Source organism: Citrus sinensis, chromosome 5, assembly GCF_022201045.2.
Source record: "Citrus sinensis cultivar Valencia sweet orange chromosome 5, DVS_A1.0, whole genome shotgun sequence".
Taxonomy (NCBI): Eukaryota; Viridiplantae; Streptophyta; class Magnoliopsida; order Sapindales; family Rutaceae; genus Citrus; species Citrus sinensis.
Genome location: NC_068560.1, coordinates 29,548,227 through 29,663,662, shown reverse-complemented (window position 1 = coordinate 29,663,662; position 115,436 = coordinate 29,548,227). Strand labels below are relative to the sequence as shown.

Below are 115,436 nucleotides of genomic sequence, written 5' to 3'. Positions count from 1 at the left end.
TAACTTTATCTATCCCTAAACAAATCTATAAAATAAAGAGTATGCTTCAAGGTCTGGATTGTTTTGGACACAAAATTAAAAGGGGATGGCATGGCATATATCATTTTACAGAGAATTTTATCCCTGTATCTGTATATCCTTATATTCTTCCTGATTGCAGTGAATCTATTGAATGAAGTGTGCTTGAATTAATTTATTGCTTTGATGTTAATTTTGTTTATCTTCTTCTTCTTTTCTTTTCTTGTTATGAATGATGATGGAATACAAGAGATGGTCAAAAGGATTATTATTACTTGGTGACATTACACGATGGGTCTCCCAACACCATGTATCGGAATTGCCCTCCAGACATATCACGATGTCTGCAGCAGCACCTGAACATGATCAGGTAGGCACGCACAGTTTTAATTTTATGAGAAAGGAAAGCGCCCCAACAATCATTCATTTTATTCCCCCACCAGATTCTTCTTTTTTAAGGCTCCATTTGGTATTGGAGAGCAGTTGTGTTTTTCGAATCGTAACTGCACACGTGGTTAAAACTTTATTTTACCTAAAGGATTAGCCAAAAAAAAAATATAAAAAAAAAAAAAATCCTGCGGGTATGGGTCCGCAAGGATCCGTATTGGATATTGAGTTTAATTTTACCTTGATTAGTAAAAAAGATTGGGTACGGATATAATTTTTTATATTCGTTGGTTGGTGGTTGATTGAGCCAGTCAGGTACGGATGTAAAACATTAATACTCGTACCTGCTCACTATATATGTTTGGCTATTGACTTTTTTTTTTAATATTAATATTTTTAAAGTTAAAATTAATAGCTAAATCAAATAAATATTAAAGTAAAAAAAATTAAAACTCTAAAAAGAAAATATTAGCACCTAGCAGCTTAGCAATTTAGAACGACCGTCTAATATAATATTGTCTTAGATATTTACTTGGAGATTTTTTAGTTGTTTAATAGACTTGGCATCAATTAAATCATAGAAAATTTTGTCCTAATTAGAAATAAATGACGATAGAATAATGTTCAAATCGGGGTTAGTTAAAAGGAGTAAAGGATGGACAAGGAAATGCCAAAATAGAGACTTTTATTTTCGATCCAAATACTCAGTAATGCATAGATTAACATTGAACTTAACAATCATCAAATTATAATTAATATTTACCTAAAATTGAAAAAGATTTTTTAAAAATATTTTAGAATAAAGTGCTCTATGTTCGTCTAGAGCTGAATAGTTAAGGTATCTTATATGTGTGTGTGTGCGCGCGCGTTATAAAGTAAAAGAGGATATAAGAGATAAAGAAAGGGGACGTTTATCTGTAATTTTATCAGAGAATTCTCAACTCAAACTTGTTAAAACCCACAACAGATACAGGAGACCGATAAATCATCTACCAAATGGATACAAGTATGAATACTGTAATCTTTGCACAATACACAACTCGTTGCTATCCCTAATTTTACCTAGGACTACTTGACAAGAAATTATGATAACTTATTGGAAGTCAACACCTCCTTATCTCATTGTTGAGGTCAAAGGTTCAAGTTTTTTGATATGATTGTATAAGTATAATTTCTTTTAACTTAGGAGTAAGCATCTCCATTTTTGAAGTTAGGCTGACTTTCAAATGTATTATATTAAGACAAGTCTCGACATACTTCAAATTAAATTAACAAAATTTTATCGTATTTTTCTTTTATATATATAAAAAAAAGAATATATATTAACTTTACTAATGACCCTTAACTTCACCTTAAAAATTATAATTATCGTTACCATTCAATTTCACTAACACAAAAACTTCTATTTGATAGTCTGTGTGAATTTGGAGCCACTCATCGGCACCAAAATCCCAAACATAGCCTCAAATCTTTTTGAGATTCAATAATACACATCAAGCTCTTCAAGTTTTATAATGCTAATTCAGATTTTATACTGTGTTAAACATTTCTAATTAGTTTTGAGTTGTGTCTGAGATGTTTCAAATTTTATGTTAATAGCTTGATGAAAGAAACCAAACGATAGAAAATGTCTATAAAAGGTGAATCATGGGTACATGTGATATCAATCAAAACTTTCAGAAAGCATAATATTTCTCATCATATTTGAAACTAATTGGAGGTTTCTGGTGACAAGGAGTCATTAATGGTGGGGCAGTCGAAGCATGCAAAAGCCAAGCAACCCCACAACCACATAATTTGGGCGCATCGTATGGTCTGATCAGCCCATCGAGTTGTGTATGTTCGTTAAATTTATTTGTTCCAAGACATGATGAATTGTCTCGAAGCCTAATCCAGCTTGCTTCTAATTGTCTTTACTCTTTTTGGTATGGTGCCATGTGAGCTGCGGCCACATGCTAATTAAATTCCCCTTTCAACTTGTGGTGGGGCTATATATCGGTCGAGACCTGAATTTTCTATAATAGCAAAATTCAGATAACTGTACACATTTTAATTTAAGAAAACGATACTCAGGCTCGAATCTCAAATTTCAGGGGAGCAAATATAGATCTGTCATTCAATTTTGTGATATACATAAAATCTTTCTACTTTTGCATTTTACATTTTGGTTAGCTAAACACTGAGTGTCAAAATAGAAATTAATAGAATAATAATACTACATATTTTAAAATTTCATCTTAAATGATGTCGTTTATAATGTGTCATTCTAATTAATAATTTTTCATAAAATTTAAATAAATTAATTATATTATCTCATTAACTAATGAATGAATGTCATATTATTAAAAATATTTATTATTAATAATATGATTGTTTTAGGACATATCTTTTTAAGCTTTTCACTTGGGTAAATTTTTTTTTTTTAATATACACTTGGGTAAAACTTGATCATATTGCTATAAATATAATGGGATATTAATTGCTACGACTTCCAAGAAAAACTATAATAGCGCTCAAGCTGCCAACTGGTCAAAATGCAATTTGGAATATGATTTTTGTGAACTTTGTGTAAAAATATGGAAGCCGGGTGGGGTCCTGATGGTAAATTAAAATATTTGTTATAAGATATGTCTATTTATTTTTTAACAAAAGTAATGTGTATTTTACACTAAGGCTCCATTTAATATAGTTTTTTAAGTAAAATTTTTTATGGTAGTACTTTTACTTAAAAAATTTTAATTGTTTGGTTGTCAACAAAATCTTTTATTAAAAATCTATGAAATTACTTTAATAGATAATTTTTTTTAAGTTATGTTATGAAAATAATAAAATAAAATTATCAAATAAGTAGAAGATATTTTAACATTTAAAAAAAAAATTCAAACTCTATTCCCAAAAGCCCAAAATTTAAGTTTTTACTAGTAGATGCAAAATAGCTTATTTAAACTCTAAAAGCTCTACTAAAAAAAAAAACAAACAAACAACAATAAAAATTATGATAAGAGCTTATGAGATTAAATAAGCACTTATAGCCACTAAATAAGTCATGCCAGACATACACTAATAATTTTAAAAAGAGCATTATAAAAGTAGTTATATTGTTTGTGATGTATGTGTGTATCATTTCCTTTGAAATATTGTGAGTTGTGCATCATATTAATTACTTTCACATGATATAAAGCACACAACACCTTAAAAAAAAATGTGTTGTTAATTATGCGACCAATTATGAACATAAAATTCTCTTTTAAATAGATAGGGTTCTCTCTCTTCTTCCCACTAAACATCCAAAAGCATTTCAACTCTTCTTTCGCTGGAAAATCAGCTCTATAAGTTGGTTTTCCTGCGAAACCTTATTTTTTTTCATTTCCTTTTATTTTCTTTACTTATTTTCTTCACTCATATCCTCAGATTTGTGGTGGTTTTGTTATTCCACTCAGATTTTCAATTTTGTGGTGGTATGTTCTTCCACTCAGATCTAAAGATCTGTGGTTGTTTGCTATTGTTTCTCTATCCAAATTTACGGTTGTTAATTTTAGTTTGCTTGGTTTTGTGTTTTATGATGTGGATTTTTTATAAGAAAAGTTTCTACTCTGTAGAAAGTGTTTCAAAAGCAAAACTAGTGATGGATGCCTTTAAGAGACTTAAGAAATGTGGACAAAGTTTTGCAGAAAAGAAGCTGTCTAAAATGCATCACAAGTGGAGTCCCCTCCCTGCTCATGTTGTCAAGGTTCATTTAGATGCAGTCATTAGATGTGACGAGAATATAGCATGCTTGGGAGTTGTAATTAGGGACTCAGATAACAAAATCATAGCTGCAACAATTCAACAAACTCAATTTGGTGAAGATGTTAATTATGCAGCAAGTGAAACTGTAAAATGGGGTTTTCAGGCGACTAGAAATACAGAGTTCCAATCTAAAGCCGTAGAAACGTATTGCCAAAATGTTGCAAGCTTAGTAAACAACAAGCAGGATAGCAAATCAAAAATCTTGTGGATAATTTCATAAATCCAAAGTAACAACAAGGATTTTCAACATGTAAAATGTGTACATCTTTAGATTATGTAATGCTTATGACCACTCCTTAATTAAATTAGATTTAGAACACAATAGTCTTGTTGAATGGCTGGACTCTCTTCCAACAAAATCAAATATTTTCACTGTTGTGAAGTAATGAAAAGCTTACTTTCTTTATCAAAAAGAAAATAAATTATACGACTAATTGATATTCAGCATTGGGTATAAATAACTATCGCTATTTGTGATAAAAAAATATTGAGAGATTTACAAATAAAATAAAAAGCACGTGAAGAAGTTCCGATAATTATCCTTTCGTTATCTTGCTTGGTATCATATCACTCTTTTTGGTTTCATATCATTTATATTATTTGCATGCATATAAAATATAAAATGTGGATACTTCTGATTTTCCCAATCAGTTGCACAAAAATATACAAAAATTATAATAGAAATAGAAATTAAGTGGGCATGAGAACTTTCTCAATTTGGCAGTAGTCGCCATTTAGACCTAGACCAAAAAGAAACAGCAAAGAGACCAAATCATATTAATTTTAAGTATAATCGGATGATCAAGACAAATATATGCAAAATAACTCCATGTGGATTTGACAATTATGTTATTCACAAAAGCACTTTTGAACACTAGGCAGCACAAAATTACTTTTATCTTGAATTGGTATATATCTTAACCCTGAAGATTTTTTTTCCCCTCTGTTTAATTCTCTCATTATGTTCTCCATGAAAGGCTCATAATTACATCCCAAAAGATGGGGATTCTCTTTTGTGTTTTACTGGTGCTTTTGGCCATCTGAATCAAAATCATTTAATTTTAAAATCGATTTCCTCTTAAACAATAATTGGATTATTCCTTTTGCTGGTTTTTATTCAACAAAAACAACAATATTATAATTAAAAGCTAAGATTATGTCGATTAAAATCTAAGGCACCTGGTTATACAACACAGAGCCACTTGACAGTTGTCCGAGTCAAAGATTTGCCCTAATTACATTTCTTACTTTACAGATACCATTAATAATATTTTCTCCCTGCCCGTCTGTCGTGGTAATCTACATTACTTATTGAAACATCCATCATCCCATATTGCTTTCTTTTGCCCTTTTCGCCCTTTTCTTTAAGCAGATATTACTGTTTTCATGAAAATTTTTGATTTGTTTTCTTATTGGGAATTCTATTCTGTTAGAATTGGTCAATTTTCCAGAGCATAATTTTGAACATTTTTAAGAAATTCATCAAAGTTTTTATATTGAAAATCATTAGCTTTATAAGAAATTCACTAATATTTATGCCGGAGAACCATTTAATGAAAAATGTTTCAGGTAGAAAGGAAAAATAAAATTACAATACTTTATAAAATTTCATTGGATGATCCGACTGAAACTATCTAACAATCTTATGTAGTTCTTTCTTTGAGTCTTTTTAATTAAATGATCCCCTTTCTTTTGCTTTCATTTAAAAACCCTTCACCATTGCTTTCAGATATTCATACAACACCATAATAATAATGTTATTTAAGGTTGGATCACAACATAATTACTTAATATTAAACCTATCTATAATTCCCCCCCCCCCAAAAAAAAAACAAAAAGGAAAAAGCTATCTATGATATGGTACATATGGGAAATTTTAAGATGATCAATGAATGGAGGTATAATATTCTTTTTAGAATATTAAAAAAGAAAATTGAATCGTGTATGTACCTAATTCTTTGTACAAGGAATAAACAGTTATTGCCACTTGTCCCTCTCAAATAATTTAGGAGGGATCATTTGGGATAAAAATGACATTCAAAATAGATCTCATAAGGAAATTATAAAGAGAAATGAGAACATAAAGTGAAATTAAGTTCAAAATAATTTTGGATCTATCATCTATTAAAATCATGATTAGGAACACAAAGAAAAGGATGAAGAATGACGTGTATAGAATGAATGTATAAACCCTACATAAATCTACATATGTGTGCTGATATGAAATTGTGTCTTATGTCCTTAGAGTTAGGATTTAAGATAAAACCCTAATTTTACGTCACCTTAATTTTCAAGAAATATAGGTCCCTTATCAAAAGAAAGATCTTTGGATGTTCTTAAATTACTGCTCACTTAAAAAAAGAAATCTATTTTCTTTAAATCTTAGACTACATATTTATTTCGACATAGAAATATCTTTTTCAAGTATCCACCTAGCACCGGTCAACTCTATACTCAATCAAGAATGAAAAGCTCTCCTAAACAAATAAGTAAGTGTGATTATTGACTAGTTATAGAAAATGTGGAACCTATTATATAGTTGGGCAGTGTGCCAACTCAATTCTAGTATTTGTTTAATGATTTATCTTAATAAAAGGTTTACTTTTTTATTTAAAAAAAAAAAAGAAATTGTGATGGTAAAACTCTAGATCTCTTATTTCACAATCCTAAAATCCATGTAGCATATGCGGAAAGAAAATAAAAAATGAAGAGAACTATATATAAAAGAGATTAAAAATAAAAATGAAATTGAATTATCACATTGGGGATGGAAGTGGGATATGAACAGAAAAAATGGTAGGATGTGTACATATACTGCAAAAAAGTGTGAAATAGTGGACATGGGGCCCACAACGATCAGTGTATTGGCCAATCACACATCGAAAAGTGTTAGAATATTGTCATGTGTTACTTTTTTTTCTCGGTTTCAGATGATGAAGGATTGATAGTTACAGAATTAAGACCTCTATAAATACGGGCTATTTCTAAAAGCAGCCACAGAAACACAACCAAAAGCAACTACAAAAGCAAAACCAAAAATGAATAATTCAGAAACTGTACGTGATGATAGAATCAATGAGCTAAAGAGAAGAGGCCTAGAATGAATGAATGAATGAATGAATGAAACTTTACTGGTTGCTACTATTGCAGAGCGTGCGAGAACGTGCGGTTGCGTTGTGTTGTGTTGAGTCCTTCAAAGCAAAAGCAATTCATATTCTCTCTCTTTCTTCTTGATGGCATAGCACAGGCCACGGGAGGTCTCTTATTGCCTTGGAAAAGAAAGAAAGACTGTGAGGTCTAGTCCCTTTTCATTCAAGTTCATCAAACTTACTCAACTACTGTTTCTGTTTAATATTGTTAAAATCACTTCCAGCCTCAGTTGCTTTTTCTCAAGCTACCTTGTAACTTGTTATTCCAGGTCTCTCTCTCTCTCTCTCTCTCTCTCTTAGGGTTTCTAATATCACCTTCAGCTTCTGATCATCATCATCTCCAGATTCTTTGATCCTCAACTACGTATAAACATATTGCTGAATTTTTTTTCTCACTAAACGAGTCACTGAGATCTTTTCGAAGAAGGGTTTTGTTGATCATCAAGCCAGTTGAAGAAACCCTATCTTGCAGAAGAGTTTTGGCTTTTGATCGGTCATATTGGTTCATATCATCCTAGATAAAAGGTATCGTTTTTTATATTACAGTGGACGGTGCTTATAATGGAAGATTTGTACAACAGACTTGATGATCCCGCAGCAGCTACCGTCTCATATTCATCAGATGATTTCTTGAGAGTTGAAAATTTTTCTCTTGGGAACTTCACTGCTAATACTACTACTGCCGGTGAATTGTACAACCCACCATGTGTTGATTCCATGCTTCAATTCAATAGCGAAATCACTGCGGCAGCTGGTTCAGATAATATTTCTGATGATCTTATTAAGGCACGGATCGCAAATCATCCTCGTTTTCCAAATCTACTATCTGCTTACATTGACTGCCAAAAGGTGACTGATTCTTCAGGTTTCTAATGCACAATTTTCTAAAGTTTTTTTTTTTTCAAAATTTTCCCCTTGATTGTCTTATTTTGTGCTTAATTATGTACAAAAGATTGGAGTCCCCTCCGAAGTGGCATTTCTTCTTGAAGAAATTTGTCGAGAAAATAACACAACAAGATGCAGTAGTGAAATAGGAGCTGATCCGGAGCTTGATGAATTCATGGTACTGTACGAGAAGAATCAAAATAATTATTTAATTAAAATTCATCATTAATTTCAACCAAAAATGCTTTATATTTTTACTATTACTCAAACTATTAATTTGCATAAGGTTCCAAGCATTTAATCTATTTTCCCTTGTTTTCTTGGTTTTAATCATCATGAAAACAGTAACTTCTTTATGATTTGATTGCAACATCCTGTGCATAAAAGATTCTTGTTTCTCTTTTTCTTTGTCTAGGAATCATACAGTGAGGTACTGCGCAGATACAAAGAAGAGCTGGCAAAGCCGTTTGATGAAGCAACTACTTTCTTGAGCAACATAGAATTACAACTGAGTAATCTTTGTAATGGAGAATTTACAAGAACCTTGGATTATCCCTCGGGTAATAATAAACTTTCACTGTTTAGTTTACCATTTTCTACATTATTATTTTATACTGTGCATGTTAAAAGAATAGTTCTTTACGATTTAGTTGAAATTAATGTTTCAAAGCCGTTAAATTATTAATAATGTACCATATAAATGGTTTATTAGTGCTTTCTTGTGTCAAAATCTATAGTATTATTTTTTACCATGTTTAGTGAAAATGACATTCTGCAATCACATTGAAGTAACATGGTAAATGTACTCTATAAATGGCACCAATGAGGAATTTGCGGGTTGTGTCTATAATAAATTATCTATTTTGATGTGCTGTATGCCTGTATGCACTGGGTGAATAATTGCAGAATAATGCTATTCAACATTGTAGTTGATAATTTCTTTATATGTGGGTGAAAGCTGTGAAAGCTCACGGGCAATGTTATTTATTTATTGAAGGCTTGTGACTATTAATGAGCTTGTTCCTTCAAGTCCTGTGATTTGGTTTTTTATTTTATTTTTTATTTTTTATTTTTTATCTGGTTACAATTCTCTATATACGGTACAATATGAAATTTGCTAAGATTTTTTAACTAGAATTTTGTATTAACTCTGATATATTTCTTCTATTATATTTTTTAACTTAAATGCTCACTTTACTGTAACTGTTAATCCTAAGAAAAGAATTGGATTTTTAGACTATCTTATATTTTCACTATCATTTTCTAAGAAAAAAAATATGGTGATTGGTTATCAAGAACTCAGTTGAATATTTTCAATTAGGTTGCATGCTTCAAAGCCAGTGGAAAGCATTTATAAAACTTTACAATTTTAGTAAGCCTGAACTCCTTACTAAAAAACATGAAATTTCTGGCTAGGCACATAAGGTCATAATGAGATGTTAATTGTCGACACTGATCATTGCTTATTAGATTAAGTTCTTGGGTGAAATAATTTAACTAACATAGTATCAGATTCAAGTCGTTGTGCTAGCAGCATGTGCAAATTAACTCTGTTGATCTCAAATATTTGTATTACGATCATTTCTTGGTCTGTTTGTCTCTTCCTGAATATAAATATCTTAACTTTTCAGTTAAACTTTTGGGTCAAGAGTTAAGTGGTTTAACTTAATGTCTATTATTTTTGTTTTTTATTAACTCCTATGTTTTTATTTCAAAATCCAATTGGTGTAATATTAGGAAATCTCCCTGCAATTAAACCAATCTGTGATTCAATGTCTTTGTAGATGAAGCAGCTGGGACCTCAGAGGAAGAATTAAGCTACGAGGAAGCTGAACCACTGGACTGTCAGGATTTTTTAAATGCCAGCAGCGGTCCAGCTGATGATCAAGATATTAAAGGAATGCTTATGCGCAAGTATAGTGGCTATCTTAGCAATTTGAAGAAAGAATTCTTGAAGAAAAAAAAGAAGGGTAAGCTACCAAAAGATGCGAAAACAACACTAATGGATTGGTGGAACGAGCATTATCGATGGCCATATCCCACGGTAATTAATTGCTGGCTATATATATACTTCCATTTTGCTCAATTTTTTTTTTTTAAGGTAACCCATTTTGGCATATGTTAGCATTTGTGCATAATATTGTTGTCCAAAGTTGAAGGAATATATAGTCAATTGTCTTTATGTTTGTATGCAGATTTATACATTGCTTATTTCTAGCAAATTTAATGTCAAATTATAGGAGCTTAGTGCCAAATTACTAATGGTCATATATGTAAGTCTGCATTTTGAAAAACGGGGAAGTCAATATTACAGCAAATTTAATATATATTTAGTGAACGACATTTAATAGCTTTTATATGACTTCAGTTTATGATCGAAGCTAGTAATTTAACTATCATTTCACACAAGTTTGCATCTTATAAAATACAGACGTCCGTATTCAGAAAATTGACTTGAGTAAGTAGATGGAGATTATGTATTTAATGAATGATTGATATGATTGTACAGGAAGATGACAAATTGAAACTCTCAAAGGAGACAGGACTGGACCAAAAGCAAATCAGCAACTGGTTTATCAATCAGAGGAAGAGGCACTGGAAGCCATCCGAAGATATGAGGTTTGCCCTCTTGGAGGGAGCAACACTCGGCGGCAATTACAGCAGTAATGATCGGGGACCCATGTTCTTAAATACTTCAGATTTTAACTAGATCAAATTAATATCAGAATTGACTTTTTAAACTACTTTGTTTATATCGTAGATTCATGTGTCTGTTCAACTCCCGCGTGCATACTTTACCTGTATGTACATAACATGCCTATAGGGGTTTTTTCATCATTAATGTTGAATTATAGAGGAGGAGCAGCTTTTGCTTTGAATTTGAGTCTTTTCTTATAAAGGAATATTTATAGATTCCACGAGCTCAAATATGCTTTTAAGAAACTTTTTCCCTGTGGTCCAATTTGGCGCTACTGTTTTTTTCACCCTCACAATACAGCTTTTAAATCGGTAGGTCAAGATAGAACATTTTCAATTTTGAAAATAGACGACAATTCGTTTCTGTTCACCTCTCGGCGACGACGAGTCGTGTATGTCCTTTAAAAGAAATGATTTCTTGTTTGAGTTGAGCTTCTAACACCCTTTACGCATCTTATAAAAATAAAACCCTTTGTTTCTACTTTTTACGATTTTGACATTATAAATTATTTTATATAAAACAAGAAGCTATCTTTTTAAGGGTCCAGCCACCGTGCACTTAAGACATGGTACCCCTATTTTATCCATATATGAGTTGTCTATTAGATCAAACAAGAATTTACTTCAATGACATTGATATATTTTTCTAAGTTTATCCATAAAACATTTTTTTATAAAACAACGTAGTATCGATTTAATCTATAATAAATAATTTAAATATATAATAAAAGTATATTAATTTATCAATAATATTAATCTATATTTTGGAAACAACATAAAATATATTTAATCAATTATAAATAATTTAAATATATAATAAAAATTAATTTATTAATAATAATATGACCAATAACAATGTAAAAAATTTCATAATAATCAACTATGGTTTAGTATTTAAATATAAATAATAAGAATATACTCTAAGTGTAAATAATAGAAATATATTAGACTTATCCGTAAAATTTTAAAGTTTCTAATTTTTTCACTTTTCAGCAAATAAGGGGGACCGCAAAGTAATTTACCAAAAATTGGGGGTACCATCCCATGCACCCGCTTCATTCTTAAACGCTGTAGAAATACAGATTTTGTTTATGAATGCCATTCCTCAACATCATAAAAATACAGGAAATTCATTTTATGTTTTAATTAACTGTAGAAAAAAGTGCTTAAATAATTTTAAATCATATGAAAAATAAGCCATTACAGTTAACATAAGGAAATGTATTGAATTTAAAAAAAAAAAAAGTTTTCCTTTGAAGAGTGAATATTAAATTCTTTTCAGAGAGAGAAAGTCCAGATCCTAAGGGGTTTTGTTGAGAAATAGGAATAAGATTTGAATTAAGATTATTAGTAATATGAAAAGTGTTCATCATTGTTATATTTATGAGAGGAAATTGAAACTAAAATAAAAATATTATAGGACATAAAAGAAAATTACTTTATAACGTTTATACAATATATATATATATAGAGAAAGTTATTATTATTATTTGGAGAGAGAAAATTAAGATTTAGTGCACTCTAGAGCTGGAGAAATTATAAAATACCTCAAATGTATTATAACGCCTAATCAGAGGGCAAAATGAATGGCTCAGGAATCCAATTTTTTTTCTTTCTTTCTTTAAATAGATATGCAGGAATATTTTTGTAATTAAAGTAGAAAATGGGTTTGATCAGAGTTCTTGAGCGGTGCAAATAGCATGACTCTTCTTGTTTACCTATTTGTGTGAACCAGTAAAGCGGCCACATATTTTTTTATCACTTGGGCGTCAAGTTTTGTAGGCATGCAATTTTGTTTCGTGGGCGTCGGGCTTGTGCTATGTGCAGCATTCAAAGTTCAAACATTTAGGAGAGTCTATGATGACATTACGCCATATCATATTATAAATTTATTGATATTACAATAAAATTTTATCAGTCTACCAAAAATTTTTTTTTGTCATGGTGGACTTCTTGATAACAGTTCAGATAGAATTTGATGGTGCATTTATCAATTGTTAATTGGAATGGATTCACATCAAAATAGGTAGGAATTGGAATGAGTTGAAATAGAAATGAAGAATGAGAATTATAATAAGTTGTTTACCTAAGCTATAAGAATTGAAATCTGAATAAGCTGTATTTCCATTGACGTATTTACCTTGTATAAAAATTGAAAAGGATAATTTAAATTACTATTATTATTTTATTAATAACAACAACAATGGCAAGAATAAGAATAATAACAATAACAATAATATAATAATACTTTAATTGATGATGGGAGTGAAATTGTGAAATTTAAGGGGAATAAATGAGATCATGATTTCCAACCACCCATGAAAATCAAATTTTTATTCTTTAATTTTAAAAATATGTAAACTCCACGTACATTATTCTCATTACCCTTTTATTTTAATAAATAAATATCATCAATCATTTTCATTTCGTATTCTAATTCTTCATTCTAAAAAAAAAAAAAAAGGAGTTGTAATAAGAATAAGTGATCGTAATACAAGAAAATGGCACAAAGCAGTTGGGGCTAAAACAGTTGGCTTTAGAAGTTACCCTAGAGTGTTGTGTGTGGTTTTTTTATGGGGTCATTTTGTTTTGCTATCCAACTGATAAGCCTAATTGCTTCCAAGTTTCATTTGGGTATAAACTTCACCATGTCTTTTGTGGGAAGCAGATGTTTTTCAGTCAAAAGACTAAAAAAATTGTATCAACAACAAATCCCATGACCATTTTATTTATTTATTTTCTATGTTTTACTATAATACAATTGACAATGTGGTAAATAAATGATAAATATTATTTTTAATGTTCTCAAAATTAGATTTTACATAAGTTTCTTATTTTATAGCTCATCAGACAGCTCCGTTAATAATGACTTTATAAGTAATTTATGTTCACATATTGACTCTTCGATTAACTTAAAATTAACATTATGTGTTATTTTAAAGACAATAAGATATTATTGATTACACTTATCAAGATGTTCAAGTCTTGTAGTATTGAGAATGCTATTTCAACTCCTATTATTATTTTATTTTCGGATAAGAAAAATCTTGACTAAAACAGTACATAAAAATAAAACTACTCTTGCGTTGAACAAAGCAGAGTGATCGTTAGAAAAGAGGGCAAAAAATATGCAATTACGCACTTCAGAGCTAGCATGCAATGGTGTGGCAAAAGTGCTCATGGCTACCAATCCTCCAAATAATTCTTCAAACCCTGGTAAACGTACCACAAAACTCTTTCCACTATCTCTGGAGTACTGTATAGGATTCGAATTCCAAATCTCTTATATCATATGAATAGAGTCTGTCGGTTGAACCAACTAATACTGGCATATGAAATTATTTCACTAAAGCTTAAAATCAATCTTAAGAGCCAGTAGCTAGCTTTGATATTAATGATAAGCAGCACGGGCTGTCACAAACAAATTAAGTAAAATGACAACTACCATTCATTGATCTTGTAGAACTAACCGCTACTAGCTTGACATGACAGAGCGATTATTCCTTCTTGAAATCAAATACAGATTTTCCAGAGAACGCACCATCACTGTAACTGATAAAGATATCAAAGCATGCCAACATTATGGCATATTTCTACAATTTGCACTGATTGACAAATGAAGCATGATATATTATCGCAACACAACAAAATTGAAGGGCAATTCTCAATTGGACTTTTGATTTGTACATCTCTTCCGCTTCATCTCTAATTTGCTTCAGTCACTGCTTTCCTATCCTAACAAGATAAGCATTCATGTGCACAAAACGAAACAACAATTTAATGCGCCCACATGTCGTCAGCTTATATCTAGAACAGTTAAAACAGTTGACTGTCCTTTTCTTGACTAATTTGTGTTAGATTCATTACGGAAGCCAACTAGCGGACTGCGTATGGCGTCACTCTATCCGCAATTTGTTCTTACACTTATGCCAAAGGGTAAGCAAAATTGGTACAAGCATTTTGCTTTCACGAAAAGAAATTGAGGAAGAAAATTAATGAAAGAAACATGCATTACATACTCACATGTATACTCACGTACGACGGATTAAGATCCTCTTATGATTTAAAGAATCACAAAAGAATTAAAACAGAGAAGAAAAAAAAATCTTAGTTATATATATATAAATTATCAAAGATGAGCTTCTATAATGAAATCTTTCAAGATTAACAAAAGTAAAGCTCACATAGAAGGAAATCAGATAGATTAATTTTAATTTCTCGGGACATAGGGATTGGTCTACAAGGCATTGTATAGTTTATTGAAACATAAGACGCAAAGACACAAAATGATGACATTAACCTGCTACCAGTAGATGTATAATAAGATGTTAGACATACGTGATCAACACGCCAGAAGAGCAATTATAGGATCCAATTCATGATCGGAACGCGAAGAAATTCATGAGAGCTGCTCCTCAATGGCCAATTCATCAATCATGCTTCCATGGTGAAGGGGATTGAAGGCTTCAATCTTGGAACATTTCTTAGGCAGAATTTTAGGGCTAAGCTGATCTTGTTGCTCGAGTGATGGCATTACGTACTTACGCGCAAGTACCACTGAATTGATCACTTCATCAGTAGGATGAAAGACAGATAAAACCTCGAACCCGAGAAGATCACAAGGATCAACAACCGGATAAAGGAAGGCACGAGCTCCATGAGCACTCCTCAGCATTAGAAGAGCACCGGGAGCCATGTACTTAGCCAAATGATCGATGACTCGAATCTTTTCATCCTTGTCCATCCCTACCAGCGCTGCCAAGAAAACGACTTCATAGTCTTTAAGCGCTGATGAAACATTCATTATATCAGTAGTGTGAAAGAACATTCGTGTTGACAAATCAGGGTCAGATGAAACCAAGCTAAGAGCCTTGGAATTGGCCGAAGGGTCAATATCATAGTTGTCGAAACAAGTAGTAGTGAGATGATTAATGGCTAAAACAATTGAAGTCAAAGGAAGAGGGCCGGACCCAATAAATGCAATTTTGGTAGGGAAGCGAGAGCAATGTTGGGTAAGGATGTTGAACTCAAGTTGGCTAAGCTTGATGTAGTTTGAATAGTAAGGGAAAATATTGAGATTGGCAATAGGGTTTTCAAATGAAGCTAGGATAGAAGAGAAATGGGATTCCAAAAGGCCCTCAGCTTCACCACAAAGTCTAATGAGCTTAGACCTAATGTCTTGAACGCTTTGGCAAAGCTTGGTAACATCAATAGGGTAATTTGGTGGCATGCATGTGACAACAAGGTTTGTGAAGAGCATGTTGACATCTTTGCAGGGTTTGAGACTCTCAAGGCCTGAGATTTGCTCATACAACTCACAGACTTTTTTTACCAAAGCATCATTTTGGCAAACCATGTCGACACTATGAGGATATTGATATTGGAGACTCTTTCAAACTTACAGAGCAGAAAAATATTGGTATTGAAAACAACACAGGACCAATTGTGTCAAGGCTTAGGACAAGTTCAAACCTCCAATCGGGTTATTATTTATGGGCAACTGTGGGGTCCACTTTGCAGAGAGCATTGGCTTCCATTGCATTATTAATAGTAACTAGCACCTTTGGTTTTTTTTTTTTTTTTATATTAAAGTGATTTAACTCTACCTTATAGTTGCTGTAAAAAAAATATATTATAAAATAAAAATATATAATATGTAATAAATATAATTTTAATAAAATTAGTAAAAACATAATAAATTTTTCATCATAAAATTATAAAAATCAAATCAAATCAACTTAGTTTTTAATTTACAATAGATAATATTTATCAAATAATTTAGTGCTACACTTTTACGGCTGCTGAACCTCAATTCCAAACAGATTACTTTATCGTGAGTCAATTACTTAGCTTGTTTTTATTACACCGTTTCAATAATAAATCACGTAATTACTTCTTCCAATATGTAATTTTTTTTCTTCAATTCATCCCTCGCCGGCTTCCTGATTTTTTTTGTCCAAAAGTAAGAAGCATTATGAAGACAAAGTAAATGCATAGGTGGTTAAGTTTTAAGAGAAGCATAGGTGATTATGTTTTGAGAGAAGTTTGCATAGTGTTGTCTCTTGTGCATAAAACTTTGAGGGATTGAACTTTTGTGGACCACAAAATAAAGGATACATGCACATAATTTTATTGGGAATTGGAATCAAATTACCTGATCCTAATGCCGAGGCATTTTGATTTCATAGCCGTGGCCTGCAAAACTCACTATCAGTTAGGCATGAGTCCTTCTCCCATCTGCTTTTGATGTTAATTGTGTTACAAACTTGTGATCGAGATTTTTTTTTTTAAATTCTGACCATTGTGATGGAAATTAGAGAAACTTTCTGAATGAAAGCCATTTATATTATTACAAGATACACATATGGTGCGAATCACGACCGTTAAATGTAATTTGTATATGAAAAATAAGAATCTCATGCCTTTTATTTTCACCATAAGAAATTTTATTGTCTTATTAAATGATTCCCACGTATTATTTCTTTTATAGTATTCTTTATCGTGATAGATTACATTTTAGCTCATTCTGAAAGAATTGCTGTTACTTTCAGCTCATGAACTGCTAGAGGAGTGATGATGAAGCTTTTTGTATTATGATTTTGGACCATTTTCTCATTTTTATCATTCTTTAGGGTTTGTGAAAAAGGATCCCCTAAGTTACATACATGTAACTTACAATCCTCTTACATGAATAGTAAATGAGCTCACACTACTCACTATTTATGTGAAAGGATTGTAAGTTACATGCATGTAACTTAGCATTAGCCAGTGAAAAATCATCAAAAATTTGAAATTTATGAAGATTCCCCCGTCCTTATGGTTTCATATTGCCGCTCTTTAAAGTTTCACATTATATCTTTTCTAAAATCGTTAACCAAATATTTTTTTGGTTACTTGTGACAGCAAAACAAGTTATGTAATAATCAATTAACCGATTACCAAGTAAGCCAATTTTCTTGAGTGACATCAAGTGATCGGCATCATTCGGTTCACACTGGATTTTATCAACTTAGCATACATGGAACCCATTTGTCTTATCATATTATATGCATAAAACAGACGAGGAGTTGGGTCCGCTGAGGGCAATGTAAATGATCATCGGTCACATTGAAATGATCAAACCGATTGATAGAGCCATTTTACTTTTGCCTGAATGTTGACATTTTTGTTTATATCCATTTTTTTTTTCAATGATTTAATACATATCAGTGTGTATATCTGAATACAACAGACAACAGTGCTTATTCTAACTTGTAATCTTTCTCGTTCAGAAATGGAAGAAAACAAGTAATGTATTTGTCAAAATTGTGTATAGCCAAGTAATATATTTTGTCAATTGTGAATAGCCAAGTAATATATTTGTCAATTGTGTATAGCCAAGTAATATATTTGTCAAAATTGTGTATAGCCAAGTAATATATTTGTCAATTGTGCATAGTCTTGTAAGTTAATTAATTCAAACTTCCTAGTGTCGTTCTTTGTGAAAGATGCCTTGATTTACTAGGCATTTTTTTGGTTGGTTGAGGCACTTATCTGATTTGATGATTTAGACGACATAAACTATAATATCCAGGAGTCATTTCGAATTTCTCATTAGTTATTATAAATATACACATATTATTATCACAAATTCAAAGACAAACCCATGTAAGCATATTATTATTATTTGATCATCCCATTCTAATTGATGTCACCTATGAGAACATTCAAGATTTCCCATCAATACTCGTGTATAATCGCATTTATGTCCCTTGTAAAAAGTACTCAAGCTCTTCATGCTTATTTTCCTAACAAAATTTAAACATATTTCTATTCTCAAAAATCGTTATTAAAGATTTATTTCAATTTTAAAAGATTTGGAAGATTAAAATACTCTCAAATATACCCTAAATAAGTGGTTTCTTTCAGAAAATCACGATAAAAAATTAACTATTGTTTAATTTTACTTTATCCGAAGCGAATATTTCGTATGCCTTTTATCATTTCAAGCAGGGTTGTGCTTAATTAGTGTTATATCTTTAACTATGTAAATAACCATATAAATAATCTTTATAATCATTAATGGAATTAATGGCAAGTGACATGAAAATGTCTCAATTTTAAGGGGCCCTAGGGTCACACTTTTGGGACCCAAATTTACAGTGACACCTTGACTTCTTTCAGAGATTCTCCACAGTCCACACAGGAAAATTGGATTGGGGAGAAAAAAAAATGAAAAAAAAGAAAGAAAGCATCATCATACAAGCTGTTTGGGGCACCACCACCATCAATTTCTTCTTTACACAAACGTACTTAAATTTTTTTATTCATCTTGATGTTGCCATAATGTAATAATAGACAAGTGCCCTTTACACAATTTGGATGGCCAGTTTTGAAGCCTGTTTTGTTGACATTTCATGTCATCGAAATCAAATAGTTTGAACAAGAAAAAAAAAAATTCTACTTCTCGAGAAGAGATAGAGATGCTTTAATTCTTACCTTTTTTAACCTTTTAGATTCAATGGTGCAAATGAGAGATAATAAATTCTTTTCCACTAGTGCTGCCCTGCCATTGGGTGCTTTTTGCAAGCTATTCTCTTGACCTTTCTTTTATTTATTTGTTTGTTTGTTTTTATAATAAGGATTCAGTGTCTCGAGCATGCGTGGACAAATGCTTTCGCATACTCGAAAAAGCACTCAAAATATGTCTTAGCTTAAATCTGCCGAGTAAAGGTTTAAATATGTATGCAATTAACTAATGACACGTGTGAGATGCAGATGAATAGTTTGGGACAGTGGCAAACAATTCATTAAGCATTTAAGGGAACATTATGTTAAACTTTATTTCTTAGGGATATTATGATTTTACCGCTTATATATTTTTTGATATATTATTTTATTATTAAATTTTTCTTACAAGTATTTTTTTACTTAATATCTTATTTTTTATTATTCTATCACTAAACTGTTAAATTCGACTTAATCTTTAATGGAAGTTATAATAAAAAGTCTATTTTACCCCTAAGCTATATAAGAGCAATTTAACTCTCTAAATTAAAAAAATATAAATTAAATACATACAAAGAAATAATATTTTATCAATTGATTATTTTATATATCTAAAATAATTAATTGATAAAATTAAAAATATTATATCTTATGAAATTCTTAAAATATTGAATTTAATGAAATTCTTAAAATACACACGTGGCATCAACAATTTATTAACAATTTGGTGGTAAAATGATAAACATTGAGACATTATGAGAAAAAAATAATTGTTAAAAGTAATCAAATAATATGTCAAAATATATTAAGTATTCCTTACGCTTGCATTCGTTGACAAAAGCAGCTTGGAATTATACACAATTACAATAAATTCAACACTTTTAGGTTAAAAGTCCAAAGCAATAAGAGAAAGTCAGCCTAGGCCATAAGCATAGACATTAAAGAATGTGCAGATTACACACACACACACACACTCACAGACACACACATATATGTCGTCATTGAAATTCATCTTTTTATTAATTAATCCAATTGGGCCACTTTCACTACTACAAAGAGGACTAAATGCGACTACTCGACACTGAAATTGGGGTACCTTTTTTTGGATAAAGCACTTTCAAGGGCAGAGTAGGATTTTTAGGAAAATGCAATCTAGTGAAATTGATGCCATTATGAAGTCATTGCCTTTGCATGTCATCAGTGGCCTTGGAGAAAAAAAAAAAAGAAATAATTTTGGCCATGATATGTTGGAGTTGTTTTAACATATAACACAAATCATTAAAGTGATAAATAATAAATAATATAATATAACATTTATCATATAGTTATGAAAGATTGTTACACTATAAAACGATTTTAATATAACTGAACTCAATAATTTTTTACTATTCTACTCTGTATAGAAATTTTATAGCTTCTTCAATGCTTAACCCCAATCCCCGGATGGCATGGTAAATTGATTTGTGGAATATATTCTTCCTTTTTTGATCACTAATATAATTTTACAACTAATTGAAAAATTAATAAAAAGAGCATGTTAACAACTTATAGTTGTTTCTATGGCACCACTATCATTTTTCATTTCTAAAGGATCTGCTAGAATTTCATTAGGTGTTATCTATTAATATCTAAACCGAAAAATGAATCGAATCTTCTCTCAAATGTTGGGAGCTAATTTAATTCTTTTGCACACCCAGCAGTAAGGTGGTCCTCAAACTATGATTTCCTTTACACTGAGTTAAAATTATCTAATTATGCTTGAACCACCAATCCCAATCCTTTTGCTACTAACACATCATAGTTTAATGTTCTTATACCATTATACTTCATTTTATATTGTCTAGGAGATGCTCTTAGGCGTACCTTGAGTGATAGTAAATACACTTTGTCCCGCTATCGTCCGAATTCAACTACTAATGGGAAACTATGATTGGCATTTAGTGAAGCTTCTTATCTCCGTCCAAATCTTTAAAAATGTATATCGTCTTGGTAGAGCCCCGCGTCGTGCCCACAGAATGAAATGCTTCAACAATCAATACATGGAAAGGAGAAATTAAAGTGGGTCACTACTATTTGCATGTTGGTTGGTTACGAGTGAAGTCAAAGAAACTGCAGCCACTTGGGGCGGGGCTGTGTGGCAGCCACACGACCACCATGTGCCCGCACACGATGCTTCTGATTCTGATCGCGACGGATCGTGGATAGGGGTCTTTAAGTTTTTTTTATTAGGCCTACAACACCGTCCACAAGCTAACGTCAATGGGCTCTCCTAGCTGTTGTTTTCAAAACAGTTTAGTTCAGTCAATCTTTTGTCCCTTTTGATGATAGCCTTCACAAGCTTTTGCTACGATCTTATTCTCTTTCCATTTTTTCTGATATCATCTTCAATATTGATTAAGCTAGCTGTACTAGCCGTGGGAGTTCTTCAAAGTCATCCACTTAATGGTGCATATGTAGAAGGTATTTTGTTATATATATAACGACCGAAAAAAGTTTGGACTTTTGAGTACTCGTCGTGCAAACACCCTTTTCCGTTGGCTTTGATTATGTGTATCTTTACTATTTCACAATTGATAGCGAGGTACTAATGGCAAGAACATAATACAGATAAGTGTATACATCGAGAGTTCCTAAGATTTTTCCATAACAACCTCATTTATCACAGAGCGTAATTTTGTTATACATACATTGTTGATATTTAAGACTGATAAAAAAAAGTAGCATAATAACCAATGGAGAGAATTTAAGTTTGTGGTTGGTACTTGGTAGGGAAAGAGGAAAAAAGAAGAAAGTGAAAAGGGTTCTACTTTGTCAAAGGAAAGGCTACTTATGTTTGGCTAAGAAGCCCATCACCACCAAGACCCTTGGCAGCGTTATTAGTTCTTTCAAAAACTCTGATTGGCATGGACCATCCTGTTAGAGAGCATGCACACATACGCTAACTAATTCATGAATAATGCAAAATAAAAATAAATGCTTCAGTTGGCCAAGACAAATTCGGATGACTTATAAAACCTTTATCAGTACATGTATACCCAAATTTGAACGAGTCACTAAAATGCAGCTTACGTAGCATCTACAATCAGCATAGTTTTGAGAAATGAAAATTCATGAAACAGAATCTTTCCCTTCATTACAGCTCAGAATTTTCATATGTTTCGGATTCTGAATTCTCATAGAGAGAAGAATCAGATGCCTTGGAATCTTCAGAAGCTTCAGAGTTCCAAAAAGAAGGAGCTTCATTAGCATAGTCTTGAAACTTCTCCTCAACTGGAGCATCATGAGCTTCACTTTCTTCACTTTGAACAAATTGAAGCAAAAAATGCACTCCGTTAACCACATCATAAATCATTAAGCCTATCCTACCGCCAGCCCAACTGCCCAAATGACTACCAACTAGGTAACCAAACCTCCCAAGTCTTTCCTCCCCAAGAAATCCTCCAGCATAGGCGCCAAACAAAGTGCCAGTGCCCCTGATGAACCCTTCTGTGATGGTACCACCATAGTATATTGCTTCAAAAAAGTCCCATCCAGCAGCAATAATGGGGCCTATAATACGCTTGGCTTGCCGTTTTGCGAGCTTTGCTGCCTTTGCTCCTTCTTTCTGAGCTTGTTTGGCAGCATCATTGGAAGACAGTCCCTGTGATAATGCATCAACTACTGCTTTCTCAATTGCTACATTTCTTGCTCTCTCGACATGAGCAGCTCTTATGTTGTAGAAATAGAGCTTTACACCCTCCTTCACTCCACATGCTACAGTTCCGGAACCCATGTCAAAGCAGTTCAAGATTGTAAACTTCCCACTCTGGGATGAAGCATCTTCCCCCACCAATTGCCTGCATTTTTCAGCTATAAATAACAAATGGTAAGAGTCTATTTGCAAAGAGTAGCATATGCTCAAGTGGCATACGTATTAGACATGTACAATCGGGCAAACAACAGTGCACAAATATGAAGACAAGCATGTGCAAGTTTAAAGGGGAGCATTCAACAAACTTACGAATCAAAATCTCGCAAAGGTTCCAAAGGAGAAACTATATATAAATATCTTAAAACTATCATAGTAGTTTGGAAAATCTGAATTCTTAGAACAAGTATAAGATGCAACTAAACTTTGTTAGAAAATTTAATATCATATCAATTACACAGATATAAAATCATAAAAGGCAAAGATCGATCTACAAAGTGAAAAGAATGCAAAGAGGGACTTTTGAAAATTGCCAGCCCTTGTTCCAAATTCACATTGAAAGGTAATTAAAACAACTATGACATTTTTTTTTTAATAATCCAATAAATTATCAAAGTGCTAGAGGTCCCTGCCTTAAGTAAAAAATAAACCCCCTCACCCAAACCCCCTCAACGAAAAAATCATCGAGATCTTCAAAAAGGTTGACGCTAGAGCTTAGGGTTCAAAACAGTCCTCCTTCAGGGAATCACATACACCATTAAATCGTTCCAACATGTTCAGCACAACCAAATGCACCGAGCACAGCATAACAATCACACATTAACGGGTGTTACTCACTTAACTTCTCCTACATAAAATTGAAAGGCATGTAGCAATTTGGTCGATAACTATGGTAATTAAAAGCTAAAACATGCACATCTGTGCTGCTTCAAATCTAGTAAGATAATCATTATCTTCTTTAATTTGCTTTTGCAGTTGTAATCACTCACTGATTGTACCACGTTACAACTACTAGATTTGCATTATCAGAATTGAATAAAACTTACAGCTGCAGCCAAAAAGGGGGAGGAAAAAAAAAAACTCTGCTTTAGAGATTGCGATCAAATAAACTCAAGCCTAAACAGAATTAAAACAAAAAGAGAATTTGATAACAGAAATAAGTACCCGTGATACTGAGAGCGATGATGCCAATGACGAAGAGAAGAAATTGGACTCTCTTTTTTCCAAAATCCATGAATAAGAAAACTAAATAAACCCTAACTGATATTTTTGCTATTAATTTGAGATCAGACTCAAATACAGATTCCAAATCCTAAAAGTTGAGGTTACTTCGAGTTAGTTCCAAAGTTTAGATTCTCGCTTTCAGGCTGTAATAATGACGTCCCATTAGAGACGCAGAAGATGAAATCGTAGCGTTTTGAGTTTTCTTCGAACATGATGCAATTGACCGTTGACGCTTTAGAATCTTCGACTCCTTTGTCAGAATGGTCATCCCAGTTCTGTCTTGTTTCCCGAAAACGCACCGTTTCATTTATGATAAAAAAAATAGGGCCGTTTATTTCGTCGAGATTTTTTAATTTCGTAACTCAAGGTTTTTTTTTTTTTAAATTTGAAATTAATTTAATTTTTTTCCTTACATATTGAACAAAAAAATTACGAATATTATACAATTCTTTCATAGTGGTACAAAGCTCAAATCTCAAAATACTGCTACAATGAGGGTGTGAAAGAGTTTAGTTTTAGATTATAGTAATTTAAATTATATATATACATCATTTGTGCTTTAGTTCTGATTAATGATTACAACTCAGTGGTTCTCCAAAGAGAAGAAAATTGGAATGCAGAATATAACAAATGATTTTAATAATAACCTTCAGCAACAAAAGAGTATTAAACAAAGATCAATATAGAAAATCTTTCAATTCATTCCTATACACAAGTCTAAAAGTTTCTGCAATCTGTAACCTTTGATTCAACTCCTCATCTCCAGCTCTCAACTTCTTATTTTCCACAGTAACATTACTGCACATCTGCTCAATTTCACTAATCTTCTCCCTGATTTCGCCTTTTGAACTTCCAGCATACTGATTCATCGATCAAGAGTTTTTTTTGTCTTTCTTTGCTCTTGATGGACTGGCACCATCACCGTTTCTCCTCCTTTGAATTTCAGTGTCATCCTTGAAGCCGAGGTCAGACATATTTTTAGGGATGAATACAGACTTCATGGATGTTAAGAGAACGGCAATGCTGAAAGATATATTAACTGTTTCAAGTATGGTCTAATAGGGAAAATAGCCTTTCTATAAACAATAACCTCAACATTACATTTGAGTTTCAGAGCAAAATTTTACTAAATAATGAGCAAGTGCACCTAGGTTTATCTGCAGTACGATATAAACAACAAAGGAATCAGTATTAGAGAATCAAAAAAATTACAAAGATTTACAAAATTTAAAGTTTCCTGAATAATCTGGGGAAAGAAATGTTCTAATTGGGAAATTACAATTAGAGAATTGTATAGTAAACAGCATTGATGTCTCACCTGCATAATTACTATGCTTATGATCAGTTGAAAGGTTCAGTTAACTTGCAATACAAGATGGCAGTGGCCTATACGAACTACTTCACAGGCAAAAAAATGCTTATTGTGTAGAATTGGAAGTCTTGCATGATCAGTAATTCGATGAGCTTATCCTCTTTGTGTGCCAGAATGCTGAACAGTGAGGTCAACAGTCAAATAGTGGCTACGTGTAGAGCAGGAAATGTGACCAATCACACATGCCATGTACTGAATAAACATCAAATGCCTGCAGACTCACAGTCATTCTTCCAAGAATGCCAATGGCACAAAAAAAAAAAAAACAATGGGCATGGTGCTGTTAATTCTTCTTCCCTTTTAGAGGAGTTATGAGGTGCCTGAAATATTATACATATGCCCTTCTATGTCTGGAATAAAGCCTTTCTCCATCATTTCCTCTCTAACAATTTGGTAAGTTGTTTGATTTGGGATTAAACCCTTCTCCAACAACTCATTAAGAAGGCCGTTTGCATCTTCTAGCTTACCCTTCTGACAAAAACCTTTTATAAGCACATTATATGTCACGATATTCGGCCACTTCTTCTCTTTCTCCATCTGCTTCCTCAAATTCATTGCTGCCACAAGGTTTCCTTCCCTACAATAGCCGTCCATTAAAGTATTATATGTCACATGACTAGGACTTACACCTACTTTGAACATCTCGTCCAAGAGACTCACTGCCTTTTTTGACTTCCCATCTTTGCACAATGCACCCACCAATATGTTATATGTTACAAGACCAGCTCTCATTCCATTGTTTACCAGTTCATTCATGATGTTCCTAACTCCTTCAACATTGCCCTCTCTAGATAAACCAGCGATTAAGCAATTATATGTTGAAACATCAGGCAACACCCCTCGATCTAACATAGAATTACGCATTGCAAATGCATCTTCCATTCTGCCTTCCTTGCAATAAGCATCAATCAATGTGTTATATGTTATAACAGAGGGAGACAATCCCTGTTCTGAAATATCATCAAACAACACCCTAGCTTTCTCCACCAGTTTCTTCTTGCAAAACCCATTTATAAGTGCATTAGAAGTAACAACATTCGGCTTCAAACCTGATGCCATCATTTCATCCCGTAACGCAACAGCTTCATCAAGCTTCCCATCAACACATAAACCATTAATCAAAGAATTATAAGTAACCACACCAGCTGCAATACCATGACTTCCCATTTCCTCAAACACCTTCATGGCAGCCAATATATTCTCATCCTTACAAAACCCATCAATCAAGGTATTGAAAGTCACCTCATTAGGTAAAATCCCATTCTCCACCATATCCTTAAAAACTGCATTTGCTTTATACATCTTCCCAATTCCACCTTTCTTGCAATATCCATCAATAAGTATATTATACGTAACCACCTTTGGTGAAACCCCCAGTGATTTCATATCCTCCATAATATCACTAGCTTTATTCAATTTCCCAGCTTTACACAATCCATTAAGCACAAAATTAAAACTATCCAAATTAAGCTCAATTCTTCTCCTCTTCATCTCTTTATACACATACTCCACGTCCTCAAATTTACCCTCTTTCACCAGAGCACGCAACAACTGATTACAAGAAAGAACTGATGATTTCAACCCATAATCACCAGCTCTCTTAAAAGCCTCAAAACCCAAATGGGGTTTCATATTTTTCACATAAGCCAACATCAACATATCAATAATAATCGAATTACGACATAAACTATCACTACATGTGGAAAGCGCATGAAAAATCGTAGAAACAGAAGTAAACTTTCCATTTTTAACAAACATGTGCAAAAAAGATCTAATTTTTGGGTACTTTTTGGCAACTACTAGTGAATGTAATAATCTACCAGTAAGTAGTAAAGAGTGTGAGGCTCTAAGCTCCTTTGTTGACCAACAAAAGTACCTGAGAATGAGCACTGGGTCAGCATCTGAATTGAAGAGCTGTAAAATAACTGTGTTAGGATCTGTGTTTTTGAGTTTTGACCAGTGGTGATTTCTTATCAGCTCTGTAATGTCTTCTATGGTTGAATTTGCAGAGCAGAATGGCCTGAAAACCCGTTTGTTTGTCGAGAAAAATTTTCCATTTAGAAAATTTCCCGCTAAAGTAAAGGATTTTAGGGACATGACTCATGAGAGTTGTTTTCCTCTTGAGGACGGAGGGCAGAGATACAAGGAGCGAGTACAAGTAGAACATCAAGCTCTTCTTTCGTAATGCCAATTTTGTTTATTATTTTTATATTATTAAGGGTTATTTTTTGCCATCCCCATAACAATCGACAAATGTTACCATGCACCCTAATCTTTCAATAACTATCGTCGCGCATCCATTCCGTTGGAAATTACCATTAACCTTAACGATTTTGTGAGACATCTGTTGAAATCACCATAATGCCCTCATATAAATTGAAGACTGTAAGTACTGGAATTATAAGAATATATTAATTGGCAGTTGGCACTTTATTTTCTTAAAAAAAAAAAGACAATTATAGAAGGTGTAAAAATAATGTTAAATGTAAATTGAAAATAATTACAATTAAATTAAATTTTTTTAAAAAAGAAATTAAATTAAAATTAATTGGACATTATTAGTCCTTGAACCATAAGACATCTCCAATCCAAGCTCCAACATTATGGCATTTCCCAGTACTTATAGTAATAACTAAATACCTTCTTTGAAAGCACACAGACAACAACATAAACTCCTGATTTCACAGCACAATCAAAATAATTTATATATAAGACAAATTGTCAACTACCCAAACCTAAAAATCATTAAACAATAACATGGAAACCCTAAAATTTTGGGGTTGGGACTTTATAGTTGCTAGTCACCATTGTTGGCGCCGCATCAGTCAGTAGCAACCCATAATTCTTTGAATTGCCAGAAGCCTCTTAATCTCGCGTCAAGCTCCTGCCACTTGTTTCCACCCAGAAATGGTCATTCGTTGCGGTAGTGCAATTGGTTATGTGACCCTTGTGACATCGATGGAAGGGGAAAAGCGTAAAACCTTGTTGGGGAGCGTGAATGGAGAAGGGAAGAAAATGAGCACTTGCTGCATAGTGTAAATGGAAGAGAGAAGATGGAGCATGAATGGAGTCATGGAGAAGGAAGAAAAAAAATAGTTTTTTTTTTCTTTTATATCTTTATTCATCACTGTAACTTTACTATTCTACCCTTATAACAGTTAAGTTGATGGTGATTTTTAACGGAATGGGTGCTTTGTGGTAGTTGTTGAAAGATTAGGGTGCACGGTAACATTTGTCGATTTTTACAGGGGATGGTGAAAAATAATTATAATTTTATTAAAAAAGAAACTACTATATTAATTAGGGTAATTTTTAGTCTTTTCCCTGAAGTTTGGGGTTGTTTCAGTTTGATCCAAAGTATTCGTGCATTTCTAATGTCCTCCCTTGGCGTTTCATATACCGTGAGTATTTGAGGGCAATCCAATAATCTTACATTTAATTCATTTTCAAATTCAAACAAACTTAACCATTTTCACTTCAGAGCACCAGATATGTCTGCAATAGTCTAATATTCAATGTGTAATAAAGAAAGTAATCTACTATTCATTAGTTCTTCAACGACTAGTCTTCTTATTAACCAAAGTGAATAAAAAAATGAAAATTGAAGAACCCATCTTTAATCCTTATAAATGTAGTGTACAAGTTTCTTGCTGACAGTGAGACAACGATAATGAGCTAGACTAAACTCACTTCGAGGATGCATGATACAAGATCGCGAGTTGAAAGAGGGTCCTACCAGTGAGTATTATTGGCGATCGGCGAACAACCCATTTAGAAAGGAGCTGCGAGTACAGTAGTCACCAATACACATCATTGCACATTATTTTTTGTTTTATTTAAGATTGAAATCAAAGATGAGTTTTTTACGAGCTTGGTGATGGCTACTGTTGATGTTGATGGTTTTTTTTTTTTCACTTTTATACATATATTTTTATAGCCAACAATGATACTTTGTAGACTCTTGTACGACAAAAGATATTGTATTTGTTTGATTATACTTAATTAGTCGGTTTGAATTTTCAATATATTGCAAAGATTTTTTTTTTTAAAAATGGGGTTGAATTTAAAGACAAATTATGGTGTTGAGATATTTGTGTTTTTCGGATAATAGAAGAGTTAGCATACTTTTTAATGTGTTTAGTATTTAGAAAAACATGGTGTGAGTTAAAAATCCTAGTAAAATGCAAAAAAGAGAAAATTTTGTTGAGAGAAATAAGAGAGATTTCTACTTTATTATGTAGTTGGAAAATCTCAATTGCCAAATGTGAAAATGCTATTAATTTGACATTATTGAAGAAGCATGAATGAGTTTAAAGGGTAAAGAAGCATGAATGAGTATAAAGGGTAATGTCTTCTATTTTATTTGATTGAAAGACTAACTTAGTGCTAACTCATTTATAGCATAGCATTCAATTAGTTGTTCATGCTTTATGTGTTGCTGTGTATTTGTTAGCTTAATTAATTATTAATTAGAGCTTAGGACTTCATGTTGTATCTTTATCCTTTATTTATTGTCTAGCTATTTCGACGGGGAATCAAATGCATATTCACTAGTATTGTTGAGTGTAATTTTGAGAACTATATGTAGTTCTGATTAGTAATGGTTTTGATTGTTCAAATTATTAGTAGACAATTTATTGCATACATTAATTATTTATTAATTTGTATTTTTTCAGCTTGAGATACATGGATATAGAGGTTGTGGTTGATGGAGAAGTGATTAAAATGGGATTAATTGTTCTAGAGCAATAATATAGTTTGAAGAAATTAAGGGAGGATATCAAAGATATTTGCTTGATGGCCTATTAGACATGAAGATGTGAAAGTGATTCCATGGATATGTTAGTGTTGAGCTTTTTGTATGAATTGTAAAATGGTGTTAAAAGAGTGAGTTGGAAATAAAAGGGGTGTGTTTTAATGGTTTTTGAATGTGAACGAATGTTGTTGTAGCTTGTGTTGAATTGAAAATGAAGAGGGTTTTTAAATATGAAGATAAATTGGTGAAGAATGCTTGAATGCTTGGCAATGGCTGATTTCCCTCTCTCTCTTATTTATTTATTTTTATGATTTAGTATTGTCCAAAACTCCAAATGTTTTGTTTTAAGGGTATTTTTTTTATTTTAGGCTAATTATACAATTTGCCCCAACAAAATAGAGCAACTAATCACCATTTATCCAAAAACTAGAAATCGAGTATTATTTTAATTAATCAAATGGTATATTGGTCTTTTAGTTGGTCAACAAATGGTCCACTAAAATTTGTACTAGCAGTAGGGGAGGAAAATGAAAATTCATAAATACTTTGCATCAAATTGAAATGATCTCAAACCTCAGGGGAGTAAATTGAAAATAATCCCTATAAATTACGTTAAAATCTAAGAACTAAACTTAAATATTAAAACAAATTCTAAAATATTAAATCTAAAGATCTAGATTTTTTTAAGTAAGGTTGAATTTGAATAACAGTCACATCTTTTAATATTTTCACACGTTAATATTCAAAATTAAACCTTTATTCAATTAGAGTCGAAGTCACTTCATTACTGAATTTTTCTTGAAAGCTCTCTCTTTTGCTCTTTGGGAGATTTTTTTTTTATTAATGAAATTAGTATTTTCCAAAAATTAATTTGGCACTTAAATTGTTTTAAAAGAACGACTATTATTAAATATTATCACGCAGTTTTTTCAAAAAACAACGTGGAAAATATTTGACTTGTGGATCAAGAAAAAAGGAAAGGAAAACAGATGGTTCTATCGAATATCGATCGCGAACTGGCGAGGGAGTTCCAAGCCTCTAGGTTATTTTTTTTTTTCTATCATTCATATTAAGGACGAAAGAATCACAATTACGGAAGTAACCTTGTAGATTCTGAGACTCTCATGCCTCCGCAAGTCCGCAACGCCCCGACCCATTTGTATTTTAAATCCAGACTGGAGGACAAATTCGTCCAATAAATTAAGATTCAAGGGTTTATGCAGGGCTTTAACTCTAGCGCTCATTTCCCAAAAACCTCTCCATTATACTTTAATGGTACTTCTCCAAATCCCAAACTAGCCCTTAAATTCCCCCAAAATTACCGCCTTTGCCGTTCGAGCAACCGCAACTTACCAATGCTGAAACTCCTGTCGTCCACCGCCGCCACGTCATGTCGCACCCATGCCTTAACCGCTACTACTTTCAGAACCGGCGCTGAACCGGCGCCGTTTTTTAAAGCGCTGATTCAGCTCACTGGATTAACGACTCGGAGGGGCCGTACGGTGGGGTACCGGAGGTTTTTCTGCTCGGATTCTGCTGGAAAGGGCGATGAAGAGGGGACGGTAGTTGAGGCCGAAGCGAAGTCCGAATCCGACGGATCCGATACGAAGAGTTCGTCCGCTATTGTGTCGACAAACCCTAGGCTGGAGGATTATTTATCGGTTAGATTGAAAAATTTTTGGTTTAATGATTGAATTGTTTGTTTGGTTGGTGATAAAGTGCAAGGAAAGTTCGAGAAGTGAAGGATAATGTAGAATGTCATAAATGCTACTTGCAAAGCCTTGAGGAAAAGCTCATATGAAAAAAAGTTCAAAATTAAAAAAAAAAAGAACATTTTTGTTTATAGCAACTGGATCTTTGAAAAAAGGGGCTTTTGGCACTGTAAGTATTATTAATATAGACCGGGATTTTAGTGGAGTATCTTAGTATTTTGATGATTGCAATGACTAATTTGGGTAATCTTCTGTGATTGGGTTGACAACTATAGAATTAGTAAATGTCATTTTTTATTATTTTGCTGGTTGCTTGAGTACTTAATATTGTTTTTCTAAGCATTTTCTTATTAACTGATTTTGTATATTGCAGGTTTTGGCATTACCATTGCCACATAGACCTCTTTTTCCGGGTTTCTATATGCCGATTTATGTGAAGGTATAGGAGTACTTGTCTTGTTATATTGACTATTGAGGGCAAAATCCATATTTTTATATTGTTTGTTATGGTATTCTTGTAAGCCAGCATTTGTTCTACATGTCATGCTTCGGATTTTGTAGGGATTAGAAGGTATGGTTTCTCTGAACAAAGTATAATTTCTTTTTGCAGGATCCAAAATTGTTGGCAGCTTTACAAGAAAGCCGGAAACGGCAAGCCCCTTACGCTGGGGCCTTCCTTCTTAAAGATGACCTGCTGACTGATGCAAGTACTGATACTGAGAAAAGTGTATCAGACCTTAAAGGAAAAGAGTTGTTCAACCGCCTTCATGAAGTTGGTACACTTGCCCAGGTATCTAATTCTGGTGCTTCAGTTTGACCAGTTAATGTCCTTGAATACTTGTGTTAGTATATATGAAGTGCAATCATAAGTAACTGTGGGTCTATAGTTAATTCTATTTCGATCTTTTATGTAATATTACAGATTTCAAGTATCCAAGGAGACCAGGTTATCCTTATTGGCCATAGGCGACTTCGAATAACAGAGATGGTGAGTAGAATTTCTTATCTGACTGTTCCCTAGAATTGTATGATTAAAGCTTTTGAAATTTAGACTTTTATGAATTATCTTTTTTGTGAAATTTCTGCCATACAGGTTAGTGAGGATCCCCTTACGGTCAAAGTGGATCATCTTAAGGTACACTCTCTATGTTTTTTATTTTCCCACTTCCAGAATCATTAGTTCCATGTATGCAATAGGCACTTTATACGTTTTTTTTTTTTAATTAAACGTGATAGGACAAACCATATGACAAGGATGATGATGTTATAAAGGCAACATCATTTGAGGTTATATCTACCCTAAGAGATGTTCTGAAGACTAGTTCCCTTTGGAGAGACCATGTTCAAACATATACTCAGGTGTGTATGTTATATATTTTCTTGGAAACTATTGTACTTCAAATTTTCCATTCTCACGGTTTTCATTACTAATTTGGTCTACAGTTCATGGAGATCTTCTCATCTGTTTGTCGGCTTCTATATTCCATAATTTGTATCGAAAAATATCAGTGTAGAGAGACTTTTTTTAATTGTCCAGTTTCCTTTTTTTTTTTTAATCTTTACTTGTGATGGCACTTTATCTTTTATTCTTTAAAACTTAATTTTTCTTCATCTCATGCTTGTAGTGTTATTGCCACCAAACAAAAATGACCAGCTTTTGAGTTAATCAATTTGAATTAGTTAATAACTTTTGCATTTGACTTCATGTGAGAAAGCAGAAAATATTTCACATACATGCTTCTGCCTGTTGGATGTATTTGAATTTCTGCATGTTGATTAATTAATTGGATTTTTTGTAATTTGATCCTCATACTAATTCTATTTGGTGTCATTTCTGCAGCATATCGGAGACTTTAGCTTTCCCAGGTTGGCAGATTTTGGAGCTGCAATATCTGGTGCAAACAAATTGCAGTGCCAGCAAGTGCTTGAAGAGCTTGATGTATGTTGCATATTTTTAATAGTGACAGACCTTGAATGCCTCATCTTTATTCTGAATCATTTTCAATTCAGAACATTTATTTGAATTGAGATATGAAAACCTTTTGCTATGTAGCATTGATGGAATCTTCACTTCTAAGCCTTGGTATCTGATGTCTTTGCATCCTTTATTTTCCTTACTGCCTTTCATTTTTAATGCCTGTCTACTTTCTGCTAATTCAGGTGTACAAACGTTTGAAACTTACACTAGAGTTGGTAAAGAAAGAAATGGAAATCAGCAAAATTCAGGTACTTAGTGATGTTGTTTCCAAGACACAGCCGTTTATGTTTCTTTATTGTTATTTGATTCTCATGCATTAGGTACTTGTACCTGTTTGTGGTCATATTTAGGAATCAATTGCAAAAGCAATTGAAGAAAAGATAAGTGGTGAGCAGCGACGGTATTTGTTGAACGAACAACTTAAGGCGATTAAGAAGGTATTTGGCTTCAATTGTATTTGAATGCATTTGTGTACAGTATCTCTAAAAAGTTTGGTGGGCTGTTATCAAATGCCGTGTTTTGATTGAGCTGGGTTTATACATTTCTTTTTCTTGATTTTGGACTGAATGAAACATATTATAATTGCCCTCTGCAGGAACTGGGTTTAGAGACAGATGACAAGACAGCCCTTTCTGGTTAGTTCCGCTTGAATAGTTTTTTTAATTTTTTTAAATAGTAGTAGGTTTGTTTCTATCTCCTCTCTAAGACCCTGTAAAAAAGAAAAAAAAAAAAGATAGTTCGATGTGCCTGTAAACTAGTATTTGAATACCTGCTCTAAAGATCATTGTGTATCATAATGGAATGATTCAAAGTTTAAAAATTTGGTAAAACTTGTGAAATATGGACCGGATGGTGTGGCTGTACAAAGTTATATTAGTCTCAAGGCCTGTGACCCAGACTAAGTTCATTGCCTGCTGGCTGTAGACATAGTGGTTTTTTGATGTAGGATTTTATTCGGGCATCACATCATCCTTTAGAAGGAGACAGCACTTAGTCTAGATTCTAATTTTATACTAAAATCACTGTAATTGCTATTACACTTTCTGATTCATTGCTGCAGCAAAGTTTAGGGAAAGGATTGAACAGTACAAGGACAAATGCCCACGTCATGTTCTGCAAGTTATTGAAGAAGAACTTACAAAGCTGCAGCTCTTAGAGGCCAGTTCTAGTGAATTTAATGTAACTCGTAATTATTTGGATTGGCTGACTGCCTTGCCTTGGGGAAATTACAGGTTTCACACTCTTTTACTGCTTCATCCAGTTGTTATGACAATTATTTATTCTTTATGTTGTTGTTATGACAATTATTTATTGTTTATGTTGTCAACATGCTTGTTGTTTGCTCTAAAAGTGATGGAAGATATGATCTTGACCTTATATACCAAGTATGGAGATAGATAGGCATCTTGCAATTATATCTAGATTTCGTTTTTTGGGTCAATTTATGAGAGGATTGGCATTGGATTTTTGAAATACTTTCCTAATTCCAAATGCAGTGATGAGAACTTTGATGTCATTCGAGCACAAAAAATTCTTGATGAAGACCATTATGGATTGAATGACGTTAAGGAAAGGATATTGGAATTTATTGCTGTTGGAAAACTCAGGGGGATCTCTCAAGGTTGGTAATGTGTTTTCTCTACTTACTGTATATGGAAAATGCAATCAAATAATAATGTATTTATTAGTTTCTTTGCATTTTCAATACTCTATTACAGTTAATCTGTGATGCCTTATCTTTTTAGCAGTAAGCTTTTCTACAATTGAGAATGATCTCATATGGCATGAAGAAAGGAACAGATTCCATGCAAAAGCCTAGTTTCAGAAAACCTTCCAATATGCGCTTAATTTTTCTGAACAGAAATAATTTTTTTTTTTTGGGCATCAAAAAGAGTTTGAATATTGTAGATATGTATTAATGGAATTTAAGTGGATTAGATATCCTTGGCTAAACCAAAATTTGAGTAATCTGGGATTTCTATTAACATTGCAGGAAAAATCATTTGTCTTTCTGGCCCTCCTGGAGTGGGCAAAACAAGCATAGGTCGTTCAATTGCACGTGCTTTAAACCGTAAGTTCTTTAGGTTTTCTGTTGGAGGATTAGCTGATGTGGCCGAAATCAAGGTAGTTAAAGTCTTCTTGTATGTGAAATGAAATCAATATAGAGCTATATGCCAATATAATTTATGAAATGTTAATCATTGACTCCCAAATTACATCCAGGGGCATCGCAGAACTTACATTGGAGCTATGCCGGGAAAGATGGTGCAGTGTCTAAAAAATGTGGGAACAGCTAATCCTCTTGTGCTGATAGATGAAATAGACAAGGTACTATGGCTGAAAAGTTTGATTAATTTTAGAACTATGTAGTTCAAATTTCATTCTTTAAACTAGGTAACTTTCTTCTCTTTAGAAATATCCTGAATAATAAGTTTTTGACTATGTTAGTGCTTGGCTGTGTGTTTGGATTATAGTTGATTTCTAAGGTAAAAAATATTTGTTACTGCTATATTAAGGCTTTAAATATTCATCACCTTGTGGCAGTTGGGAAGAGGACATGCTGGTGATCCTGCTAGTGCATTGTTGGAACTCCTTGATCCAGAGCAAAATGCTAATTTTCTGGACCACTATCTTGATGTTCCAATTGATTTATCAAAGGTCAGTAATTCTAGCTATTTGGATCTGTTTGAGGTTATCTTAATGATTTTAGTCCTAGCAGGAAGAAGTGTTAAGGTCTGGTATTCTCCACCACAATCAGAATGAAATAATTGTCTTTCATTCTTACTTAGGTTGGTAATAGGTGGTTGCTAACTGTAAAATGAAAGTAAGCGTCATAGATATATTGATCCTGTCAGTTTGTTCTCTCTTCCCCCCTCCCCACCCCCCCTCCTCTCCTCCTCCTCCTCCTCTTAAGTTTCAGAAAATGGTATTTCCTTGAGCACAGCTGCTTTTGCCCATTTCACCTTTTTGACAACCAAGTGAAATGCTTTTTCTCCATTTGTATTCTTATTTCAATTCCAAATACTAGATGTTAGATTTGTTCCAATTCCATCAAGGAAATGAAGTTTCAGAATCAGAAGTAGAATTTTAGTAAGACTAGAATAGATTGCTTTCCAAGTGAAATTGTAATCTCCAGTACAAGTGCCTGTTGAGTGGAGAAGCATATCAAGAAAGTAGATGAGAAGTTATAATTGATTTGGGGCATTTTCCTGTATCTTTTCCATTGGCATTTGTTGCCAAAGCATATTCTGTACCCAGACCATCGATATGAAGAAAGTAGATGAGGACTTATAATGGATTTGGGGCATTTTCCTGTATCTTTTCCATTGGCATTTGTTGCACAAGCATATTCTGTATCTTTTCGACGATTTTTCAATTTGTTGCTTACTCTTCTGTGTATTTCATTGCAGGTTCTGTTTGTTTGCACTGCAAATGTCGTGGAGAATATACCCAATCCTCTCTTGGACAGAATGGAAGTAATTGCTATTGCGGGGTATATTACTGATGAGAAAATGCACATTGCTAGGGATTACTTGGAGAAGACTACTCGTGAAGCATGTGGTATCAAGCCTGAACAGGTTCTTACGACCTCGCTTGTAAATTTATATTTATTTGGGAAAACAGAACTCATTTATCTGATATCTGGACTGGGGGCTGCTCCTACTCTCATCTATTTGCTTCTTGTTTTATAGAGATGTTCAATTGATGTATTTTGTATAAACCGAGGAACGATCAAGAACTTGTGTCTTTCCAGGTTGAAGTAACTGACGCAGCTCTTCTTGCCCTGATAGAAAATTACTGCCGGGAAGCAGGGGTTCGGAATCTTCAGAAACAGATAGAAAAGATTTACCGAAAGGTTTGTATGAGTTGCATTAGAATTCGATATGTAATATCCATCCCTTCTAGTTTGAAATTATGAGGAATTAGAATATATGGTGGTTATGAATTCCTTATGTCTGGAAATTGCTGCATCGCTTTCTGTTCATCAGTTTGGATTTATGTCTGTTTTTTGTTATGTGTAACTCCCCGTCATCTATCGACAGATTGCTCTGCAACTTGTGCGACAAGGAGTAATAAGTGAATCTGCAGTTGCTGGAGAGGTTGAAGCAAAATCTGAAGAGACTAGCAGTGATGAGGAAACTGATGAATCTGCAGCTGATTCTGGTGTGAAACATGAAGGGTCAGCCAAGGGAGCCGTAAGGGTCATGCTATCTTTCCTGGAGGTATCTTTCTATTTATTTATTATTTTTTTTTTTTGGCTCAGAAACAGAGTTATCTTACAATCTATTAATTTCTACCATAATGGATTTAAGCTCTTAAAAAACTTTTTACCTTGAAAAGTTGTGTCCTATCCTTGAATTTGTTTTGTTTAACTACTGTATTTATTCTGAGAATATAAAACTTCCTACTTTTTTTGCTTTTTCATTGTTCTTTTCTTCTAATTTTTAAACAATTTAGTCCCACAAATTTTATTCTTCTATAAACCACAAAAGTAACAGCCTATTCACAGGTTGTAGCATTGCAGTTGAATTTATACCGTGTTGATGGATTTCAGGAGTTTTTTTACTCAGTCATTTTTTGTTCAAAACCCTTGTAAGACAGCTTCTTGGATGTTCACGCTTGTAGTCTTCTTGACAGAGTGTTGGTGTAGATTTGAATACCGTTGCTGTGAAAATGCCGGAAACTGAAGCAGCTAAGACGGTTAAGAGATCTGATGATGCTGAAACAGCTGAGACAGTTGAGAGACGGGATAATGAAGAAGCCAAGACGGTTGAAAGTCTGGATGCTGAAGCAGCTAGGACGGTTGAGAGGGTATTGGTTGACGGATCAAATTTATCTGATTATGTTGGCAAACCTGTTTTTCATGCTGAGCGAATTTATGATCAAACACCCATTGGAGTTGTGATGGGTCTGGCTTGGACTGCGATGGGTGGTTCCACTTTGTACATAGAGACCACTCTGGTTGAACAAGTAGAGGGAAAAGGGGCTCTCCATGTCACCGGACAACTTGGAGATGTAATGAAAGAAAGTGCCCAAATTGCTCACACAGTGGCAAGAGCAATCTTGCTCGAGAAAGAACCTGATAACCCTTTCTTTGCCAACTCCAAGCTACATCTCCATGTTCCAGCTGGGGCCACTCCAAAGGATGGACCGAGTGCAGGTTGCACCATGATCACGTCCATGTTGTCCCTTGCCATGAAGAAGCCTGTCCGTGAGGATCTAGCAATGACTGGGGAAGTAACACTAACGGGGAAAGTCCTTCCAATTGGTGGGGTACGTTAAACATACCTAAATAATTTTCTTTCTTCTATTTGTGTCCTATTTGCTGGTACTAGGTATAGCTCTTTAGTTGCACAAGATCTTTTCTGGTTATGTTTGTTCTTCATGAGAGTTCAGTGCTTAGTCCTGTACATTCCAGCCATGATTCACTTACAAACTTATGCTTCTTGTGATATAATCAGGTCAAGGAGAAAACAATAGCAGCAAGGAGGAGTGAAGTGAAGACCCTCATATTCCCTTCAGCCAACAGGAGGGACTTTGATGAGCTTGCTCCAAATGTGAAAGAAGGCCTAGATGTTCACTTTGTAGACGACTACAGCCAGATATTCGATTTGGCCTTCAGTGATGAACAGAGAAAAGAAAACTAAGCCCTTTTTGTTTACCGTTTCCTGATAAAACAGAAATTTTTTGGGCTTCCAGGTGAGTGATCTTTTGAACCTTGCAGGATAGGAAATCCTTTTGTCAATTAGATTTTTCATTCAGATACTCTCACAATACACAAGATGAGATTTGTTCACATCATCAGGATACTAGATGAATACACCAATTGTATTCTCACTTAAAATTGAAAGCACCCACCTGTGGAAAAGAGTAATTTTAAATCTTTTGAGGTGATGTTGATTACCTTCTGAACTATGATGGTTTGAACATAAGTTTTTTTTTTTTTTTAATGAAACTTTTTTAAGTCGCATTTTCTTTCATTGTAAGATTGTGAGTTTGGCATTCAGCATTATTCTTTCCCCTAAGCTGGGCATACAAAAAGAAAAATAAGAATACAACAGCATTATCTTTATGAACACCAAATTTTGAATTACGCATATCAAATTCAAGGTTCGAAATACATCTCTCATGTTCTTTTTTTTTTCCCCAAAAGCACGAGTAATTTAATGATGAACTCTTTTATAAACTTTTGACTGGTACGACCAACGATTCAATTTGGAAATATGAGGCTTGAAAGTTCACGGTGCACGGCTGACAGGTACACAACTTTCTCCTTTGGGATCTTTAATCATTGTTTGTTTAAATGACTGGAGCCGATAAGACTCTAAAACGGGAAGGAAAAATTAGGTCACTGGCCGGCCCCTCATTCACGTTGCATTTGGACAGTGTAAAGGAGTGGGTTGGTTCCATCTCCACAAGCATCAAACAAATTGACTCTTGGAAATGACAGTAGTCCTGTACTACCCGCACTCGAAAGCTCAGCTCAGCATTTGTATGCTATGATCACTTCAATTGTTGGACAAACCTAAAAACCACCCCTGCTCATACTAGTAATTGGAGATGCTCACAGTCATATATCAAGCTTTAATGTCATAGCGATTGTTTTGTGGCTTCTGAGCGTGCTATATATTTATATTATGTTTTGGTGGTAAGTGATAATATAAATTGGCTTGATTTTGACCTATGTATACCGAAATCATCTTTCTTGATGATTTTCTGAGGAGAAAATATGAGTAATCGAAGAGAAAATTGACAAAGTTATTAGTGTCATACATGGAAATATTTTTCTTCAAGCACTAGATTAAAAACATAAATATACACTCTCACCTATAAACAAGATTGCATGCGTTGGCTAAAGATAGGATCTCAGTAGATATAGTGCATGAACCTTCAAGATCGGGGAGAAAGATGAAAACAAAAAGAGCCCCAATTTCTAATGTAACCCCACCGAGATCTTTGCTCCATTGAGCTTTGAAGAATACATATATATGTTTTATTAGGAAAGAAAAGGTCATGTGATTTTTTTTTCATTTTAGCAACCCAATTTGCCACAATGGGCAATCCAATAGGACCTCTCCACATAGAGAGGAAAATGGATGGGGGAAAAAAAGGGGAGATGATGATGAGATTTTCGGGGACCATGTTGGTGTCATACTTCCACCGAGAAATCAAAAAGAAAGAACGTTGTGCGTTCTTTTTCAATTCCAAGTCACACGGACTTCTTATTCTTTTTGTGGGTTGTGACTTGCGAGTGAGTGAGTGACCATTAGTTATTATTATTACTCGATCAAATGATCGCATATGAATACAACCATCACTATCAAATCTACGCTTATATTAAAATTATATATAGATTTTTAGTCACATGCATTTTTAGTCAAAAGCTACGGATTTCTCCTCCTTTCGACTTTTTGGGTTCCCATTTTCAGATCCCACTTTATCTAGATTTCTTTTTCGTTTGGGTTAATTTGCCCCCACACACTTCATTTTTCTTAGCTTACTCTTGTTCCCTCTAAATTGTAGTTGCCTCTGTTCTACTTTTTTTTTTTTTAATGTAAACATTATTAAAATTAGGATAAAAGTCCATTTAGTCCTTTTATTTTAATATTAGTGTCCATTTAGGTTTTATATTTTTTAAAATACCTTGAAACATCCCTACCGTTAAAGTATTGATACCCCTACCGTTATTTTTTATTTTTTTTAACTTACTTTTATAATATTACCCTTTTATAATAATTGAATAATCACATGCACATTTTCTTGATTTATTAAAAACAAAGAGTAATGCAGTGATGCAGTGACGGCATGGGGGTGGTACAGACTTACAAAATGTACATGGGCAAAATGAAGTTTGCTAAGAAGTGAAAGAATCGGGGGGGGTGGTGTTGTGAAATTAACCAATTACTTTTCTTCTTTCTTTTAAGGTAACCATGATGATAGCAAAGTGTGAGGTGAAGTAAGCAAAGCGCATCAATGTCCTTTTCATCTCCATGAAGTCGGCGCCTGACTCTGACTCACAATGGTACATTAACATTATCCACTTTAGAATTTTTTAGCTCTTTATTAGCAGCCGTGAGTCATGAATCATGAGCTAACCTCCATGTAGCCATGCACTTGTATATGCGAAGCCCCACGTACCCAAAAGCATTATAACATACTCTTTTTCTCTTTCTTTTATTTGCTTTTTTTTTTTTTTCTGTTCTTTCTCCCCTTACCTTCACTACTTTGAACCATGATGAATTCCTTGAAGATATGATAAGATAAATCTCTCAAAAAGCCTAATAAATTTAATATATCGTAAAATTCTTTTAAATTTTAAAGATCGTGACAACTGAGTCAAGTCAATAATACGACTCCTTATAGTTTTAATTCTTATAATGTTTTTGTTTTTATAAAAAATTTAGTTTAAAAAAAAGTCGTCCTAAGTCCTTGACCATGAAACTACTTTTTTTTTTCTTTTAAGGTTTTAATATTAAGGAAGTAATTGGGTAATATAAAAACTATAAGGGAGTGAATAAAAAAAAAAAAAAGATTTCTCTAAGGAGCAAAGTGGTAATCTTTCATTTGGTTATTTGAGTCAAAATTTTCATAGGATATCTCTGTTGATAAAGGATGCCATAATTTCATTAAAGAATTTGGTGAACTTAACAGAGAACTTTCGTAAATATAACAGAGAATTTGGTGGATTGCAGCGTTGCAATCGTTGTATTGGTTATCAAGTAACTATGACAATCATGACGAACCTGAAAACTAATCAATTAGAGATTTCTTATTGAGTGTGCTTTCTAGCAATAATTGTGCACGCTTCAATGATAATTGAAATTTGGACTAGTTAATAATATTATAATAATTTGTGGTTATGCTTAAGTATTATAAGCAAATGATGATGGGAAAAGAATATTTAGGTCCGTTTTCTTTTAATTGACAATGATAACTTAAAAGAAAATAAAATGATTGTTTGGTTTTGAAGTTAAGAACAATTCTTGCGGCATTTCCTTTTAGGTCGAATGAGAGAGAATGTTTTGTGGGTTAATTGGTAGAGAAAAAAAAATGAATCCCAAAGACCAAAGTTCTGGATTTTTGCAACAAAGTTGGCTGCTTTGGTGGCTCCATTAGTTAATGACTTAAACAATTCACCCACCAAAAAACCAAAGTCAACTCAAGCTAGCAATTTCATTTGCAGATGTTGTAAGTTACATAGAAACACATCATCTATATCTTGCCATCTCACATCAACCAGCAATCTCTATCTATTTATAATTTTCATAAAAGACCGAGTGAATTCGCCCAGTTTTGTGCTAAGCTGGGATCACTACATTTAAATGTTGATAATAAGACACTTCATGATAGTATTCAATTAATTATAACTTAGTCATGACTTACAAACTCACCTTATCCAAACTAAACCCATTTTGAAGCAATCGCATATGACCAAAAAAGAAAGGTACAACGAGAGAAATGGATTGATCAATCATTGGAAAATAATTAAATTTGTTATAGGTTAATTTACGGTTTTGTTTGATGGAAACTCGTTAGTTCATCAACATATTAAATATCTAAAGGGTAATGCCATAGGTATAAAATTGAAGTACTACTTACAACGAGATATGAAAAATTTAAAAGCGACTGGAAAGTAAATTATTTTTTATATAAAATAATATATAGTTAGAAGAATTCTCTGATCAATTATGTTAAAGAAATAATTGTTGGATATGTTTTTGGTATTTATTAATGAATAAAACGACATCCAATTCTCTTATAAGTAAGGTGGATTGATATGTGGATTACGTATCAATCCTCTCTAACCACCTTCCTTGCACAAGTCTATCACAACTCAATCGTTAATCTCTGGCTAATTCCACTTTTTAAGTTATTGTGCTAACATAATATTGGAGCTCTTAATCAGCCAATTACATCAGCCTCCAACATAATGTGATAACAAAAATCAACCTACTTTTTGTCAGTTAACAAATTAAGTGCATTTGATTCAATATAATGATGGGTATGGTGTGAAATTTCAAATGGAGGTTTAGTATTTGACTGGTGGTGCTCTCCCTATTGGGCATGGTAACAAGCCCAAAAACTATCAAATCATAGAAAGAAGTTCTTTTTGTTAAAAAAAAAAAAATCCCTTCTATTTAGTAAAAAGTTAAATTGGAGTGAGTTGAAAAGCATCTTCTCAAAAGATATATGATTTGTCAAAAATAATTTTTTAAAAATATTTTATTAGAAGTGAGCTTTAACTTATTAAAATTATTTTTAACCATCCTAACAGTAAAGCCGTATTGGCATTTGGAACTTGGAAGTGACTTCATGTAAAGCATTTTGGAATGATTAATTATAATAGCTTTCACCATCTAATTCTAAATAGGAAGTAATTTTGATAATAAATAATTTTTAGAGATAATGAATGAAAATGGGAGGTGAGATCCCCTAATGTTGAACCAAACGTAGCGTTACGGCACACCAGCATTTGTGGGCTTTTGCTTCTTAAACGCCAAATGGCTTATGGCTGCTGCTTCTGCTTGCTTGTAAAGTCGCTTGCTTTTTCATTATTTCATTTTCACCAAACGTGTGCCATTATTTTATTATATCCACACATTAAAAAAATTATTTATTCCCCATTCATTAAAATCAACTATAGTGACTTCTAAAAATGCTAAAATTAATTTTAATTTTTTAAAATTACTTTTCAACTTTTTAAAAATATTTTTATCGAGACACTAAAAGTCTCAATATTAATTAACGATTCCACTCTTCTCTATTTTTGAATATAAAGATTGAAGAAAAACAAATTTGCTTTGACATGACTTGGCTTGCATTAACCGATAATATTAATGTCAATTACTCAATCAAGCTTAAAGAAATTAATCAACTACAGCTTCACTTCACCTCTATTTTATCAAAGTCAAAAACTTCGGAATTAGGATTATTATCTTCAGCTTTCTGCTATCAAGCTCGGGTGAAAAAGAAAAAAGAAAAAATCTAAGACTAGATGACATTTGTTTATGAACTCTCCCTACATACTTATTTTTCGACCTTGAAATCGACCCATTTTAACAAATCAGTAAAAGAAATTTACATTTACAGGTCAATTTTAAATTCAAAAACTATTATATATTGTCATTTTACTTTTAACAAATACACTAATAAAAGAAACACAAACGTATACACAATATATCACCCGTTATTAACTACAACTAGCCATATTAACTTTGGTATTGGTAAAGCGTCTTACGATGTTTTGTAAACAAAATTCTATACACATATACGATAATGCTCATCTTACAGTAAGCGACATTACCAAATGACATAATTGGAATAGTTTATACTTTAATATTATCACATGAGTTGCATAATTGCTATGTCGGTGGGTAATGATGTTCACAATATATATAGATATATAGAATTTTTTTTTTTAATTCCGGATGAGTTGACAATATTGTCAATTAACTTTTAAAACATTGTAAATTGTTTGATAATAACGTGACATTATGAAAAAGACCGTTTACAATATTATAAACTAAAATTCAGGATTTTCTTAACTTTGTACAATTCTATGTATTATAAATACACGTGTTTGTACGGGTTTGGGAGTCCACTTTTTTTTTTTTTTATTTAAAAAAATCAAGTTTTGACACAAAAACTTAATCATTAAAGCCCATTCTATTTCAATGGTCACAATGAAGGCTAATTTAGATTATTTTTTTTTTTTATAAAAAAATTGCAAGATTTTTTAATTTTTTTTATAATAATGTAATTAATATACTATAAATTAACATATTTTTGATAAAACTACATGTGTTCTTAGAATATACATTAAAAGAAATAACTCTTATAAATGCAGTAACCTAAAAAAAAAAAAATCGAAGACAAAAAACAGAATACAGTGGAACACATAGGGTAAAAGAATCACTCTGATGCTTAACAAGTATATATCTGAGTATCCAAAAAAATAACAAACCAGAGGATTTTGTTTTGGATTGAATCTCATATTCTTAACCGCCCAATATATATTTTTACTTTCGTTATTTTAGTTTGATTATGAAAACAGAAACCAAATAATTGCTGACAGTGAAAACAGGGGGAAGCAGAGAGAAAAAAATTAAAAAAAATAAATAAATAAAAAACAAGAGTAAATATAGGAATCGTCACGTGCCTTAAAAGCTGATTCCAATCGTATTTTTCGTGAAAAGGATTCATTATAAAACCCCATCATTGGCTTGCATTAAACCCCTGATAACACCCGGCTCTTTCTCTTTCTCTTTCATTTTGATTTATGTTTTTGTTTTCTCTGCTTTCTGCTCTGCATTACCTCTGTATTTTCTCAGACGGCACCACTACTAGCATTCAAAGAATCATGGTACAAGAGTTTAATTTAGATGATGAGAATTTTTTCCGTTATGATGAGAATTTTTTCCATAACGGAAGAGGAGATACTAATGATGGGTGCAGGCTTGCTGCTGCTGCTGCTGCTGCTGCTGATGGTGATGGCTCTTTAATTGAAATATATGACAACTCAGGCTTCGGTTCTTGTGAAAGAAGTTCTTCTTTTGTAAGTGCTTATGCCAACAGGTGCTTTTATGACTGCATGCTTTTCTTTTTTTTTTTTTGAAGTATTTCTATTTTCCTTTTTCTTGTAGTTAAGGATCTTTCGATCAAGCAATTTTTATGTGCCGTGTTACTTAATTTGATCACCTACTTTTTTCCATTTTCAGATGAAGTTTTTGGAAAATTTAAACACGTTACCTCCTCTCAACCTAAGACTTGGAATCTCGAAAAGTTTTTTAGTAGAAGTAGAAACGCGTTTATCACAGCAAAGTAGTCACACTCAACAATGCAGAGCTCAAACTTATGAGATGACTAGATCAAAAAGAGCCGACTTTGTATCCCAACAAATGACTGAGAAGATGAAAGCTTCCAATTTTCCGGCACTAGAACTCAGAATTGGTTCATGGGAGGTAACGTTTTTTGCTTTTCATGTAATCTTTAAAATAGATGAATGAAGAATAATATCACAAAACTGATTGCAGAGAGTAACTAGACATGAAGGAGACCTGGTGGCTAAATCTTACTATGCTAAGAAGAAACTGGTGTGGGAATTCTTGGAAAAATCATTGAAGAGAAAAATTGAGATTCAATGGGCTGATATTATTGGAATCAGGGCAACTACGGAAGAAAATGAACCTGGGATTCTTGAGCTTGAGGTGAGAATTTAATTTTTTTTTTTCGTTTTTCTTAATTAGAATTTGTATAGATGGTGATTATGGTGAGCTTTGTTTTTTGTTGCAGTTAAAGCAGCCTCCTACATTTCACCACGAGATTGATCCTCAACCAAGAAAGCATACTAATTGGAGATTGACAGAAGACTTTACAGGAGGGCAAGCTCCTGTGTTCAGGTTTTGTTCTCATGTTCTATAATTGAAGCAAACAATATTTATAAATTATTAAAAAATAAAAAAAAAGGTTGTCATGTTTTCTCGTGCATGCATAAAACCATTTTCACGAGAGAGTCTGTTGTGATATTATTTGTTATTAGACTAAATCGTACTTGTGAAGATGGCGACGTGCCTTGCCTTGAGAGGCCTAATCTAGTGTTTTGTTATTTTTTCTTCAGGAAACACTATCTGAAATTTCCTCCAGGAGTACTTGACAGGCATTTTGAGAAGCTTTTACAATGTGACAGCAGACTGTTTGAGCTGAGCCGGAAGCCTTTTCCAACCTTGGACTCTCCTTATTTCCATCAAAGCTGTATATTTGAGCATCCTCAATATCTTCTAAGCTTCAATGGACAAAGTCCTCACATTTACCATGGCTTGGATTCCTCTCATTCACATATGAGCCCACCTTTGTTTCCAGCACAACAACTTTTGTCCCCTCAACAAGTTCAATCTCATCAAATGCAAGTGCAACTGCCCTCTTTCAGCTTCAAAGCTTTATCTTCACCAGATTCAGGTAAATTGCTTTAAATCAAAGTTAACAGTTGAAAATGAAGCATAACATTAAACTCATTATTTTTTTTTTCTTTTCAATGTTGTTTGTTCATAACATAGTACTGGAATTTTCGCATATAGCTGGGCACGTTGGCAACAACCATTATGTTGACAATCCGGGGATGAGATTCTGGGGACAAGCAACGAACAGCTTTCCCGCGAATCAAGTTCAAGGATTCGCTTCATCAACAACTCCGACAGTAGTTTCTTATCAGAACAACAATTATAACGAAGGAGGCAGCGGGGGCAGGGGTGATGTTTATGATCAAATGCTTATAGAAAGCGTTGAAAATACTTTGTTGAGTGACCTACACATCGATTACTCAAACGAGGAATGCAGCAATCCCAGAATGGCATCGCACGAGGCATTGACCAATCGGCAGGCGAATTATGGACAGGATATGTCTGCAGCTAGTAGCGGCGACATGGAGGTAAGTGCCAGTGAACATTCAAATGATACTGCTGGGCATTTTCACACACAAGCCGCTACTTGGATGCTGCCTCAAGGTAATGAAAATATTCCACGGCCTTTAACTTGGCTTCCTGCTCAAGCTACTACTAGTCAAGAGATGCCAATGCCGATGAGCCAGTATAGGAACAGCTTAGCTTATCTAATGCAGGATGATTTTACATGAGGAAGAATGTACATATTTGTATCATCCCTAGTTCATATATATATTTTTCTGTCTCCTTTTAGGTTTTTTAGTGAGAATAGTTTCTTTCTTTTTTCTTTTTGTGGAAATTCAGATACAAGCACAGTTCTGAGAGGGTTCTTTTGTGAAGTATTTGAAGTTTTTCTTTGCATTTTCTGATGAAATTTTAGAAATTTCATCAAGCACTTCCAATTTTCTTTTTCAAAATTTTCATCGCCATTTGATTTTTAACAAAATGCCCAACATAGAAGTTGAATTAAAAATGAACACTAATAAACTTTATAAAAGCATTTCAATATATATGAATATTTGCCAGATTTGCAAAAATCACACACTACACGTGATATCTTAGAATGGTTTTGGTTTTGGTTCTGAATGCTACAAAGGGTGAAAAAAAAAAAAGAATAAGCAAGGCTTAAATAAATAGAAGATGCTTGGGTCTATTTGAGGACGAGTCGTTGTTAGCGTTTTCTTTGTCATGGAACACAGGGCAAATGAGAAATTTTAGCGTTTTCCATTGAGTGTTTGAAATGGTAACAGATGGCGAATTTGTCTATTTCGCAATTCTGGCGATCTAACTGAAAAATCGTCAAACCTTGGGGGAGATATCTGATGATACCCTTTTTCCTTTTTATATATAATTTACATAAAAAAAATAACTTCAAATTTAAAATAAACATAAGGCTGGGCCAAGGTACTAAACTTCGAAGTTCATTGAAATCCAACAAAAAGGAACCTACACTCTCGTTATTTACAATACTGGCAAAAGTAAATGAACGTTATTAGTTGACATATACTCATAAACATGATGGTTAACGAGCACCGAATTTCAGAGTCAATGGATCACCAATTCACTTCCGTTCTAGGCTGGTCCTATAAACTGTTGTCACTTCAAAATGGCAAAACTTGGAGACAAACGAAAATCGAGTCATTGGAATGCCAGATTTTCACCAATGACTTCTGTTAATACAGATTGTATCGTCAAACTTGCTATGCCATTTACTTACTTATCAGTTTTCCTTTGCATGCGGGAGATCACCGGATTTCTTTGCAGCTTCATCAACCCCTCCCTCTTCACGCATATCACTGAAGCTCCTTTTCTTTGATTTAGAATTTGAACCTTCCTTTTCATTTTCATTTTCCTTCTCTTTTCCTTTTCCTTTTAGTCTTTCTTTCCATTTCTCATTCTCAGTCTCTTTAACGGGTTGGGTCTCACTAGATGGAGGAGGAAATAGTGGAGGTTCCCGGCCACTTAATCGGGAATACACTCTTCCAACAGTATCACTTATCTCCTTCCCCAGCCCATTGCTGTCCAGAATTAACTCCCAAACTGATTTAGAGGCCTTCTCAAGCACAGGTGCTCTGAACAGTAAGAAAGATTAAGTACAGCTTCAGCATACATACAGAATGACTCATATACATCTAAATCACGAATGTATAACATATCATATGTTTCAAAACAGTTCTGAAGTTTTAATGGATAGGTTGCCAGAAGAAATCTGAATGGAAAAATAAGTAGTCAAATAAATAAAGAACAAATGCACAAACAAAAATGACGAAAAACGATAAACGGGATGCAAGTAAGCTTTGCACCACTTATGAATCTCACGTCTGATTTTCTTCGACAATCTAAGAACAATTTGTTATAAGTGGGTACAAAGGATTTAGTCTCATTAACTTAATTGGCCAATATGAGGAGTACAGCAAACCGGTGAGTTAAAGGCGTCTAAAACCTCACACCAACATTACATTACGAATTTGCCGTGAAGTAGCGCAAGTTCATAAGTGGACTCACAAATGGGATCTTTCATACCTTCTGAAGATATGCCAAAAACAGCAAAATACCATAACACTTACTCAAGTTCCTGCCGAAGTGCATCAAACAGCTCTCTTTTGGTCTGTTTCTCCGCCCCAGGGGTGTTGAGCACTTTACTTTGTTCTGCCATTTTAATGGTTGTATTCTTCAGCTCTTCCTGCAACAAAGAGAAAGTATAAATTCAAGAACTAAACGCTAAAAAACAACAGTCAACCATTATCTCTATGAAAATTGTACAATTTCAAATCTTCAGTCACAAACTCTTCTACTCCCATTTTATAATTTCTCTAGTTTTGAACATTCATTGATTTTCCCTAGTTATCATAATGTGAGGCGCAAAACTCGTAGTAGCAACAACACACGATCATGAGCTCCATCCATAAATGCCTCGGTGCTTGTACCGAATTTGAAATGGGGCACTATAGCTGATGCTCACAACCTTGGTAGGCATGATCTCCATAAATTGCAACATATCAAAGTCTTAATGTTGTAATTGCCAAGCAATTAAATACCCAAAAACAAAAAATCGTACTAAATGAAAGAGATCATCCCAAAATGCCAACATGTGGCCAGAATTTGATTCTTTCACATTACTATCTAAAAAGGGCAGCAAATTAATCCAAATCAGCTACATTCTTTCCACTTACAATCTAAAAAGGGTGGCAAATTAGTCGGAATCAGATACACATACACAGAATTCTAAGTTTTTGGCGGAAACTAAAATATCAGACCAACCAAAAAAACCATGAGTGTAGAGATCTTAAAACAACCACGTATCAAGAAAAGAACAGACCAATGCCAATCTCCAATTGTCCAGATGTCCGAAGCCATGCTGCACAATAACTATCTTGATTGACCCATGCAAAACCCACACTCAGTTACACATACCATCAACTAAAACCACAATGTCAGAATCTCAAGAAACAACATAACAGAACTTTTAATCAATAACAGTAATTCACTTTAGACTAAAATGAATTTTTTTCCACCCCATATGACTAACTCTTGAAAAGAAAGCAAACATAAACAAATCTGTTATTTCATTGACATCAATATTCTCAAAACTTCATGAAACAACCCACAAACCCGTTGTTAAATAGATAGCTCAAAAACCCCATTCAGGAAATCAAACCAGAATCTAAAAAAATCAATATGTATAGAGAGAATTACATTGGCTTTGAGCTGATTAATGATCTTCAGTCTAAGAGAATCAATGGTGCCATCATTCATCAAAGACTCCAAAACATCTTCCGGTGTTATCACTGAAGACGAACCCATTCTCCTTCGTCAACACAAACCCACTTCAGCTCTTATTATCTTTGCTTTTCTCAAAATCCTAACCTGCCCACATAAACAAAACAACGATGCAACAATTTTTACCATTCAAATATCGGTTTCTTTAACTAAAAAACGATTTTTTACCGCGGTGCAATGAACCCTTTTGTTTGATTTGATAGAATAACTTAAAAATTTGTTAAAAATTTGACACAATTCAATTTGAGAATCTTCGTACCTGGTCTCCGTAGGAACTTCACCGTCTAATCAATTGGAACAAACGGACAGTGAGACAGGTTTCTTTGTTATGTTCCAAGTCTTCTCATGGACCGACTCTTATCTGATTCTTTCTCATTCATTACTGCAAACGACGTCGTCTCGTGATATTAATGTGGGTGCAACATAAATTCAATTATATTTTAAAAGAAATAAGCTTTTTAATTCTTTAAAAAAAATCCCTTATAAATTTGACTTTTAATTCAAAAAATTACTTAATTGACATATTATTAGATGTTTATTATTTTCACTAATTGTAATTTTTAGTCAACTCGAAATTAAAGAACCAATTAAATATTATGGTTCATTTTAATATTTTATGTCAAATTTAAAATTGATAAGACCTTTAACGCTCTAGAAAACACAACTAAAATTATTTTTGATTCTTTTTTAAAATTATAAGTTCTTTTTCGTTATAACTTATGATGAAGAATGTAAGTAACATTCTTAGATAAAGAAGAGTTCTGATCTAGTGCGCAAAACATTAAAATGCGGAAGTGGAAATGTGATTCAATTCACACTCATAATTGTCTATAAATATTGCAATGAGAAAAAGAAAGGGGGAAAAAAAACAAATGAGCACATTAAATTTATAATATCATTTCACAGGTCGGCTACAGTTTATTAGATCTATTGGTGAGTCATCTGATTAATGATGTAATCTATTAACTGCGACATAAAAGTCCAAGAAAAATACTATAATCCACCAACATGGTTCATGTATACTCATATTCCTCAGACCACTACTACATGTAAAAATGTACTACTTTTATTCTTCATAGTTCATGCCACTACTACATGTTAAAAATTCCATGTGTTCATACTGATCTATCAATGAATAAATTTGTTTCATATTACAAATGAACATTCAATGTACAAATGCTATGATTCTCATTGCGGCCACCTTTGGGTAAACCAATCAGCAAACTGAATTCTGCCACAATAGTTATACGATCAAGCGTGTATGTTTAGTGCTGGTATTTGGCCTCAATGTCAATATGTTGAACAGTCTCTTCAGCAATATTCAGTAACAAAATCCTATTGCCGTCCATCTTCATCTTTATCCAAGGAAGCTGATAAATAGCTCAAGATGAAGCCATCTAGATCTCCCTCGAGCACAGAATCAGGATCAGAAACTTCATAGTTAGTTCTAAGATCCTTTACCATCCGGTAAGGCTGAACTCAAAGAACAACAAAAAAGGACAGTAAATGGAAATTAGTGTTGGAGTTAAAGAGCGTCAAATGTCAATGGTAAGCAAAGAAATTAAGAGAGGGGTTGTTTAGATGCTATGCATACATGGAGCACATAAGTACGTATCTGGTTTCCCCAACTAATATCGGTTAGAGATTGTGTATGTTCTGCATTCATTTGAGCCTGGCGAGCAATCTCAAGCTGATTTACTCGAGACTGAAGCACACCCATGGCCGAAGCTTTGTTTTGATGTTGCGATCTGTGATTAGAACACAATAAAATATGTACAATTGAGAAGAAGAGAACCCCTCACTCATTGATATTGCTCTAATAACAATGCATACCTTTCATTTTGACAAGTGGCAGTGATGCCTGTGGGAATGTGAATTATTCTCACGGCACTATCGGTTGTGTTGGCATGCTGGCCCCCAGCTCCCCCAGAACGGAACCGCTCTATACGAAGATCTGACTCGTTTATTTGTACATGGGTGGATGAATCACCCGAGTTTGGAATTACAGCAACAGCAGCAAATGAAGTATGTCGACGCTTTCCACTGTCGAAGGGTGAGATACGGACCAATCTGTGGACTCCTACTTCTGCTTTGGCATATCCAAATGCATATTCACCATCTACTTTGATTGTTGCCCGCTAAAAAAAAAAAAGGAGAAAAAAAGACATATCTATGGTCAGAAACTATTTCTTGCTAACAAGAAATGGAAGTGATCAGCTAAATCTTTGAAACCCTGAATTGTATAACCATTGAAATGGAGTATTCAGCAAAGGCTCTGAATATACATATTGAACGTCATTGGTTATGGGTAAGTAACTGTGCAATAATACGTGCTGAAATCAATAAAAGGTGGAAGTTGGGAAGGAAGAAAGTGAACCTTGATTCCTGCAATCTCACCAGGCATTTCATCCATCAAGGTTACTCTGTATCCACGCTGTTGAGCCCATGATTTGTACATTTGCAAAACCATTGACGCCCAATCCATGCTCTCTGTACCCCCCGCTCCTGCTTGGACCTATATTATTCACCATATCAAACATCAAGATCAGTTACTACAGAAACTTTTTCATCAATCACAAATTGGATATCAAAGAAGAGAAGTACTACTAGAAGTATGGGGCAGTTGCATCTTTAGACTCTTAAATTGTAGACCAAAGAACGTGCAAAGGCATCTTATCAGGAAAAATGCTGACACAACAAAGAGAATCAAAAAAATACATGAATATTACCTCAATATAACAAGAACATGGATCCAGCTCTCCAGATAACAGAGCATCAAGTTCTTTCTCTTTTGACTTCCTTCTCATTGTGAGCAAAGCTTCCAATGATTCCTGCAGAGGGAAGAAGCAAGATATTAATTAGTAAGATTATTTTTATAAGCGAACGCAAGCCATGGAACAATGCACTAATTTGTCTAAAAAGGCCAGTCGCTAAAATGTTTTATGTCACAAAAATCATTTGCTTTGCATGCTAAATTGCAATTTCGGCAGAATTTTGGAACTGCTAAGGCAAAATTAAAATATAAAGCAATCAGAAAATAAATATCAAAGGGTTTCAAAATTTTGTATGATATGTATGATACAAGAAAAAATATCATCAAATAGAACGAATACATGCCTAGAATAGAAAGTGAGAGCCCACCAATTCCAACTCAGTATCATTCTCTTCCCGGGCAAGCTTTATCATGTCAATATGCTCAAGCAGTTCTTGCTCAAATGCCTTCACTTCTTTCATTTTACCCATTAGTGAACCATGCTCACGACTTATCCTCCCAGCATGTACAGGATCATCCCAAAGGTTGGGCTTATTGAGCTCAGCCGATAATAGATTCAACCTAACGTTCAAATTCTTCCACTGCAATCATCAACAACATAATTCAGCTGCACTTTGAATAAGACTGTGTCAAATCGATACCAAAACCAGAACTTGATCCAATCGTATATGCAAGACTAATGATCTCTACTTCTCTAGATTAGAAAACAAAATCATGGTTGCTGCCTGAGGATGTACTAACACAAATCAGAACTTTATCTGTTGTGTGCCATCCAATAAAAAAAGAAAAAGAAAAAAGGTTTTAAACACGAATACAGTATCACAAACTCATACCTGTAAACGCTTCTTGATCACTTTAATGGATTGAGCAATAGCAGCAGCATGACTTTTCCAGTCACCCTCACTCTCATCTAGAATTGTCCATTGACTAGCCACAATCCCATCAACTGTAAGACCATCAGAAGTAGAAGGTTCAACGGCAGCCTGTGTACTAAACCACCTACAACCTCTTGGAAAAAGCAAAACCTCAGTAGACCCACATGGATTTTTCAATCTCAAAAGCCCATTAGAACCAAACCCAGAAATATTTTCCCCCAAAACGCAATACCTAGGGGCCAAAATCCAATCTTTTAAATTTCTACGCATTATTTTGGCAACAGTACTATTCGACCACGAATGAGAAACCGTGTGATTTTGATTGGACTTAGCAGAACTGTCAACTTGTGAGGAGCATAGTGTTGAAGATTTGGTTTTAGGGTTCTGAGATAGCAGTGATGAGCCACTACGTGACCGTTTGAGTATAAACGATGACATTGTTTTCATGGTAACAAATGAAAAGAGTGGATTGGGGTTTTTGGGAGGGTTTAACAGAAAGTCAGGGTCGCCACCTCAACGAGGTTAACGGGGAGCTCAACTGGTGGGCCGTGGCATGGCAACTTTGCCCTGTTTATCAAACGACAACGTTTTAGATGCATGATAATTTTCAACCTGCTCCCTAAAATTTGTCGAAAGTCCATTTTTCCATCGTATCCAATTACCAAGATTGATGATCGTATATTTCATTTAGTGACAAATACACAAGTATAGAGTTCAATTAGAAATTCATTATTGTACTATCATAATAACAGAATTATGAAGGATTGTATTAAAAAAAAATATTATTGAATTTTAAATTTTTATATAGATGAATTAGTAAGAATTCTAATTGTATGGGCAATAACATTAATCGATGATCAAAAGCATTAAAATTAAAAATAAACCAAAGTTTTTTCATCTTATTAGATGTTATAAATCTATGTTGGAAGCATTTTAATTTTAATTAAGTAATTGTAAATTAGGAAAGTGTGAAAACTAAAATTAACAGGAAGAATTGTGATAGAGGATAAAATGGCCAAAGCTTTTAGAAAAGAAATTTGAGAATAAATTTCCATTCACAATTGTATATATAGTTTACAAAGAGAATTGCCATACTTATAACATGAAGCCACATGCTATTTATTCTGCACCGCAGTGACTATTTGAATTTCAAAATTTGTAAAAATTTCTTAATAATAGTGGCCAAAGGCTTCAAGATCTACTGATTCGTTCATAAATAAAATCAAAGATAATATAAACTTTTATATAGAAATATTGGTTAAGAAGAGGTATGCTTTTGCGGTAGAACCTTACCATTACAAGATTTCACATTTAAGCAGACATCTCAGTTACTGTACTCAGAATAAAGTGGAGATGGACAACTACATTCATGACACTCAACAAATTTTCTGGATGTCACAACGCACAAGACTCCAAAAATGTGTAATTTGTTAAAATTTTAGGGAAAAGTTTGCAACAATCCCTCCATAATACATGATCAACTAACCTTGTAAAATGACACAAATGCCATCCCTTTCATCTTTCCATCCCACCTTCACTTTTGCTCCGAAAGGCGTCCCCAGATTCCGCAAAACCTTCTTCTCTCTAGCCAGTATGTTAAACCCAACAGAACCCACTTGCGAAAATGCCCCTCAAATCCAACAAAATTACCCCACGCCTCTGTCACCTCCATTGCCAGCCATATCGAAGGATATAGAGCTGACAAGAGCCATGTCTGCGTCTTCAAAATCAAGCCTTTATAAGCTGTCAAGAAGTGATGTGTTGTATGAAGATGAGTGGTTCGTTGCTGTTAACAAGCCTCAAGGGGTTTACTGTGAGAGTGTTTTGGCTTCTGTTCCTTGTTTTCTTGCCGGTGACTCGGCCGAGTCAAAATCAGGCCGACTCAGTGAAGGTCCGTAACTGCTTGTTAAGTTTTCTGTGTTTTTATTTCATGCACTGAAGAAAGATTTGTTTTTGGGTCCTTTTGTTTACGCAAGATTAGTACTTTCGCAGATTTGGAAAAGTTCTGTCGGTGATAAGACTTGCGCTCTAATGGCCATTGTGAACGTGAACTTATGTTTTATTGATAATGTATGCAGCAGAGATTTTGCATCTGTACTTTTTATATTAGTATTTTAAAAATTTGATTCGCAAAATTTTTAGTTTTGGGACCACTGCCAAGTTTCTGCAACAAATTTGAAGTATGCTTCTGTGAGTTTTGTGTAAATCCTAGCTGAATGTATGATAATTTCTGTGACGCGTCTGCTTGGTTATGGTCTGCTATAGGAAGCCATTAATTAGTTCTGACTTCGGAATTGAGTTTTTCTTAAAGCACCTTAATGGTATATTATTTTTGAGTCTGCATACTTCCCTGAGATCCTGTGATGGACCAACATAACAATGACTTACTATTTTATACAGTTCGATCACATTTTTTGTTGATGTTGCATTGTGTTAAAAGCTTTGAATTTCAGGGACCAAACTCAACCTTCTGGAGCTCCATCTAGCCAATCGACTTGATCGTGACACAAGTGGTGTAATGGTCATTACCAAGTCTCACAAAGTAGCTTCTAAGCTTGTGAAGGCATTTACTGACCATAAGGTCAGTAAAACATACATTGCTCTCTGCATTGGTCCAGCCCCAAAGTGGAAAAGGATCACCATTATATCAGGCCATGGTAGGTCAAAGTTTGGAGCCTGGCGTGTTTATGCTGCATCAGACGTGGGTCGGGTTCTACCCGGAGGGTCTGTAGTTAGGGACATGGTTACTTCATTTGAAGTTTTATCAGTGAATGGAGAGGGTAGCTTCAAAGAGCCATCTGAACTTCAGGAACATGAAGAAAATAATATAGTAGTAGAAAAGAAGGCTGTGTTAGATGCTGATGCAAAGAAGAATGAGATTTTGGTAAGGGCGTTTCCTCGGAGTGGAAGAACGCATCAAATTCGGTTGCATTGCCAGTATCTTGGAATTTCAATAAGAGGGGATGTAAAATATGAGGGTGTCTATGAGTGGAATGGGAAGAGATATGATGGCCATGAACTTCATGCAGAAAGCTTGTCTTTTGACCACCCCGTTACTGGTTGTCCTGTTATGGTTCAAGCACCTCTGCCTTTATGGGGAACTGAGGCACTGCAGTCATCATCAAAGTAAATTCTTCTGTGTTCTTCGTGGACTTTTGATGCTTTCGAAGATTTCCTCTTAATGTGCTAAGGTATGATGATTTTGAGAGGAAGTTAAACAGTTTATGAACAAAGAAAGTAAAGCTAGAAAGAGGTGAGAAAAGCACTTCTTTGACATGAGTTGAATCTACAATTGTTAAACTGTTAAACTGTGCTGTACAATGCAGATCCTTGGCACTTCAGCAAAGGTACCTATCTATCTTGCAGGCAGTTCCTTGCTAAAAGCAAGAGCTTCATGTTCAAGCAAATTTCCCAATCCCAGATGCATTTTTGCCAATAGATCATCTTTACATCCTTTTGAGTTTAGCAGTCAAAATCAGGAAAAAAAAATGTGAAACACATAGTTTGGCATTATGCCTGCAAGTCCAAACTGACTTTAGGAAGAGTCTTCTAAGAGTAGGTATTTACTTTACACTGTTGGCTTGATTTCATAGTATTCTGATTGTCATCATTCATTAATGTTTCTAGTTCAAGTACATGATCAAAAGAAGGCCATTGGATTATTGATTTTCCTGTAGCATATGAAAAATTTTGGTCCATTATGTTGGCAGAAACTGAAAGGCCTCTTTTTGGCATTGTTTAACATCACTTTTGATCAATGAAGTATTACTGCTACATTTTGACATGTATTAATGATTTAATGAGCATTTTACCTTTGGAGGTTGCCTGTCTTAATCACTGTGGACAAGAAGATAATGGAGGCTTTATCCTTTTCTTGGCAGATGACTATGATTGATGATAGACCTAATAAGAAAAAGAAATGTGAAAATAAGTGAAACTGTGAAAGGGAAATCATTACACTCATTGGGCACGGTAAAGTGACTTCTTAGAAATTAGTTTGGTGGATTTTTGTATCAGCCCCTGGTCCTAAGAATGAAGTTTCTATGCAATAAACGTTGATTATTTTCTGTCAAACCAAGAGCTTTTCATGAGTTTTCAAAAGGACTTGTGTATATAAAACTAAAAGGTTCCTGAATGGTTCGAGCTGTGTAAGGGAAAGGACTTTACATTTTAGGAAGCACTTTTTAGATGGGGGAAGAACGCCAAGCACTTTCTAGAATAACTCTTCATGGAATATTCACATTTTCGAAAGCAATCAAAACCGTTTTCTATATTATATTTAAAGCATTCTTCTTGTCTCTATGGTATATATTAATGCCACGGTGTTATCCTTTTAATTATTGCTAATTTTGATTAATATATATATTTTTTAATATCATGGGATATTGTGACTGGCAGGTCAATCCATCCAGTAGGTAAAGTAGTTGAATCCTTGAGTTCACAATATCTGCTGAGTTGCTTGTAGAAGCAAAAAGAAAAGCCGCGTCAGGGTTATCTTGTTCTTACATTAATAAGATTACTCTGAATAGCAGCAATATAATGAGATGTATCAAGTCCCCAGTAAAGCTCAAGCCCTTGCAAACTCTGAGGTTAAGTTTACACAATAAATATTAGAAATATCATCTTGATCTTCCTACTGTGGTTCCTATTTCCCTTTTTTAAGATAAAGTGGACAAAGTCACAACTCTCAATTTGACATTGAATTAATGAGGAACGTGGACTCAAGCTGGCTTCTCTGATTTGCATACGTATTCTGCATGACTTAATCACATTAAACTCGAGCTCAGGCAAACTTGGTGCTTAAAGTTTAGTAAAAGTATGAATTGACTTTGTAAAATTTCATTGTATATTTATCAAATCATTGAAAAAAGAAAAAAAAGAGTTGCAAGACTTGAAATATTGATTGAGACTCTGCATATAATTGCAATAGTCATAAAAGAAACTAAAATATAAATCAGCAGAAATTTGTCATGCGGCTTGCAATAAGTTATATGACTTTGTCCTTGGTCAAAATTACTAATGGCTGACTTGGACATTTCTGTGTATAAACCGACATCCTACATACCAAGATGTTGATATGAGCACAAGTACATTGATTGAGACACTGACAAAACTCATTCCTACTAATCAAACCAACTGGTAATAAAAGAAACCAATGTATACTGACTGTCATTCAAAACAACCAGTTTGCATGGTCTGCAGTAGCCATGCAAGGCTTCTGATATATCTTTTTGGATAATGTACTTTCTGATGCCTTCAGATTTTATCTGCACTTAAATAACCAGCACCGGTTCTTGTTCTATTTGCTAGGAAAATTTTCAAGAAACAAAGTGATCATCAATAGTGAGTTCATTTATGGAAATGGCTTCATGGAGTGAGGGGCATACACAAGTTCTGACACCCGCAGCTGCTTTTATAGGAATTGGTTTTGCTTTGATTCTGTGGGTATTGGTCTCAAAGGTTAAGATCTCAAATGGAGCTGGTAGCAATGGCGATGATGATAGGTTGATTGAAGAAGAAGAGGCAGAGGAGGGTGTTGATAGCCTTGAGGCTGCCATCAAGTGTGCTGAAATTCAAAATGCCATTTCTGTTGGTGAGCTCCCTTCATGCTTGTATTTGAGGTTTGTTTTCGAGTTCTGCACGATGAAGATCAAGTTGTTTTCTTTGATTGTCATGAAGTATTTACTATTTTATATAGTAGAAAACATGAATCCACAATGAGGTATGAAGTGCTTCTATTTTGTAGTACTTTACTATAATTTATTCTTTCTGTTCTTGTCCCTCTTTCCTGTTGGAGTTTTATAATTCATTGTCCTAGTACTTTTCTTCTGGATATAATAAATTATCAATCCGAGATTCTCTTATCCGCCCACTGTTTAATATGATGACCTGGTGATCACTGAGAGCTTTCTGATAATCTTTACTGATATTTTCTGATGTCTGCCTTGTTCTCAGGGGCAACATCATTTTTGTTTCCACAGTACAAGTACCTCAGTGTGGTCATGGGCGTATTCAGCACCATCATCTTCCTTTTCCAAGGTTCGGTTAAGGGCTTCAGCACCAAACATGAACCCTGCACATACAACACAGGGATTATGTGCAAACCAGCTCTTGTAAATGCTATTTTTAGCACCATTGCTTTCTTGCTCGGAGCCCTTACTTCAACCCTCTCAGGTTTTCTTGGCATGAAGATCACAACCTATGCAAATGCCAGAACAACTTTAGAAGCAAGGAAAGGAGTCAGCAAGGCTTTTATTACAGCTTTCCGAGCTCGTGCAGTGATGGGCTTGCTCCTTGCTGCCAATTGCCTTTTGGTGTTGTATGTCTCCATCAATTTATTCAAACTCTATTATGATGATGACTGGGAGGGACTTTATGAATCTATTACTGGTTATGATTTAAGTGGCTCCTCAATGGCACTCTTTGGAAGAGTTGGGGGAGGTATATATACAAAAGCAGTTGATGTAGGAAGCTGACCTTGTAGGAAAAGTTGAGAGAAATATTCCTGAAGACGATCCATGAAACCCAGCGGTAATTTCCTGAAACCTTGCCACTCTGTTTGATTCATTGCTGGCATTATATTTTGTTCTATAGTCTTTAGTGCCTATTTATGTCATGTGTACATTTTCTATTAGGATATAGTTTGTGGACATTACAAGTTTTAGCTTTGACATTGACAAATAGTTTGGAAGTTCCTGAAGTTACTCATTGCTTATATTCTAGCCATAACATCAACACTGATCACACTAATGTTGTACAGGTTATTGCTGACAATGTGGGCTACAATGTAGGAGAAATCGCTGGGATGGGTTTTGATCTTTTTGGATCATATGCAGTCATCCTGTGCAGCACTCTATGTTGCATTGGTATCATCCTTCAGTATCAGCCATGTCCTATTCCCTGATCATAAGCTCAATGGGAATAGTGGTTTGCATGATTACCACGCTTTTTGCTACTGACCTGTTTCAGATTAAGAGTGTAAGTGAAATTGAACTATCCTTCAAGAGACAACTTCTTATCTCAACTATTTTTGATGACTGTTGGCATTGTCACCGTCAGCTCTTTTGCTTTGCCATTAGAATTCGCTCTCTCTGATTTCGGAACCGAGAACTGTCAAAAATTGGTAAGCACCTAGGACTCGCATTTTATTAAGATTTTGTATGTTTATATCTTCATTGATTAAGTTGCAAGCAACAGCAGGCACCTTTTCTTTTGTGTTGCAACTGGCTTGTGGGCTGGACTTGTAATCGTCTACACCACAGAATATTATACTAGCAATGCTTACAGGTGAGTTATATTTTTCATGGAAGTATTAAACAATTAGACTTTTATGATGACCTCTGATTCTGATATTTTTTTCATGTTGAAACTTTTCAGTCCAGTGCAGGACTGGCAGATTCTTACAAGAGAGGTGCTTCAACAAATGTGATTTTCGATTTGGCTCTAGGATACAAATCTGTCATCATTCCCATATTTGCAATTGCCGTTGCTGCTTATGCGAGCTTCAGCCTGGCTGCTATGTATGGAATTGCTGTGGCTGCTTTGGGAATGTTAAGCACTATTGCCACACGTCTAACAATTGATGCTTACGGCCCCATAAGCGGCATTGCTGGTGGAATTGCAGAAATGGCTCTGCATGTCCCACAAGATACATGAAAGAACAGATGCCTTAGATGCTGCTGGAAATACCACAGCTGCAATTGGTAAGGCAAGTCTACAAATTATCAGTTATCTTTCACTAAAACTTCTTTTTGACTCACTGCAATTTTCTCTCAGGGGTTTGCAATTAGATCAGCTGCAGTAGTCTCTCTTGCACTATTTAGAGCCTTTGTGAGCCAAGCAGGCATCGAGACAGTCAATTTGTTGACACCAAAAGCCTTCGTAGGACTCATTGTTGGAGCCATGCTTCCGTGCTGGTTCTCATCCACGACAATGAAGAGTGTAGGAAGCATAGCTCTCAAAATGGTGGAAGAGGTTCGCAGGCACTTCAATACAATTCCAGGGCAAAACCAGACTACACAACTTGTGTCAAGATTTCCACTGATGCCTCACCCAGAGAAAATGATCCCACAAGGTGCATTGGTTATCCTTACGCCACTCATTGCCGGCACCTTATTTGGAGTTGAAACTCTTGCTGGTTCACTTGTCTCTGGTGTCCAAGTATGTACAAAATTTATGTCAAGATCACCATTTCATCTTGAAGTTCGTTCAACTTTTTCCTTTTTTTTTTTCTCCCCATGTTGCCATATCGGCATCCAACACAGGAGGGGCATGGGATAACGCCAAGAAATACATAGAGGTAAGTAACCCCTGATAACACGTATCTCGAGATAATGGTTCATGGGGTCTTGTATACTTTGATGTGATATTCACGCGGGGAGGGGGGTGGGCGGGCGCTGTGGAGCCATTGGTGTTTGCTCCATTCTTTGCAACTCATGGAGCCTTGCTCTTCAAATTGCTTTCGGTGTAACCGGCATATGTAATGTGTTCAGTAATGAAGAAACTATTTACTAATAACACGATAAAATATGCATTTATTTATTTATTTATTACTTCATCCGTCGAAGTCAGTAAAAACACTTTCGACAAATTTATAATTCAAAGATTGTTTTCTGTGCATTAATTTTTATACATAAAATAATCATATCCAAGAGTCCATCAGTGAATAAAAAACTTAACTTTCATGATGCTGATATTGTTTTGCTAATGAGTAATGACCCTTGAAAGCAAGGGTTACTGCAAAAACCACATGATGGTGATCACAATTATTATTTTAACGAGACTTTTGAGTGGCTTTCACTCTAAATGTGAGTGCCGGCCCACGTTTGGACAGAGTACATGGCCTACCAAAATTATCTCATATGATGGATTTACATCATGTTGAGAGAATCATTCCAAATTAATTCTTGATTGACAAGGCATCTACGTTTCAAAATTAAAAAAAAAAAAAAAAGAAGAAAAACCACAAGGCATCTAAAAATATGAAATGCTTATTTAACATTTTAATCTAGCTTTCCCACCACTTATAAAAATTACATTACAAAAAAAAATTAATAAATATATATGTTATTTCATATCCAATAATCACTTTAGATAACAATTTATTAATAACAAATATATGAAACTCTATTTTAATTTTTTCTTTTTTAGTACTATTTTAAAAATTTGTTAAGATTTTATCTTATCACGACAGCACCATAACCTATTCCAAACCGAAGAGGTCTTTCCAGATAAAACCTCTTCAAAATCAAATAAATAAATATTTAAAACTTTTAACTTAAAATAGGAAAATACTAATTGCGTACGGGACAACAATCCTTCATTGTTGCCGTACACCAATATCTTCACGCCGCGTGTCAAGTACTGGGTACCCTCTATGATTCGTGGTAATCACCAATCCCTCCTTCCCACGTCACAACAATGACACTCGATCTCCGAATGGCATATTCCAATTCGTCCGCGTCATTATAAGGATCCACGTCATCTCGTCCTGAAAGTCCTCTATATATTCAGTCCTCTTTCACACTTCACTCTACAGAGCACTTCCTCTCTCTCGCTCTAAAAATGGCGAAATTAAACCCTAGCTTTCTCTCTCTAACTCTCCTCACTATCTTCCTGACAATTGCCTCTGCTCACGTCTTCTTCGAAGAACGCTTTGACGGTAACTATTTGCTCCTCTATCCACTTTCAGCCAAAGTGGGGTCCTTTTTTTTAATTTTTTAAATTTCTAGATCGGTTCCTTTTTTCAACGAAATTTGATGTGATCTAAAATGACAGTAAACGGCGTGTCGTTTACTTGCGTAATTTTGACTAGAAATGAACTTAAAACTGATTAGATCTGTGACTGTTTAGTTATCATCGATTTGATTTGATCTGGAAATGATAATGTGTGATCATTTGCTTAGTTTATATATTGATCTGTTTAATTTCTTTGTGAGTTCTAAGATCGACGATTAATGATTAATGATTTGATTGATATTTGACTAATTGATGAAATGTTAATGTTATGTACTATTTATTGAATTTACTTTTTTAAGAACGAAAATTCAAATTGCTTCCCATTTTCCCATTTACTTTTATTAATTGATGAAATGTTAAAATTTTGAATGCTAAATTCATATTCTTAAGAACGGGAGATGTTTTGAGATAATATTAGTTAGTGTAAAACGGCAATTTATTAACTTTTTTTTTAATATATATATTGATGTGCTTTAACATGGTGATACTGAAAAGATGGATGGGAAAGCCGGTGGGTTACATCTGATTGGAAGAAAGATGAGAACACGGCTGGAGAATGGAACTACACTGCTGGGAAATGGAATGGGGACCCGAATGATAAAGGTGGTCCTTATAGCCCAAGATTTTATTTGGATTCTCTAGTTTATGAATTAATCTTGATGCATTAAGTTAATTGTTGGTACAATGTTGGATGGCAGGTATTCAAACTAGTGAAGACTACAGGTTCTATGCTATTTCAGCTGAATTCCCTGAATTCAGCAACAAGGACAAGACACTCGTGTTCCAGTTTTCTGTTAAGCACGAACAGAAGCTTGACTGTGGTGGTGGCTACATGAAGTTGCTTAGTGGCGAAGTTGATCAGAAGAAATTTGGTGGTGATACCCCTTACAGGTTACAGGAAGCTACCCTGTTAGGTTATAACTTTGTTGCCATTATATATGACCAGTTTGTGTTGATTTGAGTGTTATATGGTTGATTGCAGTATCATGTTTGGACCAGATATCTGTGGTTATAGCACTAAGAAAGTGCATGCCATTCTTACCTACAATGGAACAAACAAATTGATCAAGAAGGAAGTACCATGTGAGACTGACCAACTCACTCATGTTTATACTTTCATCCTCCGTCCAGATGCTACTTACAGCATCCTCATTGACAATGTGGAGAAACAATCTGGTAGCTTGTACTCTGATTGGGATCTCCTCCCTCCAAAGACCATCAAGGATCCTGACGCCAAGAAAGTAATTGCCCTTATAACATACCTTACTTTTTGATTTTGTTTTCATGAGTTAAGATCCTGACTTCTAGAATATGCTGGCAGCCTGAAGACTGGGACGACAAAGAATATATTCCCGATCCTGAAGACAAGAAGCCAGAGGTAAAAATCCCCTGATTTTGAACCTTCTAGTGCTTATGCTAAATTAACAGTTTCTTGTATGATTATCCATGTGCCTGCTCACCATTTTTTTGTTTGTTTGATTTTTATGATAACAGGGCTATGATGACATTCCAAAGGAGATAACAGATCCTGATGCCAAGAAGGTAGTCATTGGGTTTCAATTTGTTAAAAGTATTTTTTCTTTAGTTTGTGAAGAGTTTGTACTGATTAAGGTGGTATGTTGTTGTAGCCTGATGATTGGGATGATGAGGAAGATGGTGAATGGACAGCTCCAACCATCCCTAACCCAGAGTACAAGGGTCCATGGAAGCCAAAGGTTACTAAAATTCTAGATTAATTTGAACCATGTAAATATGGTTTTGGCTATCTTGTAACTGTGTTTTGCCTCTGCAGAAAATTAAGAACCCTAATTACAAGGGCAAGTGGAAGGCTCCAATGATTGACAACCCAGGTTATCTTCTTTCTTGAACTATATACTACTATGACATGCCTTTGCTTCAATTGGCTTTTTGTTATGTACTGTTAGGATGTTTGCTAAATGTTACTTATGGTTTTGATATTCTATAGATTTCAAGGATGACCCAGACCTTTATGTGTATCCCAACTTGAAGTATGTTGGCATTGAGTTGTGGCAGGTGATTATCTCTGTTGTTTTGCTTATGTGTTAATTGTTATCATAGAGGCTAAAGTTTTCTCACTGTTGAGGTGAATAATGTGTCAGGTGAAATCTGGAACCATGTTTGACAATGTCTTGGTTAGTGATGATCCAGAGTATGCCAATAAGTTGGCCGAAGAAACATGGGGAAAGCATAAGGATGTATGATTGTTTTCTCCTCATCAAATCTGTCTCATAACTGATACTTACAAGCCTCAGTATTTGATTTGGAGACCTATTGTTTTTGCAGGCCGAGAAGGCAGCATTTGATGAGGCCGAGAAGAAGAGAGAGGAGGAGGTGCTTTTTTGCTCAATTACTTTGTTGCACATTTTATTTTTTCTTTGGAATTGGGTTTTTAGCATACTTAGCTGAGTTTCCAAAGACATAATCATTTACCTAGATGAAAACTTATCTGTTGAAAACTTTTTTGATTCTATTCTGTGTTACCAGTTATGCTAACTTTCTGAAATGTGGTTAACAGGAATCAAAGGACGCACCTGATTCTGATGTAAGTCTCTATCAACTGTAATTAGTGTGATATAAGTGATGAAATGACAATCATTTTGGTCCTAATCTTGATAATCTTGTTTTAAGGCTGAGGATAATGATGACGATGACACTGAAGATGATGATGATGCTGATACTGAAACCAAATCAGACTCCAGCAGCGGAGACGCAGACAAGGATGTACATGTAGGTTTTCCTACTTGTTGATACATCTGAATATTCTTAATTATTGCTATGCATCCAGGCGTTGATCCATTTTTTGTGTGATCTGCAGGATGAGCTGTAGGGGAAAATGCTATGATAAGCCCCGAGAATTTGGGCGTAAAGATGCTCCAAAATTTTTCTGTTTTCTATTTTGATTTTCAGCTCTAGGGACGTTTATGCTTTAGGAAAGTGACCTGAAGAGTAGAAAGAAAGGCTGCGTTTAAAATTTGTGTGGCCGATCATTGCTTAAATCTCATTTTAACTATCTGAGCTTTTAGAACAAAGAGGATTGAAATATTGTGGGCTTTTTATGGACACATTTATGAATATACTTTGGACATTGGAGCTTTATGCGCCCAATTTGCTTGTTTATTAGTTCCATGTTTGTTTATTTGTTTTTTGCAGTTCTACATTATTTATTTATTTATTATTATTTTTTCTGGGGTGTCTTTCTGTATCTCTTGCATTGGAAAGTCTTTTGTTGGGACATGAGAATTTGTATGATTTCAATAGCCGACAATAGCAAATTGTCATTTCCACACATTTAAAACTTCATGAGCATAGAAATACGACACGTGTCCAGGATTAATACACTTTTAAGCAACAGAAGTTGATTTAAAGATGTGTACTTTACCATTTTGCTCAATCGAATTCAAAATGAAGTCTTAAATTTATTTTTATAATATCAAAGATAATTTATTGGGCCAATATATTTCTTTATTCATTTAATCAACGCTATATTAATTAGTGAGAATATTGATATATCACTATTCGAATGTGTGGGGTTTTAGTACTTCAATTCATGGACTTGGAAAGTGGATGCGTTGCATTCATTTCTTCATATGAGCAAGAATTCTCAAAGAAAATTAAAGAATCTGAGAATCAAGATGCAATAAAAGAGTAGTAGTTGTTCAAAAAGATGCTTGAACTCACCAAAGAAGATCAAAACTCTTGTAATCTCCCCACAGAATGAACAAATTGTGAAGAAGCCCGAACCGCCTCCTGCGCCCTCCCCGGTTCGTTCGTTGAATGCATTGAAAATTGGTGCCTATGCTACTACGAGGAGTGCAGCCGGGGAGCCAGTTCCTTATTCATCAAATGTTGTGAAGAAGCATGTTCCCTTCTCTGTGGCAAATAATGGATCATATAGATGCAACGAATCGTTATTATTGAGAAGGCCTGATGAGTTCTTGTGTCCTTTGGATTAAGATATGGTCGAGCAGTCTAGTGCTTTGTTGTTTTAATTTGTAACTTGTAAGGCGATCATTCACCACTGCTGCTGCAGGTTTGTTCAAAGCAACCTCAGTTTCGTAATAACCATTTGTATTTTTCTTTTTTGGTCATAATTAATACAAGTTTCTTCTACAGTTGCTCTCATTTTCTTAAACATAAATCCATCTTTATACTTTGTTAGTTTAGATTAGTTGGACTGACCGGCTGAGGATCGAATTACTCGGTCTTAATTTGAGTAATTGTGCCATATTCAGTACCACTTAACATAGAAGCTGCTTGTTGGCTAGCTGGAAATCATTTATATTTTGTGAGAACAAAGTATGGCATTAATCAATTAGCTGGTGAAGTTTATTAAGTTATATATATACCTCATCAACATGCACTTAAATATAATCCTGGATTAATTAATTTAGGAACCCAATTAAATAGAAACTATTAAGAGGATGGTTAAGAAAATCAAAATGTGTAGGGTGTAAAATCCATGAACTTGCAAGGTTCGTGGCCGGCACTAAGCAATTGAAAATGAACAGAAAAGATTGCATCTTTCGTTAACACTGCTGCAAGAATGTCTACAGAGTCAACAAACTAGAAAAGGAAATTATAATTTTATAAGGGAATGGCCATACGCAAGCACCAAATCAAAGGGAAGTTTTGGTAGCCGTTGATCTTTTTGAGGACAAATGATCTTGTTTACTAATGGGCACTCATTTGAAGAGATACAATCATTTTAATTCTGGCGAATGGGGTTCATTAAAATGTTGTTGGCACTTGGCACAGCTTAAAATTTGATGAAATTAATTATTAAAAGGTTCATTGCATATGGTTCGGAGTAATCTTTAATTCCGGCGCTTGGGATTCATCATCGAAATTAATGCTATCCTCACAGCATTGAAGTTTAATGAAGAGAAAGAACATCAGCAGTCTCAAATGCTTCTATAAATTAATGCTCATTTCGCTCTCAAAATTCTAAGAGCAATTCTTAGGTTCATTTCTCAAACAAAAAGAATTGTCAAGAAAGAGCTGAAAACCAAGATGTGTGACAGGAAGGCTTCTTATGGATGTTGTTCAAGAAGCAACGTACCGAGTTCTTGTTCCTCGACACCAAAGAAGGAGACCGCGACCGCCCCAAAGAAAGAAGAGTGTGAACATAATGTGAAGGCATCTCAGGTCGCTCCTGCGCTAACTGCTCATGCGTCGAGTGCTCCGAAAACTGAGGTCGAAGAAGAAGAAGAAGCGGCAGCTGTGAGCGTCGTCAAGCAAGAGGAATCTGTGAAAGTTAATGTGGGAAAATGAAGTATCCGAGGTGGTTCTTAATTAGTATTAAATAATGAGGAGGCTTTGGAATAAGACAATAAGTTTGTTTACATGGATTATGTTATGTTGTGTCTTTTTAACAATAAGTTTATGTCTTGTTTGTGTTGTGTTGTGTTGGTTTTGGGTAATTAAGCCTTCTCAATAAGGTAATTAATAAAATAGTTGTTTCTGTTATTTTTAGTCTATGATCACTAAAATAAACACAATTTATTGTTTAATCAATTAGAGGCTCACTAATAAATTGTTCGTACAAAAGTGTGATGGTTGTATCAATATTAGTAAAACACACTCGTGCAAAGCAATCGTATTGAAATATGCCCAAAACATGAAGAGAGTAGATGCTAACTGCTCAACCAGTAAGTATTTTGCGAATTTGTATCATGTTATGTTGAGAAATTAATTACAATTAAAAAAAAAAAAGACACTGAAGAAATAAGTTTACAAATCTATCATAAAAAGTAATACTTAGAGAACTCCCAAGAGTTTTCATGCAGACTTTTACATAAGCAACGCCCAAATTAATTAATGTATCTGCTACTGTATTACGCTCGCGATAGATATGACTGCAATGAAATTTTATTTTGATAATTATGCTTTTACAATTCAACCATTGTATTCAAAGCTGCCAGGGGGGTTGGTAATGAGGGCTGCTAAGGCAAATAAAAGACTAATTAATAGATGAAGCAATCTTAATAGCTGTGATAATAGCAAAATTTTGGTGGAGAGGAGAAGAGAAGTAGAATAAATCTTTGGCCTTCTGTGTAATGTTATGTGGATAAAAATTTATCTCAAAGATGACATGTTGTAAAGGTCTATGGACTGTGTATGACAAAATGTTTGTACATTCAAGGCATGGATGACGTATCATACATTTTTCCATATATTGTCGTTTATAAATTTACCACATAGGTGGCATGCAAGAATAACTTGTATGAATGTCGTTTATGTCTATTAAACACAGAGATGACATCTCTTATCATTAACTCATTCAATAGTTTAAATAAAATTAGTTCAAAGTTAATTATTTTACATTAGAAATTATGTACAAATTAATATACTTTGGACATTGGAGCTTTATGCGCCCAATTTGCTTGTTTACTAGTTCCATGTTTATTTATTTGTCTTTCTCAGTTCTACAAATTTTTTTTTTTTTTTTTTTTGGGGGTGTCTTTCTGTATCTCTTGCATTGGAAAGTCTTTTGTTGGGACATGAGAATCTGTGTGATTTCAATAGCCGACAATTGAAAATTGTCATTTCCACACATTTAAAACTTCATGAGCATAGAAATACGACACAGGTCCAGGGTTAATAAACTTTTAAGTAACGGAAGTTAATTTAAAGAAGATCTGTATTTTACCATTTTGCTCAATCGAATTCAAAACGAAGTAAATTAAGGGTGCGTTTGAGATTGAAGTTGGACATACTAAAGTGTTTAGTAAATACTAACTGTTGTAAATTGAAAATTATATTGATATAATTTTTCACTTGTATAATGAAAATATATTATATCTTTAATAATTTCATCAAAATTATTATTTAAATATTATATTTATTATATATTACTAACTTTTGTTTTATACTAAATTTTTTTTTCCACAACAGCTGTAACTACAACACCTCAATCCCAAACACATCCTTAGGGATGGCAAAATCCGGGTCCGGACCCGGATACCATTTTCTTTTCCCGGACCCGGATTTTAACCTGGATTTTTTCACCCGGGTCCGGGTCCAGGTTCAACCCGGAAAAATCCGGGTTTCCGGATTCCGGGTTTTGAACCCGGATCAATGAATCAATATTAATTTCTAAAATTCTAAAAATAAAAAATTAATACATTTCTAAACAATAACATATTTAGATTAATCAATAAAATTAATTAAAAAATAATATAAAAATTAAATATCCGGGTCCGGATTCCGGATGTCCGGGTTAACCTAAACCCGGACCCGGATATATCCGGGTTATTAAAATTTATTCCGGACCCGGATTTTTTTATATTCCGGTGTGGGTTCAACCCGGCCCGGATTATCCGGGTTCGTCCGGGTCCGGGTTATTTTGCCATCCCTACACATCCTAAATGTATTTTTATAATTTCAAAGATAATTTATTGGGCCAATATATTTCTTTATTCATTTAATCAACGCTATATTAATTAGTGAGAATATTGATATATCACTATTCGAATGTGTGGGGGTTTTAATACTTCAATTCATGGACTTGGAAAGTGGGTGCGTTGCATTCATTTCTTCATATTTTCCTCATAGAAGCTACTTGTTGGCTAGCTGGAAGTTATTCATATTTTCTGAGAACAATGTATGGTATTACTCAATTAGCTGGTGAAGTTTAATAAGTTATATATACCTCATCAACGTGCACCTAAATATATATACATTGACTAATTAATTTAGGAACCCAATGTAGTTAGAAACTAATAAGCGTGTAAACAGAAGTTTTGGTAGCCGCTGATCTTTTTGAGGACAAATGATCTTCTTGCCTAATAGGCACTCATTTGAATAGATACAATCTTTTAGTTCTGGGGGATGAGGTTTCATCAAAATGTTCTTGGCACAGCTTAAAAATTGATGAACTTAATTATTAAAAGGTTCATGCATATATATGGTTCCGAGTAATCTTTAATTCCAACGCTTGGGATTCATCATCGAAATTAATGTTATCCTCACAGCATTAATGTTTAATGAAGAGAATGAACATCAGCGGTCTCGAATGCTTCTATAAATTAAAGCTCACTTCGATCTCTACATTCTAAGAGCAGTTGTTAGGTTAATTTCTCAAACAAAAAGAATCGTCAAGAAAGCTGAAAACCAAGATGTGTGACAGGAAGGCTTCTTATGGTCAAGGATGTTGCTCAAGAAGCAACGTGTCGAGTTCTGGTTACTCGACGCCAATGAAGGAGACCGCCCCAAAGAAAGAGGAGTCCGACCACAATGTGAAGGCATCTCAGGTCGCTCCTGCACGAACTGCTTATGCGTCGAGTGCTCCGAAGACTGAGGTCAAAGAAGAAGAAGCAGCAGCAGCTGTGAGCGTCGTCAAGGAAGAGGAACCTGTGAAAGTTAATGTGGGAAAATAAAGTATCCGACGTGGTTCTTAGTATTAAATAATGAGGAGGCTTTGGAATAAGACTATGAGTTTGTTTACAGAAAATGGATTATGTTACATTATGTCTTTTTAATAATAAGTTTATGTCTTGTTTGTGTTGTGTTGTGTTGTGTTGTGTTTGTGGTTAATTAAGCCTTCTTAATCAAGTAAATAATGGAATAGTAGGTTTTAATTTATATATTTGTTTCTGTTGATAAATTTCTCTTTTAATTTAGTTTACCTTTTTCACTCACCGTTACTAACTAAACATTGCATCTCTTTAAATTAATGGAATAGTGGGTTTTCATTTATATCACCATTTTTTCGAAGCTGCCAGGGAGGTTGGTAACAAGGGCTGCGAAGGCAGGCTAGTGACAATGAGAAATCACTTTCATGCCAATTGAAACACCAACTCATAGATGAAGCAATCTCAATACCTTGGATAATAGCAAAAACTCGGTAGTGAGAAAAAGAGAAGCGTATGTTATTCTATGTCAATAAAAATTTATATCATAGATGACATGTTGTAAAGGTTTATGGACTGCGTATGACAAACTGTTTACGTACTAAAGTGGATGACATAATTAATATATATATATAGTATTAAATAATTTAAATTAGTTACAGAAATATTTAAATTATTTTATGTATAATACCCAGCGAATTAAATGAAAGAAAACCCAGAAAAACTGAAGCAAGAACCAGATGGACTCTTATTGAAATTTCACTATTAACAATGCTTTTGTACGTACAGAGCAACCATTATGCAATGGTTGCTTTGTGGCTGTGATTAAAATTCAAGAAATGAACAAAATTGTGTCAACTATCTTTATTGTTTTTCCATCTTCTCGTCAATAGATTTGACGACATCCAACAACTTATCCTTTTGCAATGGCTTTGTTAAATGAAAGTCCATTCCAGCATCAACAATCTTGCTTGCTACTCCAGCCATTGCATGAGCTGTTAATGCTATTATTGGAATATGAACATCATATTGTTCTTCCTCTTTTCTTATCAATCTCGTTGCTTCGCATCCATTCATTACAGGCATCTGTCGAGTTGGGAAAAAAATAAAAATAAAAATTACAAGTTACTATAATACATGTAGTATCCCAGATATTATTATCCCCCAAATAAGATTAATGCTTTTGAGATAAAGTTTGTAGAATTACCTCGCAATCCATCATAATATAATCATAAGGCAGAGCCTTTCCTTCCTTCCTTAAATCACTTAAAATTTTGCATACATGATCAAAGGCCTCTTTCCCATTTCTGCAAACTTCAAATTTTGCTCCAAGTTTCCCGAGAACAGCACTAGTTACCTTAAGCACTATAGCATCATCTTCAACAACCAGAAATTTCTTCCCATTCAATGGCTTCTCACTACATTTTCCATCACTTTGTGCTGCTACTTGTTGGAGTGAGCTGCAATGTGATGAAATAGAAGCTCCGGCCTCTGCCCCGAAGCTCTTCAACTTGTTCAAAGGATTCGGGTCAGTGCAATGCTGGAGTTCTTGAGATGATGCTTCCATCTTTAACTTTGGGAAATTCCTTTGAGATGCACCTTTGCATTCGGGTAATAGCTTCAACACTTCAATCAAACGAGAACCATGAAATGGTCTACTTATGACATGATCACATATAGGAAGTAGCCTATACTCTCGGGAATGAGCATTGCGTATGACTGAATTATCTATCCAGACAACCTTGCATGACAAGCTAGGTACGTCTCTCTTGAAGTTGGCAAGAATTTTGACCAATTCGGATACAGAACCAGCAGTTGCATCAATCACTACCAGCGTGAAGCTCGATAAACATTTGGAGCTGGCCTTTTTAGAATGTGGGGAAACATTGTCATAATCATCTTTAATGTCTAGTGCCACATCATGATGTCCTGTATCAGAACTGCTAGATGCAGACATGGTTAAGGAATCAACTAAACTTGACTCAGGCTTTTCGGCGTAACCAATACTGGAAGGATCCATTTTTCGCTTCACTTTTCTCAGCTCCTGATGGAGATTTTTCTCTTGTTTCACAATTGTAACTTTAATGTTTAAGCTATTTTCTATGTACCTCTTCAGGACTCTTCTGCGTTCCTCACCGGCTATGAAGAGTATCATATGAGATCCCTCGGATTTAGCTGCAGAGCCCCAAAAAGATGCAAAATGCTGATGAAGTCCTGTTTGAGGCCAGTCATTATGTGTTCTAGGATCTTCTTCATCAGTGTCAGGACGCTCGCGTTCACACACTACAGTCAGAAGTACGTTGAACCTGAAGCAAACGCCTCTTTCTCCAGGCTCTTTATCTGCAATTGCTATCTCTCCTTTCATTAAATGTACCTGAAACACAATATCAACATTTCAACTGAAAAGCTATATTCAGGATTTTGAATATAGACCAAACAACAGGATATTAAACTAACAAGGTATCTTCTTACTCACTGACCATGGATTGAACAATACCAAGTCCCAAGCCAAGGCCTTCTTGATGACCAAGAGCAGTTTCCTTAACTTGAACAAATTCTTCAAAAATAGAGTTCTGCTTGTCCTTAGGAATCCCCTTGCCCGTATCATCCACCTCAAATTCAAACTGCAGTAAATTGGGATTCCGCTCAACTGAATGAAGGGCATCTAGATCATCAAAACCTTCCTTATTCCTGAAAAACAACTTGGATAAACACTTTGAGATAACATTACGGTTAGAAGCAATGATGTCTTGTTTGAAACTCTTCTTCTTTACTGCTGCGCGAACTGAGATATGACCTTCCGATGTAAACTTCATGGAATTGCTAACTAAGTTGCATAAAATTTGTTTAAGTTTTACGCGATCACCTCGTACATGGCATGATCCTAGAACAGAGCCATCACAAGGATCAAGGACAACATCAACTCCTTTCTTTATGCCCACATGATAGTACATATCAACCACTTCTTCAAGTAATTGAGCCAAGTTGAATTCTTCTTCTACAAGTTCCATTTTTCCAGCTTCAATTTTACTCATCTCCATGACTGAATTCAATATGCCTGAATCATTTTAAACAAACAAGGCAAATTTATGACTAAATATACAGTACCCATTTGAGAACAAGGAAAGTTGAGAGCAAACTGACCTAGTAGATCCTTCGAGCAAGTTCTTATCAGTCCCAAATTTTCTGCTAAATCAGTTCCAGGATTGGCATCTTCATGACAAAGCTCTACCAAACCGATAATTGCTGCAAGAGAAGCACGGACATCATGGCTTGCTTTGGCAAGAGCAAAAGTTTTGTTCATACTCTTGCGTTCTGCTTGTTCTGTCGCATTCATTTGCTTGATTAGGGCAGCACATAAGAACATCTCTCTCTTTGCAGCTTTTGCAATTAAGATTATGAAGAGGCCAAGAGAGATTACTCCAGCTATAAACATAAGCACAAGAAGCATAAGTGATAGCTTGTTGTTTCTGCTGACAAGGCTTCCCAATCCATTACTGTCATAAGCCAATACATATACCTGAAAAAAATCATACATTTGCAAGTGCGTTAAACTTCCAAAGGGTAAATTTTGAACAGCTCTCTTGCACAAACATACAAGCAACAAGGACATACCGATTGGACTCCAGCAATTTGAAGGGTGGAGCAATAGAAAATGTACTTTTTTCCCATGATTTTCATATTAAACTTAGTTGGATTTCCTTTATCGGATACACATGAATGATTAGCAATAGAACCTTCAGGAGAATCATCATCATTCAATTTCTGCAGCAAAAGAGTACTATTATATATCACCATTTCAGTGTTCTGAAGTTTCGTCTGTATAATAACTTGCCCATCTGCAGCAGCCAAATGCAAATCTCCTCCATGAAAGTCCAACGCCGCAAAAAGATCAATCACCACTTTTGCTGGGAAGCCAAGGGAAATAAAACCGGTTCCATCCATAGCAAAAGTATGAAGAAATATACTACCTTCTTCCTTGTTCAATCCCGTCACTAACGAAGAATACCCGTTCGTACTATTTATGACCTCTTGAAACCAACTTGCATTTGCAGAAACAATAGGTATTGAAGCAATTGCATTGCCATACAACATCCCCGTGTCGCGATTCACAGGCTGAGTGTACCAATTTGCAGCAAATGAACTGTTGGAATACACCGCAAGAGTTTGGTCTCCATCATTGAAATATGAGAACGATAGGCCATCTAGTCCCAAATAAGAAACTAGTGACAAGTGTGGAATTGTTGAAAGTGCCAAGAACAATGTTGGTGCAACCTGAACATAATAAAACAAAATTAAAGACGCCATTAGTAAAACTTCCGTCCCATCTTAATTCAATAGTTGTTGCAAGAGCAAATTGATTAACTCATAAACCTTAGTTTGAATGGTATCAAATGAAAGTTCTGTTCCATTTAGATACGAACTAAGAGATCTTGCTAGATTGAAAGCAGAAGAATTTAGAGGAAGTAGCAGTCTTGCAGTTGTCTCAATCTCCGAAAAGGAATTGTTGAGTACTCCAGATGCTTCTTGCTTGATTTCATGCGCAGTTTTAATGGTCATTAACCATATTTTTAAGGTTCCAAAAGCGCAAAATCCCTGCAAAGTCATTAAGTTTTTCTCAGCAAATTTGTGACTAAATTAAACATAACACAGCACTGAAGTTTAAAGAGGACGTTACTAGAAAAATGAGAAAACAGAGAGGCCTCAGAACAATTTTTGGGCAGAGCCTCTTGGGATCAAGCTTCAACTTCATGGCTAATTCTTCTGCTTAGTATCTGCATTGTTTTGTCGTTGCAGTTAGAATATTAAGTCACATATTTGCTAACTTGCATGAAAGCAAGAACAAAGAATAAGAAGGATGATACAAATATGTTTTGTAAAACAAAACTTACATTATTCTTGCTTGCTAGCTTAGCAATCTTGTGTATTTTTTTCCTCTTTTTGTGACCAATGAATCAAGTTGAGAAATGAGAGAGATTCCATGCGCAAAATGGGCTAAGATATTTGAAGTCAAAAGAGAGAAAGTAGGAACCAAAATCATTTTAAATCTTTTACTAAACAGAATCTAAATTGATCACAACACTGTGGCATAATCCAGTGTTTGAATGTGGTTGGGATGTGACAGATGGCTAAATTTACCATGTTTTTCTCACAACTTAAAAACGTTTGCGATTTGGAATTTCTTAAAAGCTATTGTGTTTTTGAATCCATGGAATTATTGGTTGTGTAGGGTACATTTAATAGAAAAAGATTTCGTAGACTGTTGCCATAACTATAGTAAAAATTCCCTTGCTTCCTTTCTTCATCCATTTTTTTAACACTTTCTAAATTTTTATAGCATTTCGATATAAGACTCGCGTGAAATTTTTCATTTTTTTAAAATATCTCAATTACTAGTCTAATAATATTTGAAATCCTCAACCCTGATATGGTGTCGCACCCGATTACAAATTCAAGTCCAGGAAGTAGCATGGCATATCGAGAAATGCACAACTAATTTTTCTTAATCCAAATTTGAAGTAATATAACTTAAATTTTAAATTGATAAACTTTTGTACCAAAAAACCTCACAAACAAACTTCTCATAGTCGATAGATTTTATTTGTACGTACACACATTTACACTGCAACAAAAAGGGAAAAATCTTGAAGTTATATCATACAATACACAACATAAATTTTCAAGAACAAAAGCAGATTATTTACTTTCCAAGATTGTTGGATTTGGGCTTCTTAACGATCAAGACGGGACACTTCACATTTTGTGCACAATGATTGCTCACACTCCCCAAGAAGGCCCTGCCATCCCAAAAAATCCAAATTAAAAAAAAAAATTATATTGTATCTAGTCAATTCACAAGAAATAATGCAAAATTAATCTTATTTGACTCTTTGAAAATAGATGTTTTAGTTTTGCTAAGATAAAGACTAACCTTTTGAACCAACCGTAGCCATGGCTACCCATGACTAACACGTCCACACCCAGCTTCTGTACCATCTCGCAAATCACGTCCCTTGGATCACCGGACTCAACTCTCGTCTCCACCTTAACCTACGCCAGGGGCAAATTCGTCCAGTCAGATTTATAGTTTAAAAAGACAATTGTATCCTGGATATGTATGTAAGCACGCGAAGCCCTTCGCACTCACATCGTTAACATGATCTTTACACATATTCTTGGCCTTCTCGATCAGACGGTCAGCAGCGTCGTTATGGTACTTGTCCATCGTTGACATGATATCAGTTGAAAACAAATACCCTGAGGCACAATCATAATTACCAACACGCCACTCAATAAAATCACTCACTGATCAGAATGGAAACAATTGAAAAACACGCCTTTCTTATCCTTAATTGTGATTTTGTCAAAAACAAGGGATCCAAACGTCATTAAACCATGGGAAAATACCTGTGCCATCCAAAGCAGTGTAAGCAGCTCTGGGGGCCTGAGCATGGAGCAGGATGAGGGTATCCTTGGAATTTGGAGAAATCACATTTGTGAGACACCAGGTGAGAGCATACATGCTCTCCTCACCCTCATCAACTGCCACGAGGATCTTCCTCTCTTTTGCCGCCGCGTCACCAACTGACATGATCTCTGCTCTGATCAAAAGGCTGAAACTAGTTGAAACTTAAGAAGAAGAGTTTGACACTTTTAGCTTGTGATTTTTCGGATGATGTGAGATGGGTGATGCAGGAGCGCGCACACACATATATATATATACATATATATGTGTATAGAGAGACAGAGAGGTTTGACGATGAATCTATTGGCGATATTGTGGGTTTTGGGGGGCTCTCTATAATTTCTCCTATTTTTGGTGGTTTCTTAGACAATGGGCTGTTTATCTCTGGGTACTTGTTTTATTTTGATTTGGCCTTTTTTTGTCATTTAAGCATTGAAAATCATGGCCATGATAAGTCCAAAATGGATAAGAATAAGTTCACATGCAACGTGGGGTCTCATTGAAGTTTTTACGTAACACTTGGTATAATATCAATGTCAATCAGTCATTATTTACACCAGAAAAAGATAGATGTGAGTTTGATGAGATCGATTGTTTCTTCGCAGTTGTTAAGTTTTAATTCGACAAAGCCTAATGTGTGACTTGAAGTTACCATGCGGATTACTTATTTACTGTCGAAGCTTCGTTTTATTTATTTATTTATTTATTTTGGGTTAAATGATTCTCTTCATAATATTCAAAAGAGAATCTAAAGATTATATTCAAATTAGGATTTTTGATCTTCCCCAAAGATAATTAACAAATCTATAAGAAAATCAAGAATAGCCATTATACTTGGAGTGACTTATTGTGCCAAGATAATGGACATCGGGCACAAATCTAACTTATTAAATTAGAGTATAAACTAAATAAATCAATATCTTACTTTGATAAACTAATAATTAAGGACCAATAATGATGAATCTTTAGGCTTCGAGGTTAGAACTTGGTATCTGAGAGGCTTACGTGTCCCAAAAGTGGATCATAAAGTGGAGCATACAGCATCAAACGCGATCAATTTGTTTGATGCTGTTGTGTTTCTCCTTTTATATTTATTATTGAAATTTCGTTTTTATAACTTTGTGTGTTATGATAATTGAGATTTTCTACACCATAAAGGAAAGAAGAAAATGATAAATAACAAGTACTCTTATTAAATTGAAATATCTGCACTCCTCACTATTCCAACCTGAATTTTTTTCCCCATACAAATAAAATATCTTATTCCTACGCTACACAAGAGTTTTTTTTTTTTTTTAAATAAAATCTATGAACTCATCTGCTGTCATATTTACTAAGAGGTGAATTTAGCTGCTGACTTTTGGTAAATTTAAGATTATCTTGTAATTCTTTCACATATAGAGCTGATCTACTGATTTGCATTCGAAAAAACTTTTTTAAAATTACTTGAGTTATTTAAATATCGTTTCGTCGCTCAACTTGTATTTCTTATTCTCCTTTTTTTCTCATTTAATAATTTTTTTCTCATTAAAAAGAAAGGTACTGTTATGAGAGTTTTGTTTAATGCTCACAAATTTAAATCCCATGAATTAAGGAGTAATATTGGGCTGATAAAATCAAAACACAATAAATTACACTTGTCTCGATAAAATTTAATTAAAATATTAGTAGAATTGTTCTTGTAAATCATCTGAAAATGGTCGCGTCTATAAACTAATCTTACCAACAAAATGAATGATAAAAAATCGCACTCCTCCCACTAGTCAAAGAAAAGCAAACAAATAAATGCACCAAACAAATCCCAACCGTTGAAATCTCCATCAACGGTCCAAACTCACCTACCCGCACCCCAACTACCACAATCTCTTTGAATCTCATTGGTCCAACCACGCAAACGCAAACTCTGCCAGTCACCACTCGCCACCTCAGCAATGGTGCCACACACGCATGCACGTATATAATTTTCTTTCTCACTCCCCTTCTTAATTTCTAGTTTTTTCCTTCTTAGGTTTTGCTGGTATCACGCACTCGTTGATTCCTCCTAATTATCTCAAAGATTCATCATATTTCAGCCAAAATTCGATCTTTTTGATAGATTCATTATAAATAAGGAGTAATAAAAGAAACCCATGTTTTTGTTTGATTGGTTTTATGGGATTCTTGCATCTCTTGGGCTCTGGCAAAAAGAGGCCAAGATCTTGTTTCTCGGCCTCGATAATGCCGGTAAAACGACGCTGCTTCATATGTTGAAAGATGAGGTAATTATAATTTTTGTTGTGGGCATCTTTTCTTATTAATAGTTAATTTGGATTAAAACTGATTATTTTCTATTGTGTGTTTTGTGATCAATCAGAGATTAGTGCAACATCAACCAACACAACATCCCACTTCGGAGGAACTGAGTATTGGGAAAATCAAGTTTAAGGCTTTTGATTTGGGAGGGCATCAGATTGCTCGTAGAGTTTGGAAAGATTACTACGCCAAGGTAATTGGTTCATTTAAAACAAAGAAAATTGAATTTAGAGATTTTTAGAAAGTTGAATTTTTTGGTGATTAAATTTTGTAAATAGGGTGGTAGAATCAAATAATGTCAATGAGCGTACGGAGTTGATTTGTTTTTGGATATTTGGAATTGTACGTAGTATCTAGTTAATTTTATTCAGATTTATCTCGTTTTGTTGATGGAGGAAATCAAATGAAAAAGATTAATATTTTGCATGATAACGCATTACCACTAAATTGAAAATATAGGTGTTATGGAAAATATTTTGTGAAAATGCAAAGTTGCTTCGCCGGTAGAATCCGAAAGATTTACCAAGATATTTTTTTCAATTGTTGAATGAAGTACATCCTTCGATTTTGTTGCCTCCATTAATCCCAGATAATGGTTTATGTGATTATTCTGATTCATGGGAGGCAAAGAACAAATAAAAATGGGAGTTCGCTGATAGTACCTTTTTGTCTTCTAAAAGGTGTTCTAATAGTGCCTCACCATACATATATTTTTGGCTTGCCATTGTGTTGATATTTATGTAGATTGATTGAATTACCGGAAGAAGCATTGGGCAATGTTCGGTATATTGATGCATTATTTGCAGCTACTGGTCATCCTGTATCTGGAATATTATATGTTTATCTGATTTTCTTAAGCATCATCTGAATAATGTATAATATTCTTGTGAAGGTTGATGCGGTTGTGTACCTGGTAGATGCGTATGACAAGGAGAGGTTTGCTGAGTCGAAAAGGGAGCTTGATGCCCTTCTTTCAGATGAATCCTTGGCCAATGTTCCATTCCTTATTTTGGGCAACAAAATTGATATCCCATATGCTGCGTCAGAAGATGAGTTGCGATATCACCTTGGACTGACCAACTTCACCACTGGCAAGGGTAAGGTGAATCTGGTTGATTCAAACGTTCGTCCCCTTGAGGTATTCATGTGCAGCATTGTCCGCAAAATGGGTTACGGAGAGGGATTTAAGTGGCTGTCTCAGTACATCAAGTAGAGCAAGAAGTGGAATTTGTTCGGTTCTTTCTTTATATGTTGTTTACACAATGAATTGAGGTTGATGCGTTTCCTTTACGAACTGGAGATTCTTGTATTCTCCCATTTCGCCTATGAAATGACAAACATGCAACGTCCATGCTATTTCGAGACTTTAAATTAATGGTTAGACGTTAAAATGGTTGGTGATTTGTGCTTTATTGATAATGAGGGCAACATCTAAAACTACTTAAATTCGTGTTTTTTTAATGATCTTTTAGCAATTACTTCGCTGTAGATTCCCAGAGTTTTTGTTAATGAGAACCCGAATATTAGGCCCACCATTTGGTGATTTGCTATGGTTTTTAATTGGTGATTAGTGTGTTGAATTCTGACTATTGGTTCTATCATAGCACCGCCATACTTTATGTTAGTGACTTTGGCAACCATCCCTTCTTCTCATATCAACCATTTATAACTGTGTTATCGTCTGCCTATGCCATTTCGGCAATTGCCAGATAACATCCAGTGATGTATCTCAGACCATTTAATGAGAAAAGTAAGTCTGCAACCATCGAGCATGATCGTTGGAGAAATGAGCAAGATGGTGAATGGAAACTTAGCAAAACAAATGTAAGAGTGGAGATGAAGTCTTGAGCAGATAGAAGTAACGAAGCCTTTAAAATCCTACTGTAAGAATATGGGGGATTGCCACTTTCCCCCTACAGTAATTAACATATGTCATTTATCCCCCTTCTGTTTTTATAATGGTCAAAAACCCCCTCTGATAATTAACATATATCATTTACCCCCCTTCTGTTTTTATAATGGTCAAAAACCCCCTCTGATAGTTAACATATATCATTTACCCCCCTTCTGTTTTTATAATGGTCAAAAACCCCCTCTGATAGCATAAATTTATAATATTACCTTTATTTTTAATTACTCTTTTATTTATATTTATTATAAATTAAATAAATTACATGAATATAAATTAAATAAAAAATTAAGCATTAAAAACAAAAAATATATGTTTTGATATGAACAAAAAAATTAATAATAATTTTTTTTTATATTTATTTATTTTGTGAAAATTTTCTTATAATAAATATATAAAAAAATTATTAGCAAAATGATAAAAATTAAAAAGACTCGAGATTTCCAATCCTTTTGCATTGTGCAGCGTGTCAGCCTCAAACTAACTCCCACACAGCAAAATTTTGCTCCTTTTGTGGGTGGTGACATTGATTAAACAGTGTAACTTTTTAAAATAACTGTTTTAAAATCGTTATCGCATGGGGATGTAGCTCAGATGGTAGAGCGCTCGCTTAGCATGCGAGAGGTACGGGGATCGATACCCCGCATCTCCAATTCGGATTACTAATTTTTTTTTATATTTTTTACGTCCATTTTGACAGACAAAAGCTCTTATCCGCTTCTCCATTCCAACACTTAGAAAAGGAAATGAAAGTCATAAAGTTTCAAAGCAAGTGCAAGTTGGTGACTTACACACACCAACTTCACTCTCTCTGTCTCCAACCATTTGCTGCTAATCATATATCAAAACTATCAACCAACCTTGATAATATTGTTTAATCAGCTCAATTTCCACTGTAAACAGGCATGTGACATGTGGTTTAGTACTTTCTTGGACAACTTTTGTTGCCTACAAATCCGTAACGCCAATACTATTAGTTTCATAAAGTTATCATTTATATAAATCTTCACCACCCACTAGCAGATATTTCTTATTGCTTAGGGGTTACAGCTTCTTAATCATTATGACACACTCAGTTTTGCCAAAACCAAATTCATTCATCATGTCCGTTTTGATCTTCATAGCCATATCTTGCTGCTGCTGCTTCTCAGGTCATTATCATCATATATGTGTATATGTATGGTTACCTTGTAACACTATGTGTGCTTCTTCTCTTTAGTCATTCAGTATACATATTTTTTTCATTTCTCATCAAGCTATTCATAACTCATGCATGAACAGGATCATATGCAGCCGACAACCCGGCAGAAGCACTTGCCAAAGCCTATTTATGTTTCAATGATAGATTTGTGAGTGATATTTAATCTCTTAAACTGGTTCTTTAGTTTGCTTAAATATATTATTAATTGCTATTTGCTCTCTTGATTTTGTTTTTCACAGATTTATACAGCCGGTTGTGATAAGGAATATAGATTGAATGAAAGTGGAAACATAAATGTGCCTCCTGGAGCCGCTGATTTATTCTGCAATGGACCTTGCTTTGGGGAAACACAGCTCATGCTTGATTGCGTTGAAAAGTTATTATCGAACTTCAATTTCCACAACAAGGCAAGTGTTAAGGACATAAGGAAAGCACTCAATTCTGGTTGCAGCTACACCAGCCAAAGGGGTATATACATGTAATTAATTTTTCCAATATGGTTAGCGAAATATTGTTTTTTTTATTCATTATAATAAATTTTGAGCAACTGTGTTAATTGCGCAGGGGACTTCAATGTGTGGAGGTACATTAACGAAGGTGGAACAAGTCTTATTAATAGTAGTGGGCAAAAAGTGCTTACTTTCAATGGGTATACTGCTGCCTTGGCAATGCTTACAGGATCTTGTTTGTTGATGTGGTAACTTGACGTTTACTAATTTGCCTTACAACAATACGATGCAATACAATATATTCTACAGAACTATAGCAGTAATTATGTCAATTACTGTACTTATAGCACAAAATTCTTACTCTTCTTCATTGGTACTATATACAATATATTTACAAAATTTAATTTAACATATGTCAAAGTCCAGCTGTAGCCCATTCTCACCATCTTCTTATTGCTTATTGGTTAATTATTTGGTAAAATGACACCATTTAGTAATTAAACATTTTGGGTTGAAAGAAATTAGTGTAGCTAAAACATACTACTTTTAGGATTTTTCTATGATAATGTATGAATTTTTTCATCATTAATAATGAGTTTGTTATGAACCTTTGGATTTAAATGTTTTAATCATCACCATTGATTTAAATTAGTAGATAAATGACTGATTACGTAATAACTAATAGGTAATATTCAAGGTTAATGGAGACAATTTTATTTTTAATTAATTGATATATATATTTTAAATCACCAATAAAATTAAAAATTTTGAATTTTAAATAATTAAAATTAAAATATTATCCTAATCAAATTATAATTTTGTGAACGGTTGATTGCATCTAACCATACATATCTATGCCACTATTGGGACGTAAAATATATAATAATAACATTTCTTAGTCCAATATTTATCTGAAACTGCATCCGACTCTGTCTGCATTTGGTTTCTTTGTTTCAAGGAGCATTAATACAAGTTGTGAATAATTTTTTGAATTGCCGGGATTAATCGTGGCTGGTGATTGATTCATTTGTTATCATGATGTAGTTTGAATTAATTAATTGGCACTCTAGCTAATATCTTGTATTGGGATTCATTTGGTTATAGTGTAGTTTGAGTTGATTAGCTTGTGCTCTAGCTAACTTCTTGTATTGGGTGTATAACAACATCACAGAATGACTTATTTTATTATTTAATTAAGGAGACTTAATTTTGCAACATAAAATTTATTTGGATTGGATTGGATTGGTCCAATCCACATAATTTTAAACCTTTTCAATGGTGTTGTTCAACCTCATGCTCTCCAATCCTATTTTCAATCAATTTAAATCATTTAAAAAAATTATCCTTACTAAAAACTAAAAACAATCCACTCTCTCATGAAAGGATTGGTGTGTTCAAATATCATCGTTTTATATATTTTCAATAGAGTCTAGTTCAAAGTACCCTCTCAATTCATAATAGGAATACTATGCAATTGCCCCACTGAATTCTTTTATAATTCAATCAACATATGTGAAGGTACATGCATCTTCAAAACACAACCCAAATAAACCAATGCATGGATTTGGATATAGTGTTGAGTTCACCTATGATCAATTCTCCATAATCTTCTATCACATGTGCTTGTACAATAATATAAAATTAAGATTTAATTAATTTCATATTTTTATTTAATAACTACCAAATATATATTCCTAAAATGATAACAAAAAGTCAAGCTCAACATTAAATTTAAATCCCGCAATACCCACCCCTTATCTCCAACTATCAATTACATCTATTGTGTTTAATGTCTGCTCCCCAACCCAAAGCGGTTGGATTTACAAATTAAGAATAGTTTTGATAACCCTAATAAACAAAATTAGGAGGACAATGCGACGAGTTACACAAATAAAATTACAACATTTGGGCAAGCACTCCACTCATCGTCCGTCCAATAGTAAGTGACTTAACTGATAAATAATAGATTAAGCTCACAACATTTTTGGCCAGCTAAGGACACAATTATATATCATCGGCTCGCTTCTCTTGAACCCCGGCTTATGGCAAGTGCTCTCTTGCAAAAGTACATCAAACCCGTGGACAAGTGATCTCTTGCAAAATGTTACTTCGTACTTCGCCCATTTCCAAGCACCCAACACCCTCACATAGATTATGCGTTTCGCCAATTGCATGAGGAACTCCATCACATTAGTAATTTGGTTGTATTGTATCTTTTCACCTTTCGGGTCACCCCAACTTATGGCAAGTGATCTCTTGCAACATGTTGCTTCGTACTTCGCCCATGTCCAAGCACCCAACTCCCTCACATAGATTATGCTTTGGCTGAAAATAACTTCGTCGTCAATTACTACATGACGGGTGGTTTTTGAAACCCCCAGGTGTTTCTCTCCGGAATCAAAATGCTACAAGGTTTCTGTCGAGCACATGTCTCAACTCCATGAAAATCTCACTAGGCTTTATAATTCTATATGAATTTTTAAACCAATCCGGATCCACCGTATTAAATTGTAGTATGATAGTAAAACAAACAATAATGAGAATCAATATGAAATTATATATAATCACTACAAAAACCCAAGTGTTTCTATTCATATCACTTATTTAATTTATAATAAATATAAATAAAAATGTATTTGAAAATAGGCAATACGGGAAAATTGGTAATCTCTCATTTAACAAAACCAAAATAGTTCAACAATTATTAAACAATTAGCTCCCCTTCAAAACTCTTATAAAACCTCTTATGTTGCTCTTATTAAACTATTAGCACCCATTTTGTTGCTTAGATTTCTATAACTCTCAATTATTCTTTAGGTATACTTATTATGTGTTTTTTCTCAAGTATACTTATTCCGAAAAGGAACGTATACTTCTTTTAAATTTTGTTAGTATCTTGTACACTCCTTTAACACTTATAAAATAAATTAAATTAGCTACTATACTTTTAGTTTTGCTTCAATTTAATAGAGATTTCATATTTTACCAAAATACGTTTTTTAAACTCGTTCTGATCAAGATATTTAATTAATTTCTTAAGAAATTTTGATCACATTTAAAATGAGAAGAAAAAAGTTATCAGTATAAGAAACTAAATTTGGCGAGAAAAAAATAGGGTGTTACATGACGAAATAAACTTAACCTTTGGTAAAAAAGAAATAAAATTAAAACCATCACACAAGATGTAAGCATGTTATATGTTAGTGACATTTAATTTAGTTTTCTAAAAATAAATTTAACATGTAATTACTTCGATAATTTTTTAAATACATATCCTTCACTTTTTTTAAAAAATTCCAATGGGGGTTCTCACTTAGTAACCAAATTTGATCTTTGAACCGTTTCACGTCCTCTCTCACTTTATTGCGCACTTTCTCTATCCATTGCTCGGGGTAGTCCAAGTCTAATTTCATTTTGGGAGCTCTCAGTGACACCAATAAGTTCACTATTTCGATAGCTTCCTTTTTGTTCAACCCTTTAGTGACATAATACTCCAAATTCTTGACATTTTAAACATGCGGAAATTGCTGCATTATAACTACACTGTCTTGTTATAATAATCATAGAAAAATTCTTTCCTTCTCATTTATCTTATCGGCCTTCTTAGACATGCCAAATTCGTTCACTAGCACCATAGGTAAGTTCTGCATAAAGTTGTTGCCTTCTCCATCTCTGCGTTTCGCCAATTGCACGAGGAACTCCATCACATTGGCATTTTGGTTGTATTGTATCTTTTCACCTTTCGGGTCACCCCGACTTATTCCAACACAAAAAGTCCAATGAGTTATGGCAAGCGATCTCTTGCAACATGTTACTTCGTACTTCGCCCATGTCCAAACACCTAACTCCCCTCACATAGATTATGCTTTGGCTGAAAATAACTTTGTCGTCAATTACTGCATGACGGGTGATTTTTGAAAACTCTAGTTGTTTTTCTCCAAAATCAAATACCAAAATGCTACAAGGTTTCTGTTGAGCACATTTCTCCAACTCCATGAAAATCTCATTAGGCTTAATAATTCTATATGAATTTTTAAACCAATCCGAATCCACCGTATTAAATTGTAGTATGATAGTAAAACAAACAATAATGAGAATCAATATGAAATTATATAAAATCACTACAAACACCGTGTTTTTATTTATATCATTTATTTAATTTATAATGAATATAAATAAAAATGTATTTGAAAATAAGCAATACGGGCAAATTTGCAATCTCCCATTTAACAAAACCAAAATAGTTCAACAATTATTAAACTATTAGCTCCCCTTCAAAACTCTTATAAAACCCTTTTTGTTGCTCTTATTAAACTATTAACGCCCCTTTAAAACTCTTATTAAACTATTAGCACTCATTTTGTTGCTCAGATTTCTATAACTCTCAGTTATTCTTTAGGTATACTTATTATGTGTTCTTTCTCTTGTATACTTATTCTAAAAATGAACGTATACTTCTTTTAAATTTTGCTAGCATCTTGTGCACTCCTTTAACACTTATAAAATAAATTAAATTAGCTACTATACTTTTAGTTTTGCTTCAATTTAATAAAGATTCCATATTTTACCAAAATACATTTTTTCAACTTGTTCTGATGAAGATCTTTAATCAATTTCGCAAGAAATTTTAATCATATTTAAAATGAGAAGAAAAAAGGTTATCAGTAAAAGAAACTAAATTTGGCAAGAAAAAAAATAGGATGGTACATGACGAAATAAAGTTAACCTTTGGTCAAAAAGTGATAAAATTAAAACCATCACACAAGATAAAAGCATGTTTTATGTTAGTGACATTTAATTTAGTTTTCTAAAAATAAATTTAACATGTAATTACTTGAATAATCTTTGAAATTCATCTCCTTGCTTTTTTTTTTTAATTCCAATGGGGGTTCTCACTTAGTCACCAAATTTGATGTTATGTTTCAATAGTTTGCTCACGTAGTAACCAAATTTATTTACTCCATCATTCATGTTTACAGCAAATGTTAATATATTCTTAAAAAAATTAAATAAATCCCTTCTTTTATAATTATTATTGAAAATGTATATGTGATCTTGTTAACAATAATAACAAATGATAAGCTCATAATCTGGCAGGAATACCTGTGAAAACAAGGGCCTGAGGGGTTTTTCTAATGCCGAGACGCTACAAGTACAAGTTTATACCCAAGTTTACTCAAAGAATAAGCCAGAACGATTTTAGTTCAAAAAATGAAAATATAATAATTATTCAAAGATTAGGTATTTTCGAGAATCTGCTATAATCATTTATAAATTCCCTTCCTTTTCTCTCAGAAAATTATGACATAAACAAAAAGAGAATGAACACATATATTGGCAGTCGATATGTGGGATTGTCATTTATTAAAATGCATGTAGAGTCGCTAATAAAAATATTTCACTATATTATTATTAACGTTTCAGCTTTCCCAAGCTACTAGTTTTCAAAACAATGGCTTTGAACAAAATGCATTGCAGCTTGCAGGACTGCCACCTCTTTGTAGAATGCGCAGCTTGAGCCCTGAAGCTTGCATTCTGCATAAGGGTCGCACCAGAGCACAGACTAGTACTAGATTGTTTTGAGTTGCCACATGCATACAATACTTTTTTTTAATGGTTAATAACTGATATTAAAGATGGTATGAGTGTCAAAGATCATTTCAAAATCAATTATGTAGTGAGACAACTCATAAGTTAATTAATATGCAATTAGCAATCCAAGATATTTAATTAGGTTGGAGGAAGGTTCAAGCACACGAAAGTTTGTTAATTTAAATGTTTGATCGAAGCTTTAATTTCCGAAACAGTAATAATAGTTATAGGAATAATAAGAATAGTAAATATGCAAGTAAAGCAAACAATAATGAGAATCAATATAAAATTTTATATATCACTACAAACACCCAAATGTTTCTATTCATATCACTTATTTAATTTATAATAAATATAAATGAAAATGTATTTGAAAATAGGCAATACGGGAAAATTGGAAGTCTCCCATTTAACAAAACCAAAGTAGTTCAACAATTATTAAACTATTAGTGCCCATTTAAAACTCTTATTAAACTATTAGCACCCATTTTGTTGCTCAGATTACTATAACTCTCAATAATTCTTTAGGTATACTTATTATGTGTTTTTTCTCAGGTATACTTATTCTGAAAAGGAACGTATACTTCTTTTAAATTTTGCTAGCATCTTGTGCACTCCTTTATCACTTATAAAATAAAATAAATTAGCTACGATGCTTTTAGTTTTGCTTTAATTTAATAGAGATTTCATATTTCACCAAAATACGTTCTTTCAACTAGTTCTGATCAAGATCTTTAATTAATTTTGTAAGAATTTTGATCATATTTAAAATGAGAGGTAAAAGGTTATCAGTAAAAGAAACAGAATATGACTCTTTTTCAATTTCTGAAAATATATTAAACTGAGAAGGCATCACATCACAAATCACAACAAATATAATATATACGCTGAGCTGCTGAGGATGGAAAATTTACGGGTTTTGTTTTTGTGTAAAAGGGTGAGGTTCTTCGCATAAAATTCTTTCGTCTTTTATTCAACTTTTGGTCTTTTTGTTTTCCTAAAAAATGAGGATAAATTTGCAGTGGTTCAATTGCTTTTTGGAATGCGACATTGAAGCGTCATTTTCTTAGTATGTGATTTTACCTTAAAACCTAGACAACAATGGGTCCCATTTATTTTGGTATATGTTTCCTTCCAATATTTTTTAAGCCAAATTTCTTGTTGGCTCTCAAACGTTTCCACTCTCTTAAGAATCATTGAAAATGTTGTGAGCTTGCAAGTCGAGAAATTGCTGCAAACTAATCAGCCCTAGCCTACAAGGACATAAATATAAGACTGAAATATTTGTCCAAGTAAACTTAACTACCAAAAAAACAAATTAAATAGAAACGTTATTAACTCACGTACAAGATAAATAGAGATTGTTGGCACGAAATAGAAAGGTTTTTTGGTTGCTTTTATTTTAAGTAAGGAGAGAAATGATAAGAACCAAGAAATTAAAATGAACTACTGCAACACTCACTGTAGTTACCAGTAACCTTCTCGCAGAATGATCCCTGGCAAGATATATACGTTGAAAAGTCATAATTGGCCATGCATGTGGCATCCAAATTTCAAGAAAACATGCAAATTTTCAAAAGGCTACCAAACAATTGAAGAAAAAAAATGAAAAGTTGGCAAATTTGTTAAATTTGCCAAATAGACAACATTGACAATTTACTTAGGTTAGGTTAGGGAGAATAGTAAAGGGGTTGGTGCAATAGTACCATTGTTTTCCCTATAAATAGATGACACTTCTTCCATTCTAAGCATCCCAAAATTTGTTAATGTATACGGTACTGTTCACGTATACAGTGGAGATGACCATTTGTACTTGGGAGACAGTCTATTGAAAGTTCTGTCAACAAAGCGATAAAAGTTTAAGGAGTTTGGGTTTTAAGTGGGACCGTTATGACCCTTTCATTCTTCTGAGAACTTTTTTGGTGCATTTATTCACACGACATTAACATCATAGAGGCTATTTTTCAAGTGAAAATATTTTGTTGAGAAAATTCTAGAATTCAGGAGGTCTGCCGAGATTATTTTATGAGACACTTTATGTGAGAGGCGAGATTTGTCAAATCGCTATTCAGCACATGTTATAGGAGGTCAAAAGATCGATATTAAAAAATTTGATGGGAAAATCAACTTCGACATGTGGAGGAGAGAAGTTATGGATGCCCTTACTCAAATCGATCTCGATGTTGTTTTGAAAAATAAAAGACACTTGTATGATGAAGAAATTTGGAATCGTATGAATGAAAAAACATGTGGTCAGATTAGATCTTGTTTGACAAATGGGGTGAAAGATGAGGAGTGTGCGATGATTTTGTGGCGTATATTGGAGGAGAAATACTTACTAAAAAGTCCTGAAAATCGCCTTCATGCAATAAGCCAAGTATATGGCTTTCGAATAAAGCATGGGGTGTCAATGCACAATCATGTCTCAAGATTTAAAAAGTTACTTATTAATTTGAAGAATCTTGATAAAGATATTAAAGATGAAGTCAAGGTTATGATTATGTTATACTCACTACCAAAGGAATATAGCCATTTTGTGACTACCTTATTATATGAGAAAAACGTGATCATTTTCAAAGATGTTTGCACAGCATTGACCATTTTAGAAATTCAGAATAATGATAAACATTCCGAAAGAGTATCATCTGGAGCTTTGTTAACTAGAGAAAGAGCGATGGAGAAAAAGAATAAGCGTGGTGGAAAGAATTCTCGATCCAAATCAAGAAGCAGAAATATAGCTCGAAATAAGTGTGACTTTTATCATGAAAAGGGTCAATGGAGGAAAGATTGTCCAAAAGCTAAAAAATGAGAAAGGAAGAAACCAGCAGCAGCAAACATGACACGTAAAGATGAGAACTCTGATTATTCACTAAGTATTACTCTTGCAGCATACGTGGCTAGTTCGAGCGAATTGATACTTGGTACTGGAGCAACCTATCATTTATGTTTCATTAAGGAATGGTTTACGGATTTTCATAATCTAGAATCTGGTGCAATTGTGATGGGGAATGATCAACCTTGTCACACAATGGGGATATGAACAATTTGGCCCAAAATATTTGATGGAATGATCAGAGAACTAAAAGATGTTAGATATGTTCTAAATTTAAAGAAAAATCTAATTTCTATGCGTGCTCTAGAAGCTAAAAGCTACAAGATTATTATTGAAAATGGCACAATGAAGTTTATGTATGGGGCTATGGTGATTCTGTAAGGAGTTCGGCGTCACAATTTGTAATATTTGAAGGGAGGTACAACTGATGAAACAAATATTGTTGAGGCACATAGTGACACCACCAAGCTATGGCATGTACGATTGGGACATGCTGAATAGAAGCCTTTGCAAACTCTAATGAGGCATGGACTTAAAAGGTATGAAAACCTGTAAATTAAAGTTCTGTGAGCATTGTGTAGTAGGTAAGAAAACAATGGTCGAGTTTGATACATTTAATCACGATACTCGTGAGATCCTTAAATATGTTCACAGTGATGTATGGGGACCAACCAAGATTGCATCAATTGGTGGAAGCTATTATTTTGTTATATTTGTTGATGATTTCTCTAGACGTGTGTGGGTGTACACCATGCGATCAAAGGATGAGGTTCTAGAGATTTTCGTGAAATGGAAAAAACTAGTGGAGACTCAAACTGACAGAAATATCAAAATATTACAGTCTGATAATGGGGGTGAATATATTTCTGATCCATTCTTACAAGTATGTCAGAACAAGGGTATTAAAAGATATTTCACGGTGAGACATACTCCGCAATAGAACGGTATGGTTGAGCATATGAATCGTACTTTACTGGAAAAAATACGATGTATGTTGTCTAATACTAGTTTAGATAAAAAAATTTAGGTTAAAACTATGAGTTACGCAAGTCACTTAATAAACCAGTTACCTTCTGCTGCAATTGAAGGTAAAACTCCTATGACAATGTGGTCTGGAAAGTATGCACAAGACTATGATTCCCTTCGTATATTTAGGTGTCCAGCTTATTATCATGTCATAGATAGTAAACTAAATCTTTGTGCTATGAAAGCTATATTTGTAGGATTCAAAGGTGGAGTAAATGGCTTCAAACTTTGGGATCTTGAAGATAAAAAGTTTATGTGTAGCAGAGATATCACGTTTGATGAAGTTTCAATGATGAAAGCTTCAAGTTCTCAGCAGGTAGTGAACAAGATCATAGAAGTATTGCAGCGAGTAGAGTTTGATGCAACTCCATATGTACCAGTTAATTCTGCATTAGAGAATGGTTTAACTATAAAGGTAATACTCAGAGTTGAAGAAGAGGTTGTTTCTTTTGATGTCCCACAAAATGAAAAAATAACTGATGATATAGATAATGATGATACTATAGCAACAAGGAGGTCAATAAGAGAGATAAAGAAACTCGGATGACTTACTAAAGAAATGGATGGTAGCTTATGCACTTCCAATTATTGATGATGACATCCCCAACACTTTCGGTGAAGCATTACACAACAGTGAAAGTGATCAGTGGAAGTTAGTCATGGAGGAAGAGATTAAATCTCTCCATCAAAACCAGACTTGGGAACTTGTGGAGTTACCAAAGGGAAAAAAAAGTTATTGGCAATAAATGAGTCTACAGCAAGAAGTAAGGATCTCCAAATCAATCAACTCTCTGATACAAGGTAAGACTCGTGGCAAAAGGTTTTACTCAGAAGGAAGGTATTGACTACAACGAAGTTTTCTCTCTAGTCATAAAACATACTTCCATTCGTATCCTACTTGCCTTAGTTGCAGAATATGAGTTAGAGTCGGCTCAATTGCATGTTAAAACGACGTTCTTATATGGAGATTTGGAGGAGGAAATCTATATGACTCAGCATTGTGGTTTCAAAATTATTGGAAAGGAGAATCATGTCTGTAAGTGATAACTCGATTAAATGAGAGTTATTATGGCAATTCTAGACTTAAATCAAGATCACTTAGAGAGTAAATAATGCATTTTCATTACATTTTTGTTACATTTTGCATAAACATTCATTTTAGTTTAGTCTTAATAAATTTTGCTTGATTTATAGTCATTCATGCTCAAATTGTGTGCATAATTGTAGGTTTCCAGAAGCTTATAATTCATGGAAGGAATGCTGATGCAATAGGCTTCTAAAAATGAGGAAGAATATGGCTACAAACGAATTGAAACAAATCTAGAATAGTGTGGTTGTTGTAGCAATCCTGGAACAACGACATAAAAAATTTTGTGCAGGATACTTGCAGAATTGTGATCTGCAGTTTCCTAATCTGACTTATGTGTGACCTAAATTTCTGTTTATCCTAATTTTCAACTATAAAAGGAGCACACATCATAATGAATAAGGAGAGCCGTTACCCAAGGAGAAAAACACAAAGAAACAAAAGAAAAACAAGATTTAAGAGAGAGATTGAAGGCTACACAAGAGGAAAAATTACAAAGCTCAATCTTTCTTATCCTTCTCTTATTTTCGTGTTTTCTATTTATTCATGGGGATGTGTTTCATGGATGAAAGTTTGTTCTTTATTTTTCTTTTGCAAACCATGAACTAAATTTATTTGTGGTTGAGTGATAAACAATCTTGATGGTTTATTGACTGAATATATGTGTTGTTGCATGTTTGCTGTAGCAGTTTGTTTTTATAGTATTTATTTTTATTTATTATTTCGGTTGATCACTTATTTAATGATACAAGTTAGGAGAGAGCCGCAAAAGGGTCTATCTTAGTGGAACATATTAGAACAATACTTAGTTTTAGATTGGGTTTCCTGGATTGAGTTTAACTTATCCCAAAAGGGTCATGCTTAATCTAAAATTAATGATGAACTAGACATAGGGATTCACCTTGGAGGGTAAATAGAACCTAAGCATGTAATGATATATCTTATGTTGGCATAACAATTAATCATTATTAGGTTACATATAAATATAAAATATCCAACATGCGACGGCTAATGATGCATAAAGATTCTGCCCAGCGTTGTAGCAGATACTGCAGCAACCGAGCCAACAATTAGAAAATAGTCAAGACCATTAGGAGAGTTTATTCACTCAACTACTTTATATTCCTATTGATTTTATCCTTGAGATTGACGTGATAATTTACTTTGTTGCATTTTATTTATTATGTTTTTATTTTAATTAGTATATTAGTTTCATTAATTGTTTTATTTTATTTTAGCACAAAATCTACACTGTTAAGATTGCTGTAGCAAATCTGATAACATCAATCCCTGTGGAGACGATCTTGAATACTCATCACTTTATTACTTGTTGTGTACACTTGCACATTGACGCCAATAGCATTAGTATTTATACCCAACAGTATGTTGATTAAATCTTTGTACGGACTGAAGCAATCGCCAAGACAGTGGTACAAAAGATTTGATCAATTTATACTATGGCAGAAATTCACCAAAAGTGAACACGGTCATTGTGTTTACTTTAGAATACTACTAGATGGAGCTTTCATTTATTTGTTACTCTATGTCGACGATAAGCTTATAGCTTCGAAAAAGAGAGATGAGATTGAGAGACTGAAGAAGCAACTGGCTTTTGAGTTCGAAATGAAAGACTTGGGTAATGTACAGAGAATACTTGGGATGAAATTTGTAAAGACAAGAAGAATATGAGCGTATGGTTGACTCAAAAGTCTTATTTGAAAAAAGTGCTAGAAAGATTCAGTATGAATGACAAAACTAAACCAGTATGTACACATCTAGCTCCTCATTGCAAATTAAACTCTTCTTTATGCCCTACATCTCAAGAGGAGCATGATTACATGGCTTGTGTTCCATATGCTAGTGTTGTGGGTAGTCTTATGTATGCTATGGTAAGCACAATGCCCGATAAATCTCAAGCAGTGAACATGGTTAGTAGATACATGCACAATTCGGGTAAAAATTACTGGCTTGCAGTAAAGTGGATTATCCGATATCTGTATGGAACAGTTGATGTTGGGTTATTGTTCAAGAAGGATTGTGGTCAATAATGTGTGGGGTATTGTGATTCTAATCTCGTCGGAGACTTAGATAAGCGAAGATCAGCAACGGGCTATGTATTCATATTGGGTGGAAGTCGATTCTATAATCGACAATTGTTCTAAAAGAAGCTATTTGGTTGAAAGACTTGTTGAGTGATTTGGGAATGATCCAAGAGAACATTGAGGTCTTTTGTGATAACCAAAATGCGATATTCCTCACGAAAAATCCAACATATCACGCTCGAACAAAACACATTGATGTGAAATATCATTTTGTGAGAGAAGTTATCGAGGGCAGTGATGTGTTATTGAAAAAGATCGATACCAAGGATAACCCATCAGATATGTTAATAAAGGTGATTTCTGGAGTTAGGTTTCAACATTACTTAAAATTAATTCAAATTCTTTGAATAAATTAAGTTTGGAGAATTTTGAACTACGGTTGGTTTGATCTCAAATTTTGGGTACGTAGGCAATCACAGAGATGCAGCCACTTTTGAGGATGATGGTTTGTTGGTAATCGGCTTAGATTTGGACAAAATTTCGCTAAGGTAGAGAATTTTTAAAAAGTTAGAATTGGTCATGCATGTGGCATCCAAATTTCAAGAAAGCATGCAAATTTTTTAAAAGGCTACCAAATAATTGAAGAAAAAATGAAAAGTGGGCAAATTTGTCAAATTTGTCAAATGGACACCATTGACAATTTGTTTAGGTTAAGTGGAATAGTAGAGGGGTTGGTGTAATAGTGCCATTATTTTTCCTATAAATAGATGACACTTCTTCCATTCTAAGCATCCCAAAATTTATTAAACTTATAAATTTCTAAGCTTTTGAGAGAAGTGAGATAAGTGTGTTTGGAAAATTTATTTTTTATGCAGAATGTGAGATTCTTTACTCAAATATTGTACTCTAATAATTGTATTACTAACAATTATTAAAGTACAATATTTGAATATAACAACAATAAGTTTATTTTCGATATCTATTTTCATATCCAAAAACTTGGTTTAAGTTTCTTCCTTTTTTCATCTTTCTATTTGACTAGGTGTTATAAAATGCATGGACCATGCACCTATGGAAATGAAATAGAAGAGTGCTAATTACGGATTTGCCATTTAGAGCCAAAAGTAAAAATGACATTGCCAAGGCATTTAGAGGCAAATTAATTAAGTTACCGCATACATGAACATGATCCTGTAGGGATTGCCAAGGCAGAAAATTAATTAAGCCATTGAAAGGAAGCACTTTTTGTCCATTATTAAAAATTACCACAATAACGTTCAAAGTGTACCACAAACCATTCCTCTCTTCTCTATATTTTCAAGCTTTTTAATTGGCTTTTTAATCCTATTATTAACAACATTTTCTCATCTCAGAATTGCATTGTGTGTGGAGGGATTTATCCAAACCCGAGGTCCCTGACAACTTCTTAGTGAAACTTCTGCGGGAATTGATTTTGCGCTCAGGCTTCGATTTTGTTTCCTTAACTTTGAAAAATTATATACAATAACTTCTTAAGTAAGTTACGACGAGTTTTTGGAAAAATAAGTTTTTTTGCTCATTTATTTAAAATTAGTGTAATTAAATTAGAAAATTCTGATCCTGGTTTGATCAAATCGTGTTTGTCATTTTAATAGACGAAAAGAGAGATATAAAAGGCAAAAGAAAACATGTCCTATGCAGAGAAAAGAGACATATAAACTTTGTACACCGCACGTATCATGACATGCGTGAGAAAGGATGCCACATGAGATAAAATAAACCAAGTGTTAATCAGGTGTAGCTGTGTTATTAAATAACACATCTTTATTATGAGTAAAAGGGACTCCCAAGTACAAACCCATTATCCTCAATAAAAATCCAAAACAAAACCATCCAAATAATTTTTTTAATTTTTTGAGTGGTGATTTGACCTCTCATTTCTCAATGTATCTTATCTTAACCGTTTCTATTGTTCAATTAATTTAGTTTATGAAATTAACTTTATTAAGAAAAATATGTAAAAAATAAATAAAAACAATATTCTTTTTTCTTTCTTTTGCCACCTATCGCCCTCTCTCACGAAGGGATTGGTGCGTTCAGTTAAAGGCTTTTGAGTTCAATATCCACTAATCAGATTGAAAATTTGTGGATGATCCATCTCCACTGATCAGATTGCTGATCAATTTAATTATAGTAGTTTTAAAAATAAATTAAATTATTTAAAAGTAGGGACAAAAAAATAAATTTAATGGGTCAAAAATACCACCGTTCTAGATTTTTAAAACAATCTAGTTCAAATTACCCACTCTCAATTCACAATATGAATACCATGCAATTGCCCCATTGATATTCTTTTTTAATAACGGCATATGCCCACTCCTATCTCAAACTACCAATTATATTAGTTTCTACTAGTGTTTCATGTTCTTTCCCCAACCCACATTGGATTTACTAATTAAGAATTTTGATAACCCTACTAAACAGGAATTAAGAGGACAATGCGAGGTGTTACACAACTAAAATTACAGAATCTGGGCAAGTACTGCACTCATTGTACTCCCAACAGTAACTTAACTAGTGAGCAATAAATTAAGATCATAACATTTTTGGCCAGATAAGGACACAATTATCAGCTAATAAACAAAACATATATTTCTTATTTTATTATTAAATAAAAAAATAAAAAAATATTTTTATGATTAATTTTTTCACATTAAAACATATATTTCTTATTTTTAATACTTAATTTTTTTAATTTTGATTATGATTCATGTGATTTTTTAATTTTAATTAGGATTCACGTGATTTATTTAATTTATAATAAATATGAATAAAAATGTTATTGAAAATAAGGTAATATTGTAAAATTATGCTATTATGGAGATTATTGACTGTTATAAAAACAGTAGGAAGGTAAATAGTACGCATAAATTAGTGTGTGTGTGTGTATATATAAATGTAGATTATGCCAATACTATGAGTTTCATAAAATTATCCGTTTATATAAACTTCATCATCAACTAGCAGATATTTCTTATTGCTTAGAGGTTACAGCTTCTTAATCATTATGACACAGGCAGTTTTGCCAAAACTAAATTCATTCATCATGTCCATTTTGATCTTCATAGCCATATCTTGCAGCTGCTGCTTCTCAGGTCATTATCATCATATATATAGTTACCTTGCAAAACTATGTGTGCTTCTTCTCTTTAATTATTCAGTATATATATTTGTTCATTTCTCATCAAGCTATTCATAACTCATGCACGAACAGGATCATATGCAGCCTGTTGATGCGAGATTCCGGTTCTCCTCGTTCTACGATCAGGATCTCTGCTCGATCAACTTCGTCACGACCAGGAGGTCTCCTCGCCAGGCTTCTTCTCCAGAGGTCCCTGCGTACACAGATAAGTCAGAGTACGCCGGTTGTTTTCCCGGCGCAAACCCTCCGACGCTCAAGTCAGATATGAAGGTTCGGGAAAAGCTTGCCACAGGTCTTATGGCGTTTCTTGTGGTTTTCTCCCCTTTTCTCAAGAATGCCAACCCTTTTACCTTCGTTGGCTACCTTTTTATAGGCTTCCTCTGAATCACAGTCTTCCGCTCTTTTCGAGACGGTATGGGACTCCAACTGCTGCGTTATGGGCAAAACATGGGATCTAGCGTGTTACGCCACGGCTCTGTGAGACCTTGCGTGTTACGCCACGGTTCTGGGGAAAGTGTGGCTGTCATGGCTCTGTGAGATCTTGCGTGTTACGTCGCGGTTCTGGGGAAAGCGTGGCTGTTGTGCCTAGATTCTCGTGCTGGAGAGCACGTCTTGCCAACTGCCGTCGACCGGGTCTCCTCGCCTCTCGATCTCTAGCCGGAATGGCCTCATGCCTTTTATAGGAATTGGCCTCGCGGACGACAACATCGTGGACGAGCAGGATGTTTCTGCTCCTGTTCTTCCACGCGCCAGGCTTTAACGGAACACACCGGTTCGCAGAACTCCGCCATCAGATGTCTGCTCGTCATTCCTGGTCCCTTCGACGCATTTGTCCCAAACAGTATCCCTCCCAAACACCGGTCCCCCAGTTTCTGGTGTTGGGTAATGTAGTGGACCAGCAGTAGAAACTCGATAGTACTCGCTCGCGTGGGTTTGGAAAAGGCTGCCAGGAGTCATGTCGCATTTAATTGCGGACGAGGTGACGTGGCAGAAATCCCCCCCTCCATTTGAATTTCAAACCGACGGTTACGGGATTCTCGGAATATGCGTCATTAAATGCTGGCAGCCCAAGAGTTTGCTTCTCAGTAAGGAAACCCAAAATCTTCAAACACGAACTCGTCATTTTCTCCATTCTTGTCTTTCCGGCGAATGAACCTCGGCGCCAAAGCTGTCATCCCTGTCTCTCTCTGACCGAGTCCCTGCTTCAGGTATTTCTTCTATTTTTTTCGGTATTGGTTAGTTGTAGGTAATTTCCTTTCTCTCTGCTTTGCTTGAGGTTGTAGTTGGCGGTGGTGTTTTGGTTAGAACTTAGGATATGTCGAAGGGTAAGGAGAAGGTCGTTGAGGTTGGTGACGACGAACTAGGTTTTTTGCCTAGTCTGCCCGCTGATTTTGCTTTTGATCCCGGGATCCCCTTAGAGCCCATTAGGTCTAGTGTTGGTACTAGCGCTAGGAGGATGTCTCCCCAAACAACCTCCTCGAGCGACAGTAGCGATGAAGAAGGATCTTCTGGATCGGAGAACACCTTGAGTGAGGGTCAAGGGGATGATTCTGGTGAGGCGTCCCCACCAGGAGCATCACGACCAGAAGAACGGGGTACAGTAGGAGGTAGAGCCTTGTCCCGTGATTATGCCATTGATTACATGTCGTGTACGACCACGTTTGACGAGCTCAATGACCTCCGACTTAGGTATAGTATTCCTGGTGAGATACCTCTTAAGATCCCAGGAAAGAAGGATACACCTAGCCGGCCTCCCAGGGGATACGTTACCCTGTATCTGGAGAGCTTTAAGTATGGGCTGAGGTGTCCCTTGCAGCCTTACTTTGCCCGGATACTTAACGGGCTAAATCTGGCTCCTGGTCAGCTGAACCCCAACGGGTGGAGAGTGCTCTCTGGTCTGTTCATATTGTGGGACAGATGTTGCCAAAGCGAGCCCACGGTTGATGAGGTGAAGCACCTGTACCAGCTGAAGAGCAGCCCTAAAGATGCCGGCTGGTACTACTTCCAATCTGGTACCAAGAGCAGGAAACCCATAACTGATCTTCCAACTGGTGGTGGTGGGACTTGGAAGAGGAAATTCTTTTTTGCTGGGGGTCCCTGGGGTCAAGTTGCACAAATAGACGGGAAGGATTGTCGCGTCCCACCCCGTTTCACGGTCCCAGGTTGCCTGCTCGCTTTAGATGTCTTGTATCCATAATTGTTCCTGCTGTATTGGTTTGTCTCTAACCAAGTGTCTGTTTGTGCTGTAGTTTCCTGGGGTGTTCACTTCCCGCTCCGACCTGGTCAGCTTAAACGGGTCGAGGCTGTATTGGCCAATTCCTGCTCGAGCCGAGAACTGCTATCTACATACAACTTCCTCGAGTCTCGGTTGATACTTCCTGGCCATAAGATGGAGGACGCAGTGATTGGAGCTCTGACCAGGAAACGCTCTCGGCCTCCAACAACCGATAGGGACCAGGACAAAGATGCTCCCGCTGCGAAGCGAAAGAACATCGTGCAGCAGGTTCCTCCCTTGCAGGCTCTCCCTCCTGCCTCTGCTAAAGTCGGGGAATCCAGTAGAGCAGCCACTGATCCTGCTTCCTCTTCTCCACCTGTTGTGCCTCGGTCTCGCTTACCCGACAGCTGACCAGAACACTTGGTTCCCTATCTCAATGAGTTGTCTAAACTCGTGAGCAAGAAGGACCTGGAGGGCTTCGACGGTTGTACCCTGGGCGAGCTGGTGGGAGCCATGCAGTATAGTGCTTTCCATCTCAGCTGCATGGCCACCTACTATAAGGCCAAGGTTGGCCGTTACGACAGGAAGATGAAGGAGGACATTCAATCGGCGACGACCAAAGCTGACGTTGCCGAGAAAAAAGCGGGGGAGCTAAACGTTGAGAACCTCAAGCTGATAGAGCAAGAGTCCCTTGCTCAAGCAAAAGCCATTACCCTCGAGGAGGAGCTGACCAAGGTTAAGGAGGATCTCCAAGGGCAGAGGGCTATGTATGAGGCTCAGCTCGAATCTCTCCGCGATTCCCACCGAGCTCATATAGAGAACTTGGAGAGGGAGGCCGACAACCAGTACGACCAGGGACTTTGGCATTCCTATCGTTGTATCATGGCCGTCCTCGGGAAGCAACACCCTGATCTGAAGATGGATGACCTTGCAGCTGGTGTTGCTCAACATATGGACGAGGAGGCGGCCAAGGAAGATGCCGAAGGGGTAGAGCCGATCGTGATTGAGGAGGGAGACTCTCCTCCTCGTGCAGTCCCTGCTGATGTTGGCGAGGCGAGCGCCCCTCTGGATGCGACTGGTGATACTCCTCCTGCACCTGAGGAGGTCCAGCCAACCGACGCTGCTGGGCTTACTGATCCACGACCTTCCTGATATGTTTCTTGTATTGTAATGAACAATGTTTGTGAAGATTATCTGCTTTGTTAATTATTAACAAATTAATAGAAATGTTTTTGATTACTCTCTTGTGTGGTAATTACGAGAGCCTGCTCGTCCTCGTCTGGTCGAGCTGGCTATGGCTTGGTATATGGTTTCGCCACCTGCCTTAGAAAATTTTCCGTTGTTCGGGATTCTGCTCGCCTTTACGCGGTCGAGCAGATCCCGCCATGCTTGGCTTTTGTCTCGCCATAAGACAGGTTTTGAGACTCGGTGAGCCTTTGCGTGCCTTGGGTTTTTCGAGGATTGGGATTCTGCTGCCTTCTCGTGGCCGAGCAGATCCTGGCACGCTTGGCTTCTGTCTCGCCATAAGACAGGCTTTGAGACTCGGTGAGCCTTTGCGTGCCTTGGGTTTTCTTCAAACGATTTGGACTCTGCTGCCTTCTCGTGGCCGAGCAGATCCTGGCATGCTTGGCTTCTGTCTCGCCATAAGACAGGCTCTGAGACTTGGCGAGCCTTTGCATGCCTTAGGATTTTCTTCAAACGATTTGGATTCTGCTGCCTTCTCGTGGCCGAGCAGATCCTGGCATGCTTGGCTTCTGTCTCGCCATAAGACAGGCTCTGAGACTTGGCGAGCCTTTGCATGCCTCAGGATTTTCTTCAAACGATTTGGATTCTGCTGCCTTCTCGTGGCCGAGCAGATCCTGGCATGCTTGGCTTCTGTCTCGCCATAAGACAGGCTCTGAGACTTGGCGAGCCTTTGCATGCCTTAGGATTTTCTTCAAACGATTTGGATTCTGCTGCCTTCTCGTGGCCGAGCAGATCCTGGCATGCTTGGCTTCTGTCTCGCCATAAGACAGGCTCTGAGACTTGGCGAGCCTTTGCATGCCTCAGGATTTTCTTCAAACGATTTGGATTCTGCTGTCTTCTCGTGGCCGAGCAGATCCTGGCATGCTTGGCTTCTGTCTCGCCATAAGACAGGCTCTGAGACTTGGCGAGCCTTTGCATGCCTCAGGATTTTCTTCAAACGATTTGGATTCTGCTGCCTTCTCGTGGCCGAGCAGATCCTGGCATGCTTGGCTTCTGTCTCGCCATAAGACAGGCTCTGAGACTTGGCGAGCCTTTGCATGCCTCAGGATTTTTTTCGGTTTCAAGCGAATAAAATTCGTCGACGTTACATTAATGGCAGGATTTGACTTATATGAAATTGTTCGGACATAAAACATAAAAATAAAAGATAGACAGCATGAGCAGAAATTGCTTTAAAATGTGAGCAAGTCTTACTGGAAGTATTTTCGGAGGTGTGCTGCGTTCCATGGGCGTTTCACTTCGTGGCCGTCCGCGCAAACCAGCTTGTAAGCTCCGGGCCCCGCTATCTGCTTGACTCTATACGGCCCTTCCCAATTCGGTCCCAGCACTCCTTGAGTCGAATCTTTGGTGCTCTGATTCACTCTTCTCAGTACCCAGTCTCCGACCCTGAATTGCCGTATGTTCACCTTCTGGTTATAATACCGAGCAACCCTCTGTTGGTAAGTGACTGATCGCTCGGCTGCTTGTTCCCTCCTCTCCATTAGCAGATCAAGATTCAAACATATCTGCTCGTCGTTCTCCTGTTCATTGAAATGATCTGTCCGGTGTGTGGTCGTTCCTACCTCAGCCGGCACGACCGCTTCATGTCCGAAAGCCAAAGCGAACGGTGTCTCCCCCGTTGCGGTTTTGTGGGTTGTTCTGTATGCCCATAGCACACCTGACAGCTCGTCAACCCACGCACCCTTTTTTGCTCCGAGCCTGGTTTTCAGAAGCCTCTTGACTGTCTTGTTGGCTGCTTCTACTTGTCCATTCGATTGAGGGTGAGCAGGCGAGCAATACTTCAGCTCTATTCCGAGGTTCTGGCAGAAATCCCTGAAGCTGTGATTATCGAACTGCCTGCCATTATCCGTTACCAAGGCATATGGGATCCCGTATCGACAGACCAGGTTTCTCCACACGAAGTCTGTTGTTTTCTTCTCTGTGATCCTGCTAAGGGCTTCTACCTCTATCCACTTCGTGAAGTAATCTATAGCGACTATCGCATGTGTTGCTGCTCCTCGTCCCTTTGGCAATGGGCCGATTAGATCAATTCCCCATTGAGCGAATGGCCAAGGGGAGGCCATGGAGGTGAGCTTCTCTGGTGGTTGGTTAGAGAAATTTGCAAAACTCTGGCAGCTTGCACAGCTCCTGGTCTTCCTTTGCGCATCCTGGTGCATCGTCGGCCAGAAATATCCCTGCCTTAGAACCTTGTAGGCCAGGGACCTCCCGCCAGAATGATTTCCGCAAATTCCTTCATGCACTTCCCTCAGCACGTAATCCGCGTCGTCATCGTCCAAACACCGAAGGAACGGTAATGTATATCCTCGTCGATACAGTACCCCATCGATCATCGTGTATCTCGAGGCCTGAGCTCTAATCTTCCGAGCCCGTAGCTTATCTGGTGGTAAGACCCCGTCTCTAAGGTATGAAACTATCGGGTCCCTCCACGAGCTTTTTTGTTCTATCCGCAACACCCCCAAATTTTGCTCGATACTCGGGCGAGACTTCACTTCTAGGGGGACCGACTTTGGCATTTTTGGGTCGGCGACGGCTGCCATCCTAGCCAAAATGTCTGCTCGACTATTCTGCTCCCTGGGGATTTGTATCACCTCCACTGCTTCGAACTTCCCCATCATCTGCCTGACTATCCTTAGGTACTGTTCCATCTTCTCCTCTCTTGGTTGGAATCTTTCACTGACATGATTCGCAACCAGCTGGGAATCGGTTCTGATCTTAACTCTGTCTGCTTTCACGGCCCTAGCCAATTCCAGCCCTGCTATCAAGGCTTCATATTCTGCCTGGTTATTTGTGGCTGCAAATTCCAACTTTACAGCATAAGAGATCTCCTCCCCCTCTGGGCCTTCCAGGACAATCCCTGCTCCTGAACCCCGCTCTCCTGATGACCCATCCACAGATATCTGCCATACTTGAGTTTCGTCGTTGCCTATATCTGCATCTTGCTGACCCAAGCATACTTCGGGCTCCGCGAACTCAGCTACGAAATCGGCCATTGCCTGGGCCTTTATCGCCGCGCGGGGTTTATAGTCTATGTCGAATTCGCTCAGCTCTACAGCCCATTTGACGAGCCGACCAGAGGCATCTGGCTTGTGCAGAATTTGACGCAATGGCTGGTTGGTTATTACCGAGACCGGGAATGCTTGAAAGTACGGCCTCAACTTCCGAGCAGCAACCACAAGGGCCAGTGCCCATTTCTCCATCGTTGGGTATCTGGTCTCAGCGTCGAGCAGGGCCTTGCTGGTGTAGTATATCGGATACTGAATTCCTTCTTCTTCTCTCACTAGAACGGAACTGGCGGCCCGATCAGATACCGCCAAATACAGATTCAACTTGTCCCCATCCCTCGGTGTGGACAGTAGCGGAGCTTGCTGCAAGTAATGCTTCAAGTTCCGGAAGGCTTCCTCGCATTCTGGGGTCCATTCCGTTTTCTTTCCCCTCCTTATCACTTGAAAGAATAGCTGACACTTATCTGTAGCCTTGGATATGAATCTGCTCAACGCCGCCAGCCTCCCCGTGAGGCTCTGCATCTCCTTCAGGTTTCGAGGAGACGTCATTTGCACAATCGCCTGGATCTTCTCGGGATTTGCTTCAATCCCCCTATGGCTCACCATGAATCCCAGGAATTTCCCTGACTCGACCCCAAAAGCACACTTCTCCGGGTTAAGCTTCATCTTATACTTCCTCAAAAGCTCGAACGTCTCTTCGAGATGTCTGACATGTTCCTTCGGGATTTTGGACTTGGTGATCATGTCGTCCACGTACACCTCCATGGTTTTCCCGATCAAGGGCTTAAAGACTTTATTCACCAGCCTTTGATAGGTGGCCCCAGCATTCTTGAGACCGAATGGCATCACCCTGTAACAGAACAGACCTTGGTTAGTGATGAAAGCCGTGCTCTCCTCATCCGGCTCGTACATGGGGATCTGGTTGTATCCCGAGAATGCGTCCATGAAGCTAAGCAGACCATGTCCAGCCGTTGAATCTACTAGCTGATCGATCTTTGGTAAAGGGAAGCTGTCTTTTGGGCACGCCTTATTGAGGTCTGTGAAATCCACACACATCCTCCACTTGCCGTTTGCCTTCTTTACCAACACCACATTTGATATCCACTCTGGGTAATTGACTTCCCGAATGAACCATGCTCTCAGAAGCTTCTCCACCTCATCATTTACAGCCTCATACCTCTCCTGGTTGAAGCACCTCCTCTTCTGCCTTACTGCCCGAGCACCTTTCTTTATTGCCAGCCTATGACATGCTACCTCTGGGTCAATCCCTGGCATGTCCTCATGTGTCCAGGCAAACACGTCGGCGTGAGCCTGTAAGCATTTCACCAACTCCTGCTTTTGCTCTCCCTCAAGTCTCGACCCGATTCTGATCGTCTTTCCCGGGTTCTCTGGTCCCATGCTTACTGTTTCCAGATCCTCTACGGGTTCTTGTCTGCCAGTCTTGTTTTCCACTTGGGTATCGAGGGATGTTATCTGCATCGCCTCCCTTGCTGCCGAGGAGTAGCAGCTTCTTGCGATCCTCTGGTCTCCTCGTACCACTCCGACTACCCCATTCACCCGGTACTTCAGAGCCAGATAATGGTTGGACAGCACCGCTTTGCTCATCCTTAAAAATGGCCGACCTAGGATCATCTGGTAAGGACCTTCCTCGTCCACTACGACGAAGTCCAGTATCATTGTTCTTTCTGTCGGGGGGCCCCCGATTGTGATAGGCAGTTCGACCACGCCCAGAGGGACCAGCTTCCCTCCTCCGAACCCCTTCAAGGAGGTGTTGGTGTATTCCAACTTCCGGTCGGCTATTCCCATTTCTTCCAAAGTTGATTTAAATAGCACATCAACTGAGCTCCCCGTATCAACCAGTATCCGGTCAAACTTCTTGCTAGCGATCGTAGCCTTGATGACTAAAGCGTCCTCGTGGGGGTATAGAATCCCTTCCTCATCCTCATCCGTCCACATGATTGGCACTTGCCTGACCCTTGCTCGTTTGGCTGCTGGGGTGTTGAAGAGTATCTCTTTACTGGTCATGGCGTATCTGGCATAATTTTTTCTCGATCTGTTCGAATCTCCGGCCAACGTTGGGCCCCCAGCTATCACCCTCGCTGCGGGCGGCTCGCGTCTCAAGATTCCTTCACTCTGCTCCCCTTCATCCGTTGTGGCCACCATCGGGAAAGTCCCATCCATAAACTCGTCCAGGTACCGATTTCTCACCAAATCTTCGACCTGGGTCTTGAGATCTCTACACTCTGCTGTGGTATGGCCATGGGTGCCATGGAACTTACAATAACGTCCTCTATCCCTCCTGTTGGGTAGCTTTGTTATTGGTGTAGGGAGGTGCAGCAGCCCTCGACCCTTTATGGCCTCGTACACCTCATCCAGGGGCATCTTCAAGGGAGTGTACCGCCCATAGTCCTGGTTCTGGTCGACCAGATGCACTGCTCTTTCTCTGTTTGCCCCACTGTGAGTTGGGGGCGGTGGGAGTGCTTCTGGTCTGCTCGTCCTGCTACCGTGGGAATGTTGATGAAGATCGCCGGATGCCGGATCATGTCTTCTCCAAGGCTCCCTAGCTGGGGAACGAGGAGGTGGCGCCCTGCTGCGCTGATACTGTGGCGGCCTCTGATGAGGCTGGTAAGCAATTACCCTACCTCCTGCTCCACTACCGGAGATCTGGTGGTCCCTCCTCCTGATCGGCCCATTAGTTGGTAATGCTTTCTTCTCTCTCCTCCCTAACCCTTCCAACTGGTCTGTCTTGATCCGTGCAGCCTTCTCCTCCTCAATCTCGATGTCTCTTTTAGCCTGTTCGTATGCGGCTGCATACGTTTGAATAGCTGGGCTTCTCAAATTGTACCACAGCCTTCCTATCTTCACCCCTTCTTTCAGTCCCCTTAACGCCTGAGGGTGGTTGAAGGCTCCCAAGTCGAGGACAGCCCGATGAAACCTCTTGATGAATTCCCGAAGGGTTTCTTGCTCCCCCTGTTTCATGCTCTTCAGCTCCATCATGTCATCTTCCGGTGACATTGCCCCACTAAACTGCTCTGCGAATTCCTGGCACATCTGCTCGAAGGTTTTTATGCTGCCCCGAGGAAGTTTCCTGTACCATTCTCGTGCACGTCCCTCAAGGGATAGTGGGAACACCCTGCACCTTTGGGATGGAGATAATCCCTGTACCCCCGTTATGTCGTTGAAGCGCTCCATGTGCATCAGCGGGTCAGTTCTTCCCGAGTATCTGAGGTCGGGGAGGCGGAAATCTCTCGGAATAACTGCCCTCATGATCTCTGCTGCGAGCGGTGATTCCCCGTCCAGCATTATCCTCCAACCAGGGGCTCTGTTCCTCCCTTGCATGTCATCAATTATTTGCGCTAGCCTTCGCACTTCCTCCTCCAGCTGTCCTGCGCGACCAGGGTCGCGCGCTGCAGCTTGATCCCGCTCTCGCTCTACATCATGTAAGTGTTGCCTCAGTTCTGTTTCCTCTGCATTCACCACCCCGTCGCCCCCGTCACAAGTCTGTCTTACCGGGGACTGCTCTCTTTCTCTATGAAATTCTCCCCGCAGAGGTACGTTACCTCTCTCACCACCAAATCTCCCAGCGGTTTGACTTCTCTCCGCACTATCGGTACCTGGTGCCGCTCCACCGCCTCTCACCCTTCCCTCTTGGGTTACCCTTCGCTCGTTCCGCAGCTCATGCAGGATGGTTGTCAAGGTTTCCATCTGCTTTTCCATTCGCTCCATCCGGTCGAACATGACTTTTTCCCGTGCTTCGCTGATTACCTCCCTCAGCGTCACGGAATCGTTAAGCCTTATGTCACCCCCTTGTGCGCTACTTCCTCCTATCTCCATTGCCTTTTGCTTACTCCACCCCTCTTCTTGCTATCGACAGAAGCTTTTTGCTCTGGGTCCCCACAGACGGCGCCAAAATGTTGATGCGAGATTCCGGTTCTCCTCGTTCTACGATCAGGATCTCTGCTCGATCAACTTCGTCACGACCAGGAGGTCTCCTCGCCAGGCTTCTTCTCCAGAGGTCCCTGCGTACACAGATAAGTCAGAGTACGCCGGTTGTTTTCCCGGCGCAAACCCTCCGACGCTCAAGTCAGATATGAAGGTTCGGGAAAAGCTTGCCACAGGTCTTATGGCGTTTCTTGTGGTTTTCTCCCCTTTTCTCAAGAATGCCAACCCTTTTACCTTCGTTGGCTACCTTTTTATAGGCTTCCTCTGAATCACAGTCTTCCGCTCTTTTCGAGACGGTATGGGACTCCAACTGCTGCGTTATGGGCAAAACATGGGATCTAGCGTGTTACGCCACGGTTCAGGGGAAAGCGTGGCTGCCACGGCTCTGTGAGACCTTGCGTGTTACGCCACGGTTCTGGGGAAAGTGTGGCTGTCATGGCTCTGTGAGATCTTGCGTGTTACGTCGCGGTTCTGGGGAAAGCGTGGCTGTTGTGCCTAGATTCTCGTGCTGGAGAGCACGTCTTGCCAACTGCCGTCGACCGGGTCTCCTCGCCTCTCGATCTCTAGCCGGAATGGCCTCATGCCTTTTATAGGAATTGGCCTCGCGGACGACAACATCGTGGACGAGCAGGATGTTTCTGCTCCTGTTCTTCCACGCGCCAGGCTTTAACGGAACACACCGGTTCGCAGAACTCCGCCATCAGATGTCTGCTCGTCATTCCTGGTCCCTTCGACGCATTTGTCCCAAACAGTATCCCTCCCAAACACAGCCAACAACCCGGCGGAAGCATTTGCCAAAGCCTATTTATGTTTCAATGATAGATTTGTGAATGATAATTAATCTCTTGATCTTGTTCTTTAATTTGCTTAAATATGTTATTAATTGCTATTTGCTCTCATGATTTTGTTTTCACAGATTTAAATAGCTGGTTGTGTGCCTCGCGGAGCCAGTTATTTATTCTGCAATGGACCTTGCTTTGAGGAAACACATGTCATGCTTGATTGTGTTGAAAAGTTGTTATCGAACTTCAATTTCTACAACAAGGCAACTGTTAAGGACATAAGGAAAGCTTTTGGTGCATTTTTGTTCATTATAATTAATTTTGAGCAATTGTGTTAATTGTGCAGGGGACTTCAATGTGTGGAGGTACATTAACGAAGGTGAAACAAGTCTTATTAATAATGATGGACAAAGAGTGCTTACTTTCAATGGGTATACTACTGCCTTGGCAATGCTTACAGGATCTCGTTTGTTGATTTGGTAACTTGACGTTTACTAATTTGCCTTACAGCAATACAATACAATACAATATGTGATACTAGCATGCATGCATCAAGTGATGTCTACAGAACTGTGGCAGTAATTATGTCAATTACTAAATATTAATAGCACAAAATGCTTACTCTTCTTCATTACTACTCTATACAATGTATGTACAAAATTTAATTTGACATATGTCACAATCCAACTATAGCCCATTCTCATAATCTTCTTATATTGATTTATTATTTGATAAAATGACACTATTTAGGTTGCGTTTGTTTTTTTGTCTGAAATCTGAATAATTCTAAATTTAACTGAAGTTTGAATAAATTTGAAAGAAAATGTTTAAATGATATGTTTGTTTTTCTTTGTTCAATATCTGAATAGAAAATTTTAAAAAGCTAGTAATTTAACATAAATATACTTTTTAAGTGGTGCATGTATTTGTTCTTCACAATTTAGAAATTTAACAAGTTGATTAATTTGGTAGCATTAAAAAATAATATTATCATTGTTTCTTAGTTTCTTAATTTAATTTTGTAATTAAAAATATAATTATAACATCAACTTTCAATTTGAAGTTAACAATGTTGTTTTAGTTTTGATACATCGTAATGCATATAATCTTATTTGTTCAATATTTTGCTTTAATTAATGTTACCGTGTGCATAAAAATTTAAAGCAATTAAAAAAATAACTTCAAGGATAATATAAATACGTAATATAAAAAATAAATGAATTGTTAAGGATATTTTTGAGATTTGAAACTCAAATTTTCTAATTAGATTTAAGACTTCAGACAAAAGTAAATTTTTTCTATTCAGATAAAATTGTTTAATAATAAGTGATAAGTTAAAAAAAAATAACAACCCAATATAAGTAAATGTCTAAGAAAAGTTAAATTCAAACCTCAGATTAAAAAACAAACAACACTTTAGTAATTACACATTCTAGGTAGAAATAAATTAATATAACTAAAACTTAATACTGTTAGGATTTTTCTATGACAATATTTGAATTTTTACATCAATAATAATGGGTTTGTTATGGACCCTTGGATTTAAATGTTTTAATCATCACCATTGATTTAAATTAGTAGATAAATAACTAATTACTTAATAATTAATAGATAATATTCAAGGTTAATGGATACAACTTTATTTTTAATCAATTGATATATATTTTTTAAATAACCAATACAATTAAAAATTTAGAATTTTAAATAATTGAAATTAAAATATTATCCTAATTAAATTATAATTTTGTGAACTATTGTCTATTGATTGAATTTAACGATACATATTTATGCCATTATTGGCACACAAAATATATATCATAATAATATTTCTTAGTCCAATATTTATCCGAAACTGCATCCGACTCGATCGCATTTGCTTTCTTTTTTTCAAAGAGCGTTAATACAAGTTGTGAATAAGTTTTTGGATTGCCCGGGAGCCGGGATTAATCGTGGCTGGTGATTGATTCATTTGGTTATAGTGGCGTAGTTTGAGTTAATTAATTGGCACTCTAGCTAATTTCTTGCATTGGGATTCATTTGGTTATAGTGTAGCTTGAGTTGATTAATTGATACTCTAGTTAATTTCTCGCATTGGGTTTACAGCAACATAATAGAATGGCTTTTATTTTTGTTATTTAATTAAGGAGACTTAATTTCACAAACATAAATTTTATTTGGATTGGATTTGATTGGACCAATCCACGTAATTTTTTAACCTTTTTAGTGCTGAAGTTTGACCCCATGATCTCTAGTCATATTTTCAGTCAATTTAAATCATTTAAAAAAATTATTCTTTTTAAAAAATGAAAATAATTCCCTCTCTCATGAAGGGATTGTTGTGTTCAAATATCACCGCTCTATATGTTTTCGAGACAAGCTAGTTCGAAGTACCCTCTCAATTCATAATAAGAATACCATGCAATTGCCCCAAACTTAATTCTTTTCTTAATTCAATCAACATAGGTGAAGGTACATGGTCCCACAGAACACAACACAAGTCAATGCTTAGATTTGAACCCAGTACTAAACTAACTTATAATGATCAATCAATTCTT

The 115,436-nt window shown here is 35.5% G+C and overlaps 15 protein-coding genes, 2 non-coding genes and 1 pseudogene across 24 annotated transcripts; 11 read left to right on the top strand and 7 right to left on the bottom strand.

The window, feature by feature from the left end:
- Nucleotides 1–7,208: 7,208 nt before the first annotated feature.
- Nucleotides 7,209–11,127, top strand: LOC102622339 (homeobox protein knotted-1-like 1). Its single transcript, XM_052442841.1, has 5 exons — nucleotides 7,209–8,192; nucleotides 8,296–8,406; nucleotides 8,644–8,788; nucleotides 10,013–10,272; nucleotides 10,738–11,127. Exons 1-5 carry the CDS (start codon nucleotides 7,905–7,907, stop codon nucleotides 10,936–10,938), a joined length of 1,005 nt encoding a protein of 334 aa, XP_052298801.1. The 5' UTR covers nucleotides 7,209–7,904; the 3' UTR covers nucleotides 10,939–11,127.
- Nucleotides 11,128–15,117: 3,990 nt separating this feature from the next.
- Nucleotides 15,118–16,401, bottom strand: LOC102621359 (nicotianamine synthase). Its single transcript, XM_006472133.3, has one exon. The coding sequence runs from the start codon at nucleotides 16,279–16,281 to the stop codon at nucleotides 15,325–15,327; it is 957 nt and encodes a 318-aa protein (XP_006472196.2). The 5' UTR covers nucleotides 16,282–16,401; the 3' UTR covers nucleotides 15,118–15,324.
- Nucleotides 16,402–22,394: 5,993 nt separating this feature from the next.
- Nucleotides 22,395–24,578, bottom strand: LOC102621088 (uncharacterized). Its single transcript, XM_006472132.3, has 2 exons — nucleotides 24,265–24,578; nucleotides 22,395–23,261 (listed from the first exon to the last, which is right to left on the bottom strand). The coding sequence occupies exons 1-2, from the start codon at nucleotides 24,332–24,334 to the stop codon at nucleotides 22,546–22,548; spliced, it is 786 nt and encodes a 261-aa protein (XP_006472195.2). The 5' UTR covers nucleotides 24,335–24,578; the 3' UTR covers nucleotides 22,395–22,545.
- Nucleotides 24,579–24,948: 370 nt separating this feature from the next.
- On the bottom strand, nucleotides 24,949–27,870 carry LOC102620617 (pentatricopeptide repeat-containing protein At1g09820). 2 transcript variants are annotated; one of them, XM_006472130.4, is made up of 2 exons: nucleotides 25,643–27,870; nucleotides 24,949–25,481 (listed from the first exon to the last, which is right to left on the bottom strand). In XM_006472130.4, exon 1 carries the CDS (start codon nucleotides 27,791–27,793, stop codon nucleotides 26,006–26,008), a length of 1,788 nt encoding a protein of 595 aa, XP_006472193.2. In that variant the 5' UTR covers nucleotides 27,794–27,870; the 3' UTR covers nucleotides 24,949–25,481; nucleotides 25,643–26,005. The 2 variants fall into 2 exon arrangements, with proteins under 2 accessions (XP_006472193.2, XP_006472194.2); XM_006472131.4 differs by having other exon boundaries at nucleotides 24,949–25,347.
- A 3,591-nt stretch (nucleotides 27,871–31,461) lies between these two features.
- LOC102620332 (lon protease homolog 1, mitochondrial) lies at nucleotides 31,462–40,055 on the top strand. Its single transcript, XM_006472129.4, has 20 exons — nucleotides 31,462–32,113; nucleotides 32,538–32,603; nucleotides 32,775–32,954; nucleotides 33,087–33,152; nucleotides 33,258–33,299; nucleotides 33,401–33,523; nucleotides 34,005–34,103; nucleotides 34,325–34,390; nucleotides 34,493–34,579; nucleotides 34,738–34,777; nucleotides 35,203–35,374; nucleotides 35,639–35,763; nucleotides 36,136–36,266; nucleotides 36,366–36,470; nucleotides 36,687–36,800; nucleotides 37,553–37,720; nucleotides 37,897–37,998; nucleotides 38,186–38,365; nucleotides 38,781–39,416; nucleotides 39,605–40,055. The coding sequence occupies exons 1-20, from the start codon at nucleotides 31,670–31,672 to the stop codon at nucleotides 39,788–39,790; spliced, it is 3,132 nt and encodes a 1,043-aa protein (XP_006472192.2). The 5' UTR covers nucleotides 31,462–31,669; the 3' UTR covers nucleotides 39,791–40,055.
- A 5,938-nt stretch (nucleotides 40,056–45,993) lies between these two features.
- LOC102619867 (uncharacterized) lies at nucleotides 45,994–48,903 on the top strand. 5 transcript variants are annotated; one of them, XM_052440747.1, is made up of 7 exons: nucleotides 45,994–46,506; nucleotides 46,599–46,698; nucleotides 46,862–47,104; nucleotides 47,177–47,350; nucleotides 47,436–47,542; nucleotides 47,761–48,098; nucleotides 48,197–48,903. In XM_052440747.1, the coding sequence occupies exons 3-7, from the start codon at nucleotides 46,862–46,864 to the stop codon at nucleotides 48,769–48,771; spliced, it is 1,437 nt and encodes a 478-aa protein (XP_052296707.1). In that variant the 5' UTR covers nucleotides 45,994–46,506; nucleotides 46,599–46,698; the 3' UTR covers nucleotides 48,772–48,903. The 5 variants fall into 5 exon arrangements, with proteins under 5 accessions (XP_052296707.1, XP_052296709.1, XP_006472191.3 ...); XM_052440749.1 differs by having other exon boundaries at nucleotides 46,599–46,718; XM_006472128.4 differs by having other exon boundaries at nucleotides 45,994–46,698; nucleotides 48,218–48,903.
- A 581-nt stretch (nucleotides 48,904–49,484) lies between these two features.
- Nucleotides 49,485–106,539, bottom strand: LOC102619578 (uncharacterized). 2 transcript variants are annotated; one of them, XM_052440866.1, is made up of 4 exons: nucleotides 106,529–106,539; nucleotides 51,776–51,946; nucleotides 50,647–50,762; nucleotides 49,485–50,151 (listed from the first exon to the last, which is right to left on the bottom strand). In XM_052440866.1, the coding sequence occupies exons 2-4, from the start codon at nucleotides 51,881–51,883 to the stop codon at nucleotides 49,800–49,802; spliced, it is 576 nt and encodes a 191-aa protein (XP_052296826.1). In that variant the 5' UTR covers nucleotides 51,884–51,946; nucleotides 106,529–106,539; the 3' UTR covers nucleotides 49,485–49,799. The 2 variants fall into 2 exon arrangements, with proteins under 2 accessions (XP_052296826.1, XP_006472189.2); XM_006472126.3 differs by lacking the exon at nucleotides 106,529–106,539 and adding an exon at nucleotides 52,119–52,249.
- Nucleotides 52,908–56,052, bottom strand: LOC102619286 (peptide chain release factor PrfB2, chloroplastic). The gene is made up of 7 exons (XM_006472125.4): nucleotides 55,466–56,052; nucleotides 55,001–55,213; nucleotides 54,589–54,690; nucleotides 54,237–54,374; nucleotides 53,693–53,997; nucleotides 53,454–53,607; nucleotides 52,908–53,332 (listed from the first exon to the last, which is right to left on the bottom strand). The coding sequence occupies exons 1-7, from the start codon at nucleotides 55,952–55,954 to the stop codon at nucleotides 53,195–53,197; spliced, it is 1,539 nt and encodes a 512-aa protein (XP_006472188.2). The 5' UTR covers nucleotides 55,955–56,052; the 3' UTR covers nucleotides 52,908–53,194.
- LOC102618980 (RNA pseudouridine synthase 1) lies at nucleotides 56,993–59,295 on the top strand. Of its 2 annotated transcripts, XR_008054700.1 has the most exons (3): nucleotides 56,993–57,398; nucleotides 57,961–58,698; nucleotides 58,834–59,295. XR_008054700.1 is itself a non-coding variant. In XM_006472124.4 (2 exons), exons 1-2 carry the CDS (start codon nucleotides 57,002–57,004, stop codon nucleotides 58,635–58,637), a joined length of 1,074 nt encoding a protein of 357 aa, XP_006472187.3. In that variant the 5' UTR covers nucleotides 56,994–57,001; the 3' UTR covers nucleotides 58,638–59,295. The 2 variants fall into 2 exon arrangements, 1 of the variants encoding a protein (XP_006472187.3); XM_006472124.4 differs by having other exon boundaries at nucleotides 56,994–57,398; nucleotides 57,961–59,295.
- On the top strand, nucleotides 59,495–64,342 carry LOC102618679 (pyrophosphate-energized vacuolar membrane proton pump-like; annotated as a pseudogene).
- Nucleotides 65,001–68,383, top strand: LOC102618403 (calreticulin). The gene is made up of 14 exons (XM_006472123.3): nucleotides 65,001–65,168; nucleotides 65,741–65,848; nucleotides 65,944–66,136; nucleotides 66,228–66,486; nucleotides 66,567–66,623; nucleotides 66,740–66,787; nucleotides 66,874–66,960; nucleotides 67,038–67,095; nucleotides 67,212–67,279; nucleotides 67,366–67,461; nucleotides 67,550–67,597; nucleotides 67,782–67,808; nucleotides 67,895–67,993; nucleotides 68,082–68,383. The coding sequence occupies exons 1-14, from the start codon at nucleotides 65,072–65,074 to the stop codon at nucleotides 68,091–68,093; spliced, it is 1,257 nt and encodes a 418-aa protein (XP_006472186.2). The 5' UTR covers nucleotides 65,001–65,071; the 3' UTR covers nucleotides 68,094–68,383.
- LOC102617654 (histidine kinase CKI1-like) lies at nucleotides 74,343–80,435 on the bottom strand. The gene is made up of 11 exons (XM_006472120.4): nucleotides 80,026–80,435; nucleotides 79,766–79,875; nucleotides 79,550–79,668; nucleotides 78,510–79,415; nucleotides 78,296–78,392; nucleotides 77,992–78,213; nucleotides 77,233–77,892; nucleotides 76,762–77,137; nucleotides 76,098–76,675; nucleotides 74,825–75,991; nucleotides 74,343–74,703 (listed from the first exon to the last, which is right to left on the bottom strand). The coding sequence occupies exons 5-11, from the start codon at nucleotides 78,368–78,370 to the stop codon at nucleotides 74,482–74,484; spliced, it is 3,300 nt and encodes a 1,099-aa protein (XP_006472183.2). The 5' UTR covers nucleotides 78,371–78,392; nucleotides 78,510–79,415; nucleotides 79,550–79,668; nucleotides 79,766–79,875; nucleotides 80,026–80,435; the 3' UTR covers nucleotides 74,343–74,481.
- On the bottom strand, nucleotides 79,319–80,209 carry LOC102617935 (universal stress protein A-like protein). The gene is made up of 4 exons (XM_052441341.1): nucleotides 80,026–80,209; nucleotides 79,766–79,923; nucleotides 79,550–79,668; nucleotides 79,319–79,415 (listed from the first exon to the last, which is right to left on the bottom strand). Exons 1-4 carry the CDS (start codon nucleotides 80,207–80,209, stop codon nucleotides 79,319–79,321), a joined length of 558 nt encoding a protein of 185 aa, XP_052297301.1.
- LOC102617360 (GTP-binding protein SAR1A) lies at nucleotides 82,073–83,787 on the top strand. The gene is made up of 3 exons (XM_006472119.4): nucleotides 82,073–82,341; nucleotides 82,437–82,568; nucleotides 83,268–83,787. The coding sequence occupies exons 1-3, from the start codon at nucleotides 82,213–82,215 to the stop codon at nucleotides 83,586–83,588; spliced, it is 582 nt and encodes a 193-aa protein (XP_006472182.1). The 5' UTR covers nucleotides 82,073–82,212; the 3' UTR covers nucleotides 83,589–83,787.
- Nucleotides 82,958–83,084, top strand: LOC112497779 (small nucleolar RNA snoR83). Its single transcript, XR_003064762.2, has one exon. It is a non-coding gene; the product is annotated as a small nucleolar RNA snoR83 (small nucleolar RNA).
- Nucleotides 84,864–84,936, top strand: TRNAA-AGC (transfer RNA alanine (anticodon AGC)). Its single transcript has one exon. It is a non-coding gene; the product is annotated as a tRNA-Ala (tRNA).
- On the top strand, nucleotides 85,298–86,345 carry LOC107176303 (uncharacterized). Its single transcript, XM_025095872.2, has 4 exons — nucleotides 85,298–85,435; nucleotides 85,566–85,633; nucleotides 85,725–85,953; nucleotides 86,050–86,345. The coding sequence occupies exons 1-4, from the start codon at nucleotides 85,348–85,350 to the stop codon at nucleotides 86,184–86,186; spliced, it is 522 nt and encodes a 173-aa protein (XP_024951640.2). The 5' UTR covers nucleotides 85,298–85,347; the 3' UTR covers nucleotides 86,187–86,345.
- Nucleotides 103,011–104,321, top strand: LOC127902433 (uncharacterized). The gene is made up of 2 exons (XM_052441340.1): nucleotides 103,011–103,590; nucleotides 103,945–104,321. The coding sequence occupies exons 1-2, from the start codon at nucleotides 103,011–103,013 to the stop codon at nucleotides 104,319–104,321; spliced, it is 957 nt and encodes a 318-aa protein (XP_052297300.1).
- Nucleotides 106,540–115,436: the final 8,897 nt, after the last annotated feature.

What these genes read in the sequence shown, in the direction of transcription:
- LOC102617360 (XM_006472119.4), top strand. Translation starts at nt 82,213, where the DNA reads ATGTTTTTGTTTGATTGGTTTTATGGGATTCTTGCATCTCTTGGGCTC. An exon ending in TTCATATGTTGAAAGATGAG is followed by an intron (nt 82,342 to 82,436) that starts GTAATTATAATT and finishes GTGATCAATCAG; the next exon opens with AGATTAGTGCAACATCAACC. An exon ending in GGAAAGATTACTACGCCAAG is followed by an intron (nt 82,569 to 83,267) that starts GTAATTGGTTCA and finishes ATTCTTGTGAAG; the next exon opens with GTTGATGCGGTTGTGTACCT.
- LOC102617654 (XM_006472120.4), bottom strand. Translation starts at nt 78,370, where the DNA reads ATGAAGTTGAAGCTTGATCCCAAGAGGCTCTGCCCAAAAATTGTTCTG. An exon ending in AAATTGCTGGAGTCCAATCG is followed by an intron (nt 77,138 to 77,232) that starts GTATGTCCTTGT and finishes GATTTTTTTCAG; the next exon opens with GTATATGTATTGGCTTATGA. An exon ending in TTGGTATTGTTCAATCCATG is followed by an intron (nt 75,992 to 76,097) that starts GTCAGTGAGTAA and finishes ATTGTGTTTCAG; the next exon opens with GTACATTTAATGAAAGGAGA.
- LOC102618980 (XM_006472124.4), top strand. Translation starts at nt 57,002, where the DNA reads ATGACACAAATGCCATCCCTTTCATCTTTCCATCCCACCTTCACTTTT. An exon ending in ATCAGGCCGACTCAGTGAAG is followed by an intron (nt 57,399 to 57,960) that starts GTCCGTAACTGC and finishes TTTGAATTTCAG; the next exon opens with GGACCAAACTCAACCTTCTG.
- LOC102621088 (XM_006472132.3), bottom strand. Translation starts at nt 24,334, where the DNA reads ATGGATTTTGGAAAAAAGAGAGTCCAATTTCTTCTCTTCGTCATTGGC. An exon ending in CATCGCTCTCAGTATCACGG is followed by an intron (nt 23,262 to 24,264) that starts GTACTTATTTCT and finishes TGTTATTTATAG; the next exon opens with CTGAAAAATGCAGGCAATTG.
- LOC102619286 (XM_006472125.4), bottom strand. Translation starts at nt 55,954, where the DNA reads ATGAAAACAATGTCATCGTTTATACTCAAACGGTCACGTAGTGGCTCA. An exon ending in ATGATACTGAGTTGGAATTG is followed by an intron (nt 54,691 to 55,000) that starts GTGGGCTCTCAC and finishes TTCCCTCTGCAG; the next exon opens with GAATCATTGGAAGCTTTGCT. An exon ending in CATGTTCTTGTTATATTGAG is followed by an intron (nt 54,375 to 54,588) that starts GTAATATTCATG and finishes TGAATAATATAG; the next exon opens with GTCCAAGCAGGAGCGGGGGG.
- LOC102621359 (XM_006472133.3), bottom strand. Translation starts at nt 16,281, where the DNA reads ATGGTTTGCCAAAATGATGCTTTGGTAAAAAAAGTCTGTGAGTTGTAT.
- LOC102618403 (XM_006472123.3), top strand. Translation starts at nt 65,072, where the DNA reads ATGGCGAAATTAAACCCTAGCTTTCTCTCTCTAACTCTCCTCACTATC. An exon ending in CTTCGAAGAACGCTTTGACG is followed by an intron (nt 65,169 to 65,740) that starts GTAACTATTTGC and finishes GATACTGAAAAG; the next exon opens with ATGGATGGGAAAGCCGGTGG. An exon ending in CTGAAGACAAGAAGCCAGAG is followed by an intron (nt 66,624 to 66,739) that starts GTAAAAATCCCC and finishes TTATGATAACAG; the next exon opens with GGCTATGATGACATTCCAAA.
- LOC102619867 (XM_025096042.2), top strand. Translation starts at nt 46,423, where the DNA reads ATGTTTTTGTTTTCTCTGCTTTCTGCTCTGCATTACCTCTGTATTTTC. An exon ending in GTGAAAGAAGTTCTTCTTTT is followed by an intron (nt 46,699 to 46,861) that starts GTAAGTGCTTAT and finishes TTCCATTTTCAG; the next exon opens with ATGAAGTTTTTGGAAAATTT. An exon ending in CTGGGATTCTTGAGCTTGAG is followed by an intron (nt 47,351 to 47,435) that starts GTGAGAATTTAA and finishes TTTTTGTTGCAG; the next exon opens with TTAAAGCAGCCTCCTACATT.
- LOC102620617 (XM_006472130.4), bottom strand. Translation starts at nt 27,793, where the DNA reads ATGTCCCTAAAATCCTTTACTTTAGCGGGAAATTTTCTAAATGGAAAA.
- LOC102617935 (XM_052441341.1), bottom strand. Translation starts at nt 80,209, where the DNA reads ATGTCAGTTGGTGACGCGGCGGCAAAAGAGAGGAAGATCCTCGTGGCA. An exon ending in CACTGCTTTGGATGGCACAG is followed by an intron (nt 79,924 to 80,025) that starts GTATTTTCCCAT and finishes CATTCTGATCAG; the next exon opens with TGAGTGATTTTATTGAGTGG. An exon ending in GGCTACGGTTGGTTCAAAAG is followed by an intron (nt 79,416 to 79,549) that starts GTTAGTCTTTAT and finishes TTGGGATGGCAG; the next exon opens with GGCCTTCTTGGGGAGTGTGA.
- LOC107176303 (XM_025095872.2), top strand. Translation starts at nt 85,348, where the DNA reads ATGACACACTCAGTTTTGCCAAAACCAAATTCATTCATCATGTCCGTT. An exon ending in TATGTTTCAATGATAGATTT is followed by an intron (nt 85,634 to 85,724) that starts GTGAGTGATATT and finishes TGTTTTTCACAG; the next exon opens with ATTTATACAGCCGGTTGTGA. An exon ending in CAGCTACACCAGCCAAAGGG is followed by an intron (nt 85,954 to 86,049) that starts GTATATACATGT and finishes TTAATTGCGCAG; the next exon opens with GGGACTTCAATGTGTGGAGG.
- LOC102622339 (XM_052442841.1), top strand. Translation starts at nt 7,905, where the DNA reads ATGGAAGATTTGTACAACAGACTTGATGATCCCGCAGCAGCTACCGTC. An exon ending in CTTACATTGACTGCCAAAAG is followed by an intron (nt 8,193 to 8,295) that starts GTGACTGATTCT and finishes TATGTACAAAAG; the next exon opens with ATTGGAGTCCCCTCCGAAGT. An exon ending in CGGAGCTTGATGAATTCATG is followed by an intron (nt 8,407 to 8,643) that starts GTACTGTACGAG and finishes TTCTTTGTCTAG; the next exon opens with GAATCATACAGTGAGGTACT.
- LOC127902433 (XM_052441340.1), top strand. Translation starts at nt 103,011, where the DNA reads ATGTCGAAGGGTAAGGAGAAGGTCGTTGAGGTTGGTGACGACGAACTA. An exon ending in CGGGTGGAGAGTGCTCTCTG is followed by an intron (nt 103,591 to 103,944) that starts GTCTGTTCATAT and finishes TTTGTGCTGTAG; the next exon opens with TTTCCTGGGGTGTTCACTTC.
- LOC102619578 (XM_052440866.1), bottom strand. Translation starts at nt 51,883, where the DNA reads ATGGGTTCGTCTTCAGTGATAACACCGGAAGATGTTTTGGAGTCTTTG. An exon ending in TTAATCAGCTCAAAGCCAAT is followed by an intron (nt 50,763 to 51,775) that starts GTAATTCTCTCT and finishes TCTTTGTTGCAG; the next exon opens with GAAGAGCTGAAGAATACAAC. An exon ending in GCACTTCGGCAGGAACTTGA is followed by an intron (nt 50,152 to 50,646) that starts GTAAGTGTTATG and finishes CTTACTGTTCAG; the next exon opens with AGCACCTGTGCTTGAGAAGG.
- LOC102620332 (XM_006472129.4), top strand. Translation starts at nt 31,670, where the DNA reads ATGCAGGGCTTTAACTCTAGCGCTCATTTCCCAAAAACCTCTCCATTA. An exon ending in GGCTGGAGGATTATTTATCG is followed by an intron (nt 32,114 to 32,537) that starts GTTAGATTGAAA and finishes TGTATATTGCAG; the next exon opens with GTTTTGGCATTACCATTGCC. An exon ending in GACTTCGAATAACAGAGATG is followed by an intron (nt 33,153 to 33,257) that starts GTGAGTAGAATT and finishes TCTGCCATACAG; the next exon opens with GTTAGTGAGGATCCCCTTAC.